The sequence below is a fragment of the Spermophilus citellus genome (assembly GCF_964194105.1).
Source record: "Spermophilus citellus genome assembly, chromosome: 6".
NCBI classification, from domain to species: Eukaryota; Metazoa; Chordata; class Mammalia; order Rodentia; family Sciuridae; genus Spermophilus; species Spermophilus citellus.
The window spans coordinates 150,042,654-150,186,832 of record NC_138187.1 but is presented as its reverse complement, the minus strand read 5'-3'; the positions used below and the strand labels follow the sequence as shown (position 1 = coordinate 150,186,832).

The 144,179-nt window shown below is 41.2% G+C and overlaps 1 long non-coding RNA gene across 7 annotated transcripts; it reads right to left on the bottom strand.

The window, feature by feature from the left end:
* Positions 1–63,158: 63,158 nt before the first annotated feature.
* LOC308652417 lies at positions 63,159–127,657 on the bottom strand. Of its 7 annotated transcripts, none has more exons than XR_014022781.1 (8): positions 127,367–127,657; positions 127,101–127,177; positions 126,038–126,110; positions 125,929–126,000; positions 124,969–125,042; positions 116,439–116,470; positions 68,409–68,517; positions 63,159–66,690 (listed from the first exon to the last, which is right to left on the bottom strand). It is a non-coding gene; the product is annotated as an uncharacterized lncRNA (long non-coding RNA). The 7 variants fall into 7 exon arrangements; XR_014022782.1 differs by having other exon boundaries at positions 127,110–127,177; XR_014022783.1 differs by lacking the exons at positions 63,159–66,690; positions 68,409–68,517 and adding an exon at positions 114,716–114,920 and having other exon boundaries at positions 127,110–127,177.
* Between the last annotated feature and the right edge of the window lie 16,522 nt (positions 127,658–144,179).

Sequence of the window (144,179 nt, the reverse complement as noted above, 5' to 3'; positions counted from 1 at the left end):
CCATCCGGTCAGCTTGCCCATCCTGCCCCCACTTTTGATATTACTTTCTGTGTTCTGTAGTTTTTTTTCACCATTTTATTTCTCTTAGCTTTTATTTCTCAGCCAGCCCATTCCACCAAGGGGAACCCCATTTCCATTACCCACGTGGGACATGGACAAGAGTATATCCTGCTTTTCCTTCATTTTTATGCAGACATATGTTATCTTTTCATACACTCTCAGGGCTCACACGTACTCTGAAGTCAATATGTCGGTCTTAATGCAAGAGGATTCCGTAGACAAACCAGTTTTGAAGTAAACATATTTCCTGCTTGATTTTTTAAATCTTTTTTTTCCGTAGCTAATACAATTTTCAACTCCTTAATGTAAAAATGACTTTTCTTCACTTTAGTTTTATAATGGTCCCTCATAATGAAAAATCAGACATGGGTAAGACATTTTCCTGTTGTAGTCCCATAAAGAAACATCTTCTTTTTTTTAATTATCTTGCAACATGTATTAAATAGTTCATATTTTGTACAGTGTCTGCAATGCTACTTGTCATCTACAATTTACCAAATATGTGAACATCTATTTATGAGCTCAGTTTCCCATCCCTTTGCTAACACCACATAATCTTGATTACTACAGCTTTATAATAAGCATTATGTATATTAGAACAAGTATCTTGTCAGGTAGAAACCAACACAAATCCTCTCTGAAGGAACAAACCTCACAACCTAGGTTCAAAGAAATCCCTTAATCAGATTTCATGTTGTATATGCTACTGTACACTTAGGAAATATACAACCATGAATGAGATTCAGCAAAAACAATAAACCACAAAATCAGACCTGTAAAGACTTAGAAGTTATTAGAATTAATAGATGCCAAGTATATGATATAAAATTTAAATGTATAAATAAATTAATAAATATGAAGAAATAAATTGGAAAAAGTTCTGGAAAGAGTCTCCAGAAGTGAAAATTATGATAATTAAAAGCAGAATCTAGACGGATAGATTTAAGACTTTATTAAACACAGTTAAAGAAATGATTAGTGACTTGGAAAGTAAAGCTGAAGAAGTTACACACAAAGTGGGACAGAGACAGAGAAAAATACAAAAAGGAGATTAAGAAACATGGAAGGCAGAATAAGAAGGTCCAGCACACACATGATCTTAGTTCTGAAATAAGAATGAGGTAGATCCAATATTAAAAGACACAGTGACTTAGTGTTTTGCATAAGGGGTTAAACACATTAGAAATGCCAAATCACAGATTAGAGAAGTTCCCCAAAGTGACAAACACCATAAATGAAAAGAAACAGACAACAGAGTAACAAATTCAGAACAATAAATAGATGGAGAAGATAATAAAATCAGCTAAACAAGAAAACACAACAACAAATCAAAAACCAAAAACCGTCAATGACTGATGGTTGACCATTTAGTAAACACAGTGGAAGAGAGAAGAATAGAAAATAAGCTTTCAAAAAACTGGAAGAAAATAACTTTGAAGTTACAGTTCTATGTTTAGCAACATAATCTTTCAAAAAAAATAAACAAAGCCTTTTCAGACACAAACCCAAGAGAATTCAGTACCAATGAATCTTCACAAAGGAATTTCTAATGCAGGTACTTCCTTATAACATCAGGAGGAAGATTAGCCACACAAAAAACGAAAAGCATAAATGTTGACCATGAAGAATGGTAAAATTAATGTGTAATTTTTGAGGCAAAAATATCAAAAGAGGATAACATATAAGTTAGGGTAGGTGGTGATTGGCATGACAGCATTTCTAAGATTCTCGTAAGGCTCAGAAGGAGAGTAAAGCTATTAATATTAAAGTCTGTTAGTTGTTCATATTACACTTTATAAGGTAATCATCACTAAAGGAATAGAAATAGTTATAAATATTAGCTCTCATTATATTCTAGGGAGCTTATAAAAAGAAAGAAGGGAGAGAGAGAGAATTCTATAAGCAAATCAGTTTTGAAATAAACATATTTCCTGCTTGATTTCTTTTTCTTCTTTTTCTTTATTAATCTGATGTCCATTTTAAAGCCCTAACTGGATACTTAGAAGGTTTGAGGCATTTCCTATTGTTATTGGACATCAGAACCCTTATCTCATGAAATCTCTATTAATATCCTGAGAAACTTAACAGTTTGGAGAACACCTTCTAAGTTGAATCTGAGTCCACAAGGGCTTATCTAAATGAATAATAGAACCATAAGAGCTTAAAGAGAATCACAGTTAATCTTAGACCTCCGGTTTAGGAAAATGAGACATTAAGGGAGAGTTGAAAATACTATTGTCCAAAAAAACCAGGAAGGGTGGGACATATTGCAGCCTTAAACTGGAAGACAAAAAATAAAAGCACCACATAGCAAATGGGCCAGGAAGCTTCGGCTGCAAGGCTGCTGAACATCTGGGCACACTGCCAAATTATTGTGGAGAACAGACTTGGCCCTGATGGTGGCCTTGTGTTCTTTATGAAAGAAAAAGGATTGATTTATTTTCTAAGTCATAATACACTACCTAGAAGCCAAATTGCCAGTTAAGATTCTATTTGCAAGCAGGTGGAGGGTCTCAATGCAGCTTTCATCCAACTCATAGAGAGCCGCCTTCTCAGAACCAAAGGATGCAAACTATCTTCTCAGCTGTACTTTCAGTGTTTCAAAATTTTCCTCCAAAGTGATAGCTTAGGCAATAATGGAATCATGTGCATCTATTTTAAATGCAGCTGTTTGGTTCATATAGTACAGAGAAAATAATCATATAGAAGGGAGTTATTGCTCTTATTCATCCAACTAATTATTTCCTCTACAGCTTAATATTTTAAAGGTATCCAAGCAAAGAGAAGGGTAAAAGGTATTCGGCAGGTGGTTTTTCTAAGTCCAGGCTGTTTCGAATTCAGGATGCTATCTTTATAAATGGCATAATACTTAAATTGCAATTGAAGTCATTTAATGTCACTGACACTTTATGTAACTCTGCATAAACCCGATTTGATTTCTGTGAAGTCCTAAAGTAGTCTGTAGGCATTCATCCTCTCAGTCCTCATGGTGGAAAACTGAAAGGGCAAGCCAGATTTGAGTTCTGGCCCGAGAAGTTTTTGATAAATGGAAAGAATTGAAGCCCTTTCTCTTCTCCTGGAATGACCTCAGCATGTTTTTCTCTTGCTCTCCAAATCCTAATAGTTCAAAACCCGCCTCTTTCACGGAGCTTCCCCTTATAATCTAGTCTACTACCATGTTCCCTTGTTATTAATCTGCCCTCCTCTAAACCAGGAGCTTCTTAAAGGCAAATCTAGGTCTTGCGGTTCTGGCTCCTGCTCAAGTTAATGATGAATTTACAGACGGATTAGCCCATAAACACTTGTTGCTAAAGTGACTCAAGCAACAATCAGAGAGTTGAACTGTTTAGGATTCAGGCTGCTTCCTCGGAGTAGAGAGGTCGTGCTTATCTGTGGTTTGGGGAGCTACTTGTATGTCATGGTTCTTGTTATCCAGTCTCAAAACCTGAAGTTGATACCGGTCTCAGAATCTTTGTTCCCATTTGATTAGTCAGAAAGCAAAAGTGAGGTCTTTCCCTGGAATCCAAAACTCTGTATCAAGGAACCACAGGACAGGATGGAGGAGGCAGTGAGGGCAGGAATTGGGACTAGGGACACGCCTCTCTTTTTCAGTTTTCCACCCCCTCCCCATACCTTGCTACATTGTTCTGGATTTTCCCTCCCAGGCCCTACACGTTGGTATCTTAAAGGACTGCTTTGAAGATGAGGATTTGGAAACTGTGTATTTAGCACCGGTGAACTCCTCCTCCAAGGTTGTGCAAAGTCAACAGGAGGCATTTTGATTATAGCTATTTGTTCGCAAAGCACGTTGAGTGTGCAGAAAATTAGAGATCGGATCCCGCCTCTTGGTGCAAACCGGCGCCGCAAGGCTGGGAGGAGCAGGCTGGATACCGACGCGTGGCCTGAATGGGAACCGCTAGGGGGCCAGGAACTCAGCCCTGCAGCCTCCCACCTCCGCAGAGAGAGGCGCTGCAGCCAGCGGGTGCCGACCGGCTAAGGTGCAGGCTCTGGGCGGGCGCTGTGACTCAAGCGGGGGAGGTCACAGTGCTAACAGCTGTGCGATTTATTTCCGTGGCTGCGTTTCCACGGGAATGGGATGTTATTTAGTCTGAAATCCTTAGCTGGTTTCCTTTTACATCACCTCTGTATCTTTCAATTATTTGCACTTTCGGGGACCTCTAGAGCCCTCCCATGCATCACAGGTGTGTTACTTTAATAAAAGGCAATTCATAAAAATTCGAGTTTACAAAAGTGGTGAATTATGGGAGTGGATTTTTTTTTTTAAAACGCAAAAGGATTGTGTGATCAACTTCAGGTCCCTTTTATTAGCCAATCATTCTCCTGTGTATATAATTTTGCATTTATGGGTTTCTTTTTCCTGACTTTGGAAGTGATGCCTGTTCCTAACTGCAACACACCGACTGTGATGGTTAAATACATCCATATGCTTTGACTTCAGAAAAGACCTAGGTTTGAGACCAAGCTCTGTCACTTATTGTGTTTGTATATATTTTTTATCCTCTCAAAAATATAGATTAAAATTTCTTCATGGATTTAACAACATACCTCAGGCATTTAGTGCACAGTAAACTCTTAGTACATTAGTGGCCAATTCTCATTCTTCTGTTATTATTTGTATATAAAGGTTGTTTTACCTACATTCGATTTAAGGCAGCTTGCTTTGTTTCTTTTGTTAAATGGAAGAGTTATCTTCCTCCTTTGTGACCCATTCCCTTGAATTATTCTATCTGTTACCTCCTACCCAGTGATTTCGTTTTATGGCTTCTGGACTCCAAGAATCAAAATTCTTCTCTGGTCCACCCATAGAAGATGGGGCTAGCTCCAGATCACAATGGCTGATTCAGTGGAGATTCTGAAACTAAATGGAATTTCTTTAAAATAACATTTTTCAAACTATAGCCCAGGAACTCATCTCTCATAATCAGTGTTAAAATGCAAGTTCTGGGGCTGGGGTTGTGGCTCAGTGGTAGAACGCTTGCCAAACATGCATGAGGCACTGGGTTCCATCCTGGCACCACATAAAAATAAACAAAATAAAGGTATTGTGTCCATCTACAACTAAAAATATATTTTAAAAAAATTAAAAAAATATATATATTAAAAAAACAGGTTCCACCCTATGTGCATATAGGATTACAAAACCAGTGTAATCCTATGCCTTGCACAACCAGAAGAATAAGAAGTTATACTCTATTTATGTACAATGTGTCAAAATGCATTCTAGGGCTGGGGTTGTGGCTCAGTGGTAGAGCACTTGCCTCGCATGTGCAAGGCCCTGGGTTCTATCCTCAGCACCATATACAAATAAATAAATAAAATAAAGGTATTGTGTCATCTACAATTTAAAAAATAAAATATTTTTTAAAACATGCATTCTAATGTCATATATAACTAATTAGAACAAATGAAAATAATGAGTAAAAATGAGGGTTCCTAGGGATTCTCCCCCCCACCCCCAAGGCTATTGAAGCAGAATCTTTGGGGTGAGGGTAGGAATGTGCATTGTAATAAACACCCAAGTTATTTAAAGTTTTAAAATTGCTTTGTGTGGCTTCCAAGTTTCCTCAAGTACAGAATGACCAGGAGATGCTTATTAAAGACAGAGACTTCTGGGCCCACACCAGAATGTGCAGCGGAGGAGATGGAGGGTGTGTGTTTTTAAGAAGTATCCCTGCATGACTCTGATGATTGGCAAGTCTGGGACATTCAGCTCTGGGGTGACTGGCCAGCGATGTGGTCTTTGGTGGTGGTGATGCTGTCATGGCACAGGGATAGTGACTAGGGAAGGGATAGCGGTGGATAAATCAGAGTTACTTGGGGGTCTAGGTTAGAGCTCCCACTGTGAGGGCTTGTCCTTGACTTTGTAACATTCCTTCAGTTCTGAGAGTCTGTGCCCAGTATTCCCACAGGGTTGAGAGAAGGAAGCCAATCAGAAGACAAGGAGCAAATCCAAGAGGGAATAGTGAAGCTCTTGGGCAGAGATGACAGTCCAAGATGAGCAATCATGGGACCCTGAATACATAGAAAACTGCTTATTCTAACAGCCGTGCCTGGTTCTCCTTTATGGTCTGATTGCAAGTTCTGCCTATATCTTTCCCAAATTCCCTTCTTTCCTTAAGACAGTCTGGGTGAGTTTGTAACCCAAATGGCTTTAATTAAAACAATGCCCTGCTACCAGGTGCTGGCCATTTGATGACCATGACTATGTTGACTTGAGTACCCCTCTGTGTCTGTGCTAGAGACACAAATTCCTCCTCTAAGGGCCCCTGCTGCATCCAGCTTCTCCTCGGCAACATCTGCCCAGTGATAATGAGCCATCATTCTTGGTGCCCAAGTTTTGTGGCAAGTAGAACAGTCATGCTTCAACTTCATATTTTATTGGCAGACATGGCTACCAGGTTGAACAATCTAGTTGTGTAAAGATATTCCCCTGGGACATCCATGACTCCCTCCACGCGTTCTTCCTTGTTAGTCTGTGCCCACCAAGTGATGGGAAGGCAGCCCATGACCAGGGAAGGCTCTGCCTCTGTCTATCTGTACTGTAGTTGGCCTCCGACTATTCTAGGGCTCAGCCTATCCCTCAAGACAATACTGCATTTCCTCTTTCTTGTAGGCATTAGAAGTGATCCCACAGGGTGATAGAGGGGTGTATTTCATCCCATTCAAGCCAGCAAACATGTATTTATGAGAGCATCTTCCAGGCAAGACACTATAGCAGGCTTAGAGGGCCATTCAATGATGAATAATTTAGTCCCAGCCAGAAAGAAGTTCTAATGAGGACTGCAGTGATGTTCTAGTGGGTGACAGCCATGATATAACAATATGAGAATTGAAGTAAAACAATATAGGAAACTTGGCTTGTAACATATATGTGTGTGTCTGTCAGTATAAAAAACTGAAATGTTATCAAGAAAAGGTATTGATAATGTGCATTATCTTGAGTACTGTGTTGTCACCTAACCCAAACTAACTTGGTCATTCACGGCTATTGGGTTCTTTTGGTGAATGATGGTTTCCTCCAATGTCTAAGAGTAGGCAAGGGCTCTAGGTCTTCTTTCTGACAAACTTGCTACCAGGTGGTATATTACCAGGAAGGCAAATCTCAGACCAAATCCTGCAACACTCCACACATCTGTTAGCACACAGATTCAGAAAGTGTCTTACAATATGCTTTTATTGGCTCCGCTCCCTTGGTGCTTCGCCAGACACCTTCCATGCCCATCACTTGTGACAGATGGAGCAATTTTCTCTTTAGAGGGTCGGCTAGCTATCTGGTCTGAAGCAGACATAAAATCATCTGCAAGAGATGGGACATGGGACCAAATGGGACATCTGGGCCTGGCGCATCACAGGGAGGTGTCTGATTTTCTACATGCGTTTACATAGCAGCATCAACACGATTCTAATCAATTCATGTCTGTTGAACACTACTCCACTTATCTTAGAGTATCATTTCTAATTCTACTTCTGCTGGAGAACAACCTCTCTACTACCAATGAGGATGGATACACTTGAAGCACCTACATTACATGCTCTGGAGTTCAGGATCTTCATAGGGAATTTAAAACTTCTGAGTAGCTCAAGATAGCTTATTCCCAATTAATGGTACCCCTAGCATGTAGATTAAAACTAACACACACACACACACACACACACACACACACACACACACACACTGACTCATACCACAATATTTATGAAGGAATATCCTAAAGTAAATTAGACAACATTAACAAGTGGGCAGTATGACAATTCTCCCATTTAGTTGCCATAGTAATGCCAACAAGAAGATTAAATGAGAATGACTAAATGCACACAGCATCAGGAAAAGGCTAATTAATAATTAATTTGAACAAGCTTATTTGTATCACAGAGAAAAGAACAGATGATAAAAAATTTGTTTCTCAAACTCACCTCCAATTCCATTAAGGAACTTTGTGTCTGACTGAGTGAAACTACCCTGGCCCAGACCTGTCAGATCCTCAGCCCTGGCTCCCAGCTGGATCATTCATCTTTCTTCACTTGACCAACACTTACTGAGTAGATACTGTGAGTCAGGCCGGAACTACAGAGACAAATGCAAGTGGTCACTGTCCTCAAAAACCCTCCAGTTCAGGGGAGAAGGCTGGCTTCTAAACAAATGTCTAAAGTGGGAATCCCAGGCGGCAAACTCAGGATTAGCAAGAAGTGTTAACCTTTACTTTTTCTTTTCTTTTTTTTTCTTCTATAACCACATTTAGTTTCCATCTTGGTATTTCTTCATGCCTGTAGAAGTTTACTCTCAGCCAATTCAGAGTCATCTCAGGCAATCCAGGGTTCCACCCTTTGCCCTTCTCCCCAGGGCTACATCTCAGTCCCACTGGGCATCTGCTGGGGTCAGAGCTCTTACCTGATTCTAGTTAGCAGTACATGCAGGGTGCATGTGCCCTCCCACGCCCACCTGAAAGTCCCCTTTGAGGCCACAGACCCTTCCTCAGCCCCCTCAGCTCCCTTCCTCAGTAGAACTCTTGGATGCCCTGTGCTTCTGGGCCAGCTCTCCCAAAGCCTCTCCTGGCTCTCACCCACTCCAGTCGCAGCCAGTGGCTCTCTTGCTCCTGACCCTTTTGGCCTTCCTTTTCTCTGCAGCTATTCCATAAAGCCTCCTAATCAAGTTTTTAGGAATAAATTTTGAGCAATAAGACATTCAGGACCCTGGGCTTTTAGTCCTCTCAAACATTCTTCTTTAAACAGTGAACTGCCATCTCGAGTCTGCTTTGGGAAACTCAGAAAGCTAATATTAACTTATTTCCTGCTTTGTGAAGTGTTTATTTAACAGAGCTCTGCTCTGGAGGGTAGTGAGTATAGACTGCCCTTCTGCCCTAAGTGTAGGGAAGGACCAGGAAATATTCGGAAAGAAGTATAGGGTGTTTGTTTGTTTTTACAGTACTGAGGATCAAAGCCATGGCCTTGCACATTCTAGGCAAGCACTCGGCCACTGAACTACATCCCCAGCCCTTTTTCAAATTTTGTTTTGAGACAGAGTCTCATTACCTTGCCCAGGCAAGCCTCAAACTTGCAATCAGTCTCCCCAGAACCTGGGATTATAGGCGTGTATCACCAGGCCCCACAAAAGTATGGGGTTTTTTCCTAAATGTTTTCGGTCCGTATGGGCTGTGCTGACAGAGTTTTGTGAAGGGCTCTGATCGTGTGTCAGGAGGATGCATGAGAGGGGCACTGAAAGCTGCTGGGGAGACTCAGGCAAGGTTCCCTGGGGGAGGGACTTAGCCGAGTGAATGGGGCTTCAGCAGGCACACAAAAAAGGGATGTGGGCATGGTCAAGAATATGTTATATTTGGGGATCTGCAAGCAGTTTGGAGATACTGGAATATTATTTATGATAGGATGGGAGCTTGGTGAAATATGAGCTTGAACTGGACCACTGGGCTCAGACCATCAATCTAAAAGTTGCAGAAGAATTTTTTAAATAGGAGAGTGACATTATTAAATGCATACTGTAGAGAGGTCACCCTGCTGTTGATGAGAACTGACTAGAGGGCAGGGAAACCATCAAGATGAAATTCCAGGAAGCAAGTGCAAGATTATGAGGAGGCAGAGCTAGCCACACTCCAGAGCAGCTGCAAGTGAGACAGCGGGACACTCATGAGCCAGGACCCCAGCATGGCAGAGCAGCCCAGGCCTGGTAGCAACCAGCCTACAGGAGGACCCCAGCGCATCTCAGGAGGGGTGGTGTGAGTGGAGAGATGCCTGGCCCATTCATCTCCTGGGGTGTGTGCGTGTGTGCCTGTCTATAAAGAATTGTCAAGAATGTTTTCTTTTTTTTTTTTTTTTAAATCATGACTGTCATATAAAATAAAATGAATATATGTCAAATACTATAGTTAGCTCATTAATAAATGAGGGACTCACTAAGACATTACAACTGGCTTAAAGAATGCTAAGAACTACACATAAATAGGTAATAAGGACTCCATAAATGAATTTACAAATAGATGTAAGAGATATCTACCCTCAGGGCAATAATCAATTAATTTGCATTTCTATTACCAAGAACCCTTTGTATTATTATCAGTGTCACACACTTGACAGAGTTGTAAAATAGCTTAGGGAAAATGAAAGGTGAACATAATCCAGATAAATGAGCTACTGAGAATATTTTCTAATTCATAGTGAATACAATGTAAGTTCTAGCTATTACTTATTATTACAAAATTGTATGCTTGGAATCAGAAAGGCTGGGTTCAAATCTCATATCAGCTCCTTACTACTTGGGGGTTTGAACAAGGAAATTGATTTTTCTCAGCCCAATTTTATTATCAATGTGTATTCTTATACCTATTTTGAGAATACTTAGGGATAAATAGAATAATATTTATAAAATATTCTACATAGAGCTCAGTATAGACTGAGCATTCCATGGTTGTAGTATCCTTTTTATCATTATTATAATGGTAAAATATTATTATTGTTTATTAATAAAATGGCAATTTTAACAATGCTAAAACTACTATTTATGTAACCAATTGTTACTGTTTCCTTATAGACAAAGTCAGCTGAAATTCTTTTTGAAAGTAGTCAAACTTTTAAATCCTAAATAGATAAATGAATATATTGGAAATATTGAGTTTGGCAAAATAGTACTTCTTATTTCTGTACTTTTTTCATTGCTACTATATTTTTGCTTTTCTTTTTCTTTTCTAACTAAGTGCATTCATATCCCTAGTCATTGAAAGGGGTTACCAATATTCCCCAGGAATAAAGCACACAGCACAGAAACTTTTTTCAATAACTATTTACAAAGTACATTACTCAACATCACGAGTCATTGATGGTCATTTCAAGAAACTCTGACTCACAGAATGGTGTGATCTTAAGTTGGTTTCCTCTGAATTTCCCCGTTGCATATCTTTATCTAGTTGACTGTAGCTAAAAGATGAAGACACACACTAATTGAGAAATCAAGGCCCATAGACGCAGGGCAGTCTGGACATGCCAGAAAGGGAGGTTCCATTTGACCAGAGCTGAGCACCCATCATCCAGCAACCTACTCATCTGCAGCACCTCATGATTTATTAACTGCCACTGGTGCCCATGAAATATTCATCCTCTCTTTCTTACAGTTACCACTCCACTGCATCAATGAGCCGTCGCTCCCTCATCTGTTTAGGTGTTCAGCTTGGAGAGGAAAAGCTTCACACAACATTGAAAAGAAGCCTCTTTTTAGTTTTATCTAGAAGCAGAACACCAATTCATTTCTTGGTTTGTTGTCCTTTTTCCAAAAGTACATGTGGGGCTGACTTCCTGGACTCCTGGACAGGGAGAAGCCCTGGCTCTATCTGTATAAGCAAAGGCTTCAAGAGCTAAAGAGGAAGGGGAAGACTTCATATGTTGGCTGGCTGGTTGTAACCCTCCCAGCTCCAGCCTGAGCTTACTTTCCCCACAAATAGTAAGGCAGGGCTCAGGCAGCCAGTGCTTGCCAAGGTATAGTACCAGCATTGAATCTGGGTTGTGTTGTGCAGGCCTCCATTGTGGTTAGAAGGTGGTTCATTAGGGCCAAAATGAATCAACTCTCCATGCTCCCATTCCCATTTTGTTTTAGATGTCTTCTCAGACTTTCTTTTGTATATGTCCTTAACTGTGGTGATTCCCTTCAGTCCTGTTTCACCTCACTGTATATATCCCCCAAAGATGTTCATATCCATGATCATGCATTCTGCCTCCATCAATATTACTTACAAATAGGTCCCTCCATTCCTCTCTTTCTTTCTCTTTCTCTCCCCAACTTCAGATCTATATGCCTGACAAAACCATCTCTCTATACCAGAAAATCCCACTGCCCCACAAACTCAATAAGTCCCAAACTGAATTTATTATCACTGTCTAGTGCTCCCTTCCCTCCCATTCGTCAAACCAGCTCCATCTATAAATCTTGTTTTCCTGAAAGGACTCTCCATCATATTACTTAAGCCAGAGACCTAGGAATCATGCTTGACCATCTTTTTCTTATCTCCATGTTTTTCCAGATGCTAATTAACTGATGATTTTTGAGGTAAAACTTAGTGACTTAAAAAACAACTATCATTCCTTTTGCTGATGAATCTGTCATTTGGGCAGGGCTCAACAGGGATGACTCTTCTGCTTCCCATGATATTAGCTGAGATGTCTTGACCCCTTTCCAACACTGCTCACTCACTTGGCTGTCAGGATGGTGCCAGTTGTCTTTGGGCAGTTCACCCAGGTGCTTGGTGGGGAGTCTCTATTCCTCTCCATTTGGATCTCTTCTTGGAGTTCCTTGAGCCTCCTCATGACTTAATGGCTGAGTTCCAAGAGCAAAGGTGTGGAATACACAGGTCTCTTGAGGTCTGGGCTAGCATTACTTCTGCTGCTTCCTATTGGTCAAGCAACCACAAGGCCCACCACTTAAAGGTGGGGACATAGACACCACCTCTTGAGGGGAATGACAAAGGATTTAGAGTTGTCTTGAATCTACTGCATCTGCCTTTGGTCAAGGGTCTTATGATCCTGTCCCTGCTTCTGTCCTTTTCACATGCTGTTCCTTTGGTCTTGGACACCTTCCTCCATGTTGTCCTATTTCCTGCTCTTTCTCCCGTTGACCTTTGCTACACCATCAACAAACTAAAAACACCAGAGGAAATGGAGTTAACTCTCCAAACCTTTCTTAACCCGAGCCCCCAGGCTGTAGCACAGTGTCCTAGGTTGTAATTGTTCATAGTATGTCCTCCTCCTAGAAACTCTGTCCTCAGAGCCAAGTGTGGGTGTAGCTGAACAAAGTAAGGAGCTCAGCACTTACCAAATGGGTGGATGATTCCTTGTGTTGATCTCTCCATTGTCCTGCAGGGCCAAAGTTGAGTGTTATTTCTATTTCACTGCTCTCACTCCCTTATCTTGGACAAAAACGAAAAAAAAATATGGCAAAGAGTAATGCTGTTGCCCATAGTCACTCAGCCAGGACACAGTTCAGTATAGTCAATGGAAGTTCAGTTCCTCAAAGGAAGTCGAACATCAGAGACCTAGGGATGATGTCAGCAAGGTTAAGGAAAAGCCCTAATGGATGAATGGACTTTGTTGTTGGCAAAAAAATGCCTCTGAGGTTAACCCCTCTATCTGGGTTTACTGAGGGCGTGCTGCTGATCTTTTGTACTCTGTCAGTAAGCTAACAACACCAGAGGAGAATGGAAAGTGGTCTGATAGAATCCGTCAAACCACCAGGCTTGACGCAGGACTCTGTGCAAATAGAAAAGGTGGATCTGCTGCAGAGTCACAAAATGACAGTGAGAGTTTGTTAGAGATTTCCAGTGACTCTTCAGGGCAGAGGAGCAGATAATATTAGAAAGAGGGGCAGGGTCTTGGGCCCAAGTGTTTGGGTCAGTTGTATAATTCAATGGAGTTAAAACCTCAACTACAATAGGCCATCCCTCAAGGACATCTGACATCCTGTGCTCTGATTTCATGCTTATTAAGCCCCTTCTGTTCACTAATTTGGTCCCTTATATACTTTTTTATACTGTGCAAATCTCTTGTTAAGGGTGTTGGTGTTTCAGTCAATAGAAAGGAACCTTCCTTATTGTAAGTTCGTCCATTGGTATCGCTGCTGGTTAACCAGTTTCTTTTAAATTTGGATAGTTATAAAAAAAATTCCCCTGCCCAACAATTAATGGATCATTGATTATCTTAGTGTTTTAAATAACACAAGCAATTTATATACACTTTCTCATTATAAGAAAACCAAACAACTGAAGAATACATAAAAATCCTTTAGACTCCAAGCTCCCATTCCCACTCCCAGCCACCAGCCTCACTATCTGATGATTATTAGAGATGATTATTGTTAAGAGTTCAGTCTGCATCTTTCAGTCACTTTCTGTACATTTATCTATAAAGATGTGTATTTCCTACAAATGTTCCTTTCAATTTTTATACATTTTCCTTTTTTATATAATTATATTCCATGAAGATCCTTTTATGGGTAGTTCATAAAACTCAGCCTTCTTGTTCCTTATGGTTACATTTTTATAAAAATAGAATATTTTACTCAAGGTCTTCCAGAACCAGACCAATAGGATGTTGAAAGTCATCCTAAGGAATTGATTCATGCAACTATGGAGGCTGGGAATTCCCAAGATCCTCAGAGTGAATTGGCAGCTGGAGACCCAAGAGAACCATTAGTACAGTTCCAGTCCAACAACCAACATGCCTGAAACCCAGGAAGATCCAGTGTTTCAGTTTGAGTCTGAACACAGGAAAGAAGCCTGTATATCAGTTCAAAAGGCCGCCAGTTGAAAGAATTCTCTCTTTCTCAGGGGAGAACTTAGACTTTTCCTTCTATTCAGACCTTGAGCTAATTGGATATAACCCACCCAAGATTGGAAGACAATCTTTTACTCAATCTATGGATTTCAGTGGTTATCTGATCCACTCTCACAGAAACACCCAGAATAATGCTTGACCAACTATCCAGGCACCTATGGTCCAATCAATTGACAAATAAAATTAACCACCATATAGGATTGTATGAGTACTCTACTTTTGAAGGACATTTAGGTTCTTTCTCTTTTTTTCTTCTTTTATTTTTCTTAATATTAGAAATACCACTGTCATAAAATATCTTCCAGCATAAAAAAATTTGAGGCATATGTGTGTATTTCTGTAGAATAGATTTCTGGAATTGTAATTGCCTGGTGTAGTAGGTAGAACAATGCCTCTTGCCAAAGATGTTTCTGTCCTAATTCCTGGGACCTTCAAATATATTAGGTTTGCATGTCAAGGGGAATTGATCTTGCAGAAGGAATTAAGGTTCCTGATCAGATGACCTTGCAGTAGAAAGGTTATCCTGTATTATCCAGAAGGGTACAATGTAATCACAAGAGTTCTTAAAAATAGAAGAGGGATTTGAAAGACAGAGCCAGAGAGATGGCATTATGAGAAGGAATGGCCTGATGGTGATTGGAGAGTTTGAGGCAGGGGAGTGGGATGTGGACTAGCCTTTGTCCCATGAAGAAGGGGCAAGGAGGCCACAAGGAGACTGCAGCATCAGTCTGGGACAAAAGGGGACAGTACACAAAGTCGTGGCAAAGAGATGGACACATTGGACAGAATTAAGAAATTCGTGCCTGCATTTCCCACCATTCATATTTATTGTGAGTCAAAACAGTGTGTGATATTTTTCCACATGAACGTTCTTTCTAAACTTAAAAAAATCCAGTTAAATATGGAACTATCTATACTGTGCTAGGCCAGTGTAGATGGTTCTGAGTAGACATGACCTTCCACGGAGAAGCAAAAGTCTATATTTAAGGGATAAGATCATTACACATTCAGATCATATTCATTTTAATCTTTTATATTTTGATTTTCTTTATACAGATGGTCCCCAACTTATGTTGGTTCAACTTAGCCATTTTTTTTTTGTTTTACTTCACAATGATATAAAAGTAATATTCATTTAGTGGAAACTCCACTTTGAATTTTGGATTCTGTTCTTTTCTGGGGCTGGTGATATCCTCTGTCATGATGCTGAGCAGTAGGACCGAGCCACCGCTCCATGTCAGCCACATGACCATGACACCAAACAAACCCTGCTCTATAAGGTACTGTGTGCATTGCTAAGCTATGAAGTTCAGTAGGTTAGGCTTAGTACATTCACTTGAAACCTAGGATCTTCTTAAGCTACAGTGGTGTTCTCAGGACACAGCCCCACCCTGTGTTGAGTGGCATCTATAGGCCTGAATGTTATCACCCCAAGCATCAGCCTCTCTGCCCTCCTTTCCTCCTAGCAGCCCTTGTTCCTTGTGTGGATTGTCTTCTCACAGCATGTAAAAAAGTAAAGGGCTCATTTCATGTATTTCCTGAGATCTTCAGCTGTCTTCTTACTCTGAAGTCGGCGACCAGTCATCTCACAGCCTTTCACTACCTGGAAACCCTGGATGGTGGCTTCGAGTCTATTCTCCTAGCAAGGAGCCAGAGAGGACATGAAGGAGGGACAAGAAAACTCTCCAATATCACTTCACTCCTTTATTCGATATAATACCACTTCTCAAAGCAATAGAGGAACCTCATACTTTTATCCAAGCCCTAAATTATCCAAAGGAAATTACAATGTCAAAGTAAAAACTATTAAAACTACAGACTGAATCTGATTTTTACCATTCTCTGAGGGACAAGTGCTTTTCCCTACTGTGCTTTCCCCTGGCTCAGTTTCCTGTTCCCACATGGGTGACCCAACCATACAGGGGAGAGGACAGGCCTTTTGTCGGGAGCAAAACTCTCCTGGTCACAGTGGTATTCTCTCAGCTCCCTGCTTCACTCGGAAATGGAGAGCAGCACTTCCTAGATCCACTGCTGGCTGATAGCATCGACTCTAAAAGTTAAGTTAATGGCATGAGGCAGATCCCACTAGTTAACGTTTGCCCCTTTCCTGCTCTCTCTGGGTTACTGGGCCTGTCCTGCTGTTTGAAGAAGCTCTACAGAATCCGGAGCTCTGTCTGTGGAGGGCAGGAGATTCTGGCTAACCTGTTATAAGATTCTTGCTGAGATTGGACAATGAAGTCCAGACGTAAAGGACTAATTTGGAAGGCTTCAGGGGAACCTAAGTTTGGCCAAGCAGAGACGGTTACCACCATGGCCCCTCCACTTCTGGCCAAGGGGCACCATCATCGAGGAAGGCCAGCATCCAGGTCCAGTTGAGGTTTGAGTTTCATTTTGAGGAAAGGAAGAAAGCAAGGCCTGGCAAACTGGAAGGAGTAACATTCGTTCGGGGAGTGAAGAGGTGAGTGGGTGGAAGTTATTTACTGACTCCTAAGCGTTAGGTGCACCAGGTAGGGAGACGGCATTAACACTAAGGATCCTACTGAGAGAGGAGCTCCTGCAGCCACCATCTTCCTCAGGAAACCTGAGAGCCTTGGAGTTCTGGGCTGGCTCCCTAAGATGCCTCCATTACAATGTTTTCCAGTTCTGTTAGGAACTGGGAACAGAGAACAGGACTGAGATGGGTAGGGTATTGGAAGTCTGACCCTTTCTCTTGGAGCCTGACCCAGTAGCCCATGTCACAGGCAGGAGCTCAGCTGGGCACCAAGGGGCTATTTGCAGCTTGACAGCCTCTGCTGAATTATTGATGCCCCTCAATGCCTCAGGCCCTCCCCCTTGTTAACAAATCACACTCCGTATGAAAGTTTAAAGAGGCAAATGAGGGCAATCTCTCTCCCTATTATTCTCCTCTTCTTTTGCCATCTGAGCTCTAATTTTAAGTCAATCAGCCTGAAAGGCTTCTCTTGGGAGACGGCACAACTCAGAGAGCCCAGCCCAGGGCAGAAAAGACAGAAGCCATGGGTAGACCAGAACCCGAGTCCTGAGCCAGTTAATGAAGCCAGTTAATGACTCCAGCCCAGGTGAGCACTGACTCTGGGTCATAGAAACACATGAGAAAAGAATCTGTCCAGCTCCTTACTAGGATAGCTCTGCCCCTGCCCAGTGTGCCACATCACGTGTGGTCCTAAAGCACAGAATGAAAACTTTCAAGTCATTGATCCAAATTTGGAGTTGGGATATTTGTTTGGCCTAAAGAATAGTAATTGCTCTTGTTGAATGAAACTACTTGCCAAAATTTTAAGAAGAAATATCTGATTTTTGACTTGAGAAGTCAGAGGACTTGGGCTTTTATTTGCAATCATACCACTTGCTAGGACTTAGGGTAGCTAATCCTTTATAAGGGGTATGGCCTCTTCCTTGCCACAGTTTTTTTTTTTTTAAAGAGAGAGAGAGAGAGAGAGAATTTTTAATATTTAGTTTTCAGCGGACATAACATCTTTGTTTTGTATGTGGTGCTGAGGATCGAACCCGGGCCGCACGCATGCCAGGCGAGCGCACTACCGCTTGAGCCACATCCCCAGCCCCTTGCCACAGTTCTTGTCACTTCCTATTAGTGATAGAATTTGTGACCTTCGGTCTCAAGAAAGTTGAGAAGTTTCTCAATGTGCCAACTCAAGTGTGTTAGCAGGACTGCCTGTGGTACCGTAATGGAACTGAGATCTTGACAAATTGTAGCACGCTTATCCACTTTTCCTTCCTCTAAGAGGATTATGTATCGCTGACCTTTGCCGTGTGACCAAGGGCAGATCACTCCAGCAAAAGCTGTGAAGAAGCATCTGGGTTATCACCAGCTCCTGGTTATTCCATTCTGCTGGGGGAATTACATACCCTATGAGCCTTCTGCCTGGATCCCAGGAAGAAAATGCCACATGGAGCAGACCAGAGGTGACACTCAGCTGAGAGCTGAGCCACAGACTGTAGCAAGCCCCAGCCAATCCACAGCCTCCATTAACACCAGAGAACGATACGTGCTGCTGGCAGCTGTGAGAACTGGGGCTTCTCCTTACTGCAGGAAAGCTGGCCCACACAGCCAGGTGAGTCTTAGCAGGAAAGGAACTGGTTGTGAAATGGCAGGGGCTTCCTATTTTCTGAGGAGTCCAAAGCAGTAGCATTAAGAAATGCTTGAATATTAATTTTAGTTGCTCTCAATTTTGAAAATAACTTCAAGAATTGTGGAGCAATCATGTCTGTAAAATAACTGAATGGAGTTCTTCAGCCCTCATTAATGGCCTTGTTATACAATTTTGAATTATTTCCTTTTATTATAATTATCATTTGGAATATCTTGTGTGTATTGAAAACGTATTGTCTGTTAATTTTATCGTGTAAAAGTATGACAGGTGCTAAAAAAGATGGTTTATATGGAGGGTCTCATATCTGAAGGTTTTATCCACAGCTTTATTGTGAGGATCAAATGGCCAACAAGATTTGAAAATGCTTTGTCAGTGTTAATTGATGAAAAGTTTGGCTTCTACTCATTTTCAATCAAATGATGTCTTTTTCTCATTTTTTTTCCACTAGGAAAAGGCAAGCCAGAGCCAGGCGTGGTGGCACATGCCTATAACCCCAAGGGTTCAGGAGACTGAGACAGGAGGGTCGCGAGTTCAAAGCCAGTCCTAGCAAAAGCAAGGCATTGAGCAACTCAGTGAGACCCTGTCTCTAAATAAAATACAAAATAGGGCTGGGGATGTGGCTCAGTGGTCAAGTGCCCCTGAGTTCAATCCCTGGTACCAAAAGAAAAAGAAAGAAAAGGCAGGCCAGGCATTACAGTTCCTATGGGACAGATGGAGAGATGAGGCAGTGAGCGAGGAGGAGATTTATCAGCTAGATAAGGGTAGAACTGAGGACTGTAAGTTCATTACCATGTCTCCCAGCCCCCCCCAAAATCAGCCTGTTGTCTTATACAAAAAGGGGGTTGACTGGGGGCTTTTGAACAGTTTTACTCATACCCAGATTTCTAGTCTAATGCTGTTGGTTATAATGAGATGTGCTGGCTCCTTGAAAGTTGTCAAAACCTAATTAACCTCCTATCTACTTCCACATTGACCTTCAACATCCTTCAGCCTATGGCGTTGCTTCCAATTTACATTTTTCAGTTTACAAAGTCAACATTCACCAGCCCCTTGTACCTCTCGACCACCTTCCAGACCATCTGGAGGCAGGTCGTTATTTAAAATCGTCAGGGTTTAATTTGCTCCTGGATCATACTGGTTTGAAAATATCTCGGTATACAAAATTAAAATCTGAGAATTGGGATTTGTGTCCTTCAATATCAGTCGGTAATGTTGGACTATGAAGTTCTTTACCAACTCAGGTCATGCTTTTGGACATCAACGGCACTTTTATCCATCTGGGAAGCTTCTCCAGATCTTGTTCCATGAGTGGCCAGAGCACTTTGAAGGACAAATGCCTACCCTGGGCACCTGGTGCTGGCGCCACACTGCCCTTCTAGAAGATGCTGATTTGGGGAAAAGTGGGGCCACCTGGTAGGAATGTGCTGTCGCACATGCCCACTGGAATCCTCAGGGATTTGGGAATGCTGAGTCGGTTGCTCAGGGTTTGAAGGAGGCAAGCTGTGTGGACCTGTCCTGATTTGGAACTGTCACCTGATTATGATAAATTTCATTTCCTGTATCCCTTGAGGACTTCGAACTCCTTTTTAAACATGAGGCTTATGGACCTCCACTGGATAGTAGACATCCTTTCTATTGATGTTAAATATATGTGTTTTCTTTTTTAAAGAGTCTACTGGATTAGAATTAAACAGGTCAGAAACCTCGGAGTCTTGGAAATACTCCTGAGGGGTGGGGGAACTCAGAAGAGTTGTTGAGTTGGAGGCTGAGAACAGATGGTGTGTGGTCTACAGAGAAATCTCCACCTGAAAATCCTCCCGTCACCTGGTGACACCAAAGCGTTGTGTGTGCTGTCTCCCTCCTCCTGCCGGCCCCACCCAGGTTCAGCTAGGTTTGCATTTTTTACACTCTCCCCAATGCTAATGTTTGTTAGACCCCAAAGAACTTTGGTGAAGTGTTTCTCAGAGGTGGAGCATGACAAGGGGCTCCTCAAAGCCCCACATTCTGTATCCTCTCCTCCAACATGACAATCACTGTGGTCATCTCCCCTTATCTCTGTCCTCTCACTGGGTCATGGGAAGGAGAGAGTTCCCTGTGGAAAGGGCTCTCTCACTCATCCTCCCACCTCAGCATCATTCCTGGACACCATTTCCCAGGCCTTGCCATCTTACCCAGGGGGACACGTGCCAGGCAGCTGGGCTACACACTGAGCCCATAGCATGTCCCACTTCTTGTTTCTGGAATCACCCACAGAATAAAATGATTAAAACCCCATTCCTAACGTTTCCCATACGCCCTGGGATTGATGAGGCGATTTCACGCACACGATCTCATCTCTTTTGACCTCAGCAGCTTCTGAGGCAGGAGTCTGGCCACCAGGTTAGGTGTGAGGAAGCCAAACCTCCAGTGGTATCAGGACTTGCATGAAGTCTTGCTGTCAGGAGATGGAAGATCCGAGACTGAAGTCACGTGTTTCACTGTGAGGCTCATCTTCCCCTCCGATGGTCATCCTCCTCAGGCCTATAAAGTATTGTCACTCCCTACACTGTAAGGACAAACCTCTCTTTCCAGGTGGAAGCCCTCCCACCACAGTTTATTCTCCTACAGATGTACAGTAGTCCTCCCTTATCTGTGGTTCTACCTGTGATGGTTAAAGTTACCCAAAGTCAAACAGTCTGAAAATATATAATGGAAAGTTGCAGAAATAAAAATCCATTAGTTTTAGACTGTGTGCCATTCTAAGTAGCATGATGAAATCGTACACCACTCTGCTCTGTCCCTCTTAGGATATGATCCAGAGTGTCCACACTGTATATACTACCTGCCTAGTAGTCACTTAGAGGCTATCTCAGTTGTTAGATCCAAGGCCATGGTAACACAGTGTTTGTAGACAGGTGACCCTGACATAGTAGCCTAATGCTATGTCACAATGCCTGTGTCATTCACCTCAATTCATCTTATCATGCAGGTATTGCATTCTCTTACATTATTACTAGAAAAAGAAGGGAAAATACACAGCAATAAGATATCGAGAGAGAGAGAGAGAGAGAGAGAGAGAGAGAGAGAGAGAGAGAGCGCGCGCGCGCACGTATGCACATAACTTGTTTTGCAGTATATTGTTATAATTGTTTTATTTTATTATGTTCTTACTGTTAATCTCTTACTGCATCTAATTTATGAACTTCATCATGGTCGTGAATGTATAGAAAGTCATAGTATTTGAAGAGTTCAGTATTAGGTACCATTCCAGACATCCTGTGGTTTTAGGGATCCACTGGGGGTCTTGGAACACATCCCCCCAAGAATGGAGGGAACCACTGAATTTCCTCTTCTCCCTGAATGCATGCAAAGTACATCCTTTCAAGTCTTATTTTATGGTCCTCTGATGGAAGGTAGAGGAAGTGACGGCTTTCTCTCTTCCTCCATCTCTCCGTGAAGACACTCAACTGTGTGACTTCTGTTCCCTAAGATTTTTCAGGCTCCTTTGACCGTCCTGGAAAAACCATCCTCTTTACTCCCCACATGGCAGTGTCCCTTCTGATATTCCTAGTCTCACTTCCCCTGGGGGGACTCAAGAACACTCTAGCCATCTTTCTTTGGTCTGTGTCTTTCACTCTCAATCTGAATTCTTTTTTAGGCCAGAAAGGGTCTCCCTCCTGCAGGGTGCAGCCTCCAACCCACAGCACTTGGTGTGGGCCCCTTACAAGACGCCACCTTCTCAGCTGTGCTGCTAGCTCTGCGCCCCTGATGTGCCCGAGTCATCTCCAACACCATGGGAAACGTTAAGAGTTTCCATTGGTGCCTCCTCTCCTGATAGAGGAAAGTATGGGCACAGCAATCACAGTTCCTTGGAAAAAGAACACAGGGAGGCCGAGAATATGGCACAGGTGCGTAAACATGCACAATAATTACCTCATTAATATCAAAACCGCTAGGAAAGCTTCTCCTTCCAGGGCTGGGCCAGGCTCCTTCCTGGGGCCTCCATCCAGCACTGCAATTCCTCCGAGGCTGTCTCGCAGTCTTAGAGGAGGAGCCGAGACCCCTGGAAAGCGCCATTGAAGCCCGCCTGCGTCCTCATCTTCCTCTAATTGCTTTTGATGCTGATGCTCAGCACCTCGCATTCGCTTGCACATCTGCTGCCCTGTTTTCAGCTGGCTGCACTCTAATCCTGCCTCAGAGACCAAGGACTGCCATGTGGGGAAATGACATGATTTGCCAACGCTGTTTGCAGTACAAGAGTAGAGGGAAAAATAAGTGGAGATCAAGGTCTCTGGTCTATAACTGACTCCCTTTGGGGGAATTGAGAGTCAACTTGCCTGATTTTGTGACTCTCTCCCTGTGCCCTCACTCCCTCGGCTCCCCCTGCAGCCAGGTGTGCCCAATATCTGTGGGGCAGGAACCCACTAATAGGCTGTGCTCTTTCTTTCAGACTAAGCTGCTTTTCTTCCCTTAGTGAGAGTCCCCAGGGGCCTCCTCTCGCAGATAAGGGAACAGAGACATCCAGGCTGTCTGGAGTGACTTGCTCAAAGTTGCTGATCACGTTGGTGGCCGAGTTGAGATATATAGCAAAAGCTGCATATGACAGGGTCTGTCCTCTAGCCATCAGCCCGAGTCGATGAATATCTCTTTGTAATATGCTTTTCTCTTTGGCTCCCTAGACAGCTCCTAACCGATGTTTTCTTACTTAATTACTTTCCATGTAATCTGCTCCTGCAGATTCACCTCCGCCATCTCCAGCACTCGCAGCTTTCCTCCCAGATTTCCCAGAAAGTGCATACGGCCTGTCATCTGGCAAGTGTGGCCATAGAGAGGAGAGATCTCTATCATGTCAGTCTGTACCCCTGAACCACCACGAGTTTTGAGAAATGAAAGTATCACCAAGCATCCCAGAAACCACGGGCTGAAGACACTGCTCTGTCTTAGAGCTGGCATTCACTTGTCCCAGTGCCCTGGGCCACTGAGGGCATGAGACCTGGAGAGTCCCTGAGACCAGGAGCTAGCTCCCTATGCCTCTCAGTTGTGCGTTCCAGTTCTCTGACCTAGGAAGGCATAGAGGCAAGAGCTGGAGGGCAAATGTGGAGGTGGGAGTGGAAGAAGGAGTTGCTTCTTCCACAGGGAAGGCCAAGGGATTTAAGTCTTCTTCCATACTGGACTTGACAAAGACATTAGATCAATTATGTGCCTCATGCTTTAGTTCCTTCCTTGGTAAAATAAAAAGGATGTCAGTAAGTGCATAATAGTAAGTTTTTGGATGTCAAGTTGAGCCCTGGCATATGATTAGAATGGACTTAAGCCCAGTACTCTGGCTATGCCTCATAATAACCCTGGGAACTTGGCCAAATTACTTAATCTCACCAGACCTCTCTTCCCTCAACTAGAACCAGGGACAAATAATGTGTACCTACCTTCTAGGCTTCTTGTGAGGTTTAAATGGTTGAGTATATAATGAGAGCACTTAGCATGAGCCTGCATTTCATTAGTGCCTCTGTGCTGTCACAGTAGTCGGAGCAAAGATGCAGCAGCTCAAATGCCCAGAGTTCTAGAACTAGTCGATTCATTCCCTCATGGCATTGGATGAGCTGGCCCCAAATTTTATATGCAAGAGCAAAAGACAAAAGATGATGAAAGGAAGTTTTGAAACAGAACAAGGTAGAGAGTCGTCTCACTGAGCAGCAAAATTTCTTACAGTGTTGTCTTAGTCAGGGTTCTCTAGATGGAAGAAAATGGATATTCACAGACATGGAGAGCTATATTAGGAGGGATTGGCTCATGGGATTATGGAGGCTGACAAGTCCTATAATCTGCCATCTGCAAAATAAAGGCTCAGAAAAGCTATTGGTATAGGTCCAGCCCAACCTGAAGGCCTGAGGACCAGGAGCACCAGCATCTGAGGGCAGTAAGAGGTGGATGCTCCAGCCCCTCCCCATCTTTCTGTGCCATTCAGATTCTCAACAGGTTGGATGATGCTCACCACATTGGAGAAGGTGATGTCTTCACTCAGTCTGCTGATGCAAGTGCTAATATCTTCTAGAATCACCTGGACATACCTGGAAACTGTATTTGACCTTCCTATCTGGGGTCCCTTGGTCCAGTCAAGTGGACACATACAATTAACCATCACAGTCTTATAATAATTAAGGCAGATGATACTAGTGCAAGAATAGAAAAAGGGAGCATAGAATAAGGAAAAACAGCACAAAAATGTATAAGTAAAAATTTAATATTATAAGATAAGAAAAAGATAGATGATTGGTTATCCATGTGGAGAAGAATCAAGAAACACATACACAAAATCCAAGCCTAAGTATCCTGAAATAGCTCTAAAGGAAAGCAAAAATATACTGTTAGAAAAAAAATAGGAAAGCATCTTTGACTTAAGGGTTAAAGAGGAATTCCTTAGACAATACACAAAAGCCAAAAACCACAAGGGAAGAATAGTCACAAAGTTGACTACATTAATGTTAAGTTAAAACTTCTTTTTAATGAAAGACATAAACAAAGATTAAAGGTAAGTCCAAGACTTTCGTATAAATTGTAAGAAACACAAATAACTTGTAAAGGCTTGGGACCAAGAATTTTGAAAGCACTATAACTCAAAAAGGAAAGAGAAAACATAGAAAACAATCATTAATTGCCAATAATCAAGTGAAAAGATGTTCTAGAGTACCAGTATTTAATAAACTACAATTAAAACTATAGTAAAGTGCTATAACTCACCCATCAAGTTATTAGCAGGGTCAGTAATAGGTAATAACTCTTCTATACCACTTTGAACCTAGTAGGAATCAGAGATTCCACTTCTGGGCACATAATCTTACAAAACTCTGTCACATCTACATGGAAGATTTATAGAAGAAAGTTGACTTTCACCTTGTTAGTAATGGAGAGAAAAAGCAAAAAAATGAAACTACCAAGTGGCCATAAAGAGTGGATAAACTAGACACTGTGGTGCAGGCCTATAATCTCAGCTCCTGGGGAGGCTGAGGATCACAAGTTCAAGGCCAGCCTCAGCAACCTCGTGAGACTCTGTCTTAAAATAAAAAGAGATGGGATGTAGATCAGTGGCAGAATGGCCCTGAGTTCAGTCCCCAGTACTTAAAAAAAATAGTTAAATAAGCTGTGACATAGTCATAGTATGGAATTTTATGCAGAAATTGAAATGAATGAAGTAAAATTACATATATTAACATAAAAATCTCAAAATATATAAGGCTGAATAAAAATCAAATTGCAGAATAGATATAATAGGATACCATTTGCATAAAGTTTAAAAGCATATACAAGAGTTCTATTTATTATGTATAGATTCATACATAAGACACCTATGTGACAGGGCAAAAAACATGAATGGAAATGATAAACATTCAATGTGGAACGATGCTAGCTAAAGGGTAGGCAGAGTGCCCAGCAGATTTCAATTACAGTAGTAATGTTCATTATTTTTAAAAAGCCAGAGCAAAAATGTCAAAATGCTAAGATCTGAAAGCAAACATGTTAAATATGAAGATAGTTAGGGGCAGATAAGTGCTCATTATGTTATATTCTCTCACTTTGCACACCTTTATGGAAATTTGTAATCCATTTTGAAAGATTTTCAATGGACTTTTACTTCCAAAACCAAGTGAGAGTACAGCTTTTTACTCTTAAAGTGCTGATGCGTGGCCCCCACCTTCTTCCAATAGACCAGATCAACTATCCCCAGTATCTAGTACAGGCCTGGGCCCAGAACATCATGCAATAACCAAAAGATGGAAAGAAGGAATGTATGAAGGAGTGACCAGGGCTTGGAAGTAGAGATGTGGGCATGGATACACTGTGCCCCATCACACTTTAAGAGTCATTTCCTTCCCATCCACCTCACTCTACCTGAGTTACCACCTAGTATGATAATTCAGGGGAACTGCATTTAGAGACCTTTGCTTGGGGGACAGCAAAAAGCAACAATTCAATCCTTACCATTCTTGAATCCATTAGTGCTTTTCCAGAATCATTACTGCCCACAAGAAGGATCCTCTCTCAGAGCAGGTCATGGCCGTCTTTCTCACATTGTAGTAACAATGATAATTAAAAGCAATAACATCACCAGGGAGGCCTAAGGAGTCACAGTCCCACCTTGCATGGGAATTCATTATTCTATAAACTGGGGACGGTGAATGCAAGGTGTTTCCTTTGCAGCCCTGATATTTCTCCTTCATTTCCCCTGGTGTCCCTGCTCCTCTCTGTGCACACATGAGAGACATATGGCATGGACACCATCCAAACCTGCTTGTTTACCTACTCAACTTGAAGTTCTAAGATTCTCTGGATGTCGTCCAAGGAAACCTGATAAGGTCCAGGTAACTTCCTTGGTTGGAAACTGGTGCGAATGAAGGTCAAGTTGTAGGTCTCATCTCACAAAAGCTGGAAAGATTTGTTTCTATTCTCCAGGCACAGAGAAGTCTGCAAGTGTTGGCAAATGCATTATTGTTCATATGGGGTCAGAGAAGGCAGGTGGCATGAGTCATGTCAAGTGCACGGCCACCATCAGAACACAAAACTACCCCCACCCCGGGAAATCTCTGGATTTCTTTTATGAGAAAAGGAGACCCTCTTCCATGAGTAAAAAGGCTGGAAATGTTTCAGCTCACCTACAAAATGTGAAACTGAGAAAGCATTCAGGGCCAGTCCCCATCTTTATTGCTAAAGAGTAGAAAACAGATGCTTGGTCATTCTCACCTTCATTTTTGTGAATTTTCTGATTCTGAGGGTACATAATGAGGAAAAAGGAGACAAATTTGAGCAAAAAAAATGGGCTGAATCTCTGGGAAAAAATAATAATCATGGAGAAATCCATTAGACTGTGTAATAGCGTCCCAAGGGGAATGACGTAAACCTCGCTGCAGTCATTTAAATTTAGACGAACCATGCATTTGAGAGCAGACCCCAGGGAAAGATCCTGCACGGAAGAGGGGACAGGAAGGTGAAAGGCCAGATGAACTGACGGATCCTTTCCAAATTAATCCTAATTAAAATGAACTATATTGCCTGTTATGCACCTTCTAGATTGATATTCTGCAGGGTCACCAGGCAAGCCACATGGGCTTTGGCTTTTTCTCATTCTGCAGAGCCAGGACCCACAGGCACCTTAACCACATAGCTGCTGCCCGTGCACTGACTCCTTGCAGGGAACAATGTTTGACTTAAAGTCACTGAAGGGCAGCGGAGTACGGATTACAAACTAACGTTAATTCAAAGTAATCCAGTGGAACAAGAAGCACACTGTGATATCCTCTGAGATGGGAGGTGACAGTAAGTCTTCTGGGTAATAACCCCATGGCCAGCCAGCCCTGTGACGGCAGCAATGGTGACCAACACACATCTGGTCTCATATCTGCTTTCTCACTTACAGTCCTGATTTTCTCCTTTGCTTCAATTGATATTTGGAAAGGGCGTATTAGTGATGGGAGAAATCAAATCAGGGCGTCTGCCGTCGTAGACCTGTGTGATTCCCCACTCAAGCTCCTTGAATGGAGGTATCGTGTGTTTTTATCATTATGCTTTCTAGTGTCGAGGCGGGGAGGGCTCAGAGTCACGGGATGAGCTCAACAAAGGATTATTGAATGCAGCCTTGGGGAAATTTTTTCTTATTTTAAACTCAGAAGGAATAGACTTTCTTTAAAAACAAACAACCAAAAAAATAACAAAGAAACTGAGGACTAATGTTGGACTCTCTCCTTCAGCTGCCCTCTAAAAAATGGGCTCCAGTGAAGACACTTGCACAGGGCCACGGGTGGGCTGGTCAGAGCCAGCCTGAGAGCCACCAAGGAAGAGCAGAGGGCACCTAGCCCTCAAAGTGGCTGCAGGTTAGGGCAGATGGAAGACGCAGGTGACTCAGTTGTCCCAGGTGGTGTTTCAGGTGAATCCAGTTGCTGGATAAGAGAGTGACGACATCCACCAATCTTGTCCCATCCTGAGAATCCCCAAAATGTTCTCGATGGGCTACTGAACTCTGCCAGCAGGAAGGAGACATCAGGGACCATCAAGCTCTATTTTAAATTTATAAGCTGTATTCTAATTAGCCTGCAGGGAGTTTCCATGGAAATTGGAAATATCATTTTTCGACAGTATGAGATTAGGGCATTGGGCAGAGAGGAAGACTGGAAAATCCCTTTCCTGCAGAGTCATCTGGAATCACATCACTATGAAATTGTCTCGGGCTCCTTCAGGCAGTTCCCCGGTTGTTCCCACTTCCATTGTGCTATTTCTGATGATATGTGATTGTGAGTGTGCTCATCGTATAGACAGGGGAGATACTGTCGTGTTATCTATTTTCCCCCCAGAATACGGCTCAGTTCCTAATATAGAAGACACGTAATAAAAACTCAGTAGATTATGACAGTGATCTCTTAGAACCTTTGTTTCTTCTCATTTTATTACATGAAATGGCATAATAATACTAACTCAAATGACTGTTCTGAGGAGCAGATGTCAGAACAAATAAAGGACTAAGGATGGTGCCCAGCCCTTACAGAACATGCAGTTCCTTGCCCGCTCTAATGGTAGGGGAGGGTTGTTTATTCCTGATAGATATCAGGAAAATATGTTTTGTAAGACAGCAAACAAAGCACAATGTTCTGAACCTGTGGTCTGAGTTTTATGCTGCAATTTTAATCAGGTTTCTGGAATGGACCAGTATTTTGTATCCTGTTTGCACTATAGAGGTTGTACCAACACTAGCCCAAATTCCTGGGCCTTGGACCTTCTCCCCATTACCACCTTGGTTAGCTACACACCAAAGGTAAGGGTGATTTCTGAGATATTCACCTTGATCTTGTTGCAGACACTCATGAATAAACATGGAATGAGTAACTATCATCAGCGGTAATCAGATGAATATTGGAAGGTGGATCTGTTTCTTATCTCTGATGAGAATGTAACTTGCATTGGTCCAGAATACTTCCAGGTCTTCCCTGGAACTCCTGTGGGAAGTGTTTTAATGCTTCCTGTTTTATTTTTACAAAATAAAAAACTGCCTGTGGAGTGACTTTTGAAGCACCCCAGCATGTGATGCAGGGGTCTCGGGGCCCTCCTGGCACTGTTGGTGAGAATTGCACATGGAATGGCCCGCTTCCAACCAGGGCGTGGTGGATGGGCTTCCACCTTCCCGCCAGTTCTGAAGTCCCTCTTCCAGACACAGTCACAACACTGCACACCTGCAGCAGGTCACTCCTTCCAGCTGTCCTGTGACTGCCTGCGGGATGCAAATAAGTATTAGGGACACTGGCCCTGTAAGAAGCAAAATGGATGCCCAGAGGAGGGGGGATCACTGCCAACACCCAGTTGTCACCTGAAGGCACGTCAGAGGTCTACTCTCCCTAGATCTGGGGAAGGGTAGCATCTGGCAATGAATCAGGCTCTCCTACTTCCCAACCTCCATGTTTCCTCTGGCCTCTCACCTTTCAGCTCCAGTTCTTCCATTGCCTCAGCTCTCAACTGTGGGAAACCTGCATTGTTCTGGAGCCAGCAGACAATTCCGCCTTATTTGCTTCATGCGTTTAATTCCAGTTGAACTCCTGGCTTCTGATCATGGATGTTCAAGAATCTTTGGAATTGCCACCTTGAGGGGCAGCATTCTCCTTGCTCTGCTCTGTTGTCCCATTTGCCCTCTGCTGGCCAATTCTGGTACTGCAGCCAACCCTTCGACCCTTCAGGGCCCTTTCTTACCCCATGGCATGCCACAGGAACTGTTTATTTTCTCTTTCCTAATTCACATGCTTTCTTCTTTTCAAAAAATATGGTTGCACGGTCTCAGTATTTTCCAAAACAAGGTTGAAACACCCCTCCTCTTCCTGTCCCTGTGACCATCTCATGAATCTGCCATAGCACATCTCCAACAGCATCCAGTGTAGGCCAGGCCCTTGGCTAAGTAGACCCTTCAGGATGGTACATTGCTGGAATGGCTACTGAGCTCTGTTTGGACTTGGTGGACGGGGAGAGGGGAATGTAAACTTGAGGACTTTATGTTAGACTGTCACTATTGACATTTGGGGCAAGATAATTCTTCCCTATCTCACCTACACATTTCATTCATTATTCCTGGCCCCTATACTCCAGAGACCTGCACCACCTCTCCCAAACTGGTTGTCCTTCCAGACACCTGCTCCAGACACTGCCAAATTTCCCCAGGGTACAAAATCATTCACTGCTGAGAACTACAGCGCTTGGATGATGGAGCAGAAGGCCTGCTCTCCCAGGGACTTCCAACTGCCAGAAGGTACAGGCTATATTCATCTCTGGGCCATTCCAGGCTTTGAAGGATGCCCTCATTCATCTTGGAGATTGGCAATCAGCTGCTGCACATGCCGGAGAAGCAAGAATGCTCTCATCAAGAGTCTCATAAAGGCTTTCAATAAATCCTGCTCTTTTTAGCTACCTGTCATCCTCTACCTCTCCATTCTACTGTGTTCCAACTTATCTCTTTCTGACCACACCTGTGTCCACTGTCTTTTTTTCCCCATAGATGTGTTAAAAGCCTTGTCTGAGGGCACTTCTCATTTCTACATCATCATGGGTTTACCCCCAGAATTTTCTCCTATAACAACCATTGATGGAAATCAGTTCTCTCCCTCCTAGGTAGACAGAGACAGAGACAGATAGAGAGAGTCCTTCCACTGCTGTTGGAGGTCCTGTCTGTCTCCCATAGCACCCTGGACTCACCTCCCCAGAGCCCATGCCACCCTGTGCTGAGATCTCTCTCTTATCGGTCTTTCTCCGTGGACTGTAAGCTCTTCAAATGGATAGATTGTGTATTTTTATCCTTACAGTTTCTAGTGCTGTGGAGGAAAGTGCTCATACACACAGGATGTATTCCATAAAGAATTATTGAATAGTGGGGTCGGGCTCCAAATTCCTTAATAGGACGCCCATAGCCCAAGAATTAATAACAAGAATAAACAAATGGGACTTACTTAAACTAAAAAGTTTTTTCTCAGCAAGAGAAACAATAAAAGAGGTAAATAGAGAGCCTACATCCTGGGAACAAATTTTTACCCCTCACACCTCAGATAGAGCCCTAATATCCAGAATGTACAAAGAACTCAAAAAATTAAACAATAAGATAACAAACAACCCAATCAACAAATGGGCCAAGGACCTGAACAGACACTTCTCAGAGGAGGACATACAATCAATCAACAAGTACATGAAAAAATGCTCACCATCTCTAGCAATCAGAGAAATGCAAATCAAAACCACCCTAAGATACCATCTCACTCCAGTAAGATTGGCAGCCATTATGAAGTCAAACAACAATAAGTGTTGGCGGGGATGTGGGGAAAAGGGTACACTTGTACACTGCTGGTGGGACTGCAAAATGGTGAGGCCAATTTGGAAAGCAGTATGGAGATTCCTGGGAAAGCTGGGAATGGATCCACCATTTGACCCAGCTATCGCCCTTCTCGGACTATTCCCTGAAGACCTTAAAAGAGCGCACTATAGGGATACGGCCACATCAATGATTATAGCGGCACAATTCACAATAGCTAGACTGTGGAACCAACCTAGATGCCCTTCAATAGACGAATGGATAAAAAAAAAGTGGCATCTATACACAATGGAGTATTATGCAGCACTAAGAAATGACAAAATCATAGAATTTGCAGGGAAATGGATGGCATTAGAGCAGATTATGTTAAGTGAAGCTAGCCAAGCCCTAAAAAACAAATGCCAAATGTTTTCTTTGATATAAAGAGAGCAACTAAGAGCAGAACAGGAAGGAAGAGCATGAGGAAAAGACTAATAGTAAACAAAGACGAATGGGGGGAGAGAAAGGGAGAGAGAAGGGAAAGCATATAGAAATGGTAGGAGATCTTCAATGATACACAAAATTATAAGAGCTTATGAGGGGCAAGGGGGAGGGGGGAAAAGGGGAGAGAATTGAACAACAGCAGAGGAGGTAGAGAGGGAAGATGGGAGGGGAGGTTAGGGGAGGGGGGATAGTAGGGGATAGGAAAGGTAGTAGAATACAACAGTCACTAATATGCCATTATGTAATAGTGTGAGTATGTAACAGTTGTGATTCTGCAATCTGTATTTGGGGTAAAAATGGGAGTTCAAAACCCAATTGAGTCTAATGTACGAAAGATGATATATCATGAGCTCTGTAATGTTTTGAACAATCAATAAAAAAAAAAGAATTATTGAATGCACAAATCCCTTCAGCCTTGGAGAAAAAGTTTCTTAAACTCAGAAGGAATAGACTTTTTTGAACTTAAAAAAAAAAAAACAACAACAACTGAGGACAAAAGGCTTTTGGACTTCCTGTATGTGTGTCTCCTCAAGGGGTAGCTGTGCCATAATTGGTCAGAAGCTGGCATTCAGCCTCTGGGGTTTACTAGCACTGTGGGTGGGAAGCCCTGGCCCCTTTATGGTCCCCTGCACACCACAATGGAGAAGTCCATCCCTCTGACTGCCCAGGTGGTGTGCATGCTCGTAACTCCCAGGACACAGAGGCTGTGGATCAATGACATGCACCACATGGAGCCACCTTTTTTCCCAGTTGCAACTAAGGGGTATTGATAGTGATCCCTTAGCCATTGAAACGTAAGGCAGTATGAGCTAAGAGAAAAAAAAAAGAAAATACCGGTCTTTTTGTATAATAATGGTTTCATAAATATTATCTGGGAGGAGGTCTAGCTTTATGGAAAGCACTTAGAAGGCCCAGTCAGCTTCTCTTCCCAGGGCACTGTGATAATCACAAGCCACGCTCATTACCAGCTTCCATTAATGTTTGTTTCTGTGTATCACAATTCATCTTATTAACTCACCCCAGGTCTACCGAAGAACTCCAGAAACAGTGTTTCAGCATTTTACAGGATCAGTGGCATAAAGAGATCTAGCGACCTGCTGAAGGCCACCAGGTAAACGTGGAGTCCAGTCGAGACCTGGAGGCATTGATCATGGTAAGCGGTTCCCTGGCCAAGAAGGCTGTGCTCTGGGTCCACTTTAGGGCACATGCCTCCCTTCTGCACACCCAGGAGACAAGGTGAGCCACCTGTAGCGATTCCCTGGGCACAGGAAGAAGCAAGTTTTTGAGATGAAGAGGGTGCCATCTCACTCCCCCGACACACAGGTTGCGTCTCTTGCCTGAAGGGAAAGACCCATTGCTGCTGCCCATTGTCCACCTGGGTGTGTCTGTCTCCACGGCACAGGAAAGGGGAAGAGCCCGATTGTCATCTGCCCTCCACTCTGCAGAGAGACAGTCCCAAGAGTGCTGCAAGGTAGCTGTGCAACGCGGGTCCCATACTAATTAGAAGGAGCACGTGTAGTGTTTCCAAGCCAGGACAGCCACACGGGAGCAGGGACAGTCACTTAGTGGAGATCTGTCCAGGCTTAGGACGCAGCTGGGCTCACTCATCCAGAATGAATCCGTAGGAGCATCTCAGCACGTCTGCGTCCTCCTGGCCACCACCTCCTCCTCCCCCATGACAGCATCACTTGCTGGGTTCCCCGCCCCGTTGGAGGCTTCCTGGGCTGGAGCTAATCTTCTTGCCCCTGTTCTGTCCCCTGGCCTTGTCTTCCCTTTCCAGCTTTCTGTGAGTGCTCATTCGAGGAAACACCCCAGGTCAGTGACAGCAGTCAAAAGACCAGACTGCTATACCTTCCTTGTTGGCTGTGTGGCCTTAGGTAAGGTCCTTAACCTCTCTAAGTCCTCATTAAAATGAGATGGGTAATAAACACACATCTTCTCTATGAAGCAGAGTTCAGAGAGATACTGGAGAAAGTCTAGAAAAGCAAGCTCCACAAATACCGATGGCGACAGCCATGGCACTTTTTCTGTTCAGCTTTGCCAGATGTACCCTTCAAGTCACGAGTTGAGGGGTGCAGAGCTTGTTAGGGACTCTACCATGATTATCCAAGATTACCATCCTCATGAGGATGAGCCAGTCCTTCCCCCAGGGATAAAAATCAAGTACACGGTGTTCTTACTGCCAGGCTAGACCTTGTGGAGTGTATGAGGATAGCCCCTACAGAAAGCACTAGGATTGGAAAGAAGAGGCACAGGATGGCTGGTCAGTCACCACAGAACTACCACCTGCCCTACCATGGCTTGGTGTCTAGAAAGTCCATTGTATAGGGCTGGGTCAGTGGGAGAGCTCTTGCCTCACGTATGTGAGGCCCTGGGTTCGCGATCCTCAGCACCACATAAAAAATAAGTAATAATAAATAAATAAATAAAGACATTGTGTCCATTTACAATTTTAAATTTTTTTTTTAAAAAAAGAAAGTACAATATATATTTGTCTGCAGCCCTGTACCCCTGTCTTTATTTTTTTCCCCTCAGAGATGAGGTACAGTCACATGCCTCAGATCCCTGTTTAGGATCCCACCTCTTGCTCCAGAATCTTCCTGTGGGTCCTAGTTCTTTTTTATTTTTTTTGTACTGGGGATTGAACCCAGAGGTGCTTAACCCACTTAGCCACATCCCCAGCCCTTTTTTGTATTTTATTAGAGACAGGGTCTCATCAGTTTGCTTAGAGCCTCCCTAAGTTGCTGAGGCTGGCTTTGAACTCTCAATTCTCCTGCCTCAGCCTCCCATGTGACTGGGATTATCGGCATGTGCCACTGTGTCTGGCTCTGGGTCCTAATTCTTCACATCTTGCCATCAGATAGAACAGGTCTTCTTCCTCGGGCTCATGGTTCAGATGCAGGTGATGGCCATGGTCAATGCCTCCTCACCAGGGCCCATGTTCAGCTCCTGAGTTAGTGTCTTGCACCTCAGGGGCAGTTCAAGGTAATGGAAGGCTTGTCACAGATGTACCTGATTAAATTGCCAGATGAACCAGACAGACAGGACAGCCTCACTGCTGTGGGATGTGAGCCTCCCCAGGTCCTTTTGGGAGCAGGCAGGACAGACACACAGGATCAGGTAGGCTGAGAGGAAGAGGAAGAAGTCAGAGTGGTCAGAAGAGATCTAAGGGATTCGCTTCTGCTTGGCCCGTGACCGACTGTACCATACAGGAAAAATTGGACCTTAAAGGGGACAGTGCCATTTTAATAAGTCAAAAACTGCTGAGTGATAATGATTTCATATGGTTCAACTTAAGTATTTGGGAGTTTGTTAAACATTTTTATCTAGACTTAAAAAGTTGATATAGCTCTTTATTGTATGTGAACATGAACCTAGAGTAGTCTTGATGCCTTATTTGGCCATTACTACCACTCTTTATAAACTGTCCTTGCTACGGACCTTGTACACTACATGAATTGTCTCATTTCAAAATCATAAAGCAAATGTCAAGGGCACGCGTAATAATACATAGATGGAGGACGTGGGGGAAAGGAACACTTTCATACTGTTGATGGAAATTTAAATTAGTACAAGCTCTATGGAAATCCGTATGGAGGCTCCTCAGTAGGCTAAGCATGGAGCCTCCTTACGACCCGGCTATACCACTCCTCGGTATTCATCGTGAAGAACTGAAGTCTCCGTACTACAATGACACATGCATATCCATGTTTATAGCAGCACGATTCACCATAGCCAAACCTTAAAACTAGCCTAGGTGTCCACCAACAGATGAATGGGTAAAGAGAAAATGTGATATATGTACATAATGAATTTTACTCAGCCATAAAGAAGAAGAAATTACATCATTTGCAAGAAAATGGGTGAAACCAGAGAATGTCATGCTAAGTGAAATAAGACAAACTCAGAAAGTCAAGGGTCATGTGTTTTCTCTTATATGTGGGAGATGGAGAGGGAAAAGGAAAGAAAAGGGACCTCGTGAAAATAGATGAGGGAGCAGTAGATTAGGGGAGGGGTCTGGGGTGGGGGAGAGGAGGAAAAGGTAAGGGATACAGGGAATGAAACAGACCAAATCCTGCTTTGTGCACGCACAAATCCACCACAGTGAATCCCACTACTAAGGATGATTATAATGCACCTGTTAAACCATAAACAATTGTTTTTTTTTTGATTTTTAAATATTTATTTATTTTTTTAGTTCTCGGCGGACACAACATCTTTGTTGGTATGTGGTGCTGAGGATCGAACCCGGGCCGCACGCATGCCAGGCGAGCGCGCTACCGCTTGAGCCACATCCCCAGCCCCCATAAACAATTGTTAATTGGGTATTTTAATTATTATTTTATACAAAAAAAACTACCGAGGTCCAGAAAGGTTATGTAAGTCTCAAAGTCACACATCTGGTTCCTCTGGTCCCAGAGTACATGCCTGTAATACCATAGTGCTTTGCAAATAATCAATACATGTGTCTTATTAATCAAACCTCAGCCACTTGTTCTGCTTTCCTATTCATAGTTGATATTCAAGAAGTATTTATTGGACCAAATTAGATACATGCATTCAAAGTCACTGTCACTACATCTTCACAGAAACCCGTGATTCTCACATATGTACACGCTGTCACTCATCCACACCATCCACCACTTCTCCCTTTCCCTGGCCAGGTTACTGGATGCCTCTGAACCTCATGTTCCCTTCTATTAGGCAAATATTTAGTGAGCACACAGTATGTGAAAGGCCCTGTTCTTTCTCATTTTGCTTATGTCCTTAGCTTATTCAATTAAAAAAAAAAAAAACATGTACGTACCAACACCCATTATTCCTGCCTCTGTATCTAAGATACAGAGATGAATCTTCTGCTTTCCAACAACTCAGAGTCAAGCAGAGGAAATAGACCATAAGCTTAAGCAAGTCCAACCATGTGGACCAGAGCCAAAGAACAGAGGGGTAGTGGAGGCCCACAAGGCGGCCATGGGGAAAAGAGAGGCCTCCGAGGGAGTTGGCGAGCTCACACGAAGGCCGAGCGTGGCAGCCCCGTGCCCCAGGACCCAGTGCCAGGCACACAGAGGACATTCGAGGCACTTTTATATAAACAGGTTTGCATTTACTGAACCAAAGATATCAGGAGATTAAAGAGGCCTTTCAAGAGGAACGAGGGAAATCACAGAAGTGGAAGTCTAAGGAACTCAGGAAATGGAGTCTTGTGGCCTAAATTTTGAGGGAGACGTGACCTGGAGCACAGCTGGAGGGTCTGCCCATCTCAGTGGATCCTGACTGTCCTGAAGGAGACCATGTGGAACCCAGAGGCAGATTGGCTGGATGCTTGGCTGTGACACGTGAGATAGCAAAAGAAGTGGCAGGAGATGCACGGGCTGACTGGGACCCTCCCGCCAATCTGGAACAAGGCACAAGCATGAGGACCAGAGAGGGCATAAATGCACTCCAGACAGGGGACCAGGAAGGGGAGGGACCCTCCAGGGCTGCCAGCCACCCACCCACCCCGTCATGACTGGTGTTCTTTAAGAGTGCTCTTTGTATCTCTACTCAGCTATTCAAGTTTAAATTTATATCCCATTTTCTAAAGTTCAGGAGCTTTACGATAAAAGAAACAGGTGTGAATTTATTAAAATAAAAATTGATTTCTAAAGCATACCTAGGCAGAAATCAATATTCTAAAACCAAAGCCTAGGTCAGTGTCACTCACTGGTACTCACTGGGCACTCAGTTTGGTTCCAATCTTCCAAAGAACCAAAGGGGAAAAAAATCCCAGCACGGAGCTACTTAAGTCTTCATGGTTTTCTGAGAGCAACATTTTGGCTGGTATTAAATTCTGAAAGGAATTTCAAACACTGGATCCTACCCAAGGTGCCCCATCCACACTCCACTTCCAGCATTTCATTGAGGGCTGGGCTCAAATGTCTGCTCCGAGTGTGCTCACCCGGGGCCATGTCTCCAACGGCCCTTGTGCTCAGGGGCTACAGCAAATGGTTCTGATTCCACACCTATATGGGCTGCTTTCTCCTGACAGAGTTCTACATTGAACCTTTTGTTTTTTTATCAAAATGAGGTCTGACCAATAGCACTTGAAGTACCTTCTTGCATTTTCTGGAAAACTGTCCAATGCTCACAGAACAAATGCTCAGCACCCGCTCTGAGAAGGGCCTGTTTCACCAGCTCATCTGGCCTGGAAGCCAGCAGATGAAGTTCTGGTCCCCGTGAGCCTGTTCCTGAAGGGAAGACAGCACATGACTAGGAGGTTGGTTACTGACAGGTGCAGGAAGACACTGCGTGCTGCTGTGATAAGGGCTTGTTCAGGAAGCGCCTTCGGGGCTCAGCTTCTATCGCCCACCTTCACCTGGGGCTCATCACCTCTTCCTTGGCAACGGAGCACAGAATAAACATGAGCCAACCAAATGCCTTTCACCGAGTTGACCACTCAGGACGGCGGGAAATCTTTCCACTGCGATTCGAGGCTGACTCTTGCCAAATTGTTCATAACAACAACAACAACAACAAAATAACCGTCCACCTCAGCCAGGTCATTTCCATGGCGAATCGGATTGGAACCTAAGCTACTGCTTGCTCATGTCCTCTGCTGCCAAAATCGCTGCCATTCACACAGCACTTGTTCAAGTCTCGCCCTCGATGAGCTGCAGCTCACTGAGTCAGTCCTGGAACCCAGGACTGTGGGCTGAACTCTGACCTCCCCGAGCCCCTCAAAGTCATGCATTGAAGCCCTAACCCCCAATGGCATGGTTTGGGGATGTGGGGCCTTTGAGAAGCGTTATGGTTTGGATATGAGGTGTCCCCCCAAACCTCCTGTGCTAAGGCAGGAATGTTCAGAGGTAAAATGACTGGATCATGAGAACCATGACCTAATCAGATTATCCTCATTTGAATGGACTCACTGGGCAGTGACTTCATGTGTTGTAAGAGGCAGTGGAGCCTGCGGTTGGAAGCTGGCCCTGGAACCACACTGCCTGGGTCCATATCCTGGCCCTAAGAATTCCTAGCTGGGTCACCTTGGGCAGATTACTTAGCCTCTCTGATATGGGTCTCCTTGTCTGCACAATGATGACAAAAATCATAAAAACCTCACAGGCCTCTGGGTGAGGGAAGAAATAAAATGGAAAAAAAACATGACTCAGTTTTGTACCCTTCAGGCAATGAGAAGAATATGACCTGAGAGGGCAGCTGAGGAGATGTCGATCTCATCCTTACTAGGACCCTACAGTCCCAATGACACCAACCACTTACTGCCTCAAAGGCTGTCACCCTTTAAGAAGATGGAAATCATTCGGCCATGCCAGGGAGAACTCCAGGGTCTTTGACACTTACAGGAAATGTCGTCATCGTTTCCCAGTACTGCTAATTTTTTCCTTCTGTCCCCATGATAATGTTGAGGTCAGAGTTGGGAATAGGCAGATGATGACAAGACTGGGCTGTGAGTGGCTCTGCCCTGGTGCTTAATGACAAATTCCTTGAATAAGTCATTCCTGGCCTAAAACCTTCCCCTTAGAAGATTCCTTTGAAAACAGGGCCTGAAGCAGGCTCAGCTCTGGGGTGACCTCACTGCTGTTCTCAGTCTCCAGAGAAGGACGTCTGTGTGTCTTAGTCACAGGAGGGCTGCAGTCCTGAGGATCACCTGCATTCTCCCTCTGTTCCTGTCCTCTGCCTTGACAGAGCGAGGCTCCAGGTAGAAGGAACAGAAAGTCGGCGTGGAGCTGGAGTCGCTTTGGGAAGGCATTCCAGAAGGTCTCCTGGGCACCTGTCCTATTTGTTTGTATCGTCTTCGTTTAGGTACAACGTCGTTGCTTAAATGGAAAAAGTGAGGGGGAAATTGGGGGACATGCCGGGGGTCCATGGATGCCCCAGAAAAACCAGGACTGCCTCTTCTACCCCTGAGTCCTTTCACACATTCCCATCCACCCAGCATTCAGCACTACTCTTTCTGCAAAGCCCAGCTCAAAACCACCAATGGTCTCCGCCCCAACTACCCAAGCCCACGGCATTACCTTGGGCTTCTGCAACATCGGGAGTAGGACTCCTTTGGCCCTTAGGTGTCAACATTGGGCATGAAAAACCATCTCTCTGGGTGCATAATTGGTCTCCCTAAAGGAGCATGATCCTTGGAAGGGCAGAGCCCCTCTCATGATGTCTCTGTGCACTTGGTGCGTGTAGTCGTGGGCTTTTGATGAATTACTTCCATGGTAGCCTTGACCCACGTTCTCCAGGGCTAAGTCCTGGAAGTTTGCAGATACTTACTTTGTGGCTAAGTCCTGGACTTTATGAGGTTTACATCTAGGCCTTCTTCCAGCCTCCAGGATCCTGACGCTGTGCCACAGGCCTTGAGGAAGTGGCCCCTCTCCTCCATTTCCTGCTCACCTCATTCTCTCCCTCCACAGGTGAGCCGCTCACTCTAATTTGCCCTGGACTCACCAACTCTCTGTCTTCCACTAGAACAATGCCCACCCCAGGTTGTACACAGTCTTGATAAATAAGATGCACTACTCTTTCGGAAGGGAATCAGTCACAATACAAGTTCATGTGCTTAGTCTGTAAAGAAAGTATTCCCCCTGACACCCAATAGTTGCTCAGAAATTGGTGTGTTCACTTTATGATCTCATTTCTTGGCCAGAATGGTGCCTTGTTTGGTTTGTGAAATATGTTTAGGATCATTAGCAATGGGTTCCCAGGGGTCACTCACTGATAACTTACATACTTGCACATAAGTCCTAGAGATGAAGACAAGGAAAATGTCATTTTTATTTCTCATAGGGCATAATTCCTTCTCCAAGCAGCCTGAATATTTTTCAGGTTGTTTATATTTTAAGATTCTCCAAACATCTCAGCAAAGCTGCTCTAGTTTGTCATTCACATTGTGGAAATGGATGGACACTTTCCAACAGCAGGGAGAGAATATTGGGGCCACAGTGGTGTCTCAGAGGAGCCAATATCAATTCTTTTCCCTTTTAAATCATTTTCTCTGTCTTGAAAAAATAAGAAGAGACACCTGCTTCTCCCTCCTGTGAGCTGTCAGTTTTCATGAATAGAAAGAACTTGAGAAAGCAGCCTAGGTAAGGTGAGAAAACCTGTCCATTGATCACTTTTCTTTCCTCCTCAGTCACTTCCTCTCTGGTCACAGAGAGTGAATGGGAGAAAATACACTCCATATAATTTTTCTCCCTCAATTCCTCCATGCCTCTCATGGTCACAGCTGCCTTACTACCTCCACACCACGGAGTTGATAACATAACCTGTAATACCTTCTCTTTGCTTCCAGCCTCAGTTATTTAGCAATGATATGTGTTGGGCGAAATGAGAGCTTTTTCCTCCATCCGATACTTTAACTGAATAACCTCCAAGTGCCTGATAATGGGTTAGAAGATATTCTGTAATTTGGGAATGAAATTTGCACTGCTAATGGTGCTGCTAATTCCTTCTGAGAAACCCCGCCATCAATATCAAGTAGCTATTGAATGATGAAGTCAAATTTGTTTGAGTTCAGGGGTCATTCAAACTGTGGTTCAGGGCTGTCCTCGATCACCTAGTTTTCCTGCCTTCCACTGGTACACTTCACACTGGGTCTTTCTTCATGATGCCGATGCGGCTGCAGCAATTCCAAGCTTCACATCCAAGAAACACACACACATCCAGGAGAGATCATTTTCTTTCCAAGCATTTCAATAATAGTCACATAACCATCCCTGAGTCAGTGACTGGGACTAGACAGTAGGCTGTGCTAATTGGCTTAAGCCAATGAGAGTCCCTCCTGGAGGTATGGGCAAGTTCAGTTTCTACTGAGATATATAACATGAGGCATCAGGCAACGGTGAACACCTGAATATAATTTGGGATACTCTTTGTAAGGGATAGGAGAGAAAGGCAAAAAAAAAAAAAAATTAAAGGTAAACAACTAACAAGTCAACTGTCATTCGCACCCACCCCTTTTCATTCGCACCCTGACACTAAAGACCAGTACTTAACACATCCTTTGACAGGTCCTGGGATTCTGTTTATGTTCCATACTCTGTCCTACAGATTAGACCTTCTGTCCACTAGTGGCAGGATCATTCTCATGCTCTTTGGTTTTTCAGCAAGCTTTCATTAGCCGCCTGTTGATTCCACAGTCCCCAAGTTACCCTGCATACACAGCCTTCCATGCCTACGCATCCTTCCAGATGAAAGGTACAGAAGAAGTTTTGTGCCAGAACACAGACCAATGGCACCAATACCAGGTGCTCCGTGTTTTAGAGCTGAATGTAAACTGATATTTGTGTAGACTTCAGAAATGCCTACGGTATGTTTCTTCTACTCTGTCACCTTCTCCTGTGCCTACAATTTGACCAGCATTGGCTCAAACTCATCTTTCAAAAAGTGAGAGAATCAGCAAGAACCAAGATGTTTGAATCTTGAATTTAGGAACTTGAACCTGAACCATGAGCCTCACAGTGAAACCCAGTCACATGAGACTCTAATGCAACTTGAGGCGGTATTCCAGTCATCCTCAGGAGTTGAGGTGATTAGATTCTCAAGATCAGGTGTTTCCCTCTTAGGAGCTTACACAGCTCCAGGATTTGGTAATCAGACATTAAAAACTCTTGTGGTACAAATTTTGAACATTTTTCAAAACCTATGTTTATTATTATTGTTACCTACGATGTGCTCCATACACATAGTCTAATTTTTAGTCACTTCATAGAATGAATATTTTCCAAGAACTCAAAGCATTTTTCTGGAAAATCTATTTTAGAGGCATAGTTAGAAAGAGTAAGAGTCAAGAAATCCGTCAGAAAGAACAAAAAGAAGATGATTACTTTTTGTGAGAAACAAAAGCTTTAAAAACTTCCACCTAGGACTGGGATTGTGGCTCAGTGGTAGAACTCTTGCCTAGCATGTGTGAGGCACTGGGTTCGATTCTCAGTACCATAAATAAATAAATAAATAAATGTCCATCAACATCTAATAAAAATATTTTTTAAAAAATTTCCACCATATTGTATCCCATGTGATTCAAATGTATGATATGTCAAGGTCATTGTACTGTCATGTGTAACTAATTAAAACAAATTAAAAAAAAAAAGAAAAAAAATGTCCACCTTTTCAAAGCCTTAACCAAGAGATACTTTCCCAACCCCTTAAAGTTGCTGAGATCCCTGTTAGTTTTCTGCTAATTGATGCAATGATTTGGAATCATTATAAAAGAAAATCTTTATAAACCCATTAAGACATGATGTTGTCAAACACTGGATAGATGGAGAGATGGATGGCTGGCTGGCTGGCTATGTGGATGGATGGGTGGGTGGCTAGCTATATGGATGGATACCTGGATGGAAATGCAATAAAGCAAATAAACTAAAATACTGACAGTGATTCCAGGTGATATATTATGGGTGTTCACTGTATAATTATTTCAATTTTTGTATATGTTTGAAAATTTTCAAAATGAAATGTTGGAGGGAAAAAATCTTGACTAACGAAAGGATAAACCAGATGAGGGAGAGGTAGTACCCAGACATACTCTTGCCATAAGCCTATAGACAAGAGAGGAGGAATCTACTTAAGCACAGTCATCATGGGCTGGTGTTCCGAAGCTCTCACTGGGCAAAACAAGAGACAGACATCAAGTAGATTCTGAGAGACAGGCAATAGACACAGCGGGTGGAGCATGAATTCCTTCCACCACCAGTTGCCGTTTCTACCAAAATCTTACTCTCCGAACACTCTAGCAGAAGGGAAGAGAAAGCCTTGGACTCGATGCCAATAATTTTCCTTACATCCTGTTCTTTTCTTTATGCAGCAAACCTGAAAACAGGTTTTATATTGTGCATGTCTTCAAAGCATCACTTACCTGCTTTTGGGAAAAAAAAAACTCACTGATTTTTCCAGGAATCCTTACCCTCAATCAGTGAATGCAGACTCCTTTCTGGACTTCTGTGACTTTGACTGGATGGTGCTTATATGGCTTATAAACAAACAAACAAACAAAAACTCTGATAGCAGCATTGTAGTACTTTCCATCTTAAAAATTAAGAAACTTGAACTGAGAAGGATTAAGTGTTTTGACTCACGTCACCTTCTGATGTTTGTACTTGAGTCTCTCTGCCTTCAAAACTCAGCTACTTCTGTACTTGAGCTTATTTCCATAAGCTCTACAGGTTGAGTTCAAATCCTGCTTCAGCCACTTACTAGTTAGGGTAAGCTATATGCCAATTTCAAATTTTCAGTTTTCTGATCTATAAAAGGGAGTGGTGATAGCCACGCGTCTGTGTCATAGAGAGAGTGAAATGAGCTAATTTATGTAAGGTGTGTGGACACAGTGGTTGGCATTTAATAGCATGCTTCATAAATGTGACTTGCAATGACGGCATCAGTCAGAGCTGCAGCAAGACAAAAAGGGGTGTTCAAGGAGAGCTTAACCAAGACACCATTTGGAAAAGTGAGGGCAGGTTGAAGGGAGACCAACCAGAGCTGGGTGACGGAGGCAGGGCAAGCTGCAGATGACAACAGAAGGACAAGAGCTGGAATCACCAACTCAGCGTCTGATACAGTAGCTGTGGCAGACAGAGCCATGTGTCCACCAGCGAGGAAGAGCCAGACAGATAGCTGTTCTTCCCTCCAGACTCAAGTACAAATATCAGACTCAAGTACAAACATCCTCAAGTTGTCCAACCTACAAGAAGCCAGAAGACAGGAAGTGGGGTTGATAAAGTCTAGTTGACACAAAGGTCAGCTTCTACGTACGGAGAGTGGAGAAAGGTCTGTAATCACCAGGAGACAATTCACCTCAGCATCTTTTGTCTGGATGGAAAAAACATGCATCTCCCAAAGTGAAGACCCTTAAAGTCCTACCAGCTACCATTTCTTTGTAGGTGATATGAATTCAATCACACCCCCATCTAAACCTAAAAGCTTAGACATCACTGGTGCCTTTTATATAAGGTGGCAGAGAAACAAGGTGGAAATAGGAATGATGAACAGAGAACATAGCTGCTTGGCCTGTCTCTGAGCTGAGCATGAGGAGTAAGTTGTCAAGCATGGAGTCAGTATCTACCATCAGTGCCCTGTTCTCCAGCCCCTCTGCCGGATTAGGTTCCTTATTAGTAAGAAAGTTTTAAGATAATCTGGGGGTTCAAAGTCCTTAGTCTTGCCTGTGTCTGCCCAAACATTTCCCCTCCATGTCTCAAGGTTCTACTTTTTTCTCTCCTTCATAACAAAACAGACATTGATGTTGCAGTTCGCAGACACTGGAGTGAGCCTAACTCCTATGTAACATGCTCAATATGGTAAGCAACTGCTTTAGAGCTTTTACACAGTTTTCTACTTGTGCCCTGGCTAAACCTTCAAAGCTTTTAATCTATCTGTGGACATCATTTAGGACTGATAGAAACTGCCAACTCACACCACAATCTTGATAATGACCATTGTCACCATAGCAACTAAGGACCAGAGCTAATTATCTTTTAATGCCTTGCCCTCCACCTGCTCTGCACCCCAATCCCTGTTCCTAGTAATAATTGGAATAACATACCATGGGTTATCTGCATCCCATTTTCCTATAACAAGAAGGTTCTATGTTCTCATCAGATACGTTAGCAACCTGTATCAGTTTCCTGTTGCTGCTGCAACAAATTACCTCAAACTTACTGGCTTAAAACAACTCCTATTTATTAGCCTACAGCTGTGTAAGTCAAAAGTCTGATACAGGCCTCACTGGGCAAAAATTCAGGTTTTATTCTTTTTGGAGACCCAAGGGGGGACAACTTGATTGCCTGATGTTTCTTTCTCTGGATGCTATTGGCATTCTCTGGCTCATGGTTCTTTCTGTCTTCGAATTTAGCAATGGCTGTTCAGTCTTTCTCATATCACATCATTCTGATGCTAACTCTTCTGCCTTCCTCTTCCACTTTCAAGAACCCTTTTGATTACGTGGGGCCTACCTGGATATCCAGGATAACCTCTTTATCTCTAGGTCAGCAGACTAGCAACCTTAATTCTATCTACAAACATAATCCCCTTTGCCAGGTGACATAACATATTCACAGATTCCAGGGCTTGGAACCTGGACATCTTTGGAGGGTTAGTATTCGGCCTATCACACAGCACCATAGAGCACTTTAGAGGCCATTTCCAGGGGCGGGATGATTGATTTTTTTTCTGTCTGGGTCCTGTCAGAAAACAAATGGCACACTCAAGAGGGATAATTGGAGAACAGGTAATGAAGAGACAATTACAAAGCTGCGGATAGGATGAGGAAAATCAACAAGGGATTGGGGGGGGAGTACCCTAAAAACAGTAACAGTGGCAAGGGACAAAGATTGGGGGAAGCAGTTCCACGAACCAGTTGAGGGATGTGGTCTTAGAGAAAGGAACCCAGCCAGACGGAACCATGTCCTAGTAGGGACATAACCAGGGCAGGAAATGCCCTCAATACTCTCTCCTTCTACCCTTTGACCTCCTCCCAGAGCTGCCCAAACCTGCCCAAGCTAGAAGGCAAGGGAATCAAGTTGTTATAGTCAACTGTGATGAAAAGGTCTGACAAGAACAATCAGAAGAGAAAATGTTCATTTGGGGTCTCCTAGTTTCAGAGATCTCAGTCCATAGACGGCCAACTCTATTCTTTGGAGCCAAAGCATGCTAGACAGAATAAGACAGAATAAGCTTGCTAGAAAGAGCTCACTTTTATAATAAAACTACTTTCACAATAAGCAATTAACCCATTAACCCATGAGTGGATGAATGCATTCGCGAGCAGCACAGAGCCTTCATGACCCAACCACCTCCCTAAAGTTCCACCTCCAGATATCAAATATAGGGATTAAGTTTCCAACACGGGAATTCTGGGGACACACTTAGTGAACATAAGTTTTAATCTGTTTGACCAGTTCACTGATGGGCTGTCCTGCCTAAGAGGGCCCCCACCTGCTTTGGGACACCTCACTCTTTTACTGAGCGCAGAGGACACACAGGGGTCTATGAAATAAGGCTCCTGACATGCCTGTCTCCTGGTGTTCTGGATAATTTCAGCCATCTTGGGCAGGGTCTCTAAACACTGTATTATCCAGAGGTATTTTGGATAAATATTCTGCATTAGCACCTTTGCTTAACAGGGCAGAAGTCCTAGTTCTATTTTGCCCATCCCAGAAGTCCTAGCCCTAGTTCAGTGTCTAGAAATCCAGGGTCCCAATTAGCCTAGCAAAGAATGTGCTCTAGGGAGCCAATTCAATCCTAAGTGAGGAAAACCTTGCCCAGGGTAATTTCAAATGTTTATAACCGATGCCACTTGGGGGGCTCTGAAAATCAACCGTTTGGTAAGAAACAAACCAAAATGTTCCTGCAGGTTATGCATTTCTGGTCCATAGAGGTATTTCTCTCCCTCTTGAAAAGAGCAAAAATGTACAGAATGGAAATCAGTTCTGATTTATTTCTTGAGGTCTCCTTCTCCCCTTGCTGAGCAAAGCAGCATCGCTGGCCTCCATCCCATCTCCCGCCAGCGCTGGGTGGATTTCCCAGAGGACAAGGAGCAGCTGCTTCCCACCTCAGGGTCCTCTGGCAACTGCCTCGAGGAGGGCTTGTTGTCAGCTGCAGGATCAGCTGTGTGTTTCCTTTCCCCAGCAAAGGAAGACACTGGGAAATAGAAAATCCTAAATGTCCTTTGTCTAAGGACAGGATGGGAAGACATGACTCTTGTTTTTTCTAAAGTTGTTTGATTTCTCATCCAGGGCTGGACATCGAATAGGTGCTCTGCCAAAACTAGCTGGGGTTTTTTTTTTTGGGGGGGGGGGCGGGGAGGGTTACCAGGGATTGAACTCAGGGGCACTCGGCCACTGAGCCACATCCCCAGCCCTATTTTGTATTTTATTAGAGACAGGTTCTCACTGAGCTGTTTAGCACCTCACTAAAGTGCTAAGGCTGGCTTTGAACTCTGATCCTCCTGCCTCCACCTCCCAAGCTACTGGGATTACAGGCGTGCGCCTTCTCACCCCACCCCAAACTAGTTTTTAAAAAGTCTTGGCACTGACTTTATAGAAGGAGAAGGAGAAGGAGGAAAGAAAGAAAACTGTACAGATTACTCGTGGGGCACACAGATCCTAATTGTCCCTACCTTATGGAAATCAGGCCTAAGTCACGGTCGACCTGCCTAGAATCTCAGAAGTGAGCTCCGTTCTGTGAAGGATGACCATTCAGCTTACCATTAAAGCTCCTTAATGCTGTTCAGAATAAAAGCCTTTCAGAGAAGCAGCCAGAATTAGGAAGGTTAATTTCCTGGATGAAAAAAGAAAGGACCCTGCCAGGCAGAGTATCCTCCCTGGAGTCCATTCCTAAGAGAGGGGTGAGACATCCATTTAGCCCTTAATCAAAGAGCAGGAAATGCCCAGGAAAGGGAGACGGTGTGTTTAAGACATGCCAAGTGTCAGAACATTCAAATGTGTAGCAAATTGCTGTATGTTATTTATGCGGGCTCATCATCCAGCAATAGTAGAGAAAATTAAACAGCAGCATCTCCATTTGTGAAGGTGGAGGGAAGAGTGGTCTACGTGTGTGTGTGTGTGTGTGTGTGTGTGTGTGTGTGTGTGTATGACTCGCCCCCAGATAATGAGGATCTTGAAATTTTTGAAGATGCCATCCTTCTCCTTCCTTACCTCTTGCTCAAAACTCTTGGGAATATGTAAAATGCAAAAACAAGCTCTTTACTACCTTTGCCACATAGATAATGAGCCCAGCCTGATTCTAAAGGAAGAATGGGTGTTGTCTTCCTGCTTTCCTCTTGTGTCTTTTCCCTTTATTGTACAGAGAGTAATTTCTTGTCCTTATGAAGCTTGATTGTCTCCAGTTAGACTGTCAAAAACATTCCCACCCACTCAGCCTTTCAGGTGAACCCCATTTCCTTGGTACATTACTGACCTACACTTTAATTACAGGACTGCAGCTAATCATTAAATACGTCCTCACCTGAAAATTCTATAAATTAAAGAAACCAGAAATTTGAGGAGATATAATTCATATTTATTTCAGTATCACATGAAAGAATCCTAATTCTGGGTACTTAAGCTACTTGAAGAGTAATTTTGGCTTATTTACTAAATTTGAATGATTTGGACAAAACAAGAACTAAGAGATGAAAATTTATCATCAGAAATCTCTGTCCCGGCTCTGTTCCTCCCTGTTCTACAGACAATGGCATCATCTTATGCAGTACCAGCCACATGTCTGAGACAAGACGATGAAGGCTGAAGTAAACAGATTTGGCTGTATTCAGCACCTGGTCACCAGGGCTGCTTTCAACTCCAGCCAATGACCCCTTCGTTGGCCTCAACTTCCTGGTTTACGTGTTCCAGTATGATTCTACCCTTGGCAAGTTCAGTGGCTCAGTGAAGTCTGAGAACAGGTAGCTTGTCATCAATGGAAAGCCCATCTCCGTCTTCCAAGGAACGAGATCCTGCTGACATCAAATGGAGTGAGGCTGGTCCTGAAGATGTTATGAGTCCACTGAAGTCTCCGCCACCGTGAAGAAGGTCAGAACTCACTTCAAGGGTGGAGCCAAAAAGGTCTCTGCTCTGCCCCTTCTGCTGTTGTCCCCATGTTTTTAATTGGCGTTCACACCTGTATGACAATCCCCTCAAGATCATCACCAATGCCTCCTGCACCATCAACTGCTTAACCCCCCAGGGGTCAAGGTTTTCCATGACAACTTTGGCATTGTGGAGGGACTTGAGACCACTGACCCTGCCAGGGACTCCAGAAGACCATGGATGGCCCCTGTGGGGAATTGTGGTGTGATGGCCACAGGTCATCCCAGAACATGACCCCCGTGACTGCTGGCATTGCCCAGGCTGCAGGCCAAGTCATCCCTGAGCTGAATGGGAAGCTCACTGGCATGGCCTTCTGTGTGTCCTGCCCTGATGTGTTAGGCTTCTGGAGAAAGCCACCAAACATGATAACATGAAGCAGAATTGGAGGTCCCCCTGAAGGATATCCTGGATTATCCCAAGGACCAAGTTGTCTCCTGAAACTTTAACAAGGTTGCTCATTCTTCCACCTTTGATGCAGAGTCAGCATTGCCCTCAATGACCATTTTGTCAAACTCATTTCTTGGCATCACAATAAATTTAGTTATCGCAAAAGATGTTGGACTTTACTGTCCACATGGCCTCCAAGAAGTCAGAGTCCCCTGGACCACCAGCCCCATCCAAAACATGAGAGGAAAGGAGAGGCCCTCAGCTGCCAGGGAGTCCCTCCCCTAACCTGGTCCTCCAGAACACTCAGTATCTCCCCTCTTCACAGTTTTTATCCCAGACACCCTGAAGAAGGGCTGGGGCTTAGGAAATCCTACTTCATCACGAACCGTCAATAAAGCACTGAGCCCAAAGAGAAAAGAAATTCCTATTTCTTTCCATTTCTTCTACATCTGCTTGGTTTTGTTTTATATGCAGTTTGTACCAATCAGGGTTTGTGGTCACAAAAATCAGAAGTCAATTCTGGTTAAACTAAACAGAAAGGATATTCACTGGAAGTATTTTGAGTAATACACAGAACGGAAGTGAAAGGCAGAAAAGCAGCCTTGAAGAGAAGACAGCAAGTAGAGGAGGCAGGGAAGCAGAGATCTCCATCAGGAGCAAGCACAGGAAAGACTCCATCAGCATCAGATGCTGAAGCGCCGGGCACATGGTACACAGCCTAACCCTAGCTGCTATCAGAGTGAGACCTTCCAACCATCACTCTCTCTGTATCTGTAGTTAAAACATGCCCTAGTTCTATACTCAAGAACTAAGAAAGCAACCGTGATAGGTGTCTTAGTTAAGCTGGGCCTGGTGGAAGGCTCATTCTATACTCGTCTACCATGACTAGTATGGCAGTGGCATTCTGGGTCCTCAGGAATGAATGTTCAGAGCCAGGGTCCAGTGATCCTTCCTCCCCAAGAAGTATCCTGCAATTGCCCTGCAGGACACTGGGGAATTCTTGGAGATAGACTCACAGTATGTACTTGGGTAAAGGTGCCCAGAGCCCCCTTCGTTCTGAGTGTTCTGAGAGTTGATTCAGATCTGGGAAATGGGGAGAATCGTCCTTGTTCAAGTAAGACCTCTTGGCAACCAAACTGAAGATTTTAGTGAAACAAATCAAATGGAGACTTGGTGGTTGTTTATGTATTTCAGTTTAGGGATTTTGTGATCAGTTAACAAAGGTGATTCAAGGTCTTCAGATTACCCCCATGGGGCACGCTGCCATATGATGGAGACCACATCTGCTTTGTCTCTCCTTAAAGGCTATAATTTGACTTCCAACTTTCCAGGATCCTGATGTCATGGGACCCTTAACAATTCAACATTGCTTGCCATGGCTGGGTATCCCTAGGTTGCAGAGAGAAGCCACTAGAGTACTTTTCTCAGATGTTGGAAGAATAGCCCTCAACCATGTGTTTTTCAACGATTTAACGAGACCTAGACATTCTTGGAAATATAATTAGAGGGTATGTGTGTAGGCTCACTATCTAAATCTGCTTTAGCATTCTTTTAATTTTTTAAACTTTATTTATTTATTTTTATGTGGTGCTGAGGATTGAACCCAGTACCTCACACATGCTCGCAAGTGCTCTACCACTGAGCCAAAACCTCAGCCCTGCTTTATCATTCTTAATACCCCAAATGTTTTTGTTTAGTCTTATTCTTTCAGAGGAAGCTCTGATGAATAACTTTTGTTATCTCAGGCCATTGTATCCTACAACCTGTCCTCCTCTGCATTGTTCTTGTGTGAAGATGTGTCACACCATGCAGATATTTTAAGTTTCAGTACAGGGGGAAAGGATATCAACTTTTTATGTTTTATTTTTATTTTTTTATTTTTTATTTTTTTAGTTGTCAATGTATCTTTTACTTTATTTATTTATATGTGGTGCTGAGGATTGAACCTAGGGCCTCACACATGCCAGGCAAGTGCTCTACCACTGAGCTGTAACTCCAGCCCCTTAATGTCTTTTTAAGTTAAAATTAAACCAGAAGCTGCACACCTTACTTTCCCTCATATCCCATTGGCCTAAATGTATTCACATAGTAATTCACACAGATCTTCCAAGGTCAGGGCTATTGTTTGGACCTTGAAGATTCCCCAAAGGCCCATATGTTAAAGGCTTCGTCTCAGCTTGGTGCTATTGGGAGGTAGAAATTTCAAGACATGGGGCCTATTAGGAGCTCTTCAGACCACTGCAGGGGTACCCTTGAAGGGGAGTGTGGGACATCAGCCTCTTTCTCTTTCTTTCTTTTGCTTTAGGGCCATGAAGTGAGTGGTTTTGCTCAACCATGTGCCCCTGTCATGATGGGCCACCTCACCATAGTCCCCAAAGCAACAGGGTCAACCAGTCGTGGACTGAACCTCCAGAACTGTGAACCACAATAGACCTTTTCTCTTTATAAGTTGATGATCTCAGGTATCACTTATAGCAATGGAAATCTGACTAATACCACCAGGAAACGTGGTCTATATCTGTGTGGTTATCTGCTTAAGGAGAAGAAAAAAAAAATTGGGGGGGACAACTTCCAGTCTTTGAACAATTTTAAGTAAAGAAGAAAGAAATTGAGTAGATTATAGAATTATTAGAAGGTTTGAGAACTAGTAATAGAAAGCAGACAACATCCAAAGGTTCCTAGACAGTTGTGAGTGAACACAATCAAATTCAAGCCCCAGGAACGGTCTAGTTAAGAGACTCTGTGGGCACTACCACTGAATATTGTTGCAAATTTGTCTGACAGTGCCATAACAGAAAAGTCATTCAATTTTCTATTGTACCAAGGTTATGGAAATAATCTCTCCTCTTCATCTTTACATCACAACCTTTATACCTGAACTCTTGAACGAGAGTCACATTGATAAGACTCAATCTGATTGACTGAATTAAAGCTCCCAGGAGGGTAAGAAGAATGATTGTGTGGCCCTTTTGTTAGTACAGTGGGTGGCAGGACTCTGTGTCCCTCCCAGGATCACACAATAGACATACCAAACTGGAAGAAGGTTTGTCTGTTGGGTAACCCAAGAAAGACAAATACCTGTTATACATGGTGTTCTTTGGGTAAGCAAGGTGTTTGTCAAGAAATCCAGCTTAGGGGCTGGGGCTGTAGCTCATGGAGAGCACTTGCCTAGCATGTGTGAGGCACTGGGTTTAATCCTCAGCACCTGTCCATCTACAACTACAAAAAGAAAAGAAAAGAAAGAAAGAAAGAAAGAAAGAAAGAAAGAAAGAAAGAAAGAAAGAAAGAAATCCAGCTTATACCTCCCTAGTTGGCAACTCCAATAGTAAAGAATGACTCGTTAATGACATCTGTTTGTTAAGCTCAGGAGAAATTCTGATGACTCTTGTTCAGCTGCTCCTCCCCACACCCATCACTGAGGTCCTAAGAGTGGCGTGCTTGACTGGCTCACCCAAGGCACAGTGCCCACGTATGTATTGGGTATGGGGGGGACTAGGAAAGACATTGCAGCTGAAAATCATTCATAATCCATGAAGTGGGGAAAGGGTGGTCACCCCAAGATATACTATAAGATAAAAGTATGAAGTCCATTTTAAGAATTCCCATAACTATCTAGACTTCATTTTGACCAACATTTTTTAAAACTTTGTTATTATGTCTTCCTTTCTCAATTACTCGAATGTCTTTATAAACCCTCAGATGTCATAACTAATAGACCTCAGATTTTATCAGTCATCTCATTAAAACCATATATAAACCTTCAACTACAAAGGACTAACTGCTGTGGGATTAACCTTCCAGCCACAAACGAACGAACAAACAAGTCTCTACAAAATTCATGAGACAACTTTTTATAAGCATTGGACAGCAGACAGCACAGGACTGTGATTCTTGAAAGAAGAAGTCACAAGATGAGCTCCATAACTCCATGACTGCCTACGGACAGCTTCAGAGTTCAGAGATGCTGAACTGGCTGGGATCTTTAAAGCAAAACAAGACACCAAAAAGCAAGGGGCTTCACAGAAAAGGGACTCACAAGTCTCGGTGGATGTTTTTCATGTGTCCTTGGCTAGTGATAAGACTGATGTTCAGGATGAGAGACCAGACTAGAATCACTATGAGTGGGTACTGTGGGAGTGAGTGGGGAAAGCAATATCAGAGATTAAGTAGCATTAGAAGGTACTAGAGATCTGACCCATCCAGAGTGTAGGGACCTCCTTAGTACCCTGAGTCCAACAGAGACACCAATGAGGTCATGCTCTAGGGACGAGGATCATACTACAACAAGGCCTGAAATAGCCCACCCTAGCAAAACTTTAAAAAAAAAAAAAAAAGACTCAGATGTGTAGGGATTTCAAATTTGGAAGCTGACTATACCCAGGTTAGAGGGTCTTGGAAAACACTTTGCATTTTCCATGTGTCTGAAATAACAGTGCAAAATAAGTCTATATAGGATCAATGTGCTCAACAGAAGTTGAACCTCCTCCTGAAACAAAAATCAATACTCTTCAGAGGATGATAATAGAATCCAAATGATCACGATACATCATCCTCAATGTCTATTATATAGTTTAAATGATAATAAAATGCAGAACCTAGTACAAAAAACATAAGCCATAGTCAAGGAAAAAAGTAGTCAACAAAAATTAATTACCAGATGGCCCAAAAATTTGGTTCACAGATAGACTTGAAGCAGCAATCATGCAGAATTTCAAAGATTTAAAATAAGATATGGTCTCACTGAGGGATCAGACAGGGAATAATAACAGAGGAATAAAAACAAGAAGAAGAAAGATCCAGGTAAAAGTTCTAGAACTAAAAAGTAAAGTCACTGAAAAGTTCACTGTAAAGGATTTACAGCACAGTGGAGATGACAGAACAAATTACCAGTGAACTTGAACACAGACTCATAGAAATCATCAAAAATTAGAAAGATATATAATTAAAATCTCAAAAGGGAAAGAAAGTGATAAAGGTTTAGAGAAAACAGTTGTAAAAATAGTGGGCCAAATTCTTCCAGATTTGATGATGGACAAACATTTGCCAATTCAAGAAGCATAATAAATTCTAAGCAGGATAAACATCAAGGAAACCACGCGCAGACACGGCATTACTGCTGAGAGCCATGTGTGAGAGGTCAAGTCTAACGCCGGGCATTAGGAAACTGTTCACTGCTTCCCTGGACTTAGGGTGGTGGGGAGAGATTGACTGGACACAGGCATGAGAATTTTGGAATGAAAGGAATGTTCTATGCATTGGTTGTGAGGGTGATGAAACGGCCGTATGCATTTACCAAAACTCATCACACTGCGCACTTCATACATTTTATGATGTCTGTTTAGTATGCCTGTTATTTCTAAATCAAGATTACTTACAAAACTAGAGGTGATATTTAAGATATGACTTTAAACATCTTACCTTGTCTTCGCGTCTTTAGTCTCAACATTTTCATTCATATAAATCTGGCTTATGTCCTTTCTGTAAAAGGGCAAAGTTGACTACGTATTGAAAATCGCAGACATTCAAATAACTTATGTTACTTGTCTTTTTCTCTTATTTTATGTGACCTCAGTCTAGTCCAATTCACTCACATAAAACACACCCACATACCATTTTCTACTGAAACAGAATGATTAAGTCCTTGATAGAATGTCTCAGTTTCTGCCCTTGTGCATTAGATATTGTATATTGCTGTATCACATACATCATTCATTAAAACGCAGATTGTTTAAAATTGCACATATAATTCCACTTTTGAAATGTTTGTAGATTATAAATGAGTATGACAGTGCTCTAAAAACAGTGTTATATTTTTAATTTGCCATTTTGTTTCTTGCCTGCTATTTTAAAAATTAAAACTTTGGGGTTGGGGATGTAGCTCAGTGGAGCTGGCCAACCCTATAAGTGGCCCTGGGTTTAATCCCCAGCACTGAAAAAAAAAAAAAAAACTTTGACATTCTAGATGTGACATAAAATTTCATTTTAACTTTAAAACATGTGTTGAGGGAGCTGGGATTGTGGCTTTTTCTCTTATCATAAAATAAGAGGAAAAGGCAAGTAACAAGTTATTTGAATGTCTACGATTTTCAATACGTAGGCAAGAGCACTTGTTTAGTATGTGTGAGGCACTGGGTTAAATTCTTAGCACCACATACAAATAACTAAATTAAAAAATTCATCAACAACTAATAAAATATTTTTTAAAAATGTGTTGAGAATTTTATCCAAGATATACAAACTTAAGGTAATTCATATGGAAGTAAAATGATTTACATTAATAGCTAAGATAATTTGGAACTTTTTCCCTTCCAAAGAGTCCGTCAGCTGTGGATGAAAGCAGACCCTACTTGAGGTTTTGTGTTGTAAATTTAACAATAGCAAAATGCTGAGAAAAGAAAAGACAGATCTAGTCTCAATGCATGATCAGTGGCAATAACTGAATCTATAAGGTCATTTTGGTCAGTTGTACCTATAGGACCCAAACAACCTGACGTAAGCAAAGAAAAATAATACATTTGTTAAAGTTTCTGGTGAAGTAAAGAATGTCTATACTAAGTAATACAGAGTGGGGTAAGAATGATAATAAACACAAACTGCAAGGTTTAACAGTGCATGGAGGGTCCTTCTCCTACAGCTTTAGAAGTAGGGCTCATAGAAATTATCGAATATTAAAAATACATGTGACCAAAATTCCAAAAGGAAAAGAAAGTGAAAAAGGTACAGAGCAAATAGTTGCAAAAAACAATGATTTCATTGCCTGCTGTCTGTGTGATATCTACAAATCTTGTTTTTTTATACTCCAAAACTGGCTGTAATGCTCCCTGTCTCCTGGAATGATTGTGAGAAGTAACTGAGATGACCCATGCAAATTGCCTAAGACAGTGACAGGCACACAGACACCCAGTGAATACGTGCCCATCCATAAACATCAGACTAAAAGACATGACCAGTGTTCTGATGGATTGAAGCTGGGCACAGGGAGCAGCAATGGTTTTTCTTTCTGGCTTCTACAAACATGAGAGTGCAGGCTAGCGGAAGGCGGGTTTGCTATTGGGCCAGTTGTGTCCGGAGGCGCACTGGTGCCAAAGGAACCATCTCCTCTAGATTTCCTTGGATCCAGCCATTATGCTGTAGGAAGACACTGGGACAAGGTGAGCAGGAGAATCTGTCCTTGCGCTGTGATGCAACGTTAGCAAAAGCAGCTGTCTCCCAACTTAGTTGTCTGTTGCTCCAAAAGTGAGATTAGAAGCAATACATTTTTTTTTTTTGTTCTGTGTCCTGAAAACTTGAAGAGAAGGCCATGTAAGGAAACAAGCTTGAGACTTGGACAGCATCCAGAAGAGTGGCTGCAGAACACTCTTCTAATTGTTAGGTTACCATAAAGGTAATGCTCGCCATGTGCCAATGTCTGTAATTTAAATTTTGAGTATGAAATAATAATTTAATTATGGCAAGCAATTAAAAATAGTGAACCCTATTTTACATCTCTTTAAGAGGTCTGCCAAGGGCTGGGGATGTGGCTCAAGCGGTAGCGCGCTCGCCTGGCATGCGTGCTGCCCGGGTTCGATCCTCAGCACCACATACCAACAAAGATGTTGTGTCCGCCGAGAACTAAAAAATAAATATTAAAAATTCTCCCTCTCTCTCTCCTCTCTCACTCTCTCTTTAAAAAAAAAAAAAGAGGTCTGCCAATTTTTTTCACCCATTCTAGCATTGTGTGTGTGTGTACACACTCTCACATGCATGTGCAAGTGAGGTGGGAGGAGTTCAAGAAGTTACGAATCAGATGATTCATTCAACCTTCTGGTCCACTAAAGGGACAGAAAACATAAAAAAGTTTAAAATCTACTTTTCTAGGATGTACATGCTTTAAAATCACAATCTCTATTGCCTGAAACTATATAAGATTTTAAAGTTTCCATTTGTTTTTAATTTTCATTTAAACAATGCTTATACTTAGTAAAAATTCAAATGGTGCTGGAGAACTCACAAAAACGGGTATTTCCCCAGCCAACTCTTGATAAATTCTCATCTCTTTTAATTGTTTCCACGTTTGGTTCTTTAGCTCGCTACATCCATACATGTAGTTAGTATAACTGTATCTTCTGATTTTTTTATTTATACTCATTATCAACTAACTCCTAAGAAATGGAAATTTATACCACATGAACCTCCTCTTTTCCATCATTTTCCGAACATTGAGTGTTCATTGTGATTCTAAACTCTTCCATGACTTTCATAGCATTAAACAACGGGATTAAACATTTGCTTCCATCAGTGTCATCTGTGTCATCCCAGCTTGGAAAGTGGACTTTCTGTCCTCTCCATTTCTCCCCTGCCCACGGCCCTCTCCATCTTCTGTCAGTTATATAGTATTTCACATTGTCCCATATTGATTGACAGCTTCATTTTGTTCTGAAATTTCACCAACATTCCTGCTTTGTCCCCAGATTGAAATTTGAAAATAAGTAAATCGTTCTTGCATGAGTAAAATAATATAAATATCATTGACTGCTTGGCTAAGAAGTATATTAGACTACTTTTTATTTTCTATAATGTCACTGCCAAAGCTCTTGAGCCACTTTAAAGAGACTATTCCTAGCATCAAAGCCAAATAAGATTTTCCTTTTTTCCACTGCCTAAATTAACACCACATTTTGGGTTGCTTCCTGTTACACCATAATTTTCCTATAGAGTATTTGCTTTTCCTGGAATCCTTTCTGCCTCTGTCTTCTTTGAGAAAACGGGGTCATTTCAGACTTCTATCATGTACGAAATTATTATCAGTTTCCATCACACTTTTGATTCCATTGAGACTTCCCTCCCAGTTCCCTGTGTCTTCTCTCACTAGTCCAGACTAAAGCTCTCTATATTTACAGCAAATGTCATCCTGAAAGTTCCCATCATTGTTTTACTTGGTGGAATTCACTGTGTTGAATTCCAAATCGCCCCTCTCCCCGCCAAATTATGTTGGCGTACATCCTCCAATAACCAAGACAAGTTGCGAGCAAATTACATTATCTAAGTGCTTTCTTGCCTTAGTTGTCTCTCACTATTGGCCAACATGCAGTTCTAACGTGAAAATAATTTTCTCTGGAGTATCTAAAAAGCATTGCCTCTTTTGTTTTTCTAACATCTCATTTCTCTTCAGGAGTCTAATGGCAGTCTGATATCCATTCATCGGTGAGTGAACTCTTTTATCTTTCTGAAAATTTTTCGGATCTTCTCTTTTTAGTGTTTTATAATTGTACGCGGATGTATCCAAGCATAGGTCTTTTTTTATTCGTTGCACTGAATAGTCTAGTTTTCAATTCTAGTCATTTCTCTTCTATGTGTAATATAATTTCCTTCCTTATTTCTCTTTTCTTTTTCTGACACTCCTATTAATAGGATAATGGATTTCTTGGAATGTTCTTTTGATGTCTCATTTTCAAATTTCATATGTTTTATATTTTCTCTTTGACTTATTATTCTATATTCTGAGGGATTTCTTCAACTCTTCAATTAAATGCCTGATTTCCATAATCATCCTTGGCCATACCACCAGGCAGTCCCTCTGTGGCAGCCAAGTAGGTCCAACACTCAGATCCCCCATCACTCAGGATCTGCTGAGGGCTCAGTTCACTGACACGTCTGGTGAAATACGTGTGGAATCCACCACAGCATTCAACCTGAGCCCTCTCAGCCTGGAAAGTTCCCATCCAATGACTGAGCATGGCAGGACTCAGGGGCACCCTGGTGCTGAGGAGACTTTCTCAGAGCTGTACTGTCATGCAATACCTTGCACTTGTAGTTATTCCAGTACTTACCAAAGTCTTGCTTTGCCACTGGACTCTAGAACTCTAATAGCTGCTTTTTATTGTGTGCTAACTATATGCCCAGCCAGGCAAGGAGGTAAACACTTTCAAATCTTTGTTTCCTTTTCCACGCAAAGGACCCAATATACAGATGGAGACACTAAATCTCAGAGAGGGCTATAAATGGCCCACTGTCCCACAGTTAGGAGACAGCACACTTCCACCTGCCTTTGGAACCTGTGCTGTCTGTCACATCCATGTACTGCCTCTACCTCTGCCTGGACTCTGAGGCCACTCAATGGCTATGGGTTGGTTGGTTCAGCTACACAGAAAAATAGATAATAAGAATCTCATTTAATGTCCTAGAAAATGTGTTCTGTAGTCTGTGGTCAGAAGGAGTGAATATGCAGAGCTAAGGAAGCCTCATACGTTCTTGAAAGATCCTCCTAGAGTCAGGTGTGCTGGTGTATACCTGTAGTCTCAGTGATTTAGGAGACTGAGGCAGGAGAATTGCAAGTTGGAGGCCAGCCTCTGCAACTTAGTGAGGCCATCAACAACTTAATGAGAACCTGTTCAAAATTAAAAAAAAAAAAATTTAAAGAGCCGGGGATGGGCTGGGGATGTGGCTCAAGCGGTAGCGCGCTCACCTGGCATGCGTGCGGCCCGGGTTCGATCCTCAGCACCACATACCAACAAAGATGTTGTGTCCGCCGAGAACTAAAAAATAAATATTAAAAAAAAAATTCTCTCTCTCTCTCCTCTCTCACTCTCTCTTTAAAAAAAAAAAAAAAGAGCCGGGGATGTGGCTCAAAGTGTAAGTGCCCCTGGGTTCAATCCCAGGTATAAAAAAAAAAGAGAGAGAGAGTGAAAGAGAGAGAGAGAGAGAGAGAGAGAGAGAGAGAGAGAGAGAGAGAGAGAGAGAGAGAAGAGAGAGAGAGAGAGAGAGAGAGAGAGATCCTCCAAGGAGGAAGCACCCTGTTTATCAATATCAAATCTTTTATTTTGTTTGAAGTTCCCTGACCCTGTGACACTCTAATAATAAGTTGCTTTTTTATCTTTGAAATACAAGTGCAGCTTAGGAAGAAGAGCATAATGAGTCTCTTATTTTCCCTCCCACATCGTGTCCTTTAGGGCCTCTGTGGCAGGGAAGGTAGTGTGTCCACATACGCAAGCTGGCTCTCCCACAAAAAAACCAGATCTAGCTATCTGAGCCTCTCCTCATGCCCCTGGAGAAGTAACTCAACCAAATCATTGACCTCTTCCGAAGGACCCCAGGAGCCAGCTTTATTGACATGAGAGGAAAAGGTTGGGAAAAAGAAAATGTCATTGACCCTAAATCAGAATAAATCTGTTTGCACAGAAAACATGTACAGAAGATTTGGCAGCATCTTTTGTGATGTCCTTTTTCCAATATTCAGAAACATGAACTTTTTAAACGCCACATGTCATCCTGTTTGTTGTTGGAATTCTTATTCATTGTGGACAATTACAATTTTGCTTCCAGCTGTTTGTCAGAGAATTAGGATCTGCCTAGGAATTGAACATGTGACTCCCCTCTCTCCCCCAGGAATAGGACAGTTATTTAGAAGCAAAATTACATTTGTTTTTCTCCTAGTCTTTTCAATCACCAGCCCATGAGGCCATAATATGCACATTCACGTCCCTTATCCCAGAAATCACCAGAGATCAGCAGTCATTGTCCTAAAATGCAAAATGGTTATTTAACCATTTAGAATTGAGCTGTGACATGGAGAAGGAACTGGCACGCAAAGCACATTTGGCCAGCAAGGCTGGCCAGTGCCCAAGTCTTGTTATAGTTGGTGGCCAATCTAAGTATCTATGGAAAACATATAAGCATAACATAACCTCTGTCCACTCTGGATGTTAAATTTTAGTTTCTCTCTTTTAAAATATTATGTCACCTTATCTGAAACTGTTCTCTTTTTTTCAAACATGACTTATTATCATGCAAGACTTTTAAAATTTTAGATGTTTTCTGAAAGGTAGAACTAACCTGTCAGACAAGAAGACTGCTGCCCAATCCGTTTGAAGCCCTCCTCTCCAATCTACCAACATTGATCAATTACTTTCTACCATCAAGCCCCTGGAGTGGATGCCAGGGGTGCAGAGAGATAATTAGTATAAGATAGACATGGTCACTGATGGTCACTGACATCAAGAGGCAATAACAGACAAATATCATAAATACACAGGGCTGTGGGAGGTCCTACAAAGGTGAGGGCTGGGGAGCTATGGAATGGGAAACAGAGGAAAGCAAGACCTTATGGAAAGACGGGATGTCTTCCTTGAGAAGGTGGCGTTTACGTTGACATGAACTGGAATTTGCCAAGGGAAGAGTAAGAGACCCACTTGTGGGAAAGCCCCGTGGAGAAGGAACCAGATAGCCGGTATGTCTTCAGAGCAGAGCTGAAGTGCTTCCCTCAGGGTCCACAGCTAGTCTCTGAAACACAGAGATGTCTATGACTTTGATGGCATCCTGAGAGTTCCAAAACACTCACCACCCATGTGCTGTTTGATGTGCAGTGAAGAAGCAGCTCTTCCCAGGGTGCCAGGGCACAGCATGGTGGTGAGATGCAGGCTGTCTCCTGCAGAAACACCTGCACCCATTCCAAATGTCATTCATTGTCTGTCCTAGCAAAGACCAGAAACTCAATGTTCCTCTATAAGTTGCTGGTGAACTAAATCAAACATACACACTGAATGTAGTAGAACACGAATGAGAAAAAGAAAATGATAACCTCTTTCTATACTCAGATGACAAGAACTCCAACATATAATATTAAGCGAAAAAGATTCAGAAAAATGCATACCAAGTGTCTGGTGGGAATGCAAAATGGCACACCCACTTTGGAAGACAGTTTGGCAGTTTTCACAAAATTAAACATGCTTTTACTGTATGATCCAGCAACCATGTTCCTTGATATTTGTACAAATGAGTTGAAAACTTATGTCTACATACACACACAAAAAAACAGATATTATAGCAGTTTTATTAATAATTGCCCAAACTTGGAAGCAACCAAAGTATACATTGGCACATGAATGGATGAATAAACTCTGGTATCTCCAAACAACAGAATATTATTCAACACTAAAAATAAACGAACTACCAAACCAAGGAAGAACACGTGGAAGAATGTCTTAATGCTTATTACTAGGGGAGAGAAATCAGTCTGAAAGGCTACATATTGTATGATTCCAACTGTATGATTTTCTGGCAAATGTGCAACTGTGGAGACAGTAAAAAGATCAGTAGTTGCCAGGTGGGGACAGATAGGTGAAAAGGAAGAACACAGAGGAATTTTTGGAAAGCAAATTTATTTAACGGGATATTGTAATGATAGATCATGTCATTATACATCTGCCAAAACCTATAGAACGTGCCACTCTGCACATGAACTCTCATGTAAACCATGGACCTTGGGAGATAATGATGTGTCAGTGTAGGTTCACTGATTCTAGCAAATGCACCTTTCTGGTAGGGATATTGATAATGAGGAGGTTGTGCGTGTGTCAGGACAGGAGGCACATGGAAGTCCTCTTTTTACCTTCCAATTTTTCCCATAAACTTAAAGGTGCTTTAAAAAATAAAATAAAAGATGTCTTTGTATTTAGGATATTTCCACATCTTTGTTATGGTGAATTATATGGCAAGGAACAGGGGAGAGCAGATATATCTTTGAGATCCTGGTTCCAATCCTTTGGATAAATACAACTAGGACAGCTAGATCACAGAGTAGGTCTATTTTTAAATCTGTGGGGCACTTCTCTGCCATTTTTCATAATTTTTGTAACAATATACATTCCCACCAATAGCGTGCAAGGGCTCCAGTTTCCCCACATCTTTGGTATCTTTTGTTTTCTCATAATAGCCACCCTGATGGGTGTGAAGTGATATCGGATCACTTGATTGCATTTCCATGATGATTCATGGTACTGAGCATCTTTTCACATGTGGTTATTTGCATGTCTTCAAGAAAAATCTATTCAAGTCCTTTGCCTATTTTTAATTGGTTTATTTGTTTTATTGCCATTAAGTTCCTTAAATATATTTTTTAATATTAACCCTTTTTTTTTGGATATATGGTCTGCAAATATTTTCTCCCCGTCCAGAGGCAGACGTTTCATTTCATTGATTGCTTTGCTGTGCAAAAGCTTTACAGTCTGTTGTGGGCCCGCGTGTCCTCTGTTTTTGCTTTTGTTGCCTGTGTTTTGGTGTCCTATCCAAGAAATCATTGCCAAGGCCAAGGTCAGGAGCGTTCCCTCTGTTTCCTTCTCGGAGTTTTTCAGTTTCAGGACTTGTGTTGAAGTCTTTAATCCATTTTGAATTGATTTTTGTGTATAGTATTTGGTGTCTTTTATTAAAAAGAAAGAAAGAGAAAGAAAGAAAGAAAGAAAGAAAGAAAGAAAGAAAGAAAGAAAGAAAGAAAGAAAGAAAGAAAGAAAGAAAGAAAGAACCGACCATCACTTCTCAGTCATAAACACTGCCCACGGGGTCGCCTTCGCCTGTGCCCTGCAACTGCCCCCCACCCACTCGCTCACTTCCCTGTGCTCTGCAGCTTTGGTGTAGCATCCTGTTTTCTTGGTTTACTGTTGTTCCACATGAGTCCTACTCCTGGCTCTGATCCTAAATTCAGCCCTGCCTCTGACCATTAGAACTAATGTCTGAATTGTTTACCATTTGAACCTGAATTTTACTTAAACTTATGTATGACTCCCACCCTAGCTTCATCCTCAGGAAACCACCACTGGTGGCAGGTTCCCGATGGTCACATGGCTATGCTAACCCTGATCATCCCCTATGCTGGTGAGGGAGGCTGGCGAATAGAAAGGTAAATTAAACTATGTTTTATGCAGAGTGTATCATTTTTTGGCACAGTAAAAGAGTTGGCATCTGTGCCTGATTTCCAACTAAAGAAGTATAGAATTTATAAGGGAGCCATTTGACTTTCTAATGTGACATGATAAGCATGCCTTCTTGTAAAAGCATTTTTACAGAAAAACAGAACAGCACGAGGGGCTGACGGTGAAGAGAGTTCCATCAACAATTGCTGGAGCTATTCCCTATAGCGCTCAAGGATTACTGACCTGGAACATAAACCATAAGAAATAAGCTGTTTGGAAGTATAAGGAAGAGAGTTCCCTAGGCTAATTTCTAGAGTTTTAGGAAAAGAAGGGCCAGGGGCTTGCTGATTTCCAGCCTAAAGTGAACGTTGGATTTGACAACCAGAGAGAACTCGTTCTGATGGGTGTTCTTTCCCTGATCTCGGCCACACTGTCTGCAGGGTTAGGAGGCAGGAAGGATGAGCTGTCACTGCGGTGTTTTATGGTAACTATCAACAGGCTGAATTTGTGAGCCACTGCATGCTTAGCATTCAAAACAGTTTCCTTTAGGCTGAAGGAGGAAAGAGAAAAGAAAAGGTAAAACACAAAGGGATCGCTTCTGCTGGCTGGAAAACAGCTACAGCCCCACATTCCTAGCCACGGGCATGGAAGCATGCATCTTTGTATTTGGGGGCATCATATTTATTCTGATGGTGTTTTTAAAATTTTCTAGGGAATGCTTAGTTTTCACTAGGGAATAAAAAATTTTTTCCCTCTAAGTACATTTCCCCCTAGTCTAAATGTGAACCCAGCCATCTTGAAAGCAAAGTCTTTGTTTTTGTTTGTGTGTTTTCTCCTTTTCCTCCTTATTCTTTTTTCATTGAATTGTCGAAAAAGCAGAAGAACATGAGCTCATTATAGGACGTCACAATCGAGAGAATGTGAAGTCACAGAAATTCTCTTGTAATCCTTGGCTGATAGTACCAGTAAAGTAACGAATCAACAGTTTCAAAATGCTCTATAAATGTCCCTACATGACACTTATATGTGGACTGAGTAGCTGGTTTTGCATGATAGCTCTGTCCCAAGGGTCCTCTATAAAAAAAGAAACAGCATAAAAAGTCACAAAAGACAAGAGGAAAGGAAGTATTTCCCATGGACCTGATACGCACTGGTCCTGTGCTGGATGCTTCTCAGACCTTCACCCCTGTTCTTCTCAGGCTCAGTCAGATGAAGCTAGGGTGCCAAAGATCAGGAGGAGGATAGCTGGCATTTTGGAGGTGCTATCTTCATTAGGCCTTTATTCAGTCAAGAAAGGTTTATTGAGTGCCCCACTGTGTGCCAGGACATTGAAATACATCAATGTACAAAAATTCCCTATGAGGCTTCCTTTGGGAAAGAGAATGACCCTGGAGATGCACAATGATATATAAATAGGGAACTTCGGGAATATGTTAGAAGGGGCTAAGAGCCATGGAGAAACGATGGATCAGAGGACAGCAGGCCAGGACCGTGGCGCGGGGTTTATACTACCATGTTTAATTGCATGATGACGGTGAGAGGTCCTGCTGAGAAGATGACTCCTGGAACAGCTAGAGAAGTTGACCACGCAGCATCCTGGAGAAGAGGGCTCCAGGTAGAGGGTGCAGCCAGAGTCACAGCCCTATGGCAGGAAGCTGCTTGGAGTGTTCAGTGGTCACTGAGGAGGCCAGTGTGGCTGGGCAGATGAGTCAGGACACATAATTTGAGACCAGATCCTGTAGAGCCTATCAGACCAATGCAAGGAGTTTGAATTCTACTCTAAGTGAAATGATAAGTCTTTGGAGAGATGGGAGCAGACAATTGATGTGGACTGATGTATATTTTAAAATAATCACTATGGCTGTCAGGTTGAGACTAATACTACGTCTTCCAAACACTATCTCATTTAATGCCGTGGTGTTCTGATGTTCCTGGAATTCCTGTCTTACTAACGGGAAGCAGAGGAGTCCAAAAATCAAGTGAGTGGCAGAACCAGGGATCGAAACTAAACCAAGCACAATCTGATCTCCGAGCATGGGTTCATTTTATGACTGTCTTAAAGAACAACTTGTAGGTTCACACTAGTTCATGATCACTGAAATGGAAATTTCAGGTGTAGAAAGAAGCAGTATATCCTGCCTGACTTTGAAGGAAGGTATCAAAAATAATAAATTCATGGGCTAATTCAGCAAATAACTATTGAGTTCCTAGAATGTTTGTAGACAGGAAATTCGTAAAGGAGGTTCAAACTCACCCCTTAGGTATTTTACAGTCCAGAAGGGGAAAGATGAATATTAACAAATATGTGTAATACAGTATTATGGGAATTATTTTAACAGGATGGATAAGCTGCACTGAGGCCCAGGCAGAAGCCGTCAGTTCTAAGGTAGGGAGGGGGCACTGTGTGTTCCTTTATGCAGCAGGCAAAACTTTTTTTCATACCTAATGTCTCATACTGCCAAGTTCAGTGTCTCAACATTTACTTCAAATAGCTTGAGAAAAAAGATTTTTTTTTCTTTTGAGGTGCTTTCCAGGAAAAGAAAAAAAAAAGCAACTAAGTTTTTTTCTCATTCAAAAGCATCCTTTCTCTGGGTCTTACTACTAACTTTAATTTTGAAATTTCAGTCTGTTGAATTCTTCTGTCTGGGACACATTGCAGACTGTGAGAAACCCAGAAAACAGAAGGGAACAGAAGGCTGTCTGTGCCTCGGATTCAGTGAACTCTCTGTTTTAGGTTGAGTGTGCGTGTGCATGACGTGTGTGTGCATGTGTGTGCGTGTGCCCGCACATAAACACATGTGTGCATCTCAGATTCCTGAGGAGGAAGAGTTTTTAAGGAAGTTTAATCTGTGTGGCATAGCCCTGATGAAGCTGGCATCTCTGTGGGATGAAGCATCCAGCCCCCCTCCCCCACCCTCCCCACCTCACCCCCACCCCCATGAACTCTTGATTCTGCTACTTTTCCATCCCTGCCTTGGTGACTCCTTGGATCTGATCCTGCCAAGCCTCCCTTGCCAACCATCAGACACGGGATGTCGTGAATGGAAACAAGATGCTCCCAGGACATCTAATCTATCCTGGGTTAGAATTCCCCCGATACCTGCCATGACCCTGTGCCTGGCTTAAATGTGTCAACTGAGGCAAGGAGCCTGACTCCTCAGACTGTTCAGTGGGTGTAGCCATTCCTAGGGTTGTTTTGGCAACAGAGTCTTCCCACATTATCTGAATTTGTGGCAGCGCCGAGTCCTGGGTCATCCTTTGATTGACAGGGACAGCCACCCCTCCCTTTGAGGAAGAGCTCCAGGGGACAGGATGGATGCTGGCTTTATTTATTATCCCTGCTGGAAAGGAGGGAAACAGAGGCCAGAATCACAAGCGCCTCGCTGGGATTTCACCACTGCTGCTTCCGTCAATGGTCTCACCCCCGGGATTATGTAAATATTTTGTGTTCCCAGAAACTCACTCAGGCACTGTCCCAAGAGAGCTCAGGGTTTCCAGTTCTGCGTCCTCGGAAGTGTGGTTTCATACTTTGTGATTTAAGAGAACCTGCAGCAGGCCTCCTTTGGGTGTTTCTAGGAAGACAGAAAGGATGTCATGGTCACAATCACCAATTAAGATTGATAACCATGTCCTCTCTCCAGGACAGTTTGCCAGATGCCCAACTCATCCAATTCTTGGGGTCAGCTTAGAGCTTACTGTTTTAGTCATCATTTTCACTGCTGTGACTAAAAGACACAAGGATAATTTAAAGGAGAAAAAGTTTATTTGGGGTCTTACAATTTCACAGGTCTTTGTCCATTCCTCGGGGGGCTCAAGGTAAAGCAGAACAGCATGGCAGAAGTGTGTGGTGGAGGAAAGAAGATCACATGATGCTCAGAAAGCTGAGAAAGACTAAGCTCAGCTCACCAAATATATATCGAAAAGGCAAGCCCCCCTACCCACCTTCAGTTACCTACTCAGTTAATCCCATCAGAGGATCAATTCACTGATTGAATTAAGGCTTTCATGACCCAATCTTTCTCCTCTAAACCTACTTGCATGGTCTCACACATGAGCTTTTGGGGGACACCTCACATCCAAACCGTGACACTTACTTCCTGGTCCACTCTGTGGTCACAGTTGCTCAATATCTCATGCCATGACCCTTGACATGAGACAGTGGGGAGAGCTCTCAGCTCTCTGTGTTGGAGACAGTGGCTCTTTGAAAGCATCAAGTCAACCCCAATTCATGGCCTTGAGAACCCATAAGCTCCCCAACAGGATGTGGTTTTTTTTTCTGTTTTCCTGGGATCCTCCCTCCCAGGAGCACCAAGGGGGTCACTAGTCTTGGAAAGGCAATTTGAGTTTCCAGAAAGAAAGATGCTTGAACACCTGAGGTTTCATCATCTGTGGGGTGTGGCTCAGGGAGGAAAACCAGGCCTGATACGTGGGAGATGGGAGGATGTGTTCAAGCCTGTCAGAAATAGCCCAGAGGGTCATGGTCAGAAATAAACACCTGAAGCCAACAAGCGTCATGCTGGATGCATGCCTAGAATGAAGGAATCCTGAAGCAACCTTCTCCTTATACTGAGATAAAATCAGACCCCTCTGGGGTCATGTATCTAATTCTAAGAGTACAGCTGAGAGGGCAGGAGAGTTTGGACAGGCTTCAGAGAGAAATTGTCAAGATGATTGAAGGGCTGGAAAAGAATATCTATCAGAGAAGGTTAAAAGAGACCAGGAAAGCACCAAATGCCAGGTGACTTAAGCCTTGTCATTGGCCTCCAAGGAGCTCCATGCCCTCTCCTGTAGATGACAACAGCAGCCCATGCTCTCAGGTCCTCCTGGGTGTCATGATGTTTATAGTCCAGGAGGAGAGGGGGCTAGGAGTGACCCTCTCTTCACTTCAATTCTGTGCCTGTTCTAATTCTGGAAAACAGAACAAGACAGAGTGAGAGAAGAAAGACCTAGACACTTCACCAAGAAGGCTTTCCCCAATCAAACGAAAGGAGCAGAATTCTGAAAAACAAATGTAGCTAATCCTTCAGGTTTTGGTATAAAACTATTATTATTGTTATTATTATTTTTTTGCAGTGCTGGGGGTGGGACCCACCGCCTCACATACAGATTCTACCATTGAGCTCCAGCCCCAGCCCTGAAATTATATTTTGCTCCTGATGCTTTCAGAAATGAGAAGCCCCAATTCTCATCCCTAGAGCTCCCTCCCCTTGTCTCATCCCCACTACCATGAGACCTTCTTGTTCCCTTGGGTCAGGCAAAATGGGAATGGTCATTTATCTGCTCTCAAAAGAGTCACAAGGTGCCTGAGGACATGGGAGAGGAGGAGCTTGTGCAGGAAAGCCCTGCCCTGCTCAGTCATGTTGCAGGGTTAGCCCAAGGCACCGGCCAGCTGCAGTAGCCTGGTTTCCAACAAGCCTAATAAGGTGCCCAGCCTCTAATGGCATTAGCCTAAAACTTCTGCCCCTCATCCCTCCATGTTTGAATTCCTCTTTGGAGGAGCCAGGAATTGGGAGTGAGAGTAGAAAAAAGTGGAACAGTCTAGACAGTGGTTGGAAAACACAACGCCAGGCCCCAGTCCTCACTGCGTGGGATGTGAGTGGCCACCCTGGTTCAAAGGCACAGGGTCAGTTTGCACAGAGTGCCGCAGCACAGGGTGATGGCCATGCTGACTTCACCTGTGGGGTTAACACCAATGTCCAAACGTCCACCTTGTCTGAACTTGTATTATCTTGTGCCTCTGATCTGAACTCATGGTTTTCAACCTTGGCAGCGCCCATTACAATCACCTGGGGAGATGACTTAAAAATACCCATGTCCAGGCCTCACCGCCACTGATTTAAACCAGGATCTCTAGGAGTCTAGAAAGAATTTTCTTACACTATGCAATCCACCATGAACCACTCTATGCTTCCAGTGACAGATTAACTTAAAAACATACAAATATATCAGAGGAAACACAAAGGAAAAGAAAAACCCCAGCTTACAATGCCATGTCCCTAACGTATGTCAGACTCCTTAAGAAATTCTCTTCCTGGGCTGGGAGTACGGATCAGTGGTAGAGCACTTGCCCAGCGTGCGTGAGGCCCTGGGTTCCTTAGCAACTCTTCCTGTTTTGTTTTTCATACTTGTGATAGAGTGTTTTTATGTAACATAACCTTTAATTACCTTGGATTACAAGATGGGCCTGAGGAACATGGGCCCTCAAATAGTTTTCTGCAAAAAAAAAAAAAAAAAAAAAAAAGTTTGCAGATCAGTTTTGGTCTCCCCTCACTCTGTCAAAGTTCCTCCCCACCATTGTGATTTTGTTGTAATGCTTTGTACTTAGTAGGAGCTCAGTGTGTTTTTGATAGCCAATAAAACAACTTTTGATCTTTCCCCTGAAAGTTTCAGTCCCCTAGATATTCAGATGACATTGGGGTAATTTATTCAGAACTTAGAAGGGGGGGTAGGGTTAAGTCAATATTTCATAGCCACTGGGGCTCCTGGCTGTGGTGCAGATTTACAGGATTTCATTTCCATTGACATTCTTCCTGCCCTACCTCATCTGTCAGAGAGACAAAGGGCTCACTCACAGTTTTATCCTCACTGCAGGACATTTTCACCCTGTCTGTATACGCATCATTAAATAGTTCAAGATCAATTGCAAAAGACGTAAATAGTGAAACAACAAAAATCTCTTTTATTGTTTATGGCAAATTTCAGAGCCGGTTCTTTGCTTCCACTTAAACCTGGGTTTTGTTTTAACATTCCTTTGCAGTTCTGCCATAGGTGCTGGGTGATGGAAGGGGCAGGAATGAAATTTATCAAAGGATCGGGCTGGCACACAGATTACAAAATGTACGGTGCCAATCATCAGAACCCACTTAGTATCCCTATTTTTCACCCCTGTGCATCTTGGTTCGAGCTTCTTCCTCTACCTGAGAGTTTTCATTCACACCTGCAATCTTCATTTACCATCTGCTGCCATTCTTTAGGTCACTACCTTCTGAAAGCCTTCCGAGGACACTGATGTCCTGATAACATCCACTGTTTCTCCCCATGATCACACCTACCATGGAATCTAAACCACTTGAGGACAGAACTTGTGCCTATTCTTTTATGAATTCACAACATTTAAGCAGTTTATAAATAATAAGTTTCGATCAGTTTATAAACTCAATATATAATTGTTTGCCCATCATCCCAAAATACCATGCTCTAAGAACATTTTCTCCTTATACCCTAAAGAAAGAAAGAAAGAAAAAGGTCAATCTTCCTTGCTATAAAAGTTGCCAGGCTGCAAAGCTGGATCCTTCTCTGACCCTGGCTCTCCCTAGAGAGGGTCTTCTCTTCTGTGGAATGTCTTCTAGTTGCCCTGAGTCTCCAAGCCTTCCCCTGCTGTCCTGGGCTTCACGTCCTTCCCTCCCCCTTAAGATGGAAAGTGGGGCTGGGGATGTGGCTCAAGTGGTATCGCGCTCGCCTGGCATGCGTGCGGCCCGGGTTCGATCCTCAGCACCACATACCAACAAAGATGTTGTATCCTCTGAAAACTAAAAAAATAAATAAATATTTTTAAAAAATTCTCTCTCTCTCTCTATCTCTCCCTCTCCCTCTCTTTAAAAAAAAAAGATGGAGAGTGGAGTGCCTCATTTCTCCATTGTGTCTTGTCTGGACCAATGTTGCAATCCATTTCCACAATAATCATCACAAATAAGAATACAAAATAAAAGGGATGTGGCTGAATGGTTAAGCAGCCCTGGGTTCAATCCCTGATACCAAAAAAAGAGAAAAAGAAAATATACCTTCCTCACCATGAAAACTAAAAGAGCAGTATGAAAGGATACAAAATACCAATAAATAATCTCTGAATTTACATGGGATAAATAAAATTGTCCGTGTAGAAAAATCATATATGTGAATATTTTTTATATAATTAAGATACTGTTGGACCAAATTTTGTGACAATGCTATAAATAATAATAGCAATAATGGTAATTAATCATTATTTCAGTTCAGTTCATTACACATGAGAGCAGTTATTAAGTATATGCCATGTTCCAGTCTTGTTGTATGGTGAAACTAGGGAATCTCAAAAATGAATAAACTATAAGCAGAAAATAACTATATTAAGCAGACTGTGGGTAATATTATAATAGAAGTAATTTTTTTAAAGTTTATTTTGGTTTCTGGCTTATGGAAAGACTCACAGAATCAGGACCTTGATAGAAGGTACAGGATTTTCAATACCTTGCAGGGTATTGAGGATGCAGGGAAGGGTAGAATAGAGTCATAGATGAAGAGAAGAAAATTTTGTGGAATTTGAAATAAGAGGATGCTTTTAGACACTAGTTATATGCTATTTAGATAGAACATAAGGTCTTAGGAATGGGAAAGGAGTAGCAGAAACCATGGAAGTTTTAAAAGTTCATCAGTTTCAGATTGAAGAGGCCTCACAAGTTTGAATTTTTTTAATAGAAGGAAAAAAACAGTTTTGAGAAAATATTGGTAGCAGATTCTTGCAGAATTCTGTGGCATCCTTCCCTCAGAAGGTTGGAGAAGTGAAAACTTGGCTTAAGGTAACCAATTTCCTTTTTGCTGGAAATGCTAGACTTGAAAAAAATAATTCAAAGAGAACAGAAAACTGTGGAACATCTCAGATAACCAGGAGTTTGCTCTTAATGTGTGGAATTTTGCTAAAATATGTATTTGCATGTTTCTGTCACTGTCATAGAAGCAGATAGCATGCTTTGGGAATGCAGATCTCCTCAGGAGTTTCCTGGCTGGTACAGGATGGACTTTCAGATGGGGGCTTGGACAGTTAACTGGGACAAACTTGTGCTGGGTTGAAGTGATGGGAGGTGAAAGGAGGCCACCAACATGAACCATTCCTTGAGTCTTCAGCAAAAGTGCCCACTGGTATTAAAGCAAACAAGGGAGGCCAAAATCAAATGAATTCACAGTCACCAGCGATTCTATTTGCATTTATTTATTCAGAATTAATATTAACTGGATGTAGCAGCTTGTGCTCATTTTCTCTGGATAGTTACAACGTGCTCCTCTCTCTGAGCCGAAAACAAAGCCAGCAATGCTCAGGTAGCAGCTAGAACAAGTCATCTATAATTGCATCATAGTCTTCCTGTAGCATTTCCAGAGGCTCATTTGGTTACGGTTACTAACGGCAATCCTGGCAGGTAGAGGGTATTTATTAAACAAGTGCTTCTTAGGCTTCCACCCTAGAAAAGATATGAGGGGCAAAAGATGTTGCTGTGCATCTGCTCCCCCTCAGAAGCATTTTAACACCTCACCTAAATTAGCAAGAAGAGAGTAATGTTATCATGGTGCTAAAATTGTTAGAGATTTCTGTTGGCTCTTGGCTTATGAAAGGACACATGGAATCAGGGCTTGATTTATGTGTCATGAAAATGTAGTGTTATGGACCAATTTGAAGTATGAATGCTTTAAATATTAGGGAACAGGTCTAACCAATCAGTCCCATGAGTTCAATTTTGAGAACTATTTCTTAGATAATTCATAAAAGACAAAAGCAATGGACTTGAATTAGAAAAGGAGAGGTGAGGAATGGGTAAGAGGTGGCTCAGAAACATGTTTTCAAGGGTGCCAGACCCTAGAATCCGGGCTTGTGATGCTTCCTACAGGTAAGCAATCTTGAATCTTTAAATGTTCAGATTTCTGGCTGGAAATGTCTCATCTTGAAGTTCCTCAAGTTCAAACCTGACCTAACACATACATTCTTTCTCAACAATCCCTGATTCTTTCAGCATTGTGCATATAGTAGATGCTCAGAGATCATTTGCTGAACAAATCCTCACAGATACTTCAGCTCACACATTTATACGAAGTTGAACCTGAACCAAGTGACGATTGTGTCTGCAGGTCTGTGCAGTTTCCAACAGGAACAAGTTGAGTGAGGACAGAGATTCTTTGTCAATTTGTTCATAGTTATCTGGTTTTTGAAGGTTTGTTTGTTTGCTTTAGTGTGTGTGTGTGTGTGTGTGTGTGTGTGTGTGTGTGTGTGTGTTTAATATAGTTGAATTGATTGCAATGTTGAAATAAGAATTTCCTTTCCCCAGGGCTTGGTGCATACATCCCAATCAATCTGGAGAACACCATGATTAGTTTTAGCAATGCTGGAAAGATCTTGCCCTCATGTATCACTTCCAGAGAATGTGGGCAGATTCATAAGCCTGGATAACGAGTATGAAAGTTCCAGAAAGAATCAAGCATAATGTCCAAAAGAATTCATTCCCTTGAGCAAACTGGCCCATCAAAAGAACTGATAGCTCAGGCATGTACTGAACCACCATTTTCAAAGGGTTACTAAATCTCCCAGTGCCTGAGTTTCCTTATCTGTAAAATAAAAGTAATAAAAAGTATCATAAGAATTCAGTGAGGGCTGGGGTTGTAGCTCAGTGGTAGAGTGCTTGCTTAGCATGTGTGAGGCACTGGGTTCAATCCACAGCACCACATAAATATAAATAAATAAAATAAAGGTATTTATGTCCATCTGCAACTAAAAATATGTTTTAAAAAAATAATTCAGTGAGTTATTACATGCAAGTGCTTAGAAGAGAGTCTGGCACTTAGGAAACTTGATTCATGCTACTTTTCATTATTTCCTTAACATGATTTTTTTCTGAACTTGTAAAGTAAATTAATACAGAAACAATCTTTTCTCTTTAGGGACCTAGAAATAATACTACTTATTAAGCATTTATTATATTCTAGTCATCTGGCTTATATCTAATTTGATCCTCCTATGAGAAAGGAATTGCTATCATCAGTTTCAGTCAAGAAAGTGAGGTTTAGAAAAAAATTAAATGACCTGGTTACACTTGACAAGAAAGGGAGCAAGAGTTTGAACTTGGGGCCAAATAACTCTACAGCCCATTTTCTGACCCTACTGGGTGATATCTCTAAGATACTGTGTATGCTGCTCTGTATCCCAACATGAAACTGAAATCAGTTAAAAATAAGCACATTGGCCAAAGACTTCCTTTCCTTTCCTTATCTCTCCTAGAGTAGATTGCTTGGTGCCTCTCAGAGAATTTCCGCTTAACACCCAGAGATTAATTGCCCTGTGTCTCCAATCAGTTGAGGTCTGTTTAATCCAAGTCACATGTGGGCATTTTCACTCCAATTATAACGTCAGTTCTAAATCTGTTGGTATGTCACAAAGGCACAAGCGAAAACCCAGGAAAGAACTTGAGCTGTCAGTGTTCTCGAGTAGAAACATCCTTAGGAGCTTATCTGAACAGAAGGCCAATCTGAAACCCTGGAGGCTTGCCCAGCCCTGGTTTCCTGTCTCACTGAAAGCAGAGAGACCCAGACATGGAGCCAAGAAGTTCATGCTTGTGGGATCAGCAAGCTAAATTTAAGAACTTGGTCTCATCAGGCCACATGCAGCCTGAAGTGAGAGCCATGCTGGAACCATGGCCCAATGGGTGAAAGAGTACAAGGAAAAACTTAGAAGAATAAGGGAAGTATTAGAATTGAAATAAGAATACAACTAGGCCAACCAACCTCACGATCGGCAAGGAAGAGGAAACACATCCCCCTGGATTATTTCTATAGATTATCCTGCTCTCCTTGGCATCCAGGAAAGATTGCTTGCTGTCTGGGATAATGCGTGTAGCTAACATGGACAGAGAGAGCTCTCAGCACATTGGTGATATGCACTAAGCACTTGACGCTTGTCATTTCAGCGTGGAGTGATTGCAACTCAAGCCCGTGGTCGTGGTTGAAAAGACCGGGTGCCGTTTCAGAGTTTCCATAGAGGGTGTCATTTCAGCAGAATCTTGGCTGGACAGGAGCTACTCCATTCCTGGAGCAGCATCTGCCTTCAGTGTTTTCTGACACCCCAGCATGAGGTCACCTGGAGTCCAGATTCTTAGTTGTCACTGCGCGGTGAGCAGGACCTCAGAAGCAACCCCATTCACCTTCCTTGGGAAGCAGAACCACGATGCACCCAGGGTTCTTCAGCAGGTATTTCCAGCCTCTTCCCAGGGATGCTTCCTGCTCTGGCTGCAACTACCTAACCCACAAATTAAACTTCTTTCTTCCCAGCTGAGAACTCTCCCATTGCGTAGAGTAGACAGAAGTACATCTGTGAGAAGAAAGGGTGTTGACGAAACTCACCCAGATTCTCCTTGGGAGACTTCATGTCACATTGGCCAGAATTTGAATCTCCATCTTTAAATCCATCTTCACCGAGTGTGCCTGCCATGATTATATTAGACTACCTGGGATCTGCCCCTAAGCTGGGGATGGAGTCAACTTCCCCAGGATCATGCGAGCAGAGGCAGGCACCAGAATAGAGGTCAGGAAGGAAGAGCTGGGCCTTCTCTCCCTCCTCAGGCCATGAGTGAAGTCTCATTTTCCCTCAAGCATCGACACTCTAGGACTGGATCTTCCTGTTTCCAAGGAAAAGAAATTGCCCCTCCTTATGTTCCTGTCCACTCTGTACCTACGTTTATCTCAGCACAGGTCTGTGTTTGCACATCTCTCTTCCAGCTAGACCCAGACGTCTCCTGTCATAGATACCATATGTGACTCACTTTTAAATTTCCAGCACTTGGGATAATTCCTGCAATAAAGTAGGTGCTCAATAAAGGTGAAATTGGTATGATTTGTGAAAGTCCGTTTCAGCATTACCTAGAATGGGGAATAGTACGCATTTGGTTTTAAAAAGTAGGAGAAAGGAAGACTGCTCTATTGTTGTCTTTTAATTAATTTTTAACCTGCCTAATTCAAAAAAAAAAAAAAAAAGGAAGTGAGGGAGCAGGGTGTCGTGTGTAATGTGCTGTGCTTAATGCTGCCTTTCCTGTACTCCCACGGCCCACAGGACACGGTGGGGATGCAGCGATTTGGACTTCATCCGCCTGTGCTCTAATTCAAAGACAAACATATTTCCCAACTTGCCCAAGGCTCTGGCAGGGAGAACTCGGATCCCCAAACTCAGGTCATTCTAGTGCAGCAATAACCAGCTGGGTTTTCAGCAACTTGGATGGAGCCATCTGTTTTCCCAGCCCACATAAAAAATATGCAGGAGAAGGCTGCAAATCAGCAGATCCATAGCTTCCAGAGGACCCAGCTGGGATGCGTCCTCCCTGTGGGGACTAATGAAAGGTAAATCCAGTGTCAAAGGATTTGACAGCAGCCAGGGTGAGGGGCTACGGGACACCAGACTCTCCTCCCTTTTCTGTTTTTCGTGGAACAGGGCCCATCTGGCTCCCTGGCCGTGGTGCCATCATGCCTGTGTGAGGGGCAGCCCGGTGCATGCTGAGTGCCCGGAAAATTACCAGCAGCCTCTGCCTCTCCCTCCGGGGGCACTGGAATTGGCCACATAGGAACGCTCTTCTCCTTGGTCAGCTGACTGCCTGGCCAACTCTCCAGTGTTCACATAACGAGCCTGGTGAGTCCAGGTGGCCAGGAATAGAGGGGCTTTTTGTACTGTGATCTTAGAGAAGGGAGCCCCGTAGCCTTTCCCACATACCCCCGCTTTCCTTTCCTACCACTCCACATCACAGAGGGGAATTTAGAGCCATGCTGGCTCCCAGCAAACACAGAGGACAGTGGATTCCACATGAAAGGAGGAATAAAATGGGGGTGCTGTTACCCAGCCACCCAGGTGCAGATGGCTTTTGGCAGCCCAGGACCAGGCTGTGATTGAGAAGGGTCTGTCTCGAAGCCATTACAGTTAATTGTCCCAGAGTCACAGAATCATCAGCAGGCAAAAAGCCAACTCCAAATCCCCAGGGAATTTTCTGATGGATTAATAAACAAAGTGGTGTGCACAGAAGGCAGCTGGTTCTCTATGAAGAAGTGATACCATTATTTCTTCATTCTTCACTCCTAGACCTGATGCCTATTTTACACTCTCACATCTTGGGACGCGTCTGTCCAACAGGAGTTGGGTCAGGGGAAATACTCTGCTCCCTTGTTTTTATCTGATAGCACAAACATGTTCACCATGGGACTAGTGCATTTTTCATAACCCCTGGTTGATCTTGGAAAAACACATTTCAACCAGGTCACCTTCTTGACTAGATAGCATTCCTCCTTAAGCCAAATTGTGCAGATGAACACAGAGGCAACCTTGACTGCCATGAACGGCGTCACCCCCATCGACCTATAGAAAGCCCTTCGGCAACCAGGCGCTGGAACAATAGCATAATTGACCCCAACGATGGCTGGAGCAGGATCTGCTCATTACAGCTAGTGCCCAGGTGAGCAGCAGGACAGTCCTGGGCTTCAACTCTAACTTCCTTTTCCAGCTTCTTTGTCTTCAGTTTTTCCTAAAAATCTGTGTCATTAATTCTGAGAAGCAGGCATGGTCTCAGAAAACTATCCTGCTCCTTGGTGTGAACGTCCTACAGGTCCACACTGCCCCACAAACTGTCAGCTCAGAGTTGAGGAAGGGAACTGCAAATCTGCTGTGGTCACTCCACCATGATGGGGCCCGGATTTGTCTGTACTTGATGGCTGTGAATTTTCAGTGCTTTGAAGCCCTCTCCAGGCTGTTTATCCCCAACGAGTCAATGAAAAAGTAAAGAGTTTGACTTCACAAATGAAGAAGATGATGTGCTTTAAAAAACAAAACAACAACAACAACAACAAAAACAGTGAACTAATGATGCAGGAAAATGTTTTTTCTGGGCTGTTAGCTGTTTAAAAGTCATGATTAAATTACCATATTAAAACTTGGAGGTATTCTTGTTTTGCATTTTAGTGCTATTTCCTGTTTCAGTTTCTCCAAGTGACTGAAGAGTCTATCATACTAAGTTCAAGCTTCCAGAATTTTCAAAACTGTGTGAAAATAATGCAGAAAACTATTTGCTCCCAGAACTTAAACTGGTCAAGGCAAGACTTCTAAAGAATAATACCTTATAACAGAGAATGGCAACCTTTTTCTGTAAAGGTCCACAGAGTAAACATTATAGGTTATGTGGCCATTCATATTCTGCTGTAGCTATTCAACTCTGTCCTTGAAATGTAAAAGCAGTCATACCCAATACAGAAAGGAAAGAATGTGTTTGTGTTTCAATAAAGCTTTACTTATAAAAACAGGCTGCAACACAAACTTGACTTAGTTTATTGGCCTTTGATTTGTAGTAAAGTCCTAATAAATTGTCTTCTTTAGCTAAATACTGAATGGGAACTCTGGGCATTCACTATTCTGTGGGAATGGCCTCCCCAGGTGGGTTGGTAGCCAGTACATAATTATGGGGTTTCTTTCTTCCACTTTCTATCAACACTCAAAATGACAATTTGCAGTTGTTTTTAATCATACAAAGTGTACACTATTCACTTGAATTCCAATTTGATAAGATAGTAATGTAATGCATATTATGCTGGACTTCTAGTTTCTGGGAATAGCAAGTTAGTCATACAGACTAATTGTTCTATTGAAATGCTGAATATAATACAGCAGCTAAGATCTAAAAAGGTGGACATAAATAAAGGGCAATATTAAACAAGCACTGAAGCTATGTTTGTCTTGATACATTTGCTGATCTTGGCAAAACTGAACTTTTCATTTTGATATCTTCATGGAGTCATCAGGACAATAACAAAAGTCCAGGCCCTACATAAGTAAAAATCATCTTAAGAATTCATACCTGCCAGCCTGTGTGGTGGTGCACACCTGTAATCCCAGAGACCCGGGGCTCTGGGGTGGGGTGGGGGTGCCAAGGCAACAGGATCACAAGTTTGAGTCCAGCCTCAGCAACTAAGTGAGGTTCTAAACAACTTAGTGAGATGCTGATGCAAAATAAAAATTTTAAAGGGCTGGAGATGTGACTCAGTGGTAAAGCACCTCTGGGTTCAATTTTCCAGTACAAAAAAAAAAAAAAGAAAAGAAAAAAAAGTTATCCCTGCAGGAAAATCTTTGCCAGCTATTCTTCTGATGGAGGATTATTATCTAGAATATATAAAGAACTCAAAAAGCTTTATAAAAAATACCAAATGACCCCATTAATAAATGGGCAAATGAATTAAATAGGCACTTCTCCAAAGAATTACACATGGCCAACAAATATATAAAAAAATGTTCAACATCATTAGCAATTAGGGAAATGCAAATCAAAACTACACGGAGATTTTATCTCCTACTAGTCAGAATGATGGTCATCAAGGATACAAATAATGATAAATGCTAGAAAGATGTTGAGAAAAAGGAACACTTTTACCCTGCTGGTGGGATTGTAAATAAGTACAACCACTAAGGAAATCAGTATGGAATTTCCTCAAAAGACTAGGCATGAAACCACCCTGTGACCCAGCCATACCACTCCTTGGTACTTATCCTGAAAAATTAAAGTCATCATACCACGGTGACACATGCATACCAACATTTATAGTAGCAGAATCCACAATACTACACTGTGGAACCAGCCTCGTGTCCATCAATGAATGAATGGATAAAGAAACTGTGGTATATTCGCACAATGTAATTTTATTCAGTCATAAAGAAAAATGAAATTATGTCATTTGTAGAAAAATGGATGGAACTAGAGACCATTCTGATTAAGTGAAGTAAGTCAAACTCAGAAGGTCAAGGGTCATGTATTTTCTCTCCTAGGCAGAAGCTAGAGAGGCAAAAGGAAAAATAAAAATTTCATGGGAGCAGATCTCATGAAAATCAAAGGGAGATTAGTAGAGAAAAGGGACCAGAGTGTGAGAGGTTGCGGGGGGGTGGGGGGGGGTGGAGGAAATGCTAGGGAGTGATGCTGGCCAAATGATATTGTTATATTGCATGCATGTGCAAATATGTAATAACAAATATCATCAATATGTACAACTATAATGCATCAATAAAAATGTGGGGGAAAAATAGAATTCATCCCTGCAATAAATTGGAACCTCAAAGAAATAACTCTTGGAAAAAAATAAGAAGAAAAATCAGACCTTGCTGTAAATAAGCAGGTAGATCTCACTTCTCCTAGAAGATCAAAGACGAGTCTTGAATTTGACATTAAGGTTTATAGTTCCTCCAGACATCTTTCAGAAACAAATATAAAACCTTTCTGAAGGAAGGTGCATTCATTTAATCCTAGGTCTTAAAGACTCTTACAAATGATTTTCCAAGCAAAAGACCATTCATATAGTGAAAAAATAATAATAATAATTAGGTACACCAACAAATGCAATACCATGATGGTAACTAGAACAATTTTGCAAACACTTTAGCTAACTAAAATGATCAGATACACAGTATAGAGCAAGAGCGTTTACTATTCTTAAAGAAAAAAAAAGAAATATTTGGTTTAGTAGCAGAATGCCATTTACAAAAAGACAATGCAGGGGGGCTGGAGATATAGCTCAGTTGCTTGAGTGCTTGCCAAGGCCCTGGGTTCAATCTCCAGTACCACCAGCAAAAAAAAAAAAAAAAAAAAAAAAAGAAAAAGAAAAAGAAAAAAGAAAAGAAAGAAAGAAAGACAATGCAGATTTTTCTTTAAAGAACCTATAGAACTTCTATCTAAAAAGGGAAAGTGGAACAATCAAAATTCAAAACTTAATAAATTTTTTAGTAGTAGATTAGATATACCCAAAGAAAGAATTAGATATTAGAAGCCTCATTTTTTAAAATTAGTTGTTATGACAATACAATGATCTTGACATATCATACATTTGAATCAAATGGGTTATAATTTCTCATTTTTCCAAGTGTACAGGTTGCAGAATCACATTGGTTATACAGACACATATATACATACATCAGTACTAGTGTCTATTTTATTCTGCTGTCCTTCCTATCCCTCCTTCCCCTCCCCTCCCCCCCCATCTCCTCTCTGTACCCAATCTAATGTGACACATTTCTTTTTTTTTCCTCACATCATCATACATGTATTTTGTATAACGATGAGGGTTTCTTTCCATCTTCCATGCAATTCCCCTTCTCCCTCCCATTCCCTCCCGCCTCTCTTCCCTATTTAGTAGTAATCTTCTAGAAGCCTCATTTTTTGAGACATACCAAATATCTCACAATAAACAGTGCTCAATAAATGATAAGTTCACTTCCTTGGACCTAAAATCCCACTGACTTTTCAATACATGGCCACCTTTGTAGTCATATGTGTTGTCCCGCTAACAATGAAAGGAAAACTTGTCTTCTTTTCTTTCCCACATTAAACTGGTAACTTTCCATTCAGTTTTGGACCCACTTTCTTCATCCTACCTACAAACTCCCCATCAAGCAACCAGGACATGATACCTCTGCCTTGTCTAGGAATTTGGTCTTCTGGGCAAATTCTCCTGGTCTGCCATGATGGAGTTCAAGTTCTTACCCTTAGTTTCCATTTACTCTGACCTCTTTGTAACTAACTGCACTTTGGCCAAGCTCTATCCGGCAGCCTTCACAAGGACCTGCAGGATCAGCTTGACCAATTCAGTAGGATTATTTATTTATATTTGCTTCTATAATAAGACTATAGAATACTCTAATTCTGATAACACCTCTCCTCCTGATTATGTTTCAGAGTTTTCATAAAGTTTTTGGTTTTGTCTATATTTTAAGCCACATAAGATGATACGTATGCATTAGGCTTTACCATTTACTCTCTATATTGCTCTTCATTTTTTCTTGGATTTCTGAAATAACTTTCCTTTTAGGGGAAGAATTCCCTTTAGCATTTCTTTTAGTGCAAGTTCCCTGGTGAATTTTCTGTTGTTGGTGGCGGTGATTTTGTTTGTTTGTTTTGCTTGTATAGAAAGATGTATAATTCACTTTCACAAAGCTGGGAATGGAACCACCATTTGACCCTGCTATTGCCCTTCTCGGACTATTCCCTGAAGACCTTAAAAGAGCATGCTACAGGGACACTGCCACATCGATGTTCATAGCAGCACAATTCACAATAGCTAGACTGTGGAACCAACCCAGATGCCCTTCAATAGATGAATGGATAAAAAAAAATGTGGCATCTATACACAATGGAGTACTATGCAGCAATAAAAAATGACAAAATCATAGAATTTTCAGGGAAATGGATGGCACTAGAGCAGATTATGCTTAGTGAAGCTAGCCAAACCCTAAAAAACAAATACCAAATGTCTTCTTTGATATAATGAGAGCAACTATGAACAGAGCAGGGAGGAAGAGTAAGAAGAAAAGATTAACATTAAACAGAGACTTGAGATGGGAGGGAAAGGGAGAGAAAAGGGAAATTGCATGGAAATGAAGGGAGACCCTCATTGCTAAACAAAATTACATATAAGAGGTTGTGAGGGGAATGGGAAAATAAGCAAAGAGAGAAATGAATTACAGTAGATGGGGTAGAGAGAGAAGTTGGGAGGGGAGGGGAGGGGGGATAGTAGGGGATAGGAAAGGTAGCAGAATACAACAATTACTATTAGGGCATTATGTAAAATTGTGGATGTGTAACCGATGTGATTCTGCAATCTGCATTTGGGGTAAAAATTGGGAGTTCATAACCCACATCAATCTAATGTATGAAATATGATATGTCAAGAGCTTTGTAATGTTGTGAACAACCAATAAAAAAAAATTCACTTTCACATATGAAGGATTTTTCACTGGATACACAATTTCACGTTGGCATTTTTTGGTTTCTGTTTTTTCTTTCCGCACTAGAAGGGCATCATTGCATTACCTTCTGGCTTTTATTTCTCTTTTGAAAAAAAAAGTAGCTGTCAGTCTTATTGATGTTCCTTTAAAGGTAATGTGTCTTTTTTTCTCTGGGTACTTTTAAGACTTTGGTGTGCAGAAACTTCGGTTATAAGCTGAATAGTCATTTCCTTTGTATTTATCTCACTTGGAGTTTGTAGCACTTCTATGATAATCTCAGCGATTCTCTCTTCCAACATTGCTTCTGCACTACTCTCTCTCTCCTCCCCTTCTGTGACTTCACTTACAGGTGTGTGGACTTTTCCTCTGTGTTCGGTTAGGACTTACGGTATTTCTGCCTTTTTTCTTCTTTTGCTATCTGTACTTCAATCTGAAGATGTTAGCTGACACATCTTCAAGTTCACAAATCCTCCTTTTTTGTTATGTCCAATTCACAATAAGACCATCTATTAAGTTCCTGTTTCACTTACTGTATCTTCAATTCTAGAAGCTCCATTTGATGTTCTCATAGACTTCAGTTCACTGGTGAAATTCTCTCTCTTGGCACTATTTTTTTCCCTTGAATATATTAATCTGCTTTTTTAAAAATCCCTATCTCCTAATTCTAATATCTGGGTTAAAGTTGGATTCATTCCTATTGTCTGTTTTTGTTTTCTGGTCCTTGGTTTGTCTGGTAATTTTTTATCAGATGAATAACATTGTTTATGAAAAATTGGGTATGTTTGGGATTAATGTATCTTTCTTCAGACAAGATCTATCCTTTCTGTGTAGACAGCTGTAATTTAGGAAACCACATTGACATGACCAGGGTCTGAGCTTTGGGAGGCTTTGTGAACCTTTGACACCAACTGAGAGTCTAAGGTTCTTACTGGAGCTCCTCTTCCTTGACAGGTCCTGGGCTCTATTTTTATCTCTCTCCTGCCACAACACTACCCAAGCCTTTCTGTGCTTTATACCTCCTTTCCACTTTACCATTTTAGTTCCTTGCCTGTGTACCTTGAATACTTAACAAATATCTCTAGTGGAAACCAGAGTTTCCTCTATACCTGTCTTCCCTCTGAGATCTTAGCCTCCCAGGTCCTGCCTTCTGTGTCAGCCTGAACTCCACTTTTTGCTGGCCTGGTGATGTGAGATTACTAAAAGCATTGCTGGCTTCTTTGCCTCTTCTAATTCTCAACCTCTGCTTTGAATTCTCAACCTTTCCTTCCAATTTTCAACCTCTTCTTCCATTCCCCAAATCAGCTACTTCCCTAATTATGGCACAGAGAATAGTGGGCTCACCTCAAAGAGTTTCTTTCCTCTGTGGAATCTTGACTCCTAAATTCCTGGCTTAAGGATGCCTTACAAAAATATGTATTTTGTGGGACTGGGGTACTGGCTCAGTGGTAGAGCACTTGCCCAGCACATCCTCAGCACCACATTAAAAAAATAATAAATAAATAAAATAAAGGTATTGTGTCCAACTACAACTAAATATATATATATATGTATTTTATGTGGACATTTCAACAGGATACTTGGTTTACTATAAGATACTCCATCAAAATCAGAAGTAGCATAGTTTCATGTAATTGAAGCACATAATTTTTATCTTTTCTTCCATTGTTTTTCTTTTGTCAGGTTCTAGGAAATGCAGCTCTTTGTCTATTATATACATGAGAATCTTTTCCCATGCTGCTTAAATGTTAGATGGCTTCAGCACTTCATGGCTGGGCTTACCCCATTCACACATCTGATTATACCCAGACCTTCGAATAAGAGAATGACTGTCACATTTCCTGAGTTAAAATGTTACTGGAGGGGTTCTCAGAGAGAGGGACCTCAACTTAGAATGACTGAAGTTCTTGAAAAAATGTCACAAATTTTAATTAAAAGATGTATCAAAGACAGCAAAATTTATTTAGGAATAAGAGACACTTTGGGGGTTCTCAAGCTCTTCCTTTAAAGGAAACAGGGTGAGGGGTAGGCATGGAAAGGTATGTGGGGACACATCAGTCTGGTGATGACAAAGTAGTTTATGGTGGTTTGGGAATTCTCTGGGTCTTTGGTCTAATGTACTCTCCATTACTGGATCGGTAGATAATATTGGAAACCCAAGGTGACAGGTTTCTTAAAATATGGTATCATCTCTCTTTGCTTAGTCTATCTATTACATGGGCTGATCAACAGTGTGCAAGGTTAGTTTTATAACTGAGTGAATTTGCAGTAACGCTGAGATTTACAGACCTCCCATAAATTTGAAAGTGACAGATCTGGGAGACAGAACTGGCTCAAGGAGGACAGTGTGGAACTTTAGCATGAGGCTTTCAGAATAAAGTGATATTTCCTTGTTCTTCCTTTTGTCTCCTTTCTGCCTAGCTTTTCATCTCTTCTGTCCTATCTCAATCTGTCCCTTGTCTAATGTTTGGAAAGACCTATTTTTTAATCTGGGTTTTCAAGCTTCAGGTTATTCTCTGCTAACTGATAAGTTCTTCTAACCTAGTGAGGTTCTTCCTGGAGTTTCCTTATCTATTCTACCAATGGTTTTTTGGATCCAACACTTTTTTTTTTTTTTTTTTTTTGCTTTGGTTCCATTTGAACCTATACTTTTGTACAAAAATACCTCAAAATGAGAGGAATATGAGACAAATCTATAGAAATCTATTCATATACCAGTTGCAATCCTTCCCTTTCTTTTGTGATTCCTTTAAAAAAGTATCTTTGAATATATTTAGAATCCATCCAGTGAGGCCCATATATCATAACCCCATTAGACATTATTAAGTCAATTAAAATAGATCATTCAGGAGACATTGCATGGAGCCTAATTTAAAATGCATATGCTGGAGCCTTAATGAATCGCCATGGTGTCCGAGATGGTGCTCCTTCATCTGTTGCTGTTAAAGATGAAACTGTTTTTCAAAAAGTAAGAGCCATCTGCAGCTGCTTTGAGAGTCAATTAATATTTTGTTAATTAGCATTTATTTACAGTAGTTGAAAAACAATATCAAACTACAATAAGGAATGAGCAGTTTAAAAAAAAACAAACCTGGTGACATTTAGTTTCATCATTTGGAAGTTAGTGGAAATCAATTCTTTCAGAAGTGTAGAAAGAGAACCACTGAAGTCTGTTTATGTGTAAAATAAGCTAGAAAAGGGAATGAGAGCCTCCAGAGAGGCAGGGTTAAGGTATGGCCCTTGGGTCTTAGAATGGAACAGATGTGCAGTCCAGGGGCCATTAAACGAAAGGGAAAGATAAGACAGAGAAGATGAAATCATTTCCTTATGAGTGGCTTTTTGTCACATGCAAAGAATTACTGGAATTTTGACGGCAGATTCCAAATGTTTAGATGATCACATTAACGGATCACATTTAGCACAGGTCCTGAAATGTTTCGCCACCAACCTCTGGGCCTGGGACAGGCAGGGAATGAAGGGAAAAAGAAGAGTCTGATTTAACAGGAACATTTTGACATGTAAAAATTAGTTATTTGGCCAGGTGTGGTGGCTTGGGAGGCTGAAGCAGGAGGATCACAAGTTCAAAGCCAGCAACTTAGCAACTTAGGGAGAACTTGTCTCAAAATAAAATATAAAAAAGAGCTGGGAATGTGACTCAGTGGTAAAGTATGACTGGGTTAAAGCCCTAGTGCCCAACCCCCCACACACACACACAAAAATAATTAGATAAATATGGGGGATATGGGGGAAATGCCCAGTTTTGATTTCTTGCATTTCTTTCTTGCTTTCTTCCCTCCCTCTGACTCTCATGAAGTATGAAAATAACTCACCAGGAAGAAAGAAAAATAAAGGCTATAATATGATACCAAATTTCCAGTATACCTTAAGTGTTGCTCTCAATAAATAAACACATCATAATTTTAACGTAACCCATAAAGAAGCTTATTTAACACCTCAGTCTTTAGTCTTCATCCCTTATAATTTGAACTAATGCTAAATGTTTATTGACCAAGGATCAAAACCAAATTCTGCCATTTTGTCTTTAAGAATTAACAGCTTTTCTAATCTAGAGGTCCAGTATGTTTAAATTTTTATGTTGATAAATGCAACACCACTTCGTCTCTTTTAAACTTCATTTTGACAAGAAGCTAAGGAGCAATTGCTTTCTTTCTCCTAAAACTACTGACAAGCTAACTTTGCCACACACTTTCTTATAGGAAGGCAATGAAGCAAAACATATTACCAGTAAAAAGCTAATGATTTCCATGACTGTAAAGCCTGCCAACAGTTATGCATCTGGGAACTAAATATCTGTATGTTTTAAAAAAATATTTCTGCAGGTTTGCTATGATTTTCCTACCCAGCTATTATTGCCACTCACTGAAGCAGGATGGGTAATCAGCAATCTGGAAGATGGCCTGTCAGCACTGGGGGCCTCTGTGACTCTGCCTACCCCAGAGAGCATATGCAAACTGAAGATACTGTATAGAACATTTTCACAAGAAGAAAAGCATAAACTTGTGCATTCTCCAGCTCACACCTACCAGGCATAATATGGATGACGGTTCTGATCAGGAATTCAAAACTAGTTATCTAAACCACCCCTATTTCCTGAAAAGAAAGCTTGATAAGAGACTATAAAGGCCAGTCACTCAGAGAGTTTTCACTCCACTGAAGCCAATAATTGTTGCTTTAAAAGAAGGGGTGGCTTTGTATTTTAATTATTAATCTCACTTTGCACAAATGTGTTCTGAATCCACCCAGTTACTCCCTGGCTCAAGTCAAGTGAACTATTTCCCGCGCCACCCCTGTAGAATACTAGTAAATAAAATATTTGTGCTATCAAGTATTTCTCTTATAAATTTGAGTAGCTTTTGCCTACCGGTGATCCTAAAGGATGTACCGGGGGATATTTTTTAATCAGTCTATCATATGCTACCTTATTAAATGTAATTAAATCCTTCAACAAATTTGTATTTCAGGCTTTATTTTTCCCATTTTATATACTAGGAAACTAAGGCCAGAGAAGATCAGAGGGAGGTTCAAGGTGACTGTAAAGCAGCTGATGTCAGATCAGACCTCATGGTTCCAGTAGCAGTGCTTTTTCTATGGAGGACAATTTGCTCATTTCATTAAGACAATCAGAATGTGGTTGGTATTGTTAAGGTGAAGGATAAAGTGAAACCCTTTCCCTAAGTTTCCAATTCAATCTTAAGCTATTCTGTCTTTTATTAAAGCTAATACTGAACCTTCCATTGTTAACTTTCAGAAAAGGCTAGCTGTGGCTTCATTTTTGTGCTAGCTTTAGAAGTATAGGCACAAGTAGCATATTATATGCTTTCAAGCTTTCAAATTTGGAAATCAAAGTAGATAGGAAACTCGAAATGATCTCCAGGAGTAAAGGAAGAGCTTCTTATTCTACCTTAAATGATCTAGCTTTCTCATTTGGTTAGGAATCACTCCTCACTACTTTCTCTTTCACAACTGAGCCATGCTTACATTTTCTTAAGTAGTTCTGTGGAGTTGTGATCCTCAGTATTTCCAAGTGAGTGAAAAACCAGCCTTTGGAGAGAGTGCAGAATGGAGGAGAGTATGGGCTTGGTCATATGCTGCCTCATCAATTTCCTTATGTAGCCACCTCCACGTTTTAAGAATAGACAAGCGAGTAACCCCTGAACCTCAGTTTCCTGATGATACTTGCCCTACAGAATTCTTGCTGAATGAGAGAATATTAACCTATATAAGAGACAGCAAGAGTCTTCCACAGTACTGTTTCCTCTACTTACTGTATTATAGTTTGTCTAGAGGCAGCTTATTTTCTGAAAGGAATTTTTCTTTGTTGTTGTTTTTCATTGCAGGTAATAATAAGTTATCTGTAGCAGGTAACTTATTATTATTTATTATTATGAATTATGGTAAAATATACATAAAATAAATTTAATCATCTTAACAATTTTTTAAATGTACAGTGGCATGGCCTTGAACACATTCACACTATTATCCAACCTTGCCCCTCTCTATCTCCTGAGCCCACATCTCCTGGCCAGTGCCCCAGCCCTTGGCCACCACCTCTCCACTGTCTGTCTCCATGAATCTGTCCACTCTGCGTGTCTCTTGTGAATGTGATCATGCAGTCTTGCTGTGACTGGTGTATTTCACTCAGCCTGATGTCCTTAGGTTCATCCATGCTGTAGACCTGTGACAGAGTTCCCTTTCCTTTTCAGGCTGAATAATTCTCCACTGTTCATCTATATCACATGGGGTTTATTTTGATTATATGACTAATAGGAAATTTTGATTGTATCAATGCTTTGATGAAAATGTCCCTGAGGCCATCTTCCTTCAGAAAACACCTTGAGAGCTCATTGGCAGGGCAGTGGGGGGTAGGTGGGGGAATGAAAGGTCAAAGATCAGAGGCCCCAGGAAAGCTTAGTGCTGAGTCAACACAGCTCTGCCACCCTCAGCCTCCCTGGCTTTCCCCCTCACAGGGATCCAGCATGGTTGCCTAGCATCTGCTCCTCCTTCTATATTAGGTGTGTCATAGGGGCCTAACCAAAACCCCAACCCTAAGCCTTTACGTTGAGTGAGGCAATTACCTACCATGGGGAGAAGGTGAATAGTCTTCCCTGAATTTAGACATCTCCCCAAAGCAAAGTGTGCACATTCACGGTTCAGGATTTTTGTGCCCAGGAGATCCATCTTCATTCACCTGTTTCCATTTTCTCCCTCTTTAAGTCTCTCTCTTGCTCCTCTTTGAGTCTCCAAGCTCCTGGCATTTCTTTTGCTGTTATGATGAACTTAAATCATATTCTTTTCCTGAAATGGGGACTGATGCAAAGAAACTGACCTTTAGCGTACATAAATAATTTTCCTACTTGAAAAAATTCCTTCTTTTTTGATCATTGTGTTTTTATCTTTAAGTCTCAAATCCTAGGAGGAAATATATATATACTGAAATGCTAAATACCATAGCATATTATTGGGTAGTTCCATAGGAATTCAGAATAATGGAAAGTCTAGTGACAAATACAACCGATTTACATTACATTTTCTGGCTTTTTCTCAAGATATATATCTCTTTGAAGAATTGTTCCAACACCAAATCTGCTGTAGGTAAAAAGAGAACATGGAATGTTCATCCTTCTCGTGAGAAAATGAAGAAACATCAATCAACCTGAGTTTCTTTCCTTTGAAACAGTACAAAAGGCCACATCGGAAATGTGTGTTCTCCCCAAGCCATGCACCTTTCTAGCTCTCTCTTAAGAAAAAGGAATGAGGGCTGGGGATGTGGCTCAAGCGGTAGCGTGCTCTCCTGGCATGCGTGCGGCCCGGGTTCAATCCTCAGCACCACACACAAATAAAGATGTTGTGTCCGCCAAAAACTAAAACAAAAATAAATAAATAGTAAAATTCTCTCTCTCTCTCTCTCTCTCTCTCTCTCTCTCTCTCTCTCTCTCTCTCTTTAAAAAAAAAAAAAAAGGTAATGAGGGGCTGGGATTGTGGCTCAGTGGCAGGGTACTTGCCTCCTGCGTGTGAGGCACTGGATTCAATCCTTCCTCAGCATCACATAAAAATAAATATAAAATAAAGGTATCTATCTATCTAAAAGGTATTTTTTTTAAAAAAGGGGAGTGAGTGAACAATTGAAAGACCAAGTCCCAAAGCAAATATATATATAAGCAGGCTATCCCTAGAAACACTGGTATCCTGTGCAATGATGGTCAAAAAAGATTCTCAGAACCTTAGAGATGAGCAGTCTCCATCCAAACCTCTAACTGATGTGTCTCTAATTCATGAAAGGGAAGACACATCCCCCAAAGAGTAGGGACAGTGGTTATGTGACTCATGACCATTGTAAATGCTGGGAGAAGGATCGATGTGGGGGACGGGGTGTGGGGGGATAGTGGGGTGGACGTGAGAGGAAAGAGAGGAGACAGAAGGGGGGCAAAGAACAGGGAGGAACAAAGGAGAAGGAGGGGGTCCAGAGAAGGACAGCCATGAGGCCAAGTACTATTTAACACATCGACAGTCAGTAGCCTCTACTCTTTAGATCACTTAAATTAGCTCAGCAAACCCTTAATGAAGATATTAACAGCCCATATATAGAATGAAGACAATCAAAGTTCAAAGAATGAAAGGTCATTATTTTTTAACACACTGAAGGAAGGAGACTTTGATAGGAGAGGCAGGATCCTCTTGAACAGGACACGGTGGGAGAAAGGATGTGCGTGACAGACGTGCTGATTGACTGTTTCCTGCCCTCCACTACAGGACTGGAACCCAGAGATCACGGTGTGCCAGAGAGGTGCATAGACCCTGACCGTGGTTCTGAGTTAATGCTGACAAAGTTAATTTCCTCCACACTTGTCAGATGTGCAAAGGAAAAAGTGATCCCAGGACTTCCACTGCTTCCCCTTCTGACTCCCCTGACACTTCCTTTAACCCTCGAACCAGTTCTGGGACATATGGGATCAGTAGGAAATGCCTAACAGCATTACAAAATGTTAAAAGGATGGAAAACATCACGAAGGTCTAGACAGCGTTTGTACCTCCTCCTTCTCCTTTGATGATTCTGATTTTAGCTCTGAGAACAATCAGTGCTAGGACTAATTGGGCTAATAAATGATTTCAGGAAAAGAAAAGACTCCCGAGGTGTGCTGGGTCTGCTATTTGTAAGGCAAGCTTTGCTGACAATATGATTTAAATAATTTAGGAAATAAAACGAGACTCGCACTCAGATTCACCAGCGTCCCTTGCCTGAAGACACACAATTCTCTTCTCAGGGTTGCAAGGATGATGTTCCCAGGTTTCCTGTCGACTTTGCAGGAGAATAGTAGACCCACTGTTGAACTTCCAGGGTCTCAGTTTCCTCCATAACAAGACGAGAAAGCTGAACTTGGCTCTGAGGCACGTGCCAGTTGCAGCCCTCCACCTTTGTGCTTCTCTTGAAAGGTCATGTGTGGGGAGCTGGAGTCACTCTAGACCTTTCTGTGCCAGGGCAAAGACTCATGCTCAAATTTTCATCATCAGCAGCAGCAGCAGCAGCGGCATCAATATCACTGTCCCCCTAAACAAATGTTTATTATATACTAAGACCTGTATGTATGTTTTTTTCCTAATTCTTACCATAATCCTTAAAGAATATTGGTGATTAATTGGGGGGTATGGCCCCTATAGGATATTTCCAAAGCTCATTCACAAAAAAAGCTCTTAAAATAAATAAATACACATTAAAAATATGATACTTAATTATTTTTCTTTATTTAGGATTACTTCCCTAGACTAGTTTCACTAAAGGAGTCATTGTATTTTCAAAGATATGCAGGGAAACTTCTTTTCAAAACAGCACAATTCTCACTGCGTCTCTCAGGCAGCTCTCGAGCTTATCTTCCCACAGACAGAAGGGACCACTCCCTCTTGCTGTCCTTTGTGGACCCAGCGTAATTCCTGTCACGGTGCCTAAAACATTTTAAGGAGTGAAATCTTCACCAGCCTGTCTCCCTTTGCTGGTTTCTGTCTGTGAATCCGTAAGAAGATGACTGCTATCGTTACTGGGAGAGAATTTAATTTATCGTTATAGTTCCATCAATTCAATAGCATTTGACATATAGTAGGCATATAAAAATCTTAAATAAATTAATGAGATGTTTACAAATTAGCTTTCACAGCATTACATCAATTTAAGCTACAGGCAAAAAAAAAAAAAAAAAAACCACGTATGAGCATGTTTTATCATTCCTACACTACACATCAGCACGGTTAGCTGGCAGGGGAAATGACCTTAAGTGTTCTGTTCTTACCTAAGCCCCACACTCTAAAAGATTTTTGTAAGTACACTCCCATTTAGGTTAGGAAGTTCTCTCAGTTCCACTTGGCTTCAAACCATCTAAACCCGGATATGATTTCCAAGGTTTCCACTTTATCCCTCTCATATGTCCTCCTTCTTAGGTCCTCACTACTGACAACCAGTGGGATGGTTACATGTTATTTCAAGTTTCCACTGACAAGATCATGATCTCTAGGGGTGGAAGCCATTACCATCTCTTATCTCTCAGCTTATAGCATTGTTTCTTGACTGACCAACCTTAGGCATTAGATGTTTGTTGGCTTTCTGCTGAAGCAGGGCTAGGGTTCACCTCTTATCCCTGCTCCTTCCTATTACTTGTTATTTTTATTTCCTCTATGGGTTACACCTCAACTTATTTTTCCACCAGCACTCTTTCTCAATTTATACCTTCCATTTGGTGAGGAGCACATCCTCAAGTAACTTCCTAAGGAGGGTCCACAGGTTTCTCGGTGTCCTGGGATATCTGACTATTGGATTGATCATTTGACTGGACACTATATTTTAGACTGAAGACATTTTCTCTTATAATTCAAAGACATTGATCCATTCTCTTTTAGCATTCACTGTTATTGTTGAAAAAAATATCACTCCAATCTGGATCTCATCCATTTGGTGTGAAGTTTCTCCTCATCCTCCAATCCTCCCCCTGCTAGAAATTCTAGAATCTCATACACAGAAATTCACAAAACGTTGCCTAGTTGAATATAACCATTTGTGGCCTTTTCTTGGCATCTAGTGGCTCTCGGAATTGTGAGTTTCTCTAGTGTCTGTACAAATGTCACCATCTGAGCGAGGCCTTTCCTCACCATCAAATTGAAGTTGCACACTTGCCCCGGCCCTGGATCCTTCTTCCTTCCCTGTCTCATTTTTGTCCATAGAAAATTTTAACTTTTTAAAAACTGAATTAAATACTGATATTCTCTTATTTTTTCTTTCCTCTTCCATCACTAGAATATAAGCTCCAATGAGCAGGAACTTTGATGTGTTTTTTTTTTCACTGTTATATGCCCAATACTCTGACACCTTGTAGGTATTTAATAAATATCTGTTTAAATTGTCTTGGTGGTTCCTATCTAAGGGGCAATTAGTGCTACATCTGCATAAGTAGGGCTTTTCAGCCCAGACTTCACTGTTGCTGTCCACAAGGAGAGCCGCCATTGAGGAGGAGACACCCAGAGGAGAGATCAGAGGAGAATTCATACTGGAATGCTAGCATCCAAGTTCTCTCCCTGAGACACAAAAATCTCATTTAAAGTTATGAGTAAATATCTTTAAAAATAACATGTGAAGGGTGTGGGGGGGGAGAGGGAGAGAGACAGAAAGGAAGAGAGAGAATAGAAATTGGAAGTTACTCGACTTACATAGATGGTGCAATTACTGATTATTTTTTAATCTCTGTATGTTCCTGAATCTTTTATATATATATATATATATATATATATATATATATATATATATATACATATATATATGTATATATATATATAGTAGAAAGTTATGAAAATTTAAAAGTAGTCAAACATTTTCCAGATGCTGCAGTGAGGACCAGAAATCTGTTTGCTGTGTAATGTGAACAGGTCATGTGAAAATCCACTCCATACTCTTCATCATGCCAAGCCATTACCTGATTTTCCTCTTCAGCTTTCTTCACATCCTCTTAACTTTTTACCCATTTGGAAATAACACTTTAATTTAGGCATAGGTTTATTTAGAAATCTTATATTTGATAGAGTTGTTAGCATTTCTGCTACCTAGGCAACAAAAAGTTATTCTGTGCTAACATCTTTTCATTTTTAGCAAAGCAAAATCTGAAAATCTTTTCATAAACTTGTAAAAATAAAAGCCAAACTTAAATATCTTCCTTTATCATGCAGAAAATAAAGATGAGGGTAATAAGTAAAATGGGCTGCATTTATGACAGTGTTTCTTGGAAAAAGCAGAGCAAGTTTGGAAAAAAAGAGAGAAGGGTACATCTCTCAAAGCCTAAAACATTCTGAAACATCAATGAAATCCCTTCTAATTTTCCAAGCTTGATTAACCCCTTGAAGAGCAATTGATCAATCACACATAGTGCATCTGAATACACAGAGAGCCACATACACTATTTTTAGATCATGGAAGCAATGAGTCTTATTTATAAAACATGAAAGTATTAAAAATATATTTAAGAGTTCCAGCTAAAATACCTTACCCTAAGTGCCTGTGATGGTTTGGATTTGGAGTGTCCCCCAAAGTCTCATGTTAATGGCTTGGTCCCAGTGCAGCAATGTTCATAAGTGGGGCTTTTAGGAAGTGATTGGATCATGAGGGCTCTGAGATCATCAGTGGATTAATCCACTGACAAATTGACCACTTGGTGACATTAGTGGGAGGTGGTGGAAACTCTAAGAAGTGGAAACTAATTCAAGGGAGTAGGTGCTTAGGGCAAGGTCTTAGGGACTGTATCTTGTCCCTAGTCCCTTCCTCTCTTTAAGTTTCCTGGCTCTCATGAGCTGATCAGCTTCTCTCCACCACACCCTTCCACCATGATGTTCTGCCTCACCTCAGGCCCAAAGCCGTGGAGCCAGTGGATCATGGACTGAAACCTCTGAAACTGTGAGCCCAAATAAAACGTTCCTCCTTTCAGTTTTTCACGTCAGGTACTCTGGTCACAGCGCAGAAAAGCTGACTAACACGGGTACAATACCAGAGATCATTTCTCCAGGATGCAGTTTTAAATTCTATATTTTTACTTAAAAATTACATTGTGAATATTTATCATACCATTCAACTTCTTCAGAATCAGAATCCTTCAGAACCATCCACGTACCAAGGTCTAAACCAATAACAATGCCCTCTATCATTTTGTGTTTCCCAGTTTTTGACATTATGAATGAACCGTAAGGAACATTCTTATGTGGAAAGCAGTGTCCACGTTTCTTCCATTCCTAGTGACAGAATTCTGGAAACTGCCCTGAGGTCTTCAGGCTCTGAAGAAAACAGTTCTGCCAAATGCCCCACCCACCCCACCCTAGGAAAACAGTAGCAGGGGACACTTCCCCCACACTTCCTCCACAACAGCAGCCACTGACCCTCGCTAGTCTTCAGTTAACCATGAAATATGATGTCTAGGCTTTTTTGAGGACATTGAATTGTCCCTCATTTTTATTGACCATTTGTAATTCTTTTATAATCCCCCCTTTTTTTCCTGTTAAATTTTGGTCTTTTTCCTAGAGATTTATAAAAACCCCTGAAAGCAAATGTTATTCTTTGTCATCTGTGGAAAATACTTTTCCTATGGTTTTTTTTTTTTTGGTAATATATTCTTTTTAGTATTATAAATGGCAGTTTTGATATAGACTTTGGAACTCTGTGTTGTCAAACCTATCAGTCTTTTCCTTGATCAAAGGGCCCTTCTCCTTAGTCACCCTGATTTTCTCCTTGTGATCCTCAGAGGCCTCTGGAATTGAGTGTCATGTGTAGTGTGCAATCCAGCTTGTGATTTTCCATATTCCATGTATTGAGTGACCCATCTCTTCCTTTGTCTTGTGATGTCACCTTTATACCGTTTCAAGCTATTATATATAATAGGATGCTTGTGTTTTTTTTAGGGCTACTCTCTTTTATCGATCCATGCTTGTCCCAACACCATTCTTTGCTGTAGATTTGCAATATAATTTCCATCTGTTCTCAGATTGACCTATCTCATTGGCTTTTCTTTTCAAGTTCTCTTTTGCTATTCTCATTATTTAGTCTTCTAGAAAAACTCAAAAAAAAAAATCCCATTGAGAGTGCACTGGAATGCATTAGACCTAAAAATTAATGTGGGCAAAATTGATATCTTTATAATCATCCACACGGTCACCCTGTATGTCTTTCCATTTATTTAAGCCTCATTTTATGTTTCTTGGTAGAGTTCTGTGATATCACTCACAAAGGTCTGACACATTTCTTATTAAGCTTATGTTTCTAGGTGTTTTATGTTTCTGTTACTATTGTAGAAGAGATTTTTCCTCATTATATTCTCTGACTGGTGCTGGTATGTTGAAATCCATTTAAACTTGTTTTCATCCGTCTTTCTGAATGCTCTTTTAATTTTTTTTTCTGATTTTCTAGGGTGTTTCTAAGCAAATGATCATACCATTTACAAATAATGATGACTTTGTTCCTTCTTTTCCAGTAATCACACATCCTACTTCTGTTTTCCACTCTAAGCAATACTTATAAAATAATATAAACAGCAGGGAAGATAGCAGGAATCCTTGTTTATTTCTAGTGTTAATAAAAATGCTTCTCATTGACAGGAAGATGGCGGCGGGAAGTGAGTAAGCCGCTCCGTGCTCCGCACCGCTGTGCCCGCAGCGTATGTTGCCGCGTCTTAAAAGAAGAAGTAAAGATCATTAAAGGAGATCTGTCGACAAAGACTCAGCACCGTGTCAAGAAAGGGGCCTAGGTGGAGTGAATCCGCCACGACTCCAGCCAAGGTGGAGTGAGTCCATCACGACTTCAGCGCAAGCAGTAAGGCTGCAGCCCCCGAGCTGCCCGGCTCCCTCGGCCCCTTCTCCTTCTCCTCTTCCTTCGCCTCTCCGCCTTCCCGCTTTGCTTCTCCCCCGCCGTCTCTCCTCCCACGCGCACTCCCTAAATCTAGATCTCAATTTCTTTCCCCCACCCCGCCCGCTCTCCCGCGTGTCCAGTACCCGGCCCGCGCGGCCCCGAGGCGCTGCCTCCCCTCCCCCAGCCCGCACCCCCTCCCCAGGCATCCCGAAGGCCACAGCTGGGCCGCTGCCGCCACCGCTTCCCGCGGAGCACAATAGAGCAGACTCCTCACCGCGCGAGTGAGCTGCCGAGTAAAATGGAACAGCTGATAAGATGAGTGACAATTTAAAAACTAAGTGATCCAACATGGAGGCGGATGCGGACAGATCAAGTCTCTAACCCCTTCAGCTGCGCGAGCATAGGGAGAAGTAAACTGTCAAAATACTGCTCGCTCAGGACCACTAGGCACTGTTGACCTGAAGGGGATCCCGGGCGAACAGTCTGCCCTTCTCAGAACACATCGAGCCTGGAATGGGCTGCATTCTAGTTCTGGTTCGCCTGCTTCTCATGACTCAGCACTAATGATCCCGCTGAAATAACTAGTCGGCCCACCTGAACTCACAGAGGTAAAAGCCAACTGAGCACAATAGTCAGACCCAGGATATCCCTCTGCTGACAACAGAGGTCCCTTGCACCAGCTACCAGGGGAGTTGCTACCTGAGGGCAAACAAATTCGCTGGGGGTCCTCAGCCCCAAGCCCTACAAACTTAGGGTCTGAGGGAGGCAAACAGAAAGGGTGTGCCCAGGCATCCATGGAAACAGGGCTCCCAGGAGCAGCAGACCCGGCGTGTAGCCAGTATTGTGGTGAGCGTCACAGGTGAGCGGGGCCTGGCTTGAGGAACCACAAGAGAAGGCCCTAGGCACTCAGGATTGGAGACCCGCACAGTCTGGGAAGAAGAGCTGAGGCACAGTGATTGGTTCCCACCCATCAAGAAGAGAAGCCTGGCCCAGTGGGCATAGCTCCACCTACTAGAAGAGAAGTTAATTGAGCTCTATGACTTCATTTATTATTATTATTTTTTTAATGATTATTATTGGTTTTTTTTTTAATTTTATTTTCACTTTTTCTTGTTGATGTTGTTGTTGTTCTTTAACTTTCTTATTAATGGTTTCAATTTTTTTTAATTCTTTTTATTCTATTATTATTACTATTATTTTTTAAACTTTAATTTCCATTTGTTTATTATCATTATAATTTTTTTTTGGTTTTAAATTTTTATTTTTTCATTTTCTTTCTTTATTTTCACTTTTTTTCTTTTGTCTTTTCATTTCTTTTCAATTTCCTTATTCCCCCTATCTTGAAGTCTACCTGCCTACACTCACTCTCTTTAGTGACTTCTTCCCTTCCCTTCTAATATCTCTCCTCCCAAGCATCAAATAAATTTATAAGAGTAAACAGTAACTCAGCAGTCAAACAGAACAAGAAGTATCATGAGCATAAAAAAGCAAGGAAGAAAAGGAGTACAAACAATGAAGGACAGACTAAATATTCAGGAGGACCTAGAGTCATCAGAAAAATGGCCATATAAAGAACTCAAGGAACACCTTAGACAGATGGAAAAGAACCTTAAAGATCACATTGAAAATGAATTACATAAACAGATAAAAGAAGAAGTTAAGCATCTTTATCAGGAGATAGAGATTATAAAAAAAATCAAACAATAATTCTAGAAATGAAGGAAACGATAAACCAAATTAAAAACTCAATCGAGAGTATCACTAACAGAGTGGAGCAAGTAGAAGCCAGAACGTCAGATAATGAAGACAAAATATATCATCTTGAAAAGAGTCTAGCCAACTCAGAAAGGCTGGAAAAAATCATGAGAAAAACATCCAAGAGATTTGGGATAACTTAAAAAAACCAAACTTACGAGTCATCGGGATAGAGGAAGGCACAGAGATTCATACCAAGGGAATGAGTAACCTGCTGAATGAAATAATTACAGAAAACTTTCCAGAAATAAAAAAGGAAACAGATATACAAATTGTAGATGCATACAGGACACCGAGCACACAAAATCACAGTAGACCAACGCCAAGACACATTGTTATGAAGATATCCAATATACAGAACAAAGAGAAAATATTAAAAGCTACAAGAGAAAAGAGGCAGATTACATTTAGGGGTAAACCAATAAGGTTAACAACGGATTTTTCATCACAGACGCTAAAAGCGAGAAGATCCTGGAACAATGTATTTCAAACACTGAAAGACAATGGATGCCAACCAAGAATTCTGTATCCAGCAAAATTAAGCTTCAGATATGACAACGAAATAAAAATCTTTCATGATAAACAAAAGCTAAAAGAATTTGTAGCCAGAAAACCAGCATTGCAAAGCGTCTTGAGCAAAACTCTACACGAGGAAGAAATGAAAAACAATAACCAAAACCATCAGCGGGAAGTGCCTCGGTAAAGACAGAGGACGGGGGGGAAAGCTAATCATGGAGAAACAAACTAAATTAGAAAAAAAAAGAGATAAATAATCAAACATGGAAGGAAGTACAAACCATATATCAATAGTAACTCTAAACGTTAATGGCTTAAACTCTCCAATAAAGCGACATAGGCTGGTATCATGGATTAAAAAAACAAATCCAACAATATGCTGCCTCCAGGAGACACATCTGATTGCAAAAGACATACACTGGCTCAAGGTAAAAGGTTGGGAAAAAATATACCACGCACACGGTCCTCGTAAGCAAGCAGGGGTGGCCATTCTCATATCGAATAAAATCGACTTCAAGACTAAGTTAATCAAAAGGGATAAGGAAGGACATTATATACTGTTAAAAGGAACCATTCACCAACAAGACATAACAATTATCAATATTTATGCACCAAATAATGGCGCTGCGACGTTCATAAAACAAATTCTCCTCAAGTTCAAGAATCAAATAGACCACAACACAATAATCATGGGTGACTTCAACACACCTCTCTCACCATTGGACAGATCCTCCAAACAAAAGTTGAATAAAGAAACTATAGAACTCAATATCACAATCAATAACCTAGACTTAACTGACATATATAGAATATATCAACCATCATCAAGTGGATATACTTTTTTCTCAGCAGCACATGGATCCTTCTCAAAAATAGACCATATATTATGCCATAGGGCAACCCTCAGTAAATATAAAGGGGTGGAGATAATACCATGCATTTTATCAGATCATAATGGAATGAAACTGGAAATCAATGATAAAAGAAGGAAGGAAAAATCCTACATCACATGAACAATGAACAATACGTTACTGAATGATCAATGGGTTACAGAAGACATAAAGGAGGAAATCAAAAAATTCTTAGAGATAAATGAAAATACAGACACAACATATCGGAATCTATGGGACACAATGAAAGCAGTTTTAAGAGGGAAATTCATCGCCTGGAGGTCATTCCTCAAAAAAAGGAAAAACCAACAAATAAATGAGCTCACACTTCATCTCAAAGCCCTAGAAAAGGAAGAGCAAAACAACAGCAAATGTAGCAGAAGGCAAAAATTAATTAAAATCAGAGCGGAAATCAATGAAATTGAAACAAAAGAAACTATTGAAAAAATTAACAAAACAAAAAGTTGGTTCTTTGAAAAAATAAATAAGATCGACAGACCCTTAGCCATGCTAAGGAAGAGAAGAAGAGAGAGAACTCAAATTACTAACATACGAGATGAAAAAGGCAATATCACAACAGATGCTACAGAAATACAGAAGACAATTAGAAATTACTTTGAAAACCTATATTCCAATAAAATAGAATATAGTGAAGACATTGATAAATTTCTTAAGTCATATGATTTGCCCAGACTGAGTCAGGAGGATACACACAATTTAAACAGACCAATATCAATGGATGAAATAGAAGAAGCAATCAAAAGACTACCAACCAAGAAAAGCCCAGGACCAGATGGATACACAGCGGAGTTTTACAAAACCTTTAAAGAAGAATTAATACCAATACTTTTCAAGTTATTTCAGGAAATAGAAAAAGAGGGAGCTCTACCAAATTCATTCTATGAGGCCAACATCACCCTGATTCCGAAACCAGACAAAGACACCTCAAAGAAAGAAAACTACAGACCAATATCTCTAATGAACCTAGATGCAAAAATCCTCAATAAAATTCTGGCAAATCGGATACAAAGGCACATCAAAAAAATTGTGCACCATGATCAAGTAGGATTCATCCCTGGGATGCAAGGATGGTTCAATATACGGAAATCAATAAATGTTATTCACCACATCAATAGACTTAAAGATAAGAACCATATGATCATCTCGATAGACGCAGAAAAAGCATTTGACAAAGTACAGCATCCCTTTATGTTCAAAACATTAGAAAAACTAGGGATAACAGGAAATTACCTCGACATTGTAAAAGCTATCTATGCTAAGCCTCAGGCTAGCATCATTCTGAATGGAGAAAAATTGAAGGCATTCCCTCTAAAATCTGGAACAAGACAGGGATGCCCCCTATCACCACTTCTATTCAATATAGTTCTCGAAACACTGGCCAGAGTAATTAGACAGACAAAAGAAATTAAAGGCATAAAAATAGGAAAAGAAGAACTTAAATTATCACTATTTGCGGATGACATGATCCTATACCTAGAAGACCCAAAAGGGTCTACAAAGAAACTACTAGAACTAATAAATGAATTCAGCAAAGTGGCAGGATATAGAATCAACACACATAAATCAAAGGCATTTCTGTATATCAGCGACAAATCCTCTGAAATGGAAATGAGGACAACTACTCCATTCACAATATCCTCAAAAAAAATAAAATACTTGGGAATCAACCTAACAAAAGAGGTGAAAGACCTATTCAATGAAAACTACAGAACCCTAAAGAGAGAAATAGAAGAGGATCTTAGAAGATGGAAAAATATACCTTGTTCATGGATAGGCAGAACTAACATCATCAAAATGGCGATATTACCAAAAGTTCTCTATAGGTTTAATGCAACGCCAATCAAAATCCCAATGGCATTTCTTGTAGAAATAGATAAAGCAATCGTGAAATTCATATGGAAAAATAAAAGACGCAGAATAGCAAAAACAATTCTAAGCAGGAAGTGTGAATCAGGTGGTATAGCGATACCAGATTTCAAACTATATTACAGAGCAATAGTAATAAAAACAGCATGGTACTGGTACCAGAACAGGCGGGTGGACCAATGGTACAGAATAGAGGACACAGAGACTAATCCACAAAGCTACAACTATCTTATATTTGATAAAGGAGCTAAAAACATGCAATGGAGAAAGGATAGCATCTTCAACAAATGGTGTTGGGAAAACTGGAAATCCATATGCAACAAAATGAAACTGAATCCCCTCCTCTCGCCATGCACAAAAGTCAACTCAAAGTGGATCAAGGAGCTAGATATCAAATCAGAGACTCTGCACCTGATAGAAGAAAAAGTTGGCTCCGATCTACATATTGTGGGGTCGGGCTCCAAATTCCTTAATAGGACACCCATAGCACAAGAGTTAATAACAAGAATCAACAAATGGGACTTTCTTAAACTGAAAAGTTTTTTTCTCAGCAAGAGAAACAATAAGAGAGGTAAATAGGGAGCCTACATCCTGGGAACAAATTTTTACTCCTCACACTTCAGATAGAGCCCTAATATCCAGAGTATACAGAGAACTCAAAAAATTAGACAATAAGAAAACAAATAACCCAATCAACAAATGGGCCAGGGACATGAACAAACACTTCACAGAGGAGGATATACAATCAATCAACAAGTACATGAAAAAATGCTCACCATCTCTAGCAGTCAAGGAAATGCAAATCAAAACCACCCTAAGATACCACCTCACCCCAGTAAGATTGGCAGCCATGATGATGTCAAACAACAATGAGTGCTGGTGAGGATGTGGGGAAAAGGGTACTCTTGTACACTGCTGGTGGGACTGCAAACGGGTGCGGCCAATTTGGAAAGCAGTATGGAGATTCCTGGGAAAGCTGGGAATGGAACCACCATTTGACCCAGCTATTGCCCTTCTCGGACTATTTCCTGAAGACCTTAAAAGAGCACACTACAGGGATACTGCCACATCGATGTTCATAGCAGCACAATTCACAATTGCTAGACTGTGGAATCAACCCAGATGCCCTTCAATAGATGAATGGATAAAAAAATGTGGCATTTATACACCATGGAGTATTATGCAGCACCAAAAAATGACAAAATCACGGAATTTTCAGGGAAACGGATGGCACTAGAGCAGATTATTCTTAGTGAAGCTAGCGAATCCCTAAAAAACAAATACCAAATGTCTTCTTTGATATAATGAGAGCAACTAAGAACAGAACAGGGAGGAAGAGCAGGAAGAAAAGATTAACATTAAACAGAGACATGAGGTGGGAGGGAAAGGGAGGAAAAAAAGGGAAATTGCATGGAAATAGAGGGAGACCCTCATTGTTATACAAAATTACATATAAGAGGTTATGAGGGGAATGGGATAACAAACATGGAGGGAAATGAATTACAGTAGATGGGGTAGAGAGAGAAGATGGGAGGGGAGGGGAGGGGCGATAGTAGAAGATAGGAAAGGTAGCAGAATACAACAGTCACTAATATGGCAGTATGTAAAAATGTGATGTGTAACCGATGTGATCCTGCAATCTGTATTTGGGGTAAAAATGGGAGTTCATAACCCACTTGATTCTAATGTATGAAATATGATATGTCAAGAGCTTTGTAATGTTGTGAACAACCAATTAAAAAAAAGATTAATCATTGAAGTATAGGAATGCAAAAATAAATAAATAAATAAATAAATAAATAAAAATGCTTCTAATGATAATTTTCCAATCATAATAACACAGGCTGTCAATGTAAGATATTCTTCACTATGTTAAGGAATTACTCTTCTATTCATATGGAACAAAAAGACTTTTCTAATGAAATTGATTATAAAACTTTCACGGCTATCTTAAAATTTAATGATTTTATGATTTTTCTTTTTTGATCTATTGATAGGATGCAAACAAATTGTTAGTTTTCTACTTGGTTGTGATGGATAATTCCTTTCAAATATTCTTAGTTCAATTAGCTGGCAAATTATTCAGAATTTTGAAATATGTAAGTTCTTTCTCTTTTTCTTCTATCTTTATTAGGTTTTATCATCAGTAATAATAATAATGGCAGTTGGGATGATTTTGTAAGCTTGTCCCATGTTCTGATGCATTAAATATGGGAGTTTTCTCACATAATTCTTACATTGACTTTACAGGTTAGATTTGGCATTATATAATTGCAGATGAGGAAACAAGGTCCAGAAGGTGCTCTTGAGCTGGCCATGACCAGATGGTGTAAGCGGGATCCTGTCTCTACAGCCTTGCTATGTGGCACTAGGCTTAAACATGAGTTGAGTAGCTTTCTATATGCTGGAATAGTCTACAAAGACTAGGAAAAAATCTGCTTCTCCAAAGTATGAAAAGACCAGTCCCTACATGCACGGGAACAAATGGTGCTGTCAAAGTCCACAGGCTTTGAAACCAGACAGAGGTTGTTCAAATTCTAGCTCCGTCCATTACTTAGTAGCACTCAATGGATAGAAGCTGTAATCATCAAAAAACATGTCTTTCCGGAGCCTGCTTTCACAACACTTTGCATTTGTGCCTGAGTCTTTTTCTAATATTTTTTCCAGAACATCCTATTATTCCCAGAAATCATTTCATCTAGTTAATGAAATGTACTATTTCATGCTCACGTGTATTTTTCTCTTATAGTCTTAAAGTCTCCAGATCCATTGTCGAGCATGCACAAGGCCCTGCATTCCAATCCCCAGAACCAAAAGAAAAGGAATAAAACTGATATTGACCCATTAATTACTTATTATTTATTCAGATTTCCTAACTTTATACCAACTTCATATCTTTCCCTGGTTCCAGGATCCTGACTAGGATATAACCGCATTTAATCATCCTGTCTCTTAGCTGTGACAGTTTTCAGGTTTTCCTTGTTTTGGACAATGCAGTCAGTTTGAGGAATGCTAGTCTGGGATTTCTTAAAATACCCTTCATTGGGATTGGCCTGGCATTTTTCTCATGATTAGAGCTGGGTTTTGGATTTGGAGGATGCAAGTCATTATCATCCTATCATGTCCTGGGAACCTGCTGGTGACATCACTTATCATTGCTGAGGTAGTAGTATCCATTTCTCCACTGTAAATTACTCTCTTCCCTTCCTTAGTCTATTGTTTTACAAACAAGTAGGTTTTTTAAGTTCCATTGTTGCTCTGCTTTCTGAGTAATTAATTTCTGCTTTTATGTTAATTCCTTTTATCATACCAGTGGTTCCTTTCCTGTTCTTTTTCTTAATTCTTGAGTTAAGGCCTAGGTTTATTTATTATTTTCTAAATACATTTTAAAAGCATTTAAAGACACATAATCTCCAGTTGGCAAGGGGTTGTTTTTCATTTAAATATTCGTCATTAATTTTCACACCTATAACTTAGTATAAAAGAGCATAGTTTATCTGGCACGTTCCATCCCCAGAACCAGGTGGTGCACACCTGTAATCCCAGCAATTTGGGAGGCAGGAAGTTTGCAAGTTCAAGGCCAGCATCATCAATTTAGCAAGATCCTGTCTAAAAAATAAAATTGAAGGGCTGGAAATGAAGCTCAGTAGTAAAATGCCTGAGTTTAGTCCCCAGTTCAGGAAGAAAAAAAGAGTGTAGTTTCTATAATGCTATGTTTTGGAACATTGTTAGTTTTTATTTGTTTTTTTAATGCATGATTTCTTTCTATAAATATTCCATGGACACTTTGAAAGATGCTTTCTGTGCACAGGGTATAAACTAGAGGTTTGCTGAATCAGATACAATGTTTCACTCTAAAGCTTCAGTAATGAAGAATGTAGAGATGGGCCAACAGAATCAGAATAGATAGTTCACATACAGACCTCCATGTGGATGTGACTTAGGACAGAGGAGGCTTTCAAAACAGTAGGCAAAGAATCTAAAGTTCTGAGATAGGTGCCTCAGTCTCCCAAACCACTGGGATTACAGGAGTGAGCCTCTGCACCCAGCTAATCCTATAATCTAAACTCCCCTGTATTCTCCAAACACACAACGCAGAGCAGAGTACACAACAGACACTCCAGAAATAATTTTGGTCCTTTATGTTATTTCATTAATAATTGACAACTTTTAAATGAAAAATCTTGTTCTCTGTGAGGACAACATTGGCTTAAACAAACAATGAATTTAAATCTATTCTCTTGTATTCTCCATTCTTATTACTCCAGCATGTGTTCATGTTTATATGTGTTCCCATGTGTGACAACATATTGTGTAAACAAATAAAATGTTAGTAATGAATGAGATTTCTATTTTATAAAAGGAGAGTGTTATTGAGCCAAACGTTAGGGGTTTACATAGCTTTTAATCTATGAAAAAATAATTAAGTTTTTCTCAATGCTAATTTATATTTCAGTGTAAAAATTCCACATATCAGAAACGAAAAGATTTCCAGAATCATGCCAGAGGGTAGCTTCTAAGTTTACCCGGGCACCATGCCACTTAGAGGGTGAGGGAAAGTTCACGATTTCCCATTGTGTGAAGTCACATGTACAAAGTCCTTTTGTCCAAGAGACCTTGTCATGTGAGACTGCTAAATATTTTTCACTTGGCCTTCTAATCACGTCCAAAGTGTCATACCCTAGAAGCAATCTGATGTATGAATAATGGAAGCTTGAACCAAAGCCCAAAGGAGTAACTAGCTGTGAGAATCATACTGTGCCTAGTGAACCACAGAGCTCCCTAAACCTCGCTTAGAGCACATGGAGATGAGGAAGATGCAAATTAAGAGACACATTAGGCAGGTGCTCTATCCCTGGGCTTCAGTGGTAGAGCACCTGCTTAATGCTGGAGAGAGAGAGAGAGAGAGAAAGAGAGAGTCATTTCAGGACTGAGAGGTAAAAATAGAGTACCGGTCAGGTTGTTGGAAGACAAACAGCAAACAGCACACAAGTTCATTTTATTGGAGAACAGTCTGAATAAAAAGGGAGTTTGTCTCATTGTTAGATTTGCTCATTTTGCCCAAAAGAAGCAAAATAAAATGATAATTTATCAGAAAGAGGAAGGTAAAAAAATTGGGATTTAATTTCTTACAAGGCAGGGGAATAAAAATGTGCACCATCTTTCCTGTTTTGAAAGATAACCAAGGAGTTACTTAGCAGGAATGGAGAGTACAGATTCCTGCTTTAACATACATGTTTTCTCTTGGGCATCCTTGCCTCTTAGGCGACACCTGCCCCTCACCCAGGCCCTGTGGCTGGTTCATCACATGCCCCACAAAGGCCCGGGTGCACCTGCTCTGTGCTGCCCATTCTCCCTCACCCCCATGAAGGCCTGCTCTGATGCTGTCCCTTTGCCAATTCTTGCCATTACCCAAGCACTTCATCTCCCCCATAACAAATCTCCATCAGACTTCCATTTTCCAGCCACTTGAACCGTGTAAACTACACAAGTTTGCATGTTCTCCAGCTCATCTTTGCCAAAATTAGATGGTAACTTTCCCAATAAAAGGCACACTTGTGACATAGCTCCACCCTTTATGTGTGTCAAGGGGATATTCTTCCAAGGAACATGTTCAGAGGTATTTATGCAGTTGTTGGGGGAGGGAGACATGGATATTTTTCAAGGATTTCTAAGAAAGGGGCCATGGTCCACATCCTCAGGACAGTCTCTAACAGAAATAAGTGAGATAAAAAAGAACTTGTCAGCAGAGGAGACATTCCTCTGTGGTATTAACTGTGGAAGTTATTTCTGGGGCCCCTTATGAGCTATGTTTCCTTCCCTTGCTTTCCTGGCTAATGCAGTGAGTAGGTCTAAGGCCACTTTATGTTTCTGAACAAATGTCTGGAAGGGTTTTCAACGTTCCTAAGCATCTGTCGGTTGACCATTACCCTGGAGGTATTAGCGAACCGGACCCTCTTTTCACAGCACCATGTGAATATTGGTCTTTTTGAGTTGAAAATGCTGGCACTGGGATTCTAGAGAGGGCAGTGATCTGGATTGGGAAAGGGATACTTTTGGAAGCTGCATATATTCGCAAAGCAGATTGAGGAAACCTCAATGAATGATATTTGAGAAGCTTATAGATATTATAGGGTTGGACACCCCAATATCTCCCATACTCATACTTTGATTTTAGCTTTAAATTTTGATTTTACCTATTTCTCCTGGTAATAAGCCTCCCACCTCCCTGGCAGACAGTCACAATGAGAAACCTAACTTCCCCACAGTTTGAAGAACAAGTCATACTGTATTAATTTCAGATTTATTTTAGAGTTCAGTTTGGCTCAGCTTCTTAAATTCTTCTTTCCTCCTAGGTTCACTATATGGAGCTAAGGCCAATGGAAAGCTGTCAATATTTGATATTGGGATGTAAAAACACGAGTTTTATTATTATTGCTCATTATAGTTTACAATGTGCTTTCTTTTATTTAATGATGTTTCTCAGAAATCATCAGAGAGGTGATGGGGGATATACAAGATTAAAGAATAAAGAGAATCATTTATTGTTCCTGCAGGTAAGACATTTAAAATGTTATTTATGTATTAAAACAATCACACATCTATTATTAAATATAATATATAATTCACGTGAATTTCTGAGAAAACATGAGACTTCAAAGAAATGTGATGCCTGAAATTTGCAGCTATGAGCTTTGCCTGCAGGCTCCTACAGGCCTTAAAGGATATTTGGAAGAAATTTGAGTAGCATAGGGAAGCATATTCTCTTATTTTGTACCCTTGCCAAAAAATGTATAATAAATGACATGTTTATCCTTATCAGCTTCCCCTTAGGAAAGAAAAGTGAGTCTTGGGAAGTTCAGTATTTTGTAATTGATACTTTGTAATTGACAGAGCCTTTTCTGGTTGTATGATCTTAGTATCCAATAAATGAGTATGATCTTATTATCCAATAAATTCCCTGAGTTGTAGGCTAAATAACAGCCTTCTGGAAAAGTCCATATTCAACCCTGGAAATTGTGAATATATTGCCTGACAAGGCAAAAGGGATTTTGCAAATGTAGTGAAGGTGGATGCCCTGTGAGTGGATGAGTCTTTAGGAGAGCCCAGAGTAGTCATGGGATCCTTATGAATGAGAACCAGGAGGATCAAAATCAGAGAGTGCAGAGGTAAGGATGAAAACAGAGGTCAGAGAGGAGAGAAGACACCATGCTGTGAGTGTGAAGGAAGGGGCCACAAGCCAAGGAATGTTGGTGATCTCTAGAAGCCAGAGAAAAGCAAGGACACAGATTCTCCTGAAAACCCCAAAGAGGAACATTGCCTTGGCAATGTCTTGATTTGACCTCAGTTTGTCCTATGTTGGACTTGCAACCTCTAGAACTAAAGCAGAATAAATTTCTGTTGGTTTAAGCCTCTAAATTTGTGATAATTTGTTGCAGTGGAAATAGGAAATTAACAGACCTGGTAAGGCTCTGACAGTCTCTAAATACTGTTTTCTTTCATCCTTATGCCAATTATCAATATCATCTTCTGATTTTATTTTAATGACTTCCAGTTATCACAGTACTTTACACACAGTTTTTAGTTCCATTGAGAGTTCTGTAAGTTCTGCCAGGCTCATAGGATGGCACACACCTACGGGCACACTCCCAGCTACGTGAGAGACTGAGGGAGGAGAAGTGCAAGTCCAAGGTCAGCTGAAACAATTTAAAGTGACCCTGCCTCAAAGTAAATAAAAAGAATTTTAAAATAGTTGGGGATGAACTCAGTGATAGGGTGAGCTTGGGTTCAGTTCCTAGTGCCAAAAATAGTAGTAGTAGTAATAATAAAAATAATAATAATTCCATAAGTTTTTTAGTTCCAGTTAAAAAAAAAATTGAACAAGTGCTGGGTGTATAACTTAGTGGTAGAGCAATTAGCTAGCATGTACAAGGCCCTGAGTTCAATCCCCAGCACAGCAAAAAGAAATAAAAAGGACCAAGTGTGGGTAAGGATGTGGAGAACTTGGAATCCTTGTCCATTGATGGTGGACATGTGAAATGGTGCAGCTGCTATGAAAAACAATTTGGTGGTCTACATTAAGTTAAATATAGAAGTATTATATGGCCCAGGATTCCTCCTCTTGGGTATAAAGTCAAAACAAGTAAAATAGTGTTAAAACAAAACCTTGCACACCAGTGTCCACAGCAGCTCTATTCATAATAACACCAAGGTAGAAACAATCCAGCCCCAAATGGATAAATAAACAGAGGGTATATTCATCCAATGGAATATTATGTATTCTTAAAAAGGAAAGAAGTGCTGATACATCCTACAGAGTGGATGGGCCTTGGAAATATTACGCTAAAGGTGAAAAACTGAGTTACAAAAGGCCAATTATTGTATGAGTCCATTTATATGAAATATCTACAGCCAAAAAAATCCATAGTTATAGAAAGCACATTAATGATTACAAGGTCTAGGAGGAGAAGGGAATCACAGGTGACTACTTACTGGGATCGAGGTTTTCTTTCATGTTAATAAAAATACACTGGTACAAGATGGTTGTAAGACTTGCACAACACTGACAGTGTCTAAATGTCACTATAGGTTAATTTTAAGTTATATGCATTGCACCACACTGAAATTTTCTTAAAAGACAAATAGCTAGTGGGCTGGGATTGTAGCTCAGTGGTAGAGTGCTTGTCTAACATGTGTGAGGCACTGGGTTTGATCCTCAGCACCACATAGAAATAAATAAATAAAATAAAGGTATTGTGTCCACCTACAACTAAAAATATTTTTTAAAAAAGACAAATAGCTAAAAATGTTTAAAGTTAAAATGTAATAAAGTGTCGGACCTCTGCCCCACCAATCTCTAACTCCCATTTCTAGATCTAGGGGCTCCATTTATAACTACATGATTTCTGGTAACTGATTATTTGCATATTTTCTGCATATATCCAAATACCATGCTTACAGTGCCCTGACACCTATTCATTTTTAGGTCTTGTCACTATCCACTGACTTTCAATTACAGTAGACGAGACTATAACTCTACTTGTGGTAGTTGTGCATTTGGTATTGAGGGGCTCTTCCTTATTCCCTGGGTTTTGTTTTTACTGTATATTGTTCTTGTAAGTAGAGCAATATCCTTCTCTCTCTAGGAATGTAATTATAATTTTTTCAATTTGATCTTGCTGCAATTAGGGCCCCTGTTTACATGAGTTCTTCCCTCGTGCGTATTTCTTCTCTGCCCTTCTTCTTGGAGACTTCCTGCACTTGTTTCTGATCCTTGGCTCTTCATATTTAGAAGCTAAGCCCTACAAATTGGGCTAGCAGTTCCTATCATTGCAGAATAATAGGGCCAGTTGGTCCTTTTAATAGGAAACTCATAAGACAGTATCTTAAAGTCTTTTCTCTGGGGACACTTGGCTTCGGTAGATAAAGGTTCTTCCAAGTTCCAGCCTGGTCTGGGTCAGGTGCGTGCATGAGAGCGCGGTGGCCCGCCCTCTGGGTTGTCCCAGAATTCCTAACGTCCCTCAGGAACCACAGTGCTCCCCTTGGGTTCAGCTTCTCCCTGTAACAAGCAGCTGGTACCTGAGGTCACCTGGCTCCTAACAGAGTCTAAGGAGTAAACAGACTTCCCACCAGCGCCTGTGTCGGCCTCAGGTTTCATCCCCACCCCACAGCCCCAGACTCACCTTGGCCTTCTCTGCCTTCCAGCATGTGGGAGGGTTCCCTTTTTGTTGTTGTTGGTGGGCTTTTTGCTTGTTTGCTGTCTGCAGTGCTGGGGATTTATAACCCAGGGCCTTGTGCATGCGACATGCCAAATGCTGCCTTTCTCAGTGGCAGCCCCTCTGCCAGGACTTGAGCCACTGCTTGTCTCCTCTCTCCTTTCCACCTGCAAACGATTTGCAGGCTTCTTTTTCTCCTCCTCCTCCTCCTCCTCCTCCTTCTTCTCTTTCTCTCTCTCTCTCTCTCTCTCTCTCTCTCTCTCTCTCTCTCTCTCTCTCTCTCTCATATACTGCTTCCTTCACTTGACTTTTTGGAGCTCCATTAGAGGCTAAGATGTGTGCTCATCAGTTGAGCTGGGAATTGGCCTCGTTGACCTGGGGCCCGGCATCCAGAACTCTCATTTATCCTGTCTGTGTCTTCCTCACAAAATTCCTATAAGGATGGCCCATAAAATCATCTGATAACAGCTAGAGAAACAGCAATTCAAAGAGTTCACCTGCCCATGACCGCACAGTGGGTAAGTGGTGAAGCTGAGATGCAACATTATCTTTTGACTTCCAATTATAGGGGTTTTGAGATGAGAAAGGAGACTACAAGACATGAGAGACCTCTGGAAGCTACAAAGGGCAAACAGATTCCTTCCTAACCCTCCAGCAGAGAACACAACCCTGCCAATTATTTAAAATTAACCCAGTGACACCTGTGAGGAACATTTGACCTACAAAACCATAAGATAATAAATTTATGTCTCTAAATTTCATATAATTTTATAGCAGTGATAGGAAACTAATACTGGATGTCAGGGATTGTTCTGGTGCTAATATATATTAGCTTATTTAATCTTTATAAACACACTGAGGTTAATATTATCCTAGTTTTCTGAAAAGGAAACTGAGGCATAGAAAATATTGGAACAGACACACTTTACAGAAGCTATAACTGCCAATAGGCACATGAAAACATGCTTAATATTAGAAATGTGAGTTTAATAATGAGGTACTAGTTAGTGAGTGTCTAAGATTAAAAAGACAATATTAAGTGTTGAGGCTCTTGAGCACATGGTGTTATTGAAAGATCACCATAAAAATATTTTCTCAGTCTTTGGCAGCTTTATTCACAATAGCCCAAAGTAGAAATGACCCAAAAATCTATCCGCAGGAAAACTTTTGGGATATCCATCTTTTAGTCAGTTTAGCCTCACTATGACCAAAAGGCCTGACAAGAACAACTGAAAGGAGGAAAAGTTGATTTTGGCTCACAGTTTCAGAGGTCCGTGTCCCTGGTCGGCTGACTCTATAGCTCTGGGCCCTGGGTGAAGCAGAGCATCATGGAGGGAGGGCATGGCAGAGGGAAGAAGAGAGAGCTTTGCTCACCAGGGACCCCAAATATGAGCCCCAAAGTCACATTCCCAGTGAGCTAACTCCTCCCGCTACACTCTACCTACCAAGAGTTACCACCTAATTAACCCATTAGTAGAGTAATCCAACGGTTAAGTCATAACTCTCCTAATCTCATCATTGAACCTCTGAAAATTCTTGCGTTGTCTCACACATGCACTTTGGGGGGCCCCTCATATCACAACCGTAACAACCCATATAATGGAATACTTTGGATCAATATAAAAAGAGTCTCAAAACAGGAAGAAGAGGTGAGTGGATCTCAAAAGCATGCTAAGTGAAGGAAGTCAGACACAAAAGACAGTGCAGTGCATGTTTCCATTTGTGTAAAAAAAAAAACTCTTGAAGAGACAAGTTGAATCTATAATATGTCAGATGATGAAGAATTTTTCTGCCAGACTATCCTATGTTTCATTATCTGTTATTCCTTATTGATTAGTAATCCTTTATTTTGGTAAAAATTTAATTGACCATTTTTTTTTAAATTGGCTGTATTTTTGCATTTTGTTGTTCTGAATTTAAAAAATTTTTTTTCTCCCTACCAGTATGCAAATCACAAGGGTTTTATTTTTTCCTCCCATTGCTTATACCTCTCTTCTCTTTTTTAGAGGTTGGGAAAGACAACTAGTGTTATTTTCAACAATAGCAGTGAGAGTGAGTGTCCTTGTCTTGTTTCCAATCTTATTCAGATTGGGGCTTGAACTCAGGGCCTCACACATGCAGCAAGCACTCTGTCACTGAGCTACATCCCTAGCCCCTTGTCCCCAATTTTAAAGAAACTGCATTTTGAGCTTTTCCATAAGTATAATTTTTTTAATATTTATTTTTTAGTTGTAGTTGGACACAATACCTTTATTTTATTCATTTTTATGTGGTGTTGAGGATGGAACCCAGGGTCTTACATTGGCTTGAACCCAGGGCCTCACACATGCTAGGTGAGCGCTCTACTGCTAAGCCACAACCCCAGCCCAGCAAAACTTATATAATTTTTGTTTTGAGTTTTCAGTATAAAATTTTACCATGTTAAATAGAGTCTCTGCAGTTCCTTATTTACTAATAGGTTTATCATTACCAGGTATTGACTTATTTATCAAACCTTTTTTCTACATCAATTGAGATTATCATTCAATATTTTTACATTATTCTGCTAATGTGGTGAATTATGTGTCTAGATTATCTGATTAAACCATCCCTTCATTCCACATATAAAAGGAATAATTAAACTTCTACTTAGAATTTTTCCACCAAATGTAAATCTTTATTTAGTATTTTTTTTCATCATACATAGTTGTAGTAATCATTAGTAAAATAGATCTATCATTTCTTTTGGATATGCTTTTTTGTGTTATCCTTATTGACTTATGAGGTCAGTTTTATACCAAGTTCATAGAATAATGTGAACAAAATGCTGGGGATTAGAAGTACTTACAATTTCAGTTTTCTTTTGTTCTTTAAGTATTTCTGTAAGATAGAAATTGACTGTTATTTGAAATATTTGTATCATTGATATGTAAAAATCATCTGTGTCTGGGACTTGAGAGGTCACATGTCTTTCAGATACCACTTTAGTAATTATTGGTATCTTCTGGTCTATTAAACACATTTTCTCACATGTCAATTTTGACGTCTTGTAATTTCTAGGTACTTGTGTGCTACATATAAGTTTTTAAACATTATAATTCCCTTTTACTATTTTATAAGCTCTTTGTGGAGAATAAAGTTATTTACTTGTAATTTGTGTTTTATTTTCATTCTTTCTCTTTTAAGTAAGCTCTCTATATACATAATATTTAGTTTTATTTGTATATAATATTAGGCATACAGACCTACAAATTTTAGGTATTTCTGTAACATATTTAAGAATAAAAAATGGCAGAGCAGGCCTGCACAGGAACATACCAAAAAATCATGTACAAAAAAATTATCACAGCAGCATAATTGCAAAAGTAAAACTGATGTTTATCAGCCATAATATGAATAAAGACATTTTAGCCCACTTCTACTATGAAATGACATACAGCATACAAAAAATAAATTACTACCACACACAAAAGCATAGATAAAATGTACAAATATAACGTAAACCCAAATAAAGCAAACACAAAGACACACAACATGATTTGTAGTATATTTTCATTTACACAAAATTGAATTATGATGTCAGAATCATGGGTGACTTTGGGGGAGCAGGGACTGGGAAGATATCATGGAGGGTTCTGGGGTACCAGTAGTCTATAGCTTAACCTGGAGGTTGTTAGAAAGTTGTGCTACTTTGTAAAAATCCTATGAACTGTGTGTGTACTTAATGATTTGAGCCGTTTCCATGTGTATGATATAATCCAGTTAAATATTTGTAAAGGAAACAGTGACTGTCACGTGGCACGATGAAAAGCCCTGGGAATATCCCAAGTATCAGAGGGACGTTTCACACGAAGTGATTTTGAAAGGTTGAAAATAGAGACATTGGCAAAGTGTTCCAAGACACATACAAACAAGCAAAAGAATGTTAACATTAGAATTAAGCAGGAAGGGAACTCAGATTAAAAGTTCTAAATAGACTATAGCTGAGCAAAATGTGATAACACAAATTTATAAATTTATGCTCATTATGAAAAAGTTAACAATAATCACAAACTTTCTTATACCAGTGTAGGAACTAAATAAATAAAGCAAATGAACCTATTTAGAATCCATTTCAAATGCATCTGGAGTGTGAGACAGTACACTTCTTTTTAGAATCAGGGAATATGGGACTCAAACAAAAACGAAGAGAAAGAGAAATTGAAGAATACATCACAAAATCCAAAAATTAGAATAACTGTAGAAACTCCTAGTGTAAGATACACAATTTTCATGACAATAAAATATTTACAAAAATGAAACATACAATAGCTGGGCATGGTGGCACACACCTTTAATCCCAGCAGCTTGGGAGGTTGAGGCAGGAGAATCACAAGTTCAAAGCCAACCTCAGCAACTTAGTGGGACACTATGCAACTTAGTGAGACCCTGTCTCAAAATAAAATAAAAAGGGCTGGGGATGTGACTCAGCAGTTAAGTGCCCCTGGGTTCAATCCCTGGTACCAAAAAAAAAAAAAAAAAAAAAGAAAGAAAGAAAAATACAATCACACACACAAATATATATATATATATATATATATATATATATATATATATATAGAAAATTTTAGATATTGTTATAAAGAATTCAGTAAAGTTAGAAATAAATTATAAAATTTTAACCAAAAATTAAAAAAAAATAACATTAACTACTTTGAAATTAGGGGACTTCTAAATAGTAATTAAATCAACAATATCTCAAAACTAAAATTATAAATTCCAAGAAGACAATGAACAAAAGGAAAACGCTTTATACATAAGTCAAAAATAAGAAGCCATAATGCCTCTATTGTGTGTTATTTTAAATAAGAAAGATAAAAGATAAAAAAATTAGTATTTATCCAGAATTTTTTTTGTAATTTAGGAAGAGAGAATTTGTAGGGATAAAATTTGAACTTAATGAAATGAGAAACAAAAATTAGTAGAATGATAAATTAATGGAAATGCTGGCATTTCCAAAAGCCAATAAAATGCATAACTTATTGTAAACTTGATTAAGGCAATGAGAGGGAGTAAAATAGAGAAGATTGGAAATGAGAGAAGAAGAAAAAATAGCAAATTACAGTACAGGAGAGTTAAAAATAATTATAGGGTCAGGGGTATAGGGCTGGGTGTGCTTATCCCGCACACACAGCCCTGGCTTTGATCCCTAGCATCTCAAGGGGAAAATATATATATATATATATATATATATATATATATATATATATGACAGAATTGCATGCAATTCTATGGAAACAACTTTGCAAATCTAGAAGCAACACAAAATTTCTTAGTAAAATATAAATGACCAAAATTATGCCAAGAAGAATATATGAAGACCTTTAAATAAATCAATCACTGCAGAAGACATTGGGAAAGCCTGCAAGACCCTTCGCTGACAAGGTCACCCACTGTTTCATCACTTTCATCTCAAAGCTAAAGAAGTCGAAGGCAGGAGATGCAGGGTTTCATCATCCTCCAAAGCATTTCCTACTACACCTTCAGAACTTTTCCATTTCCCATTTCATCTCTTCTTTTCTTCTGGCACAGCAAGGGTAGTAAAGCTCTCCACCGTCTTCTGTGAGCTCCTTTTTGTCTCACCCTCCTTAATTGTATTCTTTTGCATTTTTCCCTATTGGTCTCTGTCCTGTCTTCTTTCCCCTAATATTATCCATCTTTCCTGCTGCACCTGTGATTTCTGTTATGTACAATGGCTTTATTTTTCTCTTTATTCTTCACAAAGGTTGTCTGTTCTCTCCTCATCTCATTTAATAGTCTTGCACCTTTTATTTGAATACCTTTAGCTCCTCTTTAATTTATTTCTAGAGACCACAGTTTACTTATTCACTGTCAAGAGGAAACACAAATTCGGTGGCACGTTTTCATTTGGTGAGTATATTTTAACTGATTCTTGCTTGTCTCGTACCTTTTCCTTTGTGGCTAATTTTTAGTCACAACTCAACTCTAAGGCCAGTTCTAAACTCCCTGACAACTTAGCACAATGGAAGCCTCCAGAACTCAGTTGTGAACTGAGAGAAAGTGGGAAAATGAAGATAGCATATTTGAAAGGAGGCCATGTTGTTAGCATCTATCATAAACTTGTGTGTGTGGGGTCTTCTTAAAGACAGAAATTTTGAAACTTTTAGTGATGCTTAGAAAACGTGGACAAGATAGCATGTCTCACACTAAAATCTTCACATTTGGGCTTGAAATGGGTGCCTCAGTTCCCCTATTCAGGCAACTGGCCTGATGGCACCTAATAGAAGTTGAGTTACACAATATAACTGGACCCATTACTTACAAAAGGTTGTATGGGAAGGGTCCATGAACCGAATAAAGGCAGAAGGCAAACTGGGTTTAGAACTTTTTCACATTGTTCTACCATATACATGTCTCAGATTTTACACTCTGGAGCCGCTCACCTTTAGGATAAGCGGAAAATCCACCTGTCTCTTGTATGCTTTTTAAATTGCTATTTGGTGTTTATAATTTTTGATTATTTCTTCATGTATTAGCAGCAACAGGTAAATTGATTGTCTCCTGCCTTCTCTTGTCTACCCCATCAATGTGACTCCCTGTTCTTGCAGATATAGCAGACCTTCTCCGATTGTCCCTCAGCCCTCCTCTCCTGCTGCTCTGGGATGTGAATCCAGGTTTGGGATATTCCCACAAGCCACCTGCAAACCACCAGACCTACTGATGCACAACAGATGGTCTTGTGACCCTCAGGGCAGCCAATCACTTTAAAATATTTACATGCCCTTGGGGGTATAAGGTATGTGCCCCTTTTTGCTGTGTTCCCTATGTTTGATTCATGTGTTACTATACATGAAAGTTACTCTTCATAGATTATCATTTTCTGCCTTGCTCCTTCCTTGATTTAATTTTCCTCTCTGTGGTTTGTTATTTTTTGTTATGGTTATTGTTATCATTGGTCTCACAGGGAAGAGAGGAGAAGAAAAGCCTTTCCAATCATTAACTAGAAGTCTCTATTGAATTTAATTCCATTCAACTCCATAAATATTTGCTCAGTGCCTATAAAAAAAAATAAGGTGCTGTGATTAGTACCAGAGAGAACAAAAAGATGGAAACAGAAAATTAGAGCAGGCATTTAAAGAGCACAGATGGCCCCAAAAAGTCATGCTCATTTCTTCAAGTCTTCAAGTCTAGGGAATTGCTTTCTTTTTAAATTGTGGATGATTCTAGAATTCTCAAGAGTCCGTGAGTTCCTTCTCAAGGTGGTTGACTAGATGTTCTTGGGGTGGGATGCTGGGCTCTCCAGGACAGAGGTGGAATATCACACAGTCCTATTTTCAGTTGTTCCCAGGGGACAGCCAGAGTTTGCTACTGACACCTGAAACAGGAAGAGCGGCCTCTTGCAATCCCTTTCAACGCGACTGTTTGATTTCTCTCCTTGTGTGATCTTTTTTATCTTTAAATTTCTCAGTGCTTGTAGTCAGAGCCCAACACCCTCACGCTTGATTTTTTCCAGCCTGGTATTATTCGCCAGCTGTTTCATGTTCTCATCACTCATCTCCCAGCCAGATGTAACCTCCTCAGAGGCAGGAGCTGGGTCTTCCATTTCTTTTGCATCCTGAGTATCATTTGCAGCCTGCTAGATCCCATAAACCCAGGAGAAACGTGGGTATTTGTTCTTGGTACAGTGAATGAATGACTCCTAATGTGCCAATTTGAAAAACAAGCCCTTCTCAGCAACATGTCTGCTGGATTTGAGAGAAGTTGAATAACAAGTTATTTACTAAAAATTAAGAATCCCGTCAGCACGCGGGACTCTCTTTGTGTCATTGGTGGTTGCCCACATGTCCCTTTCAACTCCTTGTTAGACAATGGCTGCAAGCCTCATTATTTATGGCCAGAAAGGATGCACCTGTACCTACTTATTGCTTATCTCAAGTGAGCTGTGGACTAACCCGGACAAGATAGTGAAAAAAGCAAATCCCAGCTCTTCTGCCTCCTTAGAACTCTTCACGTCCCCGCTGTATCTCCAGGCCCACTCTCCTCCTTAACTGGTAGCCAACCACTTAATTAACAGGTAAGAGATCAAGTGTTACCCCTTTTAATACTTATTGAAGTAAAAGAATTTATAAAGAACCAGCTTTGGGAATCTAGAGAAATTAATTTCTAATTATAAATTTTCATACCCTGAGTAGGAGGGACACTTAGTTAGCAGGTTCCTGAAATCTCCCCTTCTAGGAAAAAGTGTATTTTGCCTGTCCCGAGGCCAGGGCTAGCAAGATTTATGACCAAGATCCCATGTAAATGTGAAGTTCAACACCTTGTTTGGCATAGGTATAGTTATGCTTTCAGAAATGGATTTGAACCAGTGAAACTGATAATTACTAGCTTATAAGTCAAAAAGTAAGGCATTAACAACATGTTTATGCTTCTCTTCTCAGAATAGCCATGTGTTTTATTTAAGACAAGAGTGTCAAATATCTGGTAGGAGTGCCAATACTTTCTCCTACTAAGCTCAGGGTTGCTTTCCTTCTTAGCATAGTGACCCAGGCACCCAGTGCTGTTGATCTACGCTGCTATGCAAGAGGACACTGTCCCTGCCTTTGCCATTGCTCCTATATCAAGCTACCCAGGAAGTAATAATTTATTAGAATAGTGCTTGGCAAGAATGAAATCAGAGGAAACGACCAATCCCCAAATAATAACACAGGAATAAAAATCACAAGCGAAAATAAATTAGGCAGAAGAATTATAAAAGGGTTGAGTGACAGGCATGGTTCTACATAGGAAAAATTTTATTTTATTTTATTTATGGGTTTTGGGGGAGTTGGTTCTAAGGATTGCACACAGGGCTTTACACCTGCTAATCACATGCTCTACCGTTGAGCTACCCCCTATGTTTTGAAATGGAGTATCACAGGAGGGACAGCAAGTGCTATGTGAGACAATGTCCTTACTTCTATGATTAATGCAGCAATGAACTTCATAAGACTATTGGTCATACCATCTTTCAGTAAATGCCAAGGGCCTCAGGCTTACTTCAATGGAAGCAATTCCAGAGAGGGACAAGATAATGTGTTCTAATTCGATCCCAGAAAAATAAACTTAGACTACTGAGAATTGTGGGTGGGTAATACCGAAGGGAATTTGATAGTTTTGCAGAATATTTTCTAAGTTTGGAATATTACAGCCAGCCCACAGTGTGGTATAACTTTCCAGTGACTGTGTAATACCGAAAAATACTAAAAATACTAAAATAAAATAAAAATACTAAAAATACCCTTTGGGTAAGACCTGGCTAAATATTATTTTTCTCTCCTTTTAAGTAGTTGAGTATGCCAGAAACTTCTGTCATGGCATTCCCTCCTAATAATGCTATGTCCTATATGAAGGCATTTCTGAACTAATTATATTTTAGAATTGCTTCTTTCAAACATATGAAACAGATCAAAATGTCAGAGGTTCTCTATTCCACAGTAGAGGACATGCTGGTGCTGTGTCCTGAACATAGCCATTATAATTCCAGCCATTTCACGATATAGAACATGCCTATACACATGAGCACTCAAAAAATATGCATTGAATAAGTGAATGTCAGGGAGACTGTTTTATTTTCTCCCACATGCTCCAGGTTTTGGAAGAGTTTGTCTAATAGATGATTTGAATTCTGATAATAATAAATTTGCTTCTTCAGATCAAGATGTAGTAGTCAAATGCAGGGGAACATGCATCTAGCTTGATCTCACTGATTTCAAGTAAAGGAAAGATTGTCTGAGCAATCTTGGCCCTGTTAACTCTGATTTCCCGTGCTATTTGATTCTTGCTGAGTTTCACATAAAGAGAATGAAACACACCTCCTGGCCCTGGAATATTGCCTTACTTTGGAAGCTTTCATCAGTGATATTCGTGTGGTTCTTACCTCACATCATAAATCAAAATAAACTCCAAAATATTTCAGAGATAATTGGAGAAAATGTAGCAAGGGTTTTAAAAATGAAGTAAAGTTTAGATGTTTCTCTTACATTTGAGAAAGGAACCTAAACATGAAAATTTATAGACTTTTTTATTGTATCAAAGTCACATTTATTATTTATTTATTATTTATTTATTGCTAAAGGCAAATGAAAATTAAGAATATATTTTATTAGTATGTAAAGATTTAGTAGCTTCTGTTACAAAGCACCCACATAATTTAATCAGTATAAAAATTAATTCTTCAGTAGAAAATTAGCAAAGGGCACAATTTTAAGAAGAAAAGGTGAAAATAGCTACTAAAAACAATTTAAATGGCCAGCATTAATAGTAAAACACAAACAGAAATTAAAATGAGATACTCAGGGCTGGGGATGTGGCTCAAGCGGTAGCACGCTCGCCTGGCATGCGTGCGGCCAGGGTTCGATCCTCAGCACCACATACCAACAAAGATGTTGTGTCCGCCGAGAACTAAAAAATAATAAATATTTAAAAAAAATTATCTCTCTCTCCCTCCTCTTTCACTCTCTCTTTAAAAAAAATAAAATAAAAAATAAAAAAAATAAAATGAGATACTCAGTTTGATCTCTTACTCTAATACATATTTCATAAATAATAATACTTAATACTGGCAAGAGTAGAGATTTTCTGGAAAGCATTTTGATAATATGTGCCAAAAACCTTTAAAATTCCCAGTCAAACAAGGGCAAAGTCATACTGATCACATTATTTTCATTGCATTACTCACTATGACCAAAACTGGGAAAAATACAGATGTTTGAAGAGAAAGGGAATGGTTAAAATAATTAAACCATTCAAGTAGAAAGTTTTTGATGGAATTGTGTAATTATGAAAAAATTCATAAGAAATAATGTTAAATGAAAACAAAGCTATGTATGTCTATGTATTCAGTACAACCTTGGTTATTTAAACCCTATATATCTATGTGCCTAGAAAAATATAGAAGGAAATATTCCAGAATACTAAAATATTGATTCTGGGTTGTGCTAATATGATAAATGTTTTTCTTTGTGCTTTTTCCTGATTCACCAAATTTTCTGCAATGATTGTTTATTATTTTTCCCAAACTTTAAAAAGTAGCATATAAAATTTAAAAAAAAAAAAGAATACCTGATGTAAATGACAGATTCTAGCGTATTTCCATATAAACGTTCTGCTTTTCCTAGGTTGAGTTATGGCTCAGTACCTTTCCTAAGATCTGTGATCTGGTCTTAAGTCATGCCCTTAAAACAGTCTCAACTTACCTCCCCCAGGGACACTGCACTTCAGTGAGAAATGACACCATTCCTCTCAGACTACACCTACATTACTAAGAGTCAGGTCAAACTGAAGGGTCAGATATGTGGTTTGTAATAAGAAAACAAAAACAAACAAATAAAAAAACCAACCTGGGGCTGGGGTGTAGCTTAGATGTACTGTGAATGCTTAGCATGGGAGACATCCTGGATTCAGTCCTCCAGTACTACAGAAGAAAAGAAAGGGAGAAAGAGAGAGAGAGAGAGACAGAGAGAGAGAGAGAGAGAGAGAGGGGAAGGAAACAACCTGTCACTAAGAAATAGTCAAAGTGGTTGCCATCAGACTTCAGAGGAAATTTTCTGCTCAATACAGTCTCCCCCACAACACTTCTTAAGTCCCCTGGAGCCTAGGGTGCCTCATCTGGGTTCTGGCTGTCCAAACTTGACCTCTGCATTTACTAAGCTGCTTTGATGCTCTCTGGGTTCCAATGCCTGCCTCCTCCCCTGCACCCAACAGAACTGTGAATTCCTTACTCTCTGTAGCCTCAGAATGCAATGCTGGGCAACCCCAATTTTTTCTTTCCTGCAGGTTTTATCTGAACCTTGACCTTAGAAATGAATTCAAATGAGAAGTGTTATATTAGTCTCTTGGACAAGGATCAGTTTGATGATGCAGAATCCTGCCTGCTTTCCCAGCTCAGTGCAACAAATCACACATATAAAAAAAATAAGAGGTTTCAGATTATTCTGCCCAAAAAGTGGCCATATGAAACCCAACCCTGTGTCATTATCACGTTCTTTTACAACTTGGCGGGTCCGTCAGCAGACCAAGCATTAACTCAAATAAGCATTTCTTTTAATAACCTTGCTTGGAAATGACTACATAAACCCATGAAATAGAATTGAAAGTTTCTTGTTTCACTAAAATTGGATCAACATTTACTGTCATACACTAAGTGCTGTGGTCACCGGCTGACCAGGGGCCCTTTCTGCTGGCTGCTGAATTGTGTCTTATTTGTAGAACCAGATGCCCAAGGCAAAGTTGAGCTGTGGAGTCCGCAGGAGTCCTGCGAGTCTCCTCAAGCTGGGAAAATCCTTCCATCTGGAACTTACCTGTATTGAAGAATCAATGCGGTTCCTCCGCTAGGAAACCTTTGTGTCTTGTCCAACCGGGGAACTAGCATCCTTTAAGGACCCTCTGCTCTGTAAAGCTTTACCTAACCACTCCCTCCTCTGAACCCCACTGAACTTTGGGCTTCTGTCCATATCTGTTTCTCTCACTGGACTTTAAGTTCCTTGAGGGCAGAGATAATTGTCAGGGTTTTGTAACACATGTGCCTGGCACAATGTCTGAGGTCAATAACAATTTGAACCAAACCACTAGGAAAAAAAAAAAGATGCTTTTAGATGTGTACGCTTATTATATTTTTAGACTCAGTCTGGGAATTACAGCCACTGCTAAACAGAACTTTTCTAGGACATAGTATCGTTAGTAGAAACGTTTAAATCAGAGGTCTATCACTCCACTGGCCTTAGATACTAGCAAGCTAATATCCCTGGAGCCTCTCAATTTCCTGACCTAAAGGGCAGTGATAACTGTATTATCATAATTATAATGAAATTAGGCCACTCTCCTGGCACATTGTAGGGGATTAATAATCTCTCAGCTATGTTTAGAGTTTCCCCTATGCCTTTAAGAACATATTTCCCCACCAAAGGTTTTTCCATGCTCTATTGGATTCTTGTTTCCCTGCCCCCGCAAGACCTCAAGATCCTCTAGAGTAGGGATCAATAAACACTTTTTGTAAAAGGGCAGATAGTAGACATTTTAGGTTTTGCAAGCCGTGTGTCTTTGCTTCGTTTTTTTTTCTTTCTTTTGTTGCTGTTGTTTTGTTTCTCTTTCTCTACAACTTTCTTAAAATAATATTCTTAGCTCTTGGGTTATACAAAAACAGATCGCCAGCCAGATTAGACCTAGAGTTTGCTGAACTCTACTGGACAGCAATGGATCTCAAACTCGGGTCTCCTGACCAGCAACATCAGCTTCTTTGGGGAACTCATTAAAAATGTAGATCCTTGGGCTCATCCCTGACCTACTGAATCAGAAACTAAAGTTGTGCCCAGCAATATGAGTCATAATAAGCCCTCCAGGTGATTTTGATGCTGGTGCTCAACGTTGGCTGCATGTTAGAATCACCTGAGGAGATTTAGAACATGTCAGTACCCCAAGCTTCACCCTGTATCAAATCAGAAACTCGGGGAGTGACTCCAAGGCATCAATGTACTTTAAATACCTGCAGATGATTCAGCGTACAACCATTGCTGAGAATCCTGGTGTAAATCTGGGAGAAAGCTTTCACATCTGCAAAGAAAGATTTAGTGGTGGTAATATTGCCAAGAGTAAGCAATACTTGAGAGTCTTCTAGTTTTGATAATTTTGAAGGAATTTCACTCTAACCCATTAATCAGAAGAGAGCTATTCGATACCTACACAAACAGTGTTGTATAGGTAAACTGGGGATTTTTAAAAAATATATTGAGCCCTATTTACCTGTGAGTAATTTGCATGCAAAAAAAAAAAAGCAAACTGCTTCTTTTCAAGGAAGCTCATAATTTCAGTTTTATAAGGAAAGATCAACTCAGGAAGCACCACCCAAATTTCTTTTTCCAAATTTCATGTGGTTAAACCTGAAGGATATCTTCACGATCATGGCTGCCTCATTTGCTTCACCAGTACCACAAAGGGCTGGCTCTGTTGCTTGGTTATTCCACATGGAGTAAGTTGTAGTGTGCTGCATTCTTGTTTCAAAAACATATTTCTCCTACAAGTCTTCTGTGGAAAGAGCTTTGCCTGGTTTTATGCTGGGAAGATAATTCTAGAGTGCCACATTTGACAAATGACATCAGCTCGCCTGTTCTAGCCATAAACCAATTTAGAACTCTTATGCATAATTTGGCTTCAGGTCAAGGTGGTGTAATATGAACCAACAGAATATACAGCACAGTGTGTCCTCAGCAGCTCTCCTAAAGATCAGCAAAACTCGTTCCTGTAAGAGAAGCTCATCTGGGAGGCAAGGTCAAGCTCTGTGATCCTCAGAAAAGGATCCTTGCCTGGAGGTGCTTCTGCTTGTGCCACTGCTGTGGCCGACTGTGATTGCTCCCATCTACCCATTCCTTCCTCCCACCAACTACTGCCTGGTCGTCTTGGTTGTAGGCATTCCCATTTTGCTCAGGAATTGACAGCCATTTTCTTCAGGGAGTCCTGGCTTCCTTTCCAGTCCCAGGGGTTGAATCTTGATGGTTAGACAAATTGTGGTAATTCCATTTCCTTCATCAGTGATTGGTTTAGGAGTGAGCAGAGAACCCGAAATTCAGGCCAATAAGACTTTAGAGAAAATCTGCAGGGAGAGCTTCTGGAAAGTTCTATGCTGTTCAGAAGGAATGCGAAGAAAGCTTTTTGTTTTGTTTTATTTTGAGTTTCTGGAGATTGAATCCAGGGGCTTACATATGGTAGGCAATTCCCCTCCCATTGAGCTATATCCCGACCCCAAGATGTTTCTCCTTTGAGATAGTTGGATTAGGATATGATGCTTAGAGCTACCATAGCCATCTTGCAACAACAGAGAAATAAGTCTGGGGCCCAAAGCTGCCATGACAAAACAAATAGTGTATCAGTCAGGGTTCTCCATAGAAACAGAACCAATAGGATATATATAGACATGTGAGGAGATTTATTACAGGAATTGGCTCACACAGTCATGAAGGCCAAAAAGTTCCACAATCTGCCATCTGCAAGCTGGAGAACCTGAAGAGCTGATGATGGAACTCCCAGTCCAAGGCTCAAGGCCTAAGAGTCAGGGTGGGGTGCTAGGATAAGTCCCTGAGTCAGAGGGACTGAGCACCAGGAGCTCAATGTCCCAGGGCACCATAAGGCATATAACCAGATGTGAAAGAACTTCGTATTATAGTTAGTGTCTACTAGCAGCTGCTCAGTAGCACTGGGGATTTACCTGTTGGGGGAAAGAGTTTTTAATTCATTCCTTTCTTAGTTTTCTCCCTGACTGACATAGTTTGTCTCCACATGCTGTGTCTCAGTGAGTACTTCATATTTGCCATTCTTACTCATGAAGATGTGACTGAGCTACTAACTTTGTAGTCCATCCACGCCAGACACCGATATAGTAAAGGACAGGCTTTACCCTGCAGGTGCCAGCATTTTCATTATCTGTTGTTGTTATCCTTGACATTGTCATCACCAAAGCAATCAGTCTGAGCTCCTTGATAGCTTCTCTGTGCCCTGTGCTTCATGCAAAATAGGCATTCAAAAAATGCTGGATGAATGCGTTGAGTGAATTCTTTTTGCAGATAGAAGACCAGAGAGATTTGAGACTTTAGAGAAATGTTTGTGGCTCTATTTTTGAGACAGAAACCCAAATGCTAACTAGTTTTGTTTTGTTTTTGCCACATTTAATGAAAAACCAAAGGACGAAAAGTAGGTACCAACACCCTTTTGCAAAAAAAAAAAAAAAAAAGAATAAAATGTCCTCTCACCTTTCTCTTGTTCTGTGTGCTCTCTCTGGAAGTGTTGGAATCTAAGTGATCTGACCCTGTGAATACGTTTAAAACAGGCATTTTCATGTCTGCAAGAAGATCTTTCTTTGAAGCCCAGAGAATTCCATCTCTGCTGGTTACAAGCCTTGACTGCATTGGGAGTGGAGAGAGGTACCTTTGTGTGTGTGTGTGTGTGTGTGTGTGTGTGTGTGTGTGTATGTGTGTGTGCGCGCGCGCGTACACAGTTAAGAGGAGGATACACTTATGCCAGTTCTACAGTATTTATTGGACAACTTCAAAGGCACAGACTGTATATACCATTGCTTTGAAGAAGTGCCTTCATTGAAAATGTCTCAGCCAGCAGACAGGGTAGCTACAGTAAAGAAAAGATTGGTTCTATTCACCTCTGAGTACCTCTCCCTGAGAGAAGGGCAGATTTGTGACATTTGGGCATACATGGGCACTAAAGAAAATGTCCTCCTGCATTCTTGTGGAAACTTCATTATCTGCCTCAGAGAAAAGAGGCTGCTTCTTGCTAAGATTAAATGTCTCAAGAACCAGATCCTGCTCCCTGAGAGCGATTGAATGACCTCAACAGAGAGGAAGGAGCCTCATGCTGAGACCAGGTTTCTAGGAAGCTAATTTTGCTTCAGAAATGAAGTTTTCAGTGGGACAGCATGTCCACAAAAGTTTCATGGAGGCAGGGACATGGCAGAGCATCATGGTGAACTCTTTCCTCAGTTCCTGGTCATCTGTGTGAGGATATAAAAATGATGGGCTGAATTACCAACCATTAGCACTAATCCTCCAAGCAACGTTGTTTGAATCTCTTCCCAACACTTACTTAATGTTCCTTATGAAATAGTGACTTGCTTATATGTATGTCTCTTTCATTAAATTTTAAGTGCCTTGAAACCTGGTCCATGTTTCAAATCATCTTTGAACCCCAGGGCCTGAAGATACTTACAGTAGCAAGCACTTGGTAAATATTTGGAAATGGAATTAAATCATTATGTAATAGTGAAAAGGCCCAGACTCAATCAGTTGACAGTTATTTACCAAGCCTAAAAGAAGTAAGGCAGAGACTGTAACTGAAGGTATTTTGCTTATACAGCGAGAAGAGCCTGGGGGTTGGAATCAGACCCTGTTTTGAATCCCAGCATCCTCACCACTGATTGTTCTAGGCTGAGGTAGTTAGTTATGCAGCCTCACTGATCCTTGGACTCAACCTTTGCAATACGGAGATAAAACATTTCTCAGTGGGTTGTTGGAGAGGTTAAATGAGGGGTTGTTATGAATTGTATTTTGTCTCCCTCCAAATTCATATATTGAGCTCTAACTCCTCAGTATATCAGAATGTTACACTCTTTGGAAATAGGTTCATTGTGGATGAAATTAAGTAAGATTAAGTATACCTATCCTACCCTACTCCAAGATGGCTGGTATCCTTATAAAAAGGGAAAAATTTTAATCAGATACACAAGAGGAACACTATGTGAAGAGAGATCAGAGTGCCTACAGGTCAGAAATCACAAGCCAAGGAACACCCAAGATTGCCAACAAACCACCCCAACAAGGGAGGCACGCAGAAGGAACCAACTTGATCTTGTCTTCTAGCCTCCAGGGCTGGGAGATAATACATTTATTTCTGTTTAAGCCTCTCTGTGGTAACACGGAGATAACACATTTCTCCATGGGTTGTTGGAAAGGTTAACTGAGGGGGCGTTTCGAATTTTGTTAAGACACTCCTAGCAAAGTAAACTAATGTAAGTGGCATAAGCAGTATAGACAGGGCAATGCCTGCGATAATAGGCATTAAAAATTGTACTTATTATTCTCCTTTTCTGTTGTGCTTTCCTACAAGTTTATGTTTAAGAGTGACTTTGACAGAAGGAAAGCACTTGATGATGACAGGGACCACTGAAAGCCATCGAGAGTGATGATGTAATGATTTGTGTTGGGAAGGTGGATTTTGGCTAATTAGTACAAGTTAGAATAAAAATGTGAGGAAATGATATTAGGTGAGGGAATGTTACATGGTTGGAGAAGTATCCTCCTCGAAAGAATCACAATTTCAGGAAGTTACTAAAAGTTTCTCTTTCTCCCCCCCCCTCCCCAGTATTTTTCTTATTAAAGCTAGACATAATGACAACTGAGAATTTGTATTCATCCCTTTTCTATTGTTGTGATGAAGTACCCGAGGCTGGATAATATAAATGGAGAAGCTCATTTAGTTCACGGTTCTGGAGGTTCAAGAGCAATGGTGCCACCATCTGTTTGGCATTAGTGAGGGTCTTGTGGTGGATGGCATCATAACAGCAGGAGTAGGTATGGAAGAGGTCACGTGGTGATAAGTGAAGCCAGTTTTTTTAATTAAAAAAAAAAACACTCTCATAGGAACTAAACAGGATCCCATAAGGGATATGCTAACTCTTTCCCAGGACAGCACCCCCAATGACCTAATTACCTGGCACTAAGCTCCGCCTCTTAAAGGTTCTACCACCTCTCAATATCACCATTGAAGATCAATGCATGAACCTGTAGGGAACAAACCCAAGCCATACACAGACCATAGCAGTCTTCACAGCATATCCTTAAAGCTAAAAGAAAACCAACTAACCAAAACTGAAATCAAATAAATCATGAATGTTTCCCAGTTTACTCTTACAGTTTTGGAATAAGACCACTACAGCTTTGGTGGAAAAAGTACAACAAATTCTTATTCTATTTCCCAGCAAAACAAAGATCTTTTCTTCCCATGTCCAAGTTTAAAAGCAGTAGATTTTTTTATGGTTTATTCATTCATCCAGAACGGGGTTCTGAGCAGGACTCTCCCTCCATCATAAGGCTGCAAGTTGAGGTGCTGCGATCTCCTCCGAGCAGCTCTCAAGCTAGTGAGCGAGCAGTAGAAATGGCCCCACAAAGAGAACAGAGCATAGAGAGGCTTAGAAACATCCGTGGTGAGCTGGGAGAAGCAACCTGAGCAAAGGAAGTGGGATTTCTCAGGGGGTTTCTCTTGAAGGATGAATAGGAGCTGGTCTAAGTGACATGCAAAGAGCAGATGAAGGGTGCTGAGTGCAGCATCTGGAGTGGGGAGGAAAAGGTTTCTCCTGAAGGAGGAAGTGGGAACTGAGATTTGAGGGAAAGAGGAAGCCTGGAACCTCAGAGTGAAAGAAGAATAGTTCTCGGGCTCACAGGGACCAGGCAGGAAGAGGCGGGAGATGAAGCTGAAGGTAGTGGCCGAGGTGAGGGCATGGAAGGCACTCTTGGCCAGTCTTGGTTTTATCTTGTGGGGCAAGTAGATAATTTTTTATTGTGGTAAAAAATACATTAGTCAGTCTTGCATCACTCTGACCAAAATGCCTGACAATGACAACTTAGAGAAGGAAAGGTTTGTTTTGGCCCACAGTTTCAGAGGTCTCAGCCACGGTCGGCCAACTCATTGCTCTATCCTGAGCCGAGACAGAATACATGGTGGAAGGGCACAGTGAAGCAAAGCTGCTCAGCTCATGGCGGCCAGGAAACAGGGAGAGGCAGGTGCTGGAGAGAAGATAAACCCTTCTGGGACACACCTCCAGTGACCTGCTTCCTCCAGCTAGGTCCCTCCTCCCAGTCGTCCGATCGGTTATGAATAGATTAAATAAACCACTGCCAAGGTCAAAGCCCCCCTGATCTAATCTTTTCCCTAGAGCCCCCTCTGAGCACACGAGTCTTTGGGGGACATTCCAGATCCAAACCATAATAATATACATAATATAAAATTTACCCATTTTAATGATTTTTGAGTATGCAATTTAGGGATATTAAGTGCCTTCAGTACTACAACAATCATCTTACCACTATCAGTTTCCAGAACTTTTTCATCACCTCAAGCGGAAACTCTATTTGTTCATCACTTCCCCTCCTCCACCCTCCTTCCACCGGTAGCCACAATTCTACTTTCTGTCTCTATGAATTTGCCTTTTCTAGTACCTTATATAAGTTGAGTCCTACAATACTACAATACATGTTTTTTGTGTTTTTTTTTGTTGTTGTTGTTGTTGTTGTTTTGGTCTAGCTTACTTAGTTCGCTTAGAGCGTTTTTGCAGTACATCTGTTTGTAGCCTATATAAGAATTTATAGGCTAAGGGCTGGGGCTGGTGTTCAGTGGTAGAGCGCTTGCCTAGCACATGTGAGGCATGGGTTTGATTCTCAGCACTACGCATAATAAATAAATAAAATAAAGGTTCATTAACAACTCATATATATATATATATATATATATATATATATGCATTTACATATATATATTTAAGAATATAGAACTGACGGGCTAAGAATTTTCAAAAATTTCATTCTTTTTAAAAGATGAATAATATCCCATTTTGTATGTACCACATTTTGCTATTGCCCTCATCTGTTAATGGACTTTGTTTTTGCCTTTGGGCTATGGCGAATGATACTGCTGTGAACATGGGTGTACAAGTATCTATTTGAGTCCCCACTTTTAATTCTTTGGGGATATATAGCCCAAAGTAGAGTTGATGAGTCACATAATAGTACTGTATTTGACTTGGTAAGGAAAAGCCAATTGTTTTGTACAGTGGCTGCGACATTTCCACAAGCAATGCACAAGAGTTCCAATTTTTCCATATCCTTGACTATACTTACTATCGTCTGTTGGGGGTGGTAATATCCATCACACTGTGTGGTGTCTCCCTGTGGTTTTGATTTGCATTTCCAATGCATAGTTGATATTGAGCATTTTTTTTCATGTGCTAATAGTCACTTGTATGTCTTTAGAGAAATGTCTGTAAGTCTTTTGCATAGGGACTTTTGCATTGGATTCTTTGCTTTTTTATTACCGAGTTGTAGAAATTCTTCGTATATTCTAGATATTAATTGTTTATAAATACATGATTTGCAAATATTTTCTTCCATTCCATGGGTTGCCTTTTCAGTTTCCTTATAGTATCTTCTGATGATCAAGAGAACAGGATGTAATTTTAAGAAAGGAATTGATATCTTCTCTAGAGGGTGGGTTGAGTGGGACAGGGTCAAGGGTCAGGGAGACAGGTAAAACCATCACAACATCCAGGCAAGTGGTGAGGGGGTCTGAGCTGGACCAGAAAATAAATGGAAAGGAAACCTTACTCCGGAGGTTCAAACACAGAGAATTATGGAGAATAAAGGGGCAGAAGAAGGGAGATGTGTTGGGCAACTTCAATACTCAGCAAGAGATAATGAGAGGGCTGGGGATGTGGCTCAAGCGGTAGCGCGCTCGCCTGGCATGCGTGCTGCCCGGGTTCGATCCTCAGCACCACATACCAACAAAGATGTTGTGTCCGCCGAGAACTAAAAAATAAATATTAAAAAAAAAAATTCTCTCTCTCTCTCTCTCTCTCCTCTCTCACTCTCTCTTTAAAAAAAAAAAAAAAAAAAAAAAAAAAAGAGATAATGAGAACCTGACCTGAGGGAGCAAGAGTGAGAGGAGGAAAGAGGAACACATTTGACAAGAGTGAGTCCTAACTGATCAGATAGGTGTGGGGAAGGGAGAAGTGATTGATGATTCCAAGCTTGGGCAACCCTGTAAAATATTGCTTTAATTTACAGTTAACAACCTACATTAAATTAGTCTTTGACACAGACTAGACTATAGGTGTCAACTCCTGTAGCAGGATGATGTACTTGAGCCTGCCAGGAATCCTCCCTCCAACCCTCACTTTCCACTAGAATCAGTTCTTATAAAAGCATCATCTGTGATTTATCACTGCTGGCAATACCATTCGCAAATCCTTTTAGGAAGGGCATGGGATAATTAATAAATGTTTTTAAAAAGGAAGGAAGGTCCTTGCTTAGCATCTGGACTGCCATCTTAAATGACAGCTGCCATTTTAAGAAAAATTTCACTTTCCTGCCTAAAGGTAGATCTGAGAAAGGCTCACCACTCCCTCAAACCAACCCCAACCTTAACCTCCACATGAGGACCCACCCGGCTCTAATCCCTGAGCCTGCCCCATAAAAGTACCGACTGAAAAGTCAAGGCTCGTCCTCGGAGATTAAAATGCACACACAGATAGCAGTGACAAAGATGAAGCACTTTATTGCAAGCTGCTGCTAGCTTATATAGGAAATGAAAGTCAGTTATCCTAAAACAGGAACCCCCTGGGACCAATCATAGTAATGGTCAGGTCATCATCTGTGGTGCATGAGATTCATGGGGGTCACGAGCTGTTCACAAGCCCAGATGGGTGAACCAACTGGAAAGTTTTTAAAACAACCTGTTATCTGCCCATTGGCAATTTGCCCGCCGCCATGTTACATTCATGGACCCATTATTAGAAAAACCCAGGGAATCCCCAGGGAGACTCCCAACACCGACCCCAAGCCTGTTTTGCCTCTCTCTGTCTATGGAGAGATGTGCCTTTATTTGTCAGCTCTGACAAATAAGCTCTTGTGTATCTCTGCCTGGTCTCCATCTTTCATTTCTCATTCACCCGTCACCTGGTTCCTCGCTTTTCTTTCAGAGAGAAAATAGTGAGAGATCCAGAGAAGGCTGGGACAGCCAATCTGGCTACAATGAAGGAGGCAAGGTGGGTGGAAGCAGCCTAGGAGGCTGAGGAGCCTAAGGAAGGTTCAGTAAATGGCAGGAGAGATTTGGGGGTGGGCAGGAGGAGGACTCAGGAGTAGGTCTCCCTCAGCACACCAGATGCCAATGAGGGCCTCTGCACAACCAACAATGGTTTTCTGAGCGCAGCCCCTGGGCCTGGGTCACTTGCCTTGGGCCTAGCTGGAGGTCTGCAAGCACATTCCCACAGCTGCCTCAGGAGCCATCCCTGGTATCTAATAGGATGATTAGTTCATCTAGAACAAGCACGGGCAGCATATTCCTTGCAAGACTCAAAGACTTAAAATAGCCACTCCTTTCTCTCATGTACTTAAGGAGAAAAGACCAGCCCCAAAGTATATTAATTACAGTATAAATTGTAGTTGCTGAATGAGCTTGCAGTGAGCAAAAATGGGGGTTTGAACTAAAAATCTTAAAGGTCACTTTGAATTCCAGTAGCTAGACTTTTCTAATTGCTTTCAGGGAAAGAGTCTTAAAGGAGTGGACTCCTTTTTCAATAACCTTTTTCTCTGACTACAGAGTAAAATGTGCACTTTTTAGAAACTTTGAAAATGAGGAAAATACATATTTTTAAAAGTGATTACTCCAAATGCTACCACATTGAAATTGCCATTATTAATATTTCATTTTTTCAAAGCACCAAGTTTATATCTTATTTTATTTATGATCATTCTACATATACAATTTTCATGCTCTTTTATAGTATAATGTATCATAAATATTTTCCCATATCATTACAAACTCCTTAGCATAATATATATTAGTGTAGATCTTTGATTATGCCTATGGTAAATTCCTACAGGGCTACTAATTGCTAGAGCAAAGGACATAGAACTCTAATGCTTTTGGGTTTTTTTCTTGCAGACCTTGGATTTGAATCCAGGGGTACTCTACCACTGAGCTGCATTCTCAAACCTTTCTATTTTTTATTTTGAGACAGAATCTCACTGATTTGCATAGAGCCTCACTAAATTGCTGAAGCTGGCTTTGAACTTGCAATCCTCCTGCTTCAGCCTCCCAAGTCTCTGGGATGACACGCAGGTGCCACTGCACCTGGCTCCTGTATTTAACTTTGTAAGGAAACATCAACTGTTCTGGGCGGTTTCTATTTTGCCAAGTACAGTGGCTCTCAATCACCATGAACTACTGAGTGGTATATTGCAAAATATATTACTGTGACTACTAAGATATTTAAATTTGTGGATGATATATAATTTTGTCGGTTAGAGCATTTTTTTTTAAAAGAGAGAGTGAGAGGAGAGAGAGAGAGAGAGAGAGAGAGAGAGAGAATTTTCAATATTTATTTTTTTTTTAGTTCTCGGCGGATACAACATCTTTGTTGGTATGTGGTGCTGAGGATCGAACCCGGGCCGCATGCATGCGAGGCGAGCGCGCTACCGCTTGAGCCACATCCCCAGCCCAGTTAGAGCATTTTTGATGTTTCAGTCACAATATCTTTCCGGAAAACCATTTGTCACAACAGGGAAGATTGATGGGAACTATGTGAGGTCACACCAGTGCCTGCTTGAGGCTTCTAAGGTTCCTTTGCGTTTGGGTCCAGGAGGCCTGGCCTTTCTACAGTCTCTCTTCTTGAATTTTCAAAAAGTCTCTGCTTCCCATGATGCTTCAGAGAATAATTACAGTAATTCTTGGTCTCTCTGACTCAAGCTAGTATGATTAAGCCTTTATTCCTTACAATTAAAAAAAAAACCCACAAAACCTAATTGCAACACCAGGCACATCCTTCAGGACTGAAAGATACCAGGCTCTATCAGATAAGTAGCCTGAGGAGGTGGACATGGAACTCAAAGTGGATGTCTCAGAGAGGCAGGCAGCCCCGGCAGAGTGGGAACACCTCACCAGGCAGCAGCCTGTAGAAGGGGCCGTGGGGTGACCCAAGCTTGGCTGGGCTGAGGCCTCTCTTCAACAGTCCCCCACAGCGGCTGAGTCTGGAGCTCCAGTGGGATCTGCATCCTGACCTTTGCTGTTGGTACCCTTGGTAAATTCCACTCCCTCCACACTGGCTGCTTCGGCTCCAGCTTCTCCAGCGCCTGTCACAGTGAGATTCTACTGCAACTCCTTTCTCTTGTTCCTGAGCTCTTTCTTTTGCAAGTAATGAATGGAAGATTGTCCCTCCCACCACCCCACCGCCCCCCAAAGAGTCAGCTTCATTGGAAGAGAGTATCTAACAAGAATTTTTTAGACTTTTCTGGAATGTAGTAGCCCCTCAGTTGAGTTTCTGAGATGACAGAATTCCCCCTGTTGTTCCAATTCCTTTGAGCGTGGATGTCACAGGAGCATGAGGGAATTAGGTCCTTGTGCTAAAGTTACTCGCATGAATTGAAAATTTCTTCTCCCTTTTGTTTTTCTCATGTAATAACTAAGAAGTTTTAATTTTTAAATAATACCTCTTTATTGAATCTGCTCAAGTAATCGTGGAGAGAAGCAATGAATGGGAATCGGTTGATAAAAAACCAGGACATTCAATAGCTGAAAAGCATGAGTCAACATAAACCTTGGATACTGTCAGAATAGTAGGGACCATATGATTTCTTCCTTTATTTTTTGCTCCATACTTTCCTCCATACTTTCTTTATTCTCTCTCTTTTCCCTTATAGTCAGTTCATATCAGGATACCCCATAGGTGACATCAGAAATAAGTAACTCATCCAATATTCACATTTGGAGCCCTACAACTTTGCTTTGAGCAAAGGATTGTAGGAGATCCCAAGGACAGCCAAGTGCTGACTATCCCAACTGCCATTGTAAAACTAGAAGCACAGCTGGATGTAGCTCATGGGTACTATGTGCTCTTAACATAGGCAAGACCTTGGGTCTGACTGTCAGGATCATAAAAATAAATAAATAAACAAACCAACAAACAAATAAATAAAATTTATAAGCAGACTTCAAAAGACAAATACATGAAAAGATACACTCAATATGATTAATGTTATGGTTTGGATATGAGGTATCTCCAAACACTCCTGTTAAGGCAAAAATATTGGTTTGGATATTAGGTGTTCCCAAAAGCTCACGTGTGAGCTGATGCAAGAAGGTTTAGAGGTGAAATGGTTGATTTATGAGAGTCTTAACCTAATCAATGCATTATCTCTTAATAGAGGTTAACTGAATGGTAACTCTAGGCAGATAGAGTATGGCTGGAGGAGGTGGGTCATTGGGGGGTATTATCGGGGGGTATATATTCTGTCTGTGGTGAGGCCATGTGTCTGTGTGTCTGTCTCTCTCTCTCCATTTCCTGGTGGGTGTGTCCTTAGCTGCTTTCCTCTGGTACATTTTTCCTCCAGGATGTTCTTCCACATCTTGAGCCCAGAGCAATGGAGTAGGCCATCTGTGGACTGAGACCTCTGAAACCTGAGCCTCAAAGAAACTTTGCCTCCTCTAAGTTGTTCGTGTTGGGTGTTGTGGTCACAGCTACTCAAAAGCTGACTCAATTAGTCATTAAATAAATGCAAATTTAAATTACAGTGAGATAGGGTTTCATATCCACCAGGACAGTTGGAATAAAACAGACAACGAAAGTGTCTGTGAGGATGTGAAGAAATTGAAACCCTCCTGTGAATTAGGTAATAGTGATGACTGTATAGTCTACTAAAAAACACTGGTTTGTACAATTTATGAAATGCATATCTGCTTTAAATTAGTCAGAATTGGTTAACTACTATGAAAAATAAACTAAGTTTAACTATCTTAAAAAAATACCTCAAAATTTCACAAGGTGAGAGAGGAGATGCTCAATTTCAACAAGGAAGATTTTAGAAAATTTCTCAGGACAAACAGAATTGAAACCAGAATCCAAAGAGCGTGGGTTAACGTAATAAAAACCATTCAGAGTGTTTATGACTTTCTGTGAACGTGCAGAACACAAGTGCTTTTTCTAATTCTCCATAGACATAGTATGATCTCTTCGTTGCAGATGAGGAACCCAAGGCTCAGAGAGGTCCATGGTCCCAGAGCTAGTGAGTGGCAGGGAAAGAGCAGGATTGTTTGAAAGGCAGCTCTTGAAATGTGTTAGGTTCGAGCTGTCTTCATGGAGGAGATAACATGTGCAAGGGCAGCAGATGGGTGAGACCCTGCAGGTTAGCTGGGTGTTGGGACCATCCCTCCAGTCAGCGTTTAGAACTGGGCGGGGATCAGTATGAACAGACAGGCAGGGGTGACACGATGGGAGGTTTTGTGTGCATGGTGGAGAATTTTAGATTTCATTCTGTACTCTTCAAAGAGCCAGAGCCTGTAAATCCAGAACAAGATATCTGTGCTTTGGAGAAAGGACTCCAACAACAAGAATGGTGTGAGCCCACGGAGTCTGAAGCTGACACAACTGGTTGAGTTCAGGACAGAGGGGCTGAGCCTGGGTGGGTGCTGCAGAACTAAACAAAAAGGAAAGAAGAAACTATAGAACCAATGTCTCAAATGGCTTAAAGAGTTTTCCCCTCCCCTTGCCCCTCCCCCTCCCCCTGCTCACGTGTGCTAGGCAAGCGCTCTACTACTGACCCCCGCAACCCCAGCCCTGGAAACGCTGTCTTGTCCCAGGCCTGTGGCCACCTTTGCTCTGTGATCTACCTCAAGGAAGTCTTCTGTCTGGGAGAGGCAAGGGGAAACTTCTGATTAGCTAGCAGGTGGCATGGTCCAGGAGCGGGAACTCTCGTAGAAGGTGCAAAGCTTATTGATGGTGTATACCATTCAGCAGATTCCAGACATAAAACTGTTCTTTTTTTGCCCAGAATCATGACATCTGGGATGAACCTCAGTGTGGTGTTGGAGTTCAGTGCCAGGCCTAAGATCAAATTCCAGCTCTGTCCCTTGTTAGTTAAGCAGCCTTGGCTTTGGCTCATTAAGCTTTAAGAAAATAGAGTTGAGAACAATGATACCTTCATGGCATTGTTGAGTAGCTTAAGTAAATTAAAACATGCAGAGAGTTTTAAAATTTTCCTAATTTTGTTATGGTTTAGATATGAGGTGTCCCCCTAAAGCTCATGTGTGTGTCAATGCAAAAGGGGTTGGAGGTGAAATGATTGGGTTATGAGAGCCTTAACCTAATCCGTGTGTTAATCTGCTGATAGGGATTAACTAGAGGGTAACTGCAGGCAGATACCTGGTGGCTGGAGGAGGTGGGTGGTTGGGGGTGTGGCTTTGGAGTTTATATTTTCTCCTTATTGAGCAGAGTTCTCTCTGCTTCTTGTTGCCATGTTCCCAGATGCTTTCCTCTGGCCCACCTTTCCACCATGACGTTCTGCCTCACCTCCAGTCCCACAGAGTGGATTTGGCTTTCTTTGGGCTGAGATCTCTGAAACCATGAGCCCCCCAAAAAACTTCCCCTCCTCTAAAATTGTTCTTGTTGGGTCTTTTGGTCACAGCAGTGAAAAAGATGAATAAAACATCCACCAACATCAAGAAACTGTTTGAAACTCTTGTTTTGGAATCTCCTTTTAGAATACCATCTAAGAACAATGTTTGGCTTATATCATTATGGAAGCAATATTTTCCATTCATTCTTCAAAGATTGTCATCAATAATTGCATCTGAAATCAGTCCATGCCATGAGAACCAGCGCAGGTTTTGAAAACCATGGTGCAGGGGATTCCAGCATGGCGGCGGGCGCAGAGAGATCAAGTCTCTGACCTCTTCAGCTGTGCAGGCATAGGGAGTCGTAAACAACCTAAATCTGTTTGCTCAGGATCACTAGGCAATGCTGAGCTGACGTGGATCTGGGGCAAACAGTCTGGGCCTCTCAGAACACACTCTGAGCCCGGATCGGCTGAATTCAAGCTCCCGTTCGCCTGCTTCCCGCAGACAAACAGCTGTGACTCAGCACTAATCCATCCGGCTGAAACAACTGGTCAGCCCTTCTGATCCTACGGAGGTAAATGCGTACCGAGCCTTCATAGGTAGTGGCCACAGGTTTGAATCGGGGCTTGGGAGAGACAGTAAGGACCCACCTGTTGCATTGGTCGCCCGGCAAAGGGAAACGAACTGTCGCCATTTGCAAGAGATACCACCATGGCAGAGAACTGACGTCATCAGACTGCGGCGGAGGAGATAACTTCATTGAACCTGCGGCTACCGGTGTGTAATTCCCTAGCCTTCCCTCTCCACACATCGGGGAAACCTTAAGTCCCCTCCCAGCTCTCCCATAAGGGCCCCTCCCAGCTCTCCCGTGAGCACAATAGCCAGACCCAGGGAATCTGAGGTGGCGTGGGACCCACGGCGTGGAACTACCGCTCCCACCAGTGCTGACAGCTGAGGTCTCTTGCACCAGCTACCGGGGGCGTAGCTACCGGAGGGCAAGTAAAATTCGCTGAGGATTCTCAGCCCCAAGCTCTACAAACTTAGGGTCTGAGGGAATGGCAAACTGGAAGAGTGTGCCCAGTCGTTCATGAAAACAGGGCTCCCGGGAGCAGCAGACCTGGCGTGTACCAGTATTGTGGTGAGCGGCACCCGTGAGAGGGGCCTGGCTAGCGGAAAAGTGGGAAGTGACTAGACACAAGAGGAGGCCCTAGGCACTCAGGATTGGAGACTCGTCCAGTCTGGGAGGAGGAGCTACTGCACAGTGATTGGTTCCCGCGTATTGACAGGAGAAACTTGGCCTGGTGGGCACAGCGCCACCTACTGGAAGAGAAGTTAATCAAACTCTAAGACTGCATTTATTAGTTTTTTTTCTTTCTCTCTTTTTTTCTTTTCTCTTTTTTTTGATTTGGGTTTTTCTTTCATTTTCATTTTTCTTTCTTGTTGTTTTTTTAAAATTTTATTTACACTTTTTTAAAAATTTTTTTTCTTCTAATTTTAATTTTAATTTTTTTATTATTTTTTTAAAATTTTTTTCTTTTTTTATTTCCTATTTTTTTCTTATTTTGTCTTTTAATTTCTTTTCAATTATCTTATCCCCCTTCCTTGAATTCTACCTGCTTACTCTCATTCTCTTTAGTGACTTCTTCCCTTCCCTTCTAATACCTTTCCTCCCAAGCATCTAATAAATTTATAGGAGTAAACAGTAACTCATCAGTCAAACAGAACAAGAAGTAACATGAGCACCTTCAAAAAGCAAGGAAGAAAAGGAGTATAAACAATGCAGGACAGCCTAAATATTCAGGAGGACCTAGAGTCATCAGAAAAATGGTCATATAAAGAACTCAAGGAACACCTTAGACAGATGGAATGGAACCTTAAAGAGGATACAAGACAGCAAATTCAAGCAGCGAAAGAACACATTGAGAATGAATTACATAAACAGATAAAAGAAGAAGTTAAGCATCTCTATCAGGAGATAGAGATTATAAAAAATAATCAAACAATAATTCTAGAAATGAAGGAAACGATAAACCAAATTAAAAACTCAATTGAGAGTATCACTAACAGAGTGGAGCAAGTAGAAGCCAGAACGTCAGATAATGAAGACAAAATATATCATCTTGAAAAGAGTCTAGCCAACTCAGAAAGGCTGGTAAAAAATCATGAGAAAAACATCCAAGAGTTAGGGGATAACATAAAAAAACCAAACTTACGAGTCATCGGGATAGAAAAAGGTACAGAGATTCAAACCAAGGGAATGAGTAACCTGCTGAATGAAATAATTACAGAAAACTTTCCAGAAATAAAAAAGGAAACAGATATACAAAATGAAGATGCATACAGGACACCGAGCACACAAAATCACAGTAGACCAATGCCAAGACACATTGTTATGAAGATATCCAATATACAGAACAAACAGAAAATATTAAAAGCTACAAGAGAAAGGAGACAGATTACATTCAGGGGTAAACCAATAAGGTTAACAATGGATTTTTCATCACAGACACTGAAAGCAAGAAGGTCATGGAACAATGTATTTCAAACACTGAAAGACAATGGATGCCAACCAAGAATTCTGTATCCAGCAAAATTAAGCTTCAGGTATGACAACGAAATAAAAATCTTTCATGATAAACAAAAGTTAAAAGAATTTGCAGCCAGAAAACCAGCATTGCAAAGCATTTTGAGCAAAACACTACACGAGGAAGAAATGAAAAACAATAACCAAAACCATCAGTAGGAAGTGCCTCGGTAAAGACAGAGGGCAAGAGGAAAGAATCATGGAGAAACAAACTAAATTTTTTTTAAAAGGATAAATAATCAAACATGGATGGAAGTACAAACCATATATCAATAGTAACTCTGAATGTTAATGGCTTAAACTCTCCAATAA